This window comes from Physcomitrium patens, chromosome 22 (genome assembly GCF_059467195.1).
Source record: "Physcomitrium patens ecotype Gransden chromosome 22, ASM5946719v1, whole genome shotgun sequence".
NCBI lineage: Eukaryota > Viridiplantae > Streptophyta > Bryopsida > Funariales > Funariaceae > Physcomitrium > Physcomitrium patens.
The window spans coordinates 1,308,770-1,451,329 of NC_143431.1; the positions used below are offsets into that span (position 1 = coordinate 1,308,770).

Sequence of the window (142,560 nt, forward strand, 5' to 3'; positions counted from 1 at the left end):
AATTGCATACATCTTAGATCACTCGATTGCATTCCTTTTGATTTGTTTTGCAAGGAGGAAGAGGCCCAAAAAGGCTCACTTTGAACAAAGTCACTTATACAATGTAGAAGCAAAGAAAAAATTCACAAGGACATAGAAAGACACAATGGACAACATAGATTTCAAAATCCTAAGAATGAAAGTTGTGACAATACTAGAATAAATATAAAGGATAAGCATCACATTAAAAAAAAAAAAAAAAAAAAAAAAAAAAAAAGACAAGGCCAAATCTTCTATTCAAATTAATTCCTCCCAATTGAAGAAGTGGAGAGCCGCCTCCAAAGATATAAGACAAACTTAGAAGCCTAAGCCAGCCTAAATAAAGCTCAAGCCTTTCTTAAAGAAGCCAAAAAAAAAAAAAAAAAAAAAATAGAAGAAATAAAAAACAAAACAATAGCATTATGAAACAAGGTGGGAGATTGATGCTCAAAGGAGTTTTTTGAATTCCACAAAAATAAAAATAGAAGAGCCAACATTGAAGAATTAGTTATTATAGATGATAAGAGCCTAATAACACAAGCCAACATAGTCAATTACATCCACCAGTTATATACAATCTTATATACAAACAATCCAAGAGTCAAGAATAATCAAGTCGCATGAGATTGTTGTCTATTGAGTGTATCAATGAAGATCACTTGTACTCAAAATAATGAGCTCACTACTTCCATTTCCAAAATGGAGGTACACAAGATCGTGAAACACCTCCCAAAGAATAAAACTACAATAGAAGACATCATCTCTATAGAATTCTTCATCAAAATGTGAGATATGGTGGGCCAAGACATCACCATGCTTATTAACACTACTCTCAATAAGGGACGCCTCCATGGAGACCTCAATATAGGCTATTTAGCCTCCTATTAAAAGAAAGAATGGTGTTGAACATAAAGAATTATCACCCTATCATAGTGCTGACAACCACATATAAACTAACAGCCAAAGTCCTCACCAACTGACTTCAACTAGTGCTACCAATGTGCATCTACCCCACACAAATAGGATTCATAAAAGAATGGTATATCCTATACAACATACTATTGGTCCAAGAATTGATCCACTAAGTCAAAGAGAGCCAGTACGACGTAGTGATATTACTAATCAACTTTAAAAAAATATATAATAGGATCAATTGGAACTTCTTCTAATAAACAATGAAAAAACTAGGGTTCTTAGAGGAATGGATGAAATGGACAATTGTATTATATGACAATGCTCAATTGGTGATCCAAGTAAATAAACATAACTATGTCATATGCTAGATTCATATACTTAATGGTCAAAAAAAAAGCTCTCCCTGCTAGCTTAGGTGCTTGAATCAAATCAAGTCATATTCAAGAGTATATGGATCTGGTATCATGCAATGACATTCAACAAAGAGTCCTGACGAGAATAAAAGCCATCATCTGGTACTTTGTAGGGGTAGGAGACTCAGATATAAAGACAAGGACTAGAGTGACATGAGACACGACAATCGCCTCAATGGCCAAAAGAGGGATGAAGGTATTTGATCCACTTGGCCAAACAAAAGTTGTCTTTACCAAGATGATAGTAAAAGCCCTAATCTCAAAAAAAGAGTCTTAAAAATCCTTCATCTTGTATAAGAACCAAAACACATAGCTTTGCAAAAATAGAGACTACGACAAACATGAGAGTTGGATATTTATGGCCTTTAAAATATGGCAACTGCAACCTCTGTATCGACTAGATTTCAAAAATGATAGATCATGCATTCTTTATATATTTATAAGTTATATTGGCCTGAAAAATATATGCGACCACCAAGAGACTCTCAGACCCAACTACTTCCAATACTATATGTGAGACTGTGCTCCACAATATCTTTTTAGCTCTACCAACAACAACACAAACATATAGGATGACTTTGCATTCTAGGACAAGGGCAATTCATACTCCATCACTAAGAACACACCATAGAATATCATGTGATATGCCATCAACTGATACATATGGTGCCAAAAATACAAGCACAACCTCAAGAAAGAGCGATTCCACCTCGGAGTCGCACTAAACCAAGCTTGGCAAATTATAGTCCAGGTAGCTATAGGCAAAGCTATAGAAATACAAATACTTAAGCGCCATGGTGAAATAGACTCTAAATTCATGGCAACATAGGCATAGGAAAACATCTTTAGCAAGGCAACATACTCCCCCCCTCCTCCCAAATGGAAGCTCATCTTCTATTCTAAATTCTTTCCTAAGAATCTAGCCAACTAACTCTAAACCATCCCAACATCCACCGTAAATTGGATGTAATCACAAGAAGAACCTCGAAACAAAGTCTCACTTCAATAAAGTGTAGATTAAACCATGTCCATCATACAACCAAAGGCCCTACCATATTCCAACTCTCTACCACAAGTCAAAGATACTAGAAAACAACTCGCGTAGGTGATGGCAGAGGACATCCTAGCACAGACTATGTATGATATTGAACACTCAAAGGAAGACCAGTCCTCACATGACAAGCGGGATAGAAGCCTCATGTACATGCCAACATACATAAATGACACTATGCATATAGTCGAAAGGGACCCGAATTCCAATAACCAAGTGACTAGTTTTCCAACATGAACTAAAGCAATATCTAGCGGGAGCCCAGATACCTGAACCCCACATAATAGGAATGTGGATAGCATTCTTTGGAAGCTTGGATACCCAGACCAAACGAAGTTGGAATCCAAGTAACACATAGGTTTCAAACTAAAAATCCCTCAACTGGCATGCTTTGTATACAAGCATGGATTCTTCTAACCCACTATAATTTTTCATTTACTTTCATTTCAAGCCGTTTTGGCACATTTTGGCTCAAATGACAGAGCACCTAATTTGCATTGAGGAGGTAACGGGATCAATATCCGTCTTTTCTAGACATATTACACATTTTTGTCTATTTTGTTGACTCATAGTAGTGATAGAGAGGTTATAAGAATGAGTTGAAGAATACGTTAGGTTTGATAAATGGAAAGGTATGATAGATTGAAAAAAACAAATGGTTTTGCTTTATTGAAGTGATTGTTGAAAATGATAGAGAAGGTGTTTGAATGAAGGAAATGAAATAAATTAAAATTGAAGATACCAATTTTTATTTAAAATGCTATAATAAATTGGAAAAAAACTTAATTTTAGTTCTATAAATGTTGACAAATTATCAAAGAAAGATTGGAATTTTTTAAGATATATCATTATTGTTATTTTAGTAATGCCATCAAGAATTGTATCTAAGTATGATTTATAGTCACAAGAGTGTATTAGAAGGTTTGGAGATTCTATACCAAACAACATTCATGAATATCAGTGAGAATTTTAATTAACTACATTCTTTTTTTAAATTACCAGTTGTGATAATACAAAGTATATATTGTAATTGTGTACAAGTCTTAAAGTTTGAAGAGAGTAAGTATTTGAGCATGAGATTTTATATAAGGTTCAAGGATAAGCATAATACAAGTTTACATATCAAATTCATATTCAAATTTTATTTGTTTGATGTGATGTAAATAAAAGTGTATTCTTATTAAATTTATTGGTGAATATTATTTCTGCAATACATGTTCAAAATCTATCCATGTGAGCACAATAGTTCAAACGCATGAACAAATTGCCTTGTGAATGAGGTCCAATTAATTCATGGATAGAGGTTTTGGTAGGCAATAATGTCAATGTGATATTACCACTGACTTGTGGCCACTATAAGTTGTCTTTCAACAATAAAGTGGTAGATGATCACAATAAAAAAGAATGAACACAAAGTATATTGTTGCATTTGATATCATGATATTAATTTAATTAAATATGTCCATTATTATTTTTTATTTAAAATCTTTATAAAAATATAAATAAATAAATTAGTCAACTCTCCATTTTTTGAGATGTGTATTATATTTAATTAATGGTGCTTTAAAAAATAAAAGAAAAATAATATTCCTTTATGTATTTGCTACAATGAAATTACTGATGCTTCAGTGCCACCTGTTTCCAAGCATTTTCTAAAGCATGCAGATTTTGTTTCGACACAATATGAAATGCTATTTTTTCTTTCATGACTGGTTTTCTAAAATTCTTTCAGAAATTGTTGAGATTTTGTTACTCACTAAAAGAATGCAATCTTCACATACATCAATTGTATCAACCTAGCAAAATTGCATTTAAAAAGTAATCAACCGTAATATTGTAACACAATGCTACTACTACATCTATTGAAATGTTAGGACAAATGACAATATCGGAAGATAATTCTATAGTTTCTACTTATTTACGAATCACAATAAAATTTGTGAAGAATTTGTTTCAAAAAGAAAAAATATCGAAGCAAACGTTACAGTCAAGGGAAGAAAAACATTGTGTAGAAGGACAAATTTAATTTGAAGCAGTGCGAGGACACCAGAATACAAGATATTATTTGCCCCCGATCGTACCCAGTGAAATGCGATCATTGTTGTACAAAGGTGACGAGACAACACGAATGTTAAACTAATGTTTCATTCAGTTGGGAGGCATGCTGAGATAAAAAAGAAATTAAAGAAATTTTGATAAATTAAAATTAAAATGAAAAAAGAAAACGACAAAAGAAGATAGTTAACGGGCTTTTCGATAATCTACTATCCTGCAGACACTTCTATATACCATTTTCACGTTATCGATACATGGATATTCTCATTATCCTAATGAGAGTGAAGACACAGAAAATGGTTAATTCAGTGATCCAAAATTTCATACAGTCCATTGGCGGCAGAACTTCCTCTTTACTTCAGCCTGCCCGATTTGTTCCAGTCCTAAGCACATTCTTCATGAATGTATACCACAACCCGGAGCTGCTTTACCAGAACTAAATCCTACAATGTGCTGCACAACCTATAAATCTGCCGTACGTCGGCGTATACAGTAATATACAATAAAACGTAAACTTTTGTCTACATATAGGTAATAAGCAACAGTAATCTACTTAATCTCATTTCGAGTTGGAACCGACATTGAGCTGCGGCTGTAACAAAGCTGGAGGTGGACCCCTTTTTATTTTCACTCCTCCACAGCTTGAGCACTTCAAGCAAGAATAGTACACGAGTCACTTTTCTCGATAAGGAAAATGAGGCTGCCTTTTCAATACAAAGCGTGTTGCATGACTAGTTGTCATGACCACAATGGCCAAGATGATTACACATGTACAAATCAAGACAACGACAGGGAAAAGGAGATAGCTTACCTTCTTCACACAGCGTCCGAAACAGAGCGGGCAAGGATCGGTATGTAGAAGCTTCCCTTCCCAAGTAAGGGTACCAAGGCCCTTACAAACATGACATGGTCGCACACCGTACCCATCACACTTTTCACAAAGTTTCTGTATCATGAGACATACTCACAGGAGTAATCTGGCCGTCAGAGTATGTTTATCGTATGTGTAGAAAAATGTGCTGATGACATACTCGAGTTTTCTCTCTTGATCGCGTCTAGTAATCTATCATAATCTAAAGCTTAATCGAATAAAAAAAGTGACTAAAATATAAGTCTGGGCATGCTCAGTAACCTGTGGTGTTCCGGACAGAGCTCCCTGTTTCTCCACAGCGGTTTTGAGTCCAAGGACTGCAACTGCTAATGCCATCATGAGACCTATCGGCCCTGCGAAAACACGATGTTGGTGAGTTCATGCATTCAGATGCAGAGCGCTCCTCAAAGACCCACTTGTGCAAAGCCACATTAGGTAACACAAAAGACAAAGGTAAGTCTGAAGAGAGCTCGAAATTTGGCACCGAATCAGACACAGGTGCAAGGAACAAAAATTCGAACGGTAAAGCGATGATATCCATTACATCTCAACTATCTTCAAGGGAACTGCACTGCTATATACCCGGCACTTTTGCTCTATGAACAGGATTTCCGACGGCTCCTACTGTTTGGGACACTGCATGCCTCCCAACTGTTGCTAATCCTTGCGACAATGACATTGACGGCGGCCTTGCCCTTGCGCTCCTTGCTCTTGCTCTTGCTCTTGAACTTTTCTTTACATCCATATCTGGGATAAAATAAGATGAAAAAAAGCTGAATGGTCAACTACTTAAAGGAGCAATGTAATGACATCAAGTGCAAGCATCAACAAATTCGAAATCAGAAGATTCATAATATTTTACCCGCTTGCTAGACGATATCATCAAAGTCATAAGCCACTCACCGACAAGTTTCTCAGCGTGGGCTCCATCTCCGTATGCAGCAGCTACAGGATCTTGAGGTCCGGGCTGACTACTATCATCTCCTACTTCTGCTTCACTAACACTCGACTCAGGTTGTTCCTGATGTTGAGGCGAACCCAATCGTGGTGAGGAATCACTTAATGATCCAGATTCGCTCACTTTTTCTCCAGAATTCAGGACATTAGAAGACTTACGTTTTGCACTCTCGAAGCTTTCCACTAGCGGTGAGTACAATGACCTGAAAATTCAGCCACAGATTTTAAGTGTCTAAAAGTAGCAAGAAGTAAAACAAACTAGCGGACAGCTAAAATAATCTTATCCATCTCGAAGGAAACTAGCAAACATCGCAGAGCACCGACAAGAGGAATTTTTGATAACTCACGACACCCTAAACATTATCCTCACAAGCTTATCCACAATTCCAAAGCTTAATACTTTCAGGCAAAATATATTTATACCTCGAGAGTTAAAAACATAGAATTTAAGTCCTGCGACTCACACACACATAAATTTTGAGAAATCAAAAAACGAGATAATAGTAAGACTAACCAACCTTGTAATTGCCCGTGTTCTTAGCTGCTTCCAAACATAACGCTTCCTCAAAGTGAGCTTCAGCAATCCTCCAGCAGGCCGAATGCTCTGTCCCGATGCGTACGAGACTTCAAATGTGTTATAACCTGGTGTCGATGCTAAAGATCCACAACTGCAGCACATTCTGCATCTTTGCAGGTCCCATGCTGCCATAGCTACAGCAGAGATTACGAACTCTACACACCTTCCCGTAACACTCAAACCTCAATCTGCACAAAACCAATTCCGAACTAATATGCTTCACAATGATTTCGACCCTTGAGAATAAGAGCTACAGTAGAGCCGAACACAGATCACCAACCCCAAAACACACTCTGAATATACACCTGATCAAATCCTTCAAGGCGCCACTACGTGTGCTAAAAATGGGGCTCTAATTTTAACTGTCTATGAGGCCACTTCACCAATGAGAAAAACGCGTTTGTCACTCTCCCTCGGCTGTGATCTATTGGACCCAAAAGACGGGGAGGCGTATCCAAGATAGCAGCTTCTGTGAGAAACAAATAATCCTGAGTTTTCAGTCCTATCTTCAAAACCCTATTGTAGGACAGAACGCGCTGAACACGGAGGATACACATTTACTCTCACCTACTGAGTCATAATAAGTGTGACCTCCACAAGATAAGGGTCAGATAGAAAAGACTTTTAGGCGAGAATGTCCCAGAAAGTGGGTTAGAATTCGAATGTAAGTTGTCAAATACTTTAATCTGTTCCGTAAGACGCAACCAGAACGACTACTTCACGGAAGGAGCAATGCAAGCGAGGGAAACACAACAACGATTGCGGACCTCACCTGACAAAGCAGATCATTCAAAAGCAGGCTACAGACGGGGTGCCAGCATTGGCGACCTCGACCTTTAAGAGAACTACAAGGGACCCAAGATTTTTTCCAGCGATGACTATCCTGCCAAAATCAGACACGGTTCGATCACGTTCAGGCCTGGAGACCAGTCCTCGCAAATTGCAGCGAATTGCGACGATTCAAAGGCGATCCCAGCTACCAGCTTGACTCTCTATGAGAGATTTTCCATGAGGGCGGAGTTTTCGTGACGGGGCAAACTAGATGCAACGAACCCTACCAGAATAGGCGAAAAGAAGTGGTTCGATGTCGTCCAACTGGCCACTAGAGCAAGCGATGAAGCACGCATTTCGTGACATGGGGAGCCCACATTGGCTGGGACTCTCCCACGTCCTGAATGGCGCTGCCTACAGCAACCAATCTCATCACAACGATCCATCCGTGTATCTCTGCAACTCCGTTTTTAGCATCAGGGGTTGCAAGGATCGGACGAGGTGATGCTAGGGTAGCAGTAGATCGGACCCGGGTATTGGACATAAGAACAAACAATTCTGCTGGCGTCACATCTTTGTGAGGAAAGATGGAAAACCCTTCTTCACGAGGGTGTGAACTGGGCGTCTTGGATTCGGCATTGGCTGCGTGGTTTCTGAGTGAATTGGTGGGTAGATCACTTCGTGTTCGTTAGTGAAGGTGAGGCAGGACTGCGGTTGTGTTTGGGACTTTTACTTCGTTTTTATCTTGTCGATTGATTTTTTTTCTGCAGGTCGTAGATGATTTGTATTGTGCTTTTGAATTTTAGGTTGAGGCATCATGAGGTTCTACTTGTGTGGGGGCTTGGATGCGCCAGACTGGATTCTGGCCAACATCGTCACTCTATCATCTATTGTAAGTTACACCAAGTGAAATCCATTTAGAGCTGAGTAGATCAATGCTTGTTTTTGGAAGAATATAGAAACAATTTTGTTTTCCTTGTGTGTTGTTGCTCTCGAACTGGCAATTGATGCGAGGAGCGTGTGGAGTAGCAATGTAAGTTAGGCATCTTTAGCTTCACGCATATTTGAGGGACTTTGATTCTTTCTAATATTTCAGTGTTTTTAAGTTTTGGTATTTAATGCAGAAGTGACTCGTAGGAGATTCGGTAGTGCTACTGAAACGATCAATAGTGTAGTTAGGTTGAGGGTTTAGGGTTCAGATATTATTTCATCAATGTGAATATTTATGAATCGTCACGAGTACCTAAAAGTTACGTTTATGACGTTTGTGCACATGACTTCGCTGAAGCTTTTTGGGCTGTTTGTATTGAGATTTTTTGAAGCCATCGGCGAAAGTGAAGGTACTGGTGGAGTATATCATACAGCGAATTTCTGAAGGTGTTTTTGATGTACGGCAATCTTTCTATCCAAATGCTGGAATTAACCCTCCTATTGTCACCATGTCTTCAGTAAAGATTTTTTTGTTGTGACCCTTTCAACTCTGTCAATGGTCTCATCTTTCACTTGCAACGTCGTGTGCGCAGTATGAAAACGCATTGAAAATAACAACTGACGCATCTCTTGGTACGAATCTCTCTCTCTGCAAATTCATCCCAGTCTACCTTCTTGTAAATTATCCCGATCTTATCAATTTATGGATTGTTAAGATTTGGGCTGCCCTGTGGCGTAGAGCAGGGGTATCAGATGCGAAGGCATGCATTGCAGCACTCCATTTCATGGTCTCGAATGCTGCCAAGTTTGATGTAGAAGATCATACACTTACTCGTGAATTGCAACAGCTAGGCCTACCAAAAGGTCAATAATTTTCAACGGCTACTTCCTCTTGTACCTGTCATCTTCAACCTGTTCTTATATTTGAAAGTTCATCGTCCTGGATTTTCGTTTGTATCACTTACGACCTTGTACCCACAAACAGTAATGATAAAAAAACATAGCTTCCTTGATTTTGTGACTCTGCCACCATCGTGTTGAAGACTTATCTCCCCCGTAAGAGAACAATATGGTTCGCATGTTCCATGAGCCATCTCTCTTTAAAATATTTCATAATCATTTCTCTTTTTAAATGACTTAGCGTTAAGGGTTAGCGAATGAATTTCCTATCATCTTGTAGTCCAACCATGTTTGCAGGGCACACTGATGCTGTTGTGAGACCCTATTGGTTGCGGAGAGAGTCACTCCAGACGAAGCTCTTGCAAGAAACACTACAACGTAAGTTACCGTGGCTTAACTGCCAGTGTTTAATAACCGTGTCGTTGTTTTTTTCTTTTTCTTTCTTTTCTTTCTTTAGCATCTAACTTCTGCCATATCCTTACGTCGTAATCAGATGAAAGGCAAAATTCGTTTGTGAGGAGGGAGAACAGAATGACGCAACAAAAAAATAAACAAAAAAAATCATCGCATTAACATTATTGTAAATTTGTGTGTAGTTCCTGCTCTTGAGATCAAAGCCTGGCAAACACTAGGTGAGAAGAAGAACGTGATTATGCGTTTGAAATCCAGCATCGATTATACCAAGCAGGAAACTGATGAGTCGGAGGACATTGTTGTCTGCATGACTGCTGAGAAATTTCGGGTGCTCCATCACGGTATTATTAACAACTTGTTATTTTGGTTTTAGTTTGCGGTCAAGGAAATATTGAAATTGAGGCGACACTATGTGATAGTTGGTATCATGTAAGAAAGATTCATTTTAAACGCAATGTTTAATGTTTTGTTTTGACAGAATTAAAGGCTGCAAGGGCACTGATGGACGCATATATTTAAAAGCTGCAAGGGTATTTGTTGATGCACATATGCAATGGCTGCATGGAAATTTTCTTAACAACTTTAGGTTCTTTCGCAAGAGTTGGAGAGATAGAATTCTGCGTGTGGCAGGTAGTGAGAAATGGTAGAGTGTTATTGTAACAAGTGTAGAGGTATGTGAAATTGTTCTGATTACAATCTCATTATTTGAAAAACATTTTTAACTTTCATTGTGTCGAAGATGAGCGTAACTACAAATATGCACAAATCAAGAAGTGTATAGAATGTGGATCATGTAGTACATTTTTACAATTTTGTGTTCGAATGTATTAACTTGCGTCAAACGCAGTGAGTGTTCATGTTTTCAACATTGATGGTGTACGAACACTCAACCGAAGGGGGTCCAGAATTTCTGTTGAGCCTGTTAACTCTTCGGAAACTGCCCATAACGAGTATGACAACTTGCTGTTTACAGCTGTTGCACTTGGATTCGTCTTCCTGCTATTCTCGTAGTAACCGCCAGTAATACCTTCCATGTCAGGAGAATTCGCAAGATACACTGCCGTCGATGCTCCTTCTTCGGGAGTCTGCGTCAATATAATCGACCACATATCATAATGATGCACATGCACAAAAGTATCCATGACTCATTTTCAAATATTGGATTTACCCTGTTTGAAATTTATTTCATGTCACTATCCTTGAGGCAATCATCCACAAAATGTGCTTACCTTCAAACCCAAAAGCTTGGTCACTAGGCCCCTGAAACCAGGGATAGATGGTAAGCTTATGTTTGTCTGAGGGAGAATGTACCGTGCCAACTGCAGCAAACAAAATCGCTCAGGTTACAATTTTGTGGGCATAGACACAAAACAATGTTACACATTCCGTCTGCACTCCTGTTTCTTTGTATCTTTGAAACTTACAAAACTTGCAGCATCAGCTGTGTCTTGCTTCAGATGAAAACTAACCTCTGTATCAACAATGCCTGGGTGCATACAATTCGACGTCACAGGAATTCCCAACGATTTACAGCGTCGTGCAAGCTCATGAGAAAATAAGGCATTAGCTAATTTTGATTGTCCGTAGGCCGCCCATTCGTTGTATTCTGCACATACGGAGACACAAGAACATACATTTAAATCCAAGTCCAAATCGAACGGCATCTATTCTCGTTGTTCAGCATTTAATACTGCATTAGTTTAGAGAATATATTCCCTGCACTTGGAATTTGAGTAAGTTTGGAGCACTACTTCCTGGATTTCTATAAGTACGTAAACGACATGCCTTAGTAACTAATTGCAGGTTTCAAGAAATTGATAATCAAAGATTTCGAGATGGAAAAAATGTAGTACTTCGTGTTCTGTAATTGAGATCCTCGAAGTTAATATTTCCAAATATATGTGCTGATGAGGACAACACCACCACCCTTGACTTTGTTCTGTAACATCAAACTCACTTAGTCAGCAAATGGCATGTACACGATGTTCTCCAACAGCAGATTTCAAGCAACTTGAGTAGCAAGTTCCGAGCAGAAGCAACACAAATGAATATGATCCCTTTCAAACTTTCCGGAAATGTTGACATAATTTTCACACACCCTGGTGAGGCAGAAGATTTGAGTTTGTCAAGCAGCAAAGCGGTGAGGAGGAAATGGCCCAAATGATTCACCTGTAGCATTAACACCCATTAGATCTACGATGATTAGAGATAAAACACATAATACGCAACCACCAATTTCGTATCCCAAAATATTTGTGCCACGTAAATATGAACCTGCTACATAAAACCATCGTTTGCTCGGACAATCCATCAGCCATGGTTCAACTAGCCGAACAATTTATATTCACAGTACGTCGCTTGCCAAAAATAACCTACAGTGTCCGAAATAGCACAACATCAGGACTACTAAGGTTAAAAATACCAACCCCGAGCTGATACTCAAAGCCGTCCACAGTGTACTGAAGCGGACACGCCATTACACCTGCATTGTTCACCTGCCCATATCACAACCATCCACTACTGTAAAGTCATAAACGCTAGAGGATTGAGGCACTACGGCAGCAAGAAGGTAAAGGCATTTCGAGCAATAGACCAGACCCAAACTCTGTGAACCCAAAAAGGTTGATATTTAGAACACTCACAAGAGAGTGTAATGGAAGCCCTATGTCCAGATATTCTGCTGCAAACTGACGAATCGAGGCGAAGGAAGCCAAATCTAGCTGCATGACCCTGATCAGCCCACAGACGTATCATGTACCGGCAAAGTCAGTACGTCGCTGTGAGTTCATGCAGAAATTGCGCCCTTGTGCAATAGTAATGAAAAAAAAGCCTGCGTCTTGAGAATCTGGGTCCCAGGTCTCAGACCTAACAGAAGAATTATCAGATGCTCGAATGATCTCTTCCACAGCTTGCTCTCCTTTCGCTAAGCTTCTGCATGCTTACTTGAGCCAACACCACATACGTCAAGATTGTGAACGGAAATCACAAACTGTCACTTCAAAAATGCAGACAGAGATGTGTCACATGCATATCACCTACACATGCATATCACCTATTCTGTAGTGACCCTCACCAATTGTGACGGCCATCCCCTGCCTTGCGAGCTCTGTGGCAGTCGCTTTTCCTATACCTGGCAGTAAAATTTATTTATTTATTTAGTTTAATCGACGAGACATCAATAGAAGTCAAGTACTCTTACAACTTGTAATAACCAATAATTACAATTATCCCTTCTATTCTAAGTACGATAATAGACATCATGCAACTTCAAGTGCTACACAATTAGTAGCAATTGAGAATCTGGTACTCATACCAGTGTTTCCACCGGTGATAATTACATGCCGCTGGCTCGAAGAAGGCGAAGATTGAGCCGCCCTACAGAGTCCAACGCGCTGGGTCTTGCCTCCATTCTGCCGGTTCACAACACCCCGAACGGCAGAATATCAAGACAAAGTCGAACGCGAAATTTAAGAATCAGAACCCGCAAGTGTATCGAGCTGCACTGAGAGGATCCCAAAATATGGATTCATAAAATGATACAAACTATATTGCACTTAAGCAAAGAACGAACCTCATCGACATACACAAACGAGCTTTTCCAGGTCTATTCGTTCAAAATTCGTATGAGAAATGCGCTATTCCTGCAGCAAGGATGTCAGAGATATACTAATGAAAATCTACCCTCGACAATACCTTGACAGCTTTTCCCGTGAATGTCAATTGCAATCCCAGTCCATCAATCCGTTTTGCCGAATCGGGCACAAACCACGAGGTTCTTAGTAACAACGAGCCAACACATGTTGTAGCAGTCGCCATCCTGGCCACAAGAAGAGTCAAACACCTCGAACTAAAATTCCAGGGGCAGCCACTCAACGCTCGATTCCAATCGAGACTCTTCTCAACTCCTCTGCACCACGAACTCACAGCTCTAAGTAACCGCCTCACTCAAGACACCACCACAATGTGCCGAACAAAGAACTCCTCACAAGCAGCAGCAGCAGCAGCATGTACCGGTCGGAGAAAAGCTTTCCTCTGCCTTTTTATGTATTCGAGATTCCAGTGCAAGTCAATAACAATGACGCCTGAGCCTGACCTTAGAGGTGCAAGACACGAGGTACTGCAAGAGCACTCCAATGTGACCGCGGAAGTTGATAACGGCATCAGAGGACGGGAGGTCGTAATTTGTTCACACAATGGAAGGCGACGAAACGCGGTAGGTTTCCATGCGACGCGGAGGACGGAGGAGGGGCAGCGTGGGGATGTGTCTTGCTGTGGAGCGATCAATTTCCATGGAAAGCCTGAGTGCAGCTCACGAGCACGGTACAATTGGCGGATGGGGACGAGAACACACCGCGATGCAAAAAGAAAGGAAAGGCAAAAGCAAAAGGAGCGCGGAGAGAAGATGACGACGAAGGCCCAACGTTCCACCTTCGTCGCCCTTCTTCGTCCTACCCCTGTCTCCTCGTTCATCCACTTATTGGACAAAATTCATTCATTTCATTTTGTGGATCATTCATCCCCATCTTTTGGTGAGGGCAGTTCCGCGTGGTTCTACTACACGTTCGTTGTATCAATGTGGGTAGTGGCAAGTGCCTTTAGTTGCTTTATTATGTGTAATAATAATAACAATAATATATACTATCTTCATGAACGTATTCCACTTCCTGTAGTTGTAAAAGGATAAATGAAAATTTGCGAAAGTGTCTTGATTTTGATTGACTTATTATCTCTTTTTTAAACAATCTATAACTTTAATTATGTAATAACTTTAAACACGCTTAATAGAGCATTTTCCACTCGACTTGTGGGAAAAATTGAATACAAATAAAATAAAAAGCCAGCAATGGCATATTTGTAGAGGATAGCAACTATTCTCAGCAAAATGTAATTTCCAGACGAGTATTTATTTATTTATTCATCTATTTACAAATGAATATCCTGAAGAGAGCAATTTCCAATTAATTGTTTTGGTTTAATTTAGGATGTAAATGATAATCGTTTGTTTTAGGAAGTAATTTCTAATGTCAAAGTTATAGTAGTTTTTCTATTTAAAAAAAAAAAAAAAAAAAAAAATCTAAATCAACGATCATAATTCAAAATGCAATAGCTTAATCAAAGTAAAAGAAAATACTCTGAAACCTAACTGTAAACTATTTAATGATCTATTACAGTAATTTAATAACTGAATGCTTCCATTGAAAAAGCAGTGAATCTTCCATGGGATTGTGCAACTTCCAGTGAAACACAATAAAACATAATATTATCTTTAACAAAAGAATTAAGTTCTAAAAATGTTTCATTTATAAAAATTCTACGACTTAATCTTCAATTGGACATAATAAATATTATTTTGATAGAATGCAAAATATAAAACCTAATTGAATGGATATTTACCGGTTAATACACGTAAAACAACACTTAATAACATTACTAGTTGTGTGTTTCAAAATGAATGTCTCATTAATTTATCTTGATATTTAGTTTCAAATGATTTATTAATATTTTTTTGCTTCAAGACTGATTGTCTTGTATGTTTCAAACATAATAAGAAACCCGTTTCTTCTATTGATTGTGATGCAGAATAAAACCATCACAAATTTTTTTTTTGCTAATTGAGCATAATTTTCTTTATTTATTTTTAAATGTAATATAACATATTCAAAATAGATATCACATTGTATATAATATTGTCATGAAATTTTCATTATTAGAATCTTGTAATATATTACCTTTGTTTAAAGTGCCAATGATGCAATAAAATTAAGGACAATAATTTATTGATTCTGAAAGTGAGGCTGTTTGTTGAGGTTAATGTTGGATTTAATTTTTAATTTTTAATTTTCTTCTAAATGGTGTTTAACTAAAATCTGCACAAACTATAGCAACCAAGTAAATTTGAAAGTAGCAAGAGTTGATATTTTTCTACAGTGTTTGAATTCTTTGTGTAACCAACCACCAAACATAATGTTTGAAGTGTTGTTTTTCCATATAGAAAAACAAATGCAATTAATATTTTGCACAAGTTTGACATGTATTACTTCAAAAGCACATTGTTATGACATACATAACAAGAAACAATCAGTGTTTGTTCATCACAATCCTGCATTTATTGACTGTTTCTATTAATGTAGAAGACAAGTCACTTGTTTGGTCTTATTCCAATTGACAACCTTTCCACATCTTGCAATGAATTAGAACTACACTTACCTTCTTCATCATGTCATGCCTTCAATACACTCTTTTTACTCAAACCTTGTATACTGCGGTATAAAATTTTGACTTATTGATTGATTGATAGATTGCCTTGATTTAATTAATTTATTTATATTGTGCATTAGGCACTCCCAAAATATTATACTTTTTGTAATCAATATGAATGTTTGAGACATTTTGTTGTTTACCCAATTAGATTTCCAATCAACACAATTCTAAAAAAATGCATCATGACCTCGTCGTGTCAGTTTTGGTTTAATAAATGTCCCACCCCCCGAGGAGACTAATACTCACAGAGTAGAACGTTGCATTCTACCTAGAGCTCACACCAACACATTAAAAGCCTTAAACGGACATGGAACTGGATTAGGAGGAGATTAGGATTAAATATAGGCACAGTGCACGATTAATTAATCATCAATGATTGCCCCGATTGGTAACCGGATTCGGTTGAGAGGTACGATACCCGTAATGACGCCATAGTACCAGAAGCGTATAGATCGGGGAGGGGGGGAGGGGCGGAGAGTGGGGGGCAACGAGAAGGGGGTGGGGTAGACTAAGAGAAGAAAAGTCAAAATGGCAGGTGAGGGCAATGAATGGCGGGAGGGTGTATAATTCACCAAATATAGTCCTAGTTGGCACTACCAAAACAGCCCCTCTCATTGGCTTTAGGGTTTTGGTGATGTTGCGGGGCTTGGGTGATGTTCGTATTGCCCTTCCTCTACCTTTCCTCCTCTTCATCCTCCTCGTCCTCATCGCTGGGCGCAGTGGTGTTCGATCATGGCCATTGCCGATGCCTCAGGTACGCGTGGGTAGGAGTGTTTGTGGACACCAGAAATGAAATCCGTGTGATTCGTTTGTTTAGGCGGTACATATGAAGAGCTGCACGATAACCGGGATTGTGGTATGGAGGTTGGTGACCAAGTGGAGGGCGAGGATAGAGGGTGAGGAGGATCGTGCGCGCGGCGTTGATCAGATGCATTGGTAGTGAGTGATCCGGGCGCTTGGCAGGGTTGGTGGTATTTTTTTTTTGTTGTTGTGACGGGGTAGGGTCAGGGGCCATGTAGCGTAGGAGATTCAAGGCGGACAGGATGAAGAAGGCATTGACGGAGCTGTGTGACCTTCTTGCGGAGGATTGTAATGTGCTTTCGCACGGGATTTCTTTGTTGCGGGACCAGTGTCCGTCGCTCGAAAGCTTCGCGGATGCCGGGTTTCGGCCTACGGTTCGGCAGGTGAATGGGATTCTGGCTGTCGCAAGGTATTTGTCGCGGTCGAATGAGCCCGAAAATCTTGGTGAATTGTTGGCGCTCGTGCTGCGGTTCGTTGCTGCAATTCCTAACATTTCACGGAACGAGGCGTGGCCTGTTTTGTTCACCCAGGAAAGCTTTGATGGCTACTTCACGGAGCTTGTCGGTTATTTAGCTGATATTTCCGTGAGATGGCCGGACGTCACAATTTCTGTGAGCAATGTACTTACCGACTTTATCCTAAATCTCCCAGAGGGAAGCGAAGATGGTACCGAGTCTGTGAGGTGGATTTCTTTATTTTCTGTTCGATCCTTGGTCGCAGCTCTGGCATCAAATTTTCCTCCTTTACTTTCCATGGATGCGGATTCTCTGGCAAGATATATTTTACAGCATTGGATCCTGCCTCCGTGGACACTGAAGGATGCATCAAGCAGGAGTACTTCGAGTCAAAGTGTATCTGCTCAGAGTTCGCCTATACGGTTAATGTTTTCGTCCTCGTCATCGTCTTCCACCGGCAAGTCTAACTCGATGAAGGATTTCAGACAAGGATACATGAGTGACGGCGCTTCTGATTCAAGGATTTCAACCTCTGCGGATGACAGCCCCAGGCACAATGCCAACGCTTTTTTCACCCCCAACTCTACACCCAGAGGAACACCCGGAAGAGAGCCTAATATGACCGGAGGTTTCCTTCACATGAACGGCAACGGTAGCAGGACTAGTAGCTCTGAGTACGTTGAAAATCATGAAGCAAACAAGCGCACTCGACAACTTCTTGCCGCGTTAGAAGGAGAATCGATCGTGGTATTGGAGAGACAGGAGCTTGGTTTCCGTTTGTTTGTACAAATCCTGGAGAGAAATGACATGGATGAGGAGCTGGTGTCGCAGATGAGAGTTATGGCAATGAATCATCTGGGAGCTCTCCTACCACTTTTAAAGGCACGTCTCTTCCTTTGTTGATTGTTCTTTACATTCTCTTGATTCTCATGAGCCATCTCTTTGTTGAGGTTATGAGCAAGACGCTGATTTTCATCGTTTGCCGATTACACAACCCTCCCTTACTTCTAGTTGGTAGCAGCCTCATGCACCTGAAACTGCATCTGCATTTCGATCGCAAATAATATTGTTGTCTTTTCAGTATGTCGTGGATTCGTCCCACGAGATTCGTGTATGAAACTATTGATGCGAACTAAGTACGCAATTGATTTTCTAAGTCTAGCATGTAGTCAATCTTTCAAGCTGACAATCCTGTATCTTTGTTAGCACAAGCTTTATAAGTCGATCCTTTTTCTACTTAAAACTACGTGGAGAATGTTCTCGTTATTATTCATTTAAAATTTCCTGACGCGCACACTCTGGGTATGTTTCTGCAAAAATCTCTCTTACAGATTCGAAAACGTGAGTGGCCTGTCGATGGCATGCCTCTTTTGGCTAAGATGAATATGAAGCTGCAGGCCTCACAAGCCGCCGCCGCCGTGATAAACATGCTGCTGAAATCAGATTCAGAGGGGAGGCCCTTAAAGAGTGCTGCAGATCGCCAATCTTCTCAAAATTCTATTCAAGAGACATTGACATTTCTGCTGGATGCGGCAGATGCGTGCATAGCATCGCCTTGGCGAAGGATGCGATCGTGCGAATATTTAATTGGGACCCTTCTGTCTGGAGTATCGAAAACAGGTGCTTCACAAGGGAGCCAAATGCTGAGGATCTTTCTCTTACGAGTCAAGTCACTTGTACTGGCAGCGTGTTCTCAAGTAAGCAGAACTTGGTAGTCTTGCTAAATGATTCTTGAGTCCCGACTCTTGTTTTGTTCAAGCAATGGTCGTCATAGTTGTATACATTTAATCCTGATGGAAGAAGCGTTCATGGGTCAAGTACATTCTTTTACCACATGGAAATTAACTGCATTGCTGAATATTCAAGTAGGTTTGCCAGATGAGGCGTCTTGAATTAGCATTTAATTGCTTTTTTCAAGCACTTTCACAGCTAACGAATCAAGGGAGAGCATACTTGGAGGGGACCTATATTAGTCATTTTAGTGGCCGTTTATCGGTTAGTATTGTAAATGAAGTGATTGTCTTCAGGTTACTGGTTTTTCATGCGTATGAACCGTATGAAATGAGCAGAGTGTTGTGTTTCTACGAAAAGTTTAGGAAGATTTCCTCAGTTCCATTCACAACGAAGAATCCCTCATTAATTGATTTACGTTAACCGATTCGTATGAAAGCGCTTTGCTGACAAGAGTGCGCACAGGCTGACACCTTGGCGGGACATCAGGGAACTGTTTCTGCAAGCGTCACCAAGATAGCCTGCGACCTCATCGAAGCCAGCTGGGATGTGGACAGAGTTGCCATAGAGTCTTTTCTGTTGTCGCTGGCCGCGTATGTTCGGGAACGTCTTGAACGGGTGAGTGCATTTGTACAAACAAAGAACTCTTTTGCTTTGAAATCTAAGTTGGTCCCAAGTGGTGTACTTACTGCATAAATGTTTTGGGTCCCAGCCTATATTTCAGAGGAATATGTGCGTATTATCTCTTCTCTGTGAGGGTTTGCAGGTTTGTTTGCTTTGTGGTTGATCTGTTTAGATGTTGAGTATCTGTTAAGGTACTGCTCACTCAAAACTTAAAGCTTGACAAAATGTTCCAAGATGGAACTACACACGCACACACACACACACACACACACACGTGTATAAATAAATAAATAAAATTTCCTAAAAAATATCAGTCCCCATTAAATTTCTTACTCTTGTACCCTGGTGATGGCCTTGTATTGTGAACAGGAGAAAAAGTCCAAGCAGACAGTGGTAGTTACACAGTTGAACGTAATACCGTTGCTTGCAAATTTGGTGGTTCTGCTGGACAAACCAGAGGCTGTAGATTTGATTATGCCGCTTTTTGTGGAGAGTTTGGCTGAGGGCGATGCTTCTGCTCCTAGTCTTATGCGCTTAAAGGTGAAGATTGATCTTCAAATGTTTTGGTGCAAGGATACATCTGCGCACATCTTATCTCTAATTAACTGAGTTTGTTCTTATCCTTATGCAATGTATATTGTTTGTGAATCAGGTTCTTGATGCGGTGGCACGGATGGCTTGCTTGGGTTGTGAAAAGCCATATAGAGAGGTTGTGGTCCTACTGGCAATGAGCTATCTGAAGAAACTTGCTGCAATTGGTTCCCCAGAAAGCAACAGCCTTACGCGTGAAGCAAAAATGGAGCTCGAGCAGGTGTTCTGGTTCCGATGGGCAATGTGCATTTGACTTGCAATTCATTTACTGTCTTCCAGTGTTCTTCTTTCCTTGCTATTGTTCATTCTTGGTCGCAGCGCCTTAATCATTTTGGTGAGCAACGTACTTTGGTTCTGTTAGATCTTCATTCTCAATCGCATATCATTGGCTTTTGGGTCTTGTCTGCAGACCCTGCCTACAGCTTTTCTGCTCATTGCACAAGGCTTAAAAGAACCAACGCTCCGTTCGGATTATCGGCAGCGGCTTCTGAATCTTTGCTTCGATGTCAGCTCGTTTGTGGAATCAAAACCTAGCAGGTTAGTGGATTACAGTATGATTGTGAAGGTGTCCGTAATCAATGAATTCACTTCTAAGAATTAATGTTTTCACGGTAAATTGTTGATGAGGTTTTTTGATGTTATGTAGCGGAAGATGTTTAGAGTATGAGCTCTTCATGATTCTCGTAGTGAAGAGTTATTTCTGTGTGCTTTTAGTATACGGTCAACCTTGTGTACTTTTGGGTGCTTACTGTACTGTTCAAGGTCTGATGCAGTTTTCGTTTACAGAAATGGGGCTGTTTATCTTGGGCCTCTCCTTCCCGCAGTTGCAGAAGTCTGTTCTGATCTACAACCTATTCAAGATGTAGACAATTCATTGCAGAAGCTGTTCCGCAACTTGTGGTTCTACATTGCACTTTACGGTTTAGCTCCACCTATTCAGAAAACCCAGCAGCTTAATACATGCTCGAGGTTTATGGCCTCAAGTAGGAGCCACAACGTTCTCCAATCAATTTCAGGCACAGATGCTTTGAATGAGGAATGGTTGAGTGCTGTCAATCAACTTGCTCTGTGTACTCCGCCACTTGTAAGTCAAATTCATGAGCAGTTCTTTTCTTGTTTCTCTTACCATTTAATACTTGCACTATTTTCCATCTGCTCGGTGGGACTCCCCGTTATTTTTAAGGGTCAAAGAAGTTGCATTGACCATGTGGAGGCTGTGATTAGGTGGTGACATCAATCAAGTGGCTGGAAGATGAAGCTGAGCTGGTTGCGCTATACAATACGAAGACTAAGAAAGGGAGTGGGACTGAAAGAAGTTCTGGGGTGCAACGTGGCCTTCTCTCTGCTGCTATAGGTGGACGGTTAAGTGTCGCATCATTGGGCAATCTCTCAGGTATCCTCTTATGTTTCTTGTCATATGACTTGCAGGGGCTTCTTTCAGCAGCCTGGTGACAATGCTGGTTTCTCTTGTGGAAGTATTTTCGGTTTGTCTATCTAATTATGTAATCTAGCGTAACATAATAAACTAAACTAGCAGTATGAGCCTGGAGTTACGCAGCTGCCCCACTCATCAGATGTGAGTTGAAGATTTGAAAAGAGGGACTTTGTTTTCATTTTTCATTTCAATGAAATGCAGCCTAAGTGTGCAGTGCAGTGATTGAGGTGCTTGGAGTTCCAGTTGATCAACGCTAGAGATCTGGAGTATTTTTGAGAGTCGTGTTAGCTTAGTAGTCTCGTGTTTTCTTCTAATGTTTTATGAAAAAAATTGAGTGTTTTTATTCACTATGTTGATTTTTGATTTTAATGATTCTTAAAATCATTAAAATCATTTATGAAGAACAGTGGTATCAGTCCCAATTTAATACTTCGCATCCTATGTGATTGTTGGTTATGTTGACAGTGTTGTTATGTATGGCTTGTTCATCGCATTCTGAACTCATGCATGATTCTCAATCGTTTCAGTGGTGTCTTCTCAGGTGTGAAGGCTACTTACCTGCTAGCTGTTGCAAATTTGGAGATCTTGCGGTTAAGTCAGCAAGGTGGTGTAATAAAAAATCATAATGATGATCTGGATTACACTAGTCTGTTGACTAGTGTATTTAAATACTTGGAGAGTACAAACTTGTCACCCGATCTGCATCAGTGTCTTACAGCAATAGTCCACTCTGCTTTCGATGCTGCTTTGGCATGGCTGGTATGCCTAGACATAACATGTTAACTCTTTCCCACTGCTATTCGTTTCCTGCAGGCGTAACCGTTGTATATTATTGGTGAATTCTTATGAGAAATGTACTTTTGATAGTTTAATCTATGTCCAGCTCCTAACGGATAATTATTATTCTGAGATATAAGTGCATTTTGTCAAGAATTACTGTTCATACTGACGACCTCCACCGTTGTGACAGGATAATAGAGTTGCAACAAGTGGTGCTGAGGTGGTCGAGAAAGAGAGAGTGCTGGTTAGTCATGCATGTTTTCTTATCAAGTATGGGACACATCGCGAGGAGTCAGTACGCGAACTTGCTGACAAACTTCTTATCCAGCTCAAAGAAAAATTTCCTCAGGTTGGTGTCTTTCCAATGAAGATTTTGATAAAAATACCTCTTAACCTTGAAAGTGTCTTTTCTTTTTGAAGACTGGTGCTACCTGAGCCCCTTCTAGTTTTTGAAGATATAGCTGTTATATTACCTTTTCTATGCACCCTGTGTCTTGAATTTCAAAAACTGTTGTCTAGGTGCTGTGGAACGGCCAATGTTTGGAGGCACTTCTTCGCCTTTTATCTGAGCAATCAGGAGCTCGCCCAGGGGAGAGCCGGTCTAATCTATCCTCTCGCACAACGATGTACCACATTCATCCACGTATAAAAGAGTGGCTCACCCGTGCCCTCGCTATTGCTCCCTGCACTACTCACGGTCTCTTGCAGGTACTGCACCTCACTGGAGTTTACTTTCGATGTATCGCATATAATTTTCAATTTGACCGATTTGGTACAGAATGCACAAAAGTTTACACCCATAATAACTTCCCAAAAAGTCCAAACGTTTTCTTGATTCTGATCAAGCCTTCGAAATGTCATGAGCCAGATTTAACTACGCCTTATTTCTTGTGGCTTTGGTGCTTCACTTTTACTAACAATTTAACGCATTAACCGTTGATATTTCTTTCAGGAATATATTCGGCGAGTGGGTTCATGGCAAAAGGTGGCTACTTTGCTTTCTGGCATAGAATGTGATACACACAACTTTAGTACAGAAAATGTACCGGCTGTAGCTGCAGCTTCTGCAGCCGCGGCAGGAGATGGTATGAGTAGTGCTAATGTGAAATCCGTAGAGATAGTGAGCATGAAAAGACTTCTTGATGGGAGTCTTGGTGGACTTCCTCTCACTAATGGATTACAGTCTAAAGAGACATCAATTCAACTTGGGTTCCACAACTCAAGTCATTTGAAACAGAAGAGTGGTGCGGTGACCTTTTTGACAGCTCGTTATGTGCAACAAATGCAACACTATTTAACAAGCTCTCAGCTTGGTCAACCTGTTGATGGTGATCAGTTCAGAGCCACCTGCTTGCAGGCTTCCGCCCTACTTCTTTGTGATACGGTATGGTACAACTTCACAGAACGGAATTCATTTTTGCTTGAAATAAGCCCTAAATTATCTCCACATTTCATTAGCTTTACGTATTTAATCTGCGACTAAATGGGAAACTTCCTTCTTGCAGGAAGCTAGTGCAGATGTACTTCCAGAGGGTGCCTTGCAGCTATTGCGCCTTTTGTGTTGGTGTCCGGCTCAATTATTTACAGTTGAGGTGATGGAAACGGGTGTTTTTGTGTGGACATGGCTTTTAGCAGCAGCACCTCAGCTTGGGTCACTCGTCCTCGCGGAACTTGTGGATGCCTGGCTGTGGACTGTTGCCAGCAGGCGGGGCCTATTTGCTGCGGGTATTGACAACTCCGGTCCTGCGGCAGTGCTGCGTCCTCACCTGACAGCTGGGATCTCCAACTCCCCGTGTACTCGTGATCCTGTGGAGGGAATCATGGCACATCGTCTATGGCTAGGCTTTATGCTTGACCGTTTTGAGGTGAGTCTGAATGGCAGTACCATTTCAATTGGATCGAAGCAAAATGTAGCAATATTTGAACGAGCCTCTTGAATGTTAGCTAATTAACGAAGATCATCCTCAATATTCTGAATCAGGATCTTCTGTCACAAGTTGTTTTCAAGAATGAGTCCTATCTGAATTGAAGGTGTGAATGCTTATTTTTGTAACCGTTCTCTAGCTGGCGGTGATTCATTTTTGTGTGACCACTTGGGGAGTTTTGAAATGGTTTATTTATTATTGATTAATTGGTGGTCTTTCAGGTGGTTAAGTACACTGGAAGTGACCAGTTGCTTTTAATCTTTCGCATGATGCAAGGTTCAATGCAAACCTCAAACCATTTTTCATCACATCCCGCAGCTGCTGGCAGCTTCTTTACGTTATTACTTCTGGGCTTAAAGCTTTGTGAGTGTTCAAGTGCGAATGGCTACTGTACTGAAACTTTTGGAGCAAGTTTGCTGCACGATCACGTTTACAGGTTTGCAAATTTAGGAGTTTTGTGGTGTTAATTTTGATGTATAATAGAGCTTGTTGAGGGTCCTCAGTAATTGTGATAGGGGAGAATGTACACCAAGTAGATTTAATTGGCGTTCTTTGTGACCTCTTTCTGGGGTTTGAGGGTCACATAGTTTCTTACAATGAGATGCTTCTATGGTCATGTGGTTGTTGGTTAAATTAAGATTGAACCCCTTTTAATGTGTTTGTGACATTCCTTTGTTGATTGTAAAGGAATATGATAAGTTATTGTGATTTGTCAAGGTTTGATGTTGGCTTTATTGTTGCGAGTAGAATTCAACAATGAAGTCAACATATGATGCTAGTAGAAATGTTGTTCATACTGATGCCAGTTACAAGAGGGTATCCAAAATGCACTTTTAGTTTGGATAAGACAGAATACAATCTACTTGTGATGAGACCTGTTTAAAACAACAGGTTTTGAAAACTTCTTTACTGAAGTCATGCCATGATGTGTGTGTAAATGTGTTCACAGAGCTGCATTTGGTTGGTTTTCGGTGGAGCCTGGATGGTATCAGATCCCCATCGAAGGTATGGCAAAGGAGGAGGCTCAAGCTGTTGCTATCTTTGCTCAATTTCTTGCACAGGACAGTTTTGAGGGTGTCTGCAATAGTGAAGTGTTAAGGCGGTCGTCAAGAAACGGGTCTTTGTCTTCGCCAAGAAGTCCCACACAGACGCAGGTAATCACTTGATTCTTAAATCCAACTCTTTCCTTTTTACATGTTTGTCGAAGTTGGAGATTGACTTTCTTCGATTTTTATCATTTTTCAGGTGAGTAATCATCCTGTTTGGGAAAAGGCAAATAATGATTCAGCTGCCAGAGATAGAAGAAAGCTTCTATTATTACTTTGTCAACACGAAGCGGACAGACTGGAGACATGGGCTTTTCCTCTCAGGTAGGCACATATTTCTGCAATAATGTTGGAGCGCCACATTTGGTTCATACTGCTAGTATGTTAAATTAGGAGAGGCAATTTGCACTGTGATCTTGTTACCGAGCCTGTTGCACGATTTCTCTTTCAATTGTGTTGTGCTTAGCAGATTGATGAGGTCTGCTTTGGACTAAACCCTGAAATTTACAGAGACCACATGCAACTTCGTTTTAAGCCCAACTCAGAGTCATGGGGAGTCCATGTGAAGACAGCTTGGGCTGTGGATCCACGCATCGCTTTGGCTCTTGTCGCCCGTTTTCCTGGAGCTCTCTCTTTAAAGACAGAGGTTGCGTCTATGGTCCAGGTCTGCCTTCAATCTCATTTTCACTTATATAATGTAATCCCTACGGATGAAATGACTTAACTAAATTTATTACGACTTGGTGAGAAAGTCTATTGGGATTGATTTTTTCTAATCTTTACCACTCCTGTATATCTTGTCTTAATGCAGGCCCATATCCCTGACTTAGTCAATGTACCACAGGCTTTAAGATATGTTGTTACGCCTTCAGTCGTAAAAGAGGATTCAGAAGTATTGAACTGGCTTCCTCACTGGGCATCATGCTCTATTACTCATGCTCTTGAGTTCTTTACTCCACCTTATAAAGGCCACCCTCGTGTTATGGCTTACGTTCTCCGCGTCTTGGAATCGTATCCACCTGAACGAGTCACGTTTTTCATGCCCCAGCTTATACAGGCTCTACGCTACGATCATGGGGTAATCATGTCCTACTTTTTTGTAGTTCTCGAAGACGGCTGTCATGCAGTATGGCGAATTTTGGAATTTTAATGTCCAACGCTTTGGACCTTCGACATGCTTTGTTACTGAAAACCGTATATAAGTTTGATCTGTGCTCACAGAACTGTTGAGTTGATTTTAGTGCCATTACTTGACGAGATTGTGTATTTGGGTTCAGGGGCTGGTGGAAGGTTACTTAATGGTTGCTGCACGAAGAAGTAACCTGTTTGCTCATATTTTGATATGGCAGCTTCAGGTAATTTCAGCCAATCAGCCATGGTTTGAGACTGAAGCTAAAGTTTTACATGGATACGTGTATGCTTATACACATACATACTTTTTTGTTCTCTGAGAGTTTCTGATGTCTTTGCTCAAACTGCAGGGTGAAGAAGCACCACCTGCAGAAGAAGTAGGAAAGGAAGGTGTCAATGTAAAGGTACAGAAAATCTCAAGGTTTTGTGTTTAATGTGTCTGTACCATAAACTCATTTTGTCTTGCACTGCGTCACTACTATTCAGGAATTATTGATTGGGTACCACACCTCTAAAGTTATGTTAGTTCATTTGCTTCGGGGGAACAGAACCTTCATAAGGACGTCAGCTTTCAAATACTTAAAGCTAATCTAGGTTTTAATAGCAGTTGTGTCACTCTTTCATACCTACAGCTTTTGTGTTGGCATTTGGCTATTTGACAACTTGATGATTATTAATAAGGGGATTTGGATACTTTGGCAGAGCCCTTTGTACGAGATAGCCCCTAGAGTGATACAGCGTATCATCGATAGCTTCACCCATGAAGCATTCACCGTGTATGATGAAGAATTTCAGTTTTTTGACAAAGTCACATCAATATCTGGTGTACTTTTTCCCTTACCTAAAGAATCTCGTCGAGCAGCGATCCGTAGGTAAAACATCGTATTTTTCTAGCACGACCTGTCGAATTTTGATCCAGAAGTTAATCCTAGTCAGTTTGGTTGTATAGAAATTGGATCTTCATGCTCATTTCTACTGTATGATAATGTTGATTTCCATAGAACGCACAAGAAAGTGCCAGTAAATGGCCGTTCCACAGCATAAGAGGAAGACTTTATAGGCACGTCTTTCTATTATTATGCCTTTCACAATATCCTGTGCTAACTGGCACCGGTTGTAGCTAAGTCCTTTCACGTCTGGAGTAAAACAGTTAGACTGGAATTTTTATTCTCCTTTAGACTCATAATTAAGTATTATATCCAGACAACGATCTCAAGTAGTACTAATTAATATGGTTATAACACCTGTGCAGAGAACTGGAAAAGATTCAAGTGGACAGTGATGCTTTGTATCTACCTACTGATCCTAACAAACTCGTGAAAGGCATTGAGCTAGAAAGTGGTATCCCCCTACAGTCTGCAGCGAAGGTTCCCATTATGATAACATTTGACGTGGTGAACAAGGACGGAGATCACAATCAGTTGATGCGACAAGCCTGCATATTCAAGGTTCATAATCTAAATCTGTTATCAAACTGATGATTGAGAGCTGATTACATCCTTTGGAGATGCCTATATTCCGTGCGATTTGTTGGGAATTAGATTAAGAAGCGAAATGTATTGGCTGCTCAACCGTCAGCTGGACACAGATGGCCTTTCTAATAGCAGAAAATGGATCGTTGAGGAATACGCAGGTTGGAGACGATTGTCGACAAGATGTGCTGGCTCTGCAGGTCATTGCCCTTTTGAAAGATATCTGGGAAGCGGTCGGTGTCGATCTTTATCTTTTCCCATACGGGGTCCTTCCGACAGGCTATGGGAGAGGAATTATTGAGGTACATTAATCTGGTCGCTTTTTGCTCAGAAGCTTCTCTATTGTCACAGAACTTTCGTCCAAGTCTTGAAATATGTTATTCCATTGAACATGGGGCTTTGTTCATGCTGAGAATCTCGGGTTATTTGTATGTGTTTACAAAAATATGCAATGACGAGACTACGTTGTGACTTGTGACTGCATCAAGGTCATGTTTTCAAGAGTCATGTGGTCCAAGTCCGCTGGAACTACCTCAAATTGTGAATATTATTCGTGCAGCTTCTGTCCCTGCAATGTCTGAAATGAAGTTGAACAAACTAGGCAATATTGACGGTGTCTAAATAAAATGTAGGTTGTTCCAAATGCACGGAGCAGGAGTCAAATGGGAGAAATGACAGATGGTGGTTTGTTCGAGATTTATCTACAAGAGTATGGTCCTGTGGGCTCTGATGGTTTTGAGAGGGCTAGGAACAACTTCATCGTCAGCAGTGCTGGCTATGCTGTGGCAAGCCTTCTATTGCAGCCTAAAGATCGGCATAATGGCAATCTTCTTTTTGACGAGTACTATCTTCCTTTTACGATTCTGCCAGTGATTTTCTGACATTTCTTTAAGTGCCTTTATTTGTGCAGCACTTATAAAGTAGTGCCCTAGAAATATACAAATGTTATTATAAGATGGAAATTTTATTTTTAATGGTCTGTACTAGTTTCTTACAATCCTGTGTTGTACTGTTTCTAGTGAAGGGAGACTTGTCCACATCGACTTTGGATTTATTCTGGAAACATCTCCTGGCGGGAATATGCGTTTTGAGAGTGCACAGTTCAAGTTGAGTCACGAAATGACTCAGCTCATTGATCCCTCAGGCAACATGAAAAGCGAATCCTGGGAACATTTCGTTAGGTAAAGCTATTTAACCTGCTAGACATCTTCCATATGAGCCAGGTCATCTTGTGAACAACTGTGTTTATGTTCGCTGCACACATGCAAGGATTAAAAGCTTTAGTGTTTTTATTGTTTCTTTTTCGTAATTCAGGGACTTGAATCAAAAGTTGAAATATGTTCAGGTTGAATCAAAAGTAAGACCATCTTCCAGTTATGATAACATTCTATGAACATGGTCATATGATGCAATTGTTGTGCTTTAGGTGAGGGAAAAGAGACTCCGATTATCTTGTGCCAAAAGTATGTCTGAGCTTTTGTTGAATGGATCTGGATGGTGGCAGTTTGTGTGTGAAGGGCTACTTGGCAGCCAGGAACCACATGGATGGAATAGTAAACACAGTTCTTCTCCAGGTGGACAGTGGTCTCCCTTGCTTCAGTCGGGGTGATCCTATTGGGAACTTGCGGAAACGATTCCATCCCGAGATGAGTGAGCGAGAGGCAGCAAATTTTATGATGCAGACATGTGCAGATGCTTACAATAAGTGGAGCACAGCCGGCTATGATTTGATACAATATCTTCAACAGGGTATTGAAAGATGAGACTAATACCTTCTTCGATTCTAACAGATGTCAAACGGACAATCACTGGCCGGACAATGGCATATATGATTCTTTTGTAGAAACCAATAAAACTGCACACCGTGTGGGGCCCAGCACTGAAGACATGTACATGTACTAGTTTGCTGGCACCGTTTAAAAGTAGACATTTCTTCATTTGATTTTAGTTACTGTCCAATGTATTATAGTTGCTTAGGGTAGGAGTGAGGGTTGAAGAGTGTTATATTTATTTGCTATGGTACTCTCCTAACGGTAAGGCCATGAATGGCTTACGATTGTATCATGATCACTTGCAGTAATGGACTCAGATTAGGATTTTATTTTTATATTTGTTCTTTGAAATGGTGAAAACTTTCCATGTTGAAAATTGTCTCTATGTTGAAGATGGTGTTTTTATGTAAAAGGTGGTGTTTATTTGTTTGTTGGAATGAAAGTTTTATGAACCCTAAACAAATAACTAAGCCTTTTGATTATATTTGCATTTATTTATTTATTTATTTATTTATTTGTTTTGTAGGAATTTAGTACCTAGGATGACCAATTATGTTATCATATAGATTAACTTCGTATAGATTAACTTCGCATTCACAGATAGACAATGTTCTATTATAGCCACATTATAATATGTTTAAGAAACTGCTTAGTGTACATCCCTTTTTGACCATGTGGACACCTCATGTAATACACTTCTACATACATGCATTAAAACTTATTTATATCAAAAAGTTTTAAGATAAATTTATGGTAATTTTTTTGTACGCAATGGCTATTAGAATGTTGTTCTTGAGTAAGTTTAATAAATATTTATAATATATTTCATGCAATTCTTTCATTTTTTTTTAAAAAGCTTGTTAATTTTATTTAGAGAATCATTTACTTAATATTTACTCTAAAATCTTTAAGTATAAATAAGAGTTTTATTGTGTATGGAAAGGCATATGGCAAGAGAGGTGTTGATGTAGAAAAAGGTGTCTACTTAGCAGTTCTCTACATTTAACATTTGAGTGTTTTATATTTTTCTTTCCAATTATTCTATGATACAAAAACATCAAAGTTGGTAATTAATAAAATTTACATGCACTCAAAACATGCAAATCTAATGCCACCTTACAAAACAACACGTAAAATACATGTTGAATTTCTAAGGATATTATAGCCTTGTCTAATTCTAAAACATGTTAGCATTTTTCTCATCATATGTAATCTCATACATGTTATTTTTACCAAAACTAAAAAGTATTATTTTTGTTGTAAATCCTCAAATTGGCACTATATTTGCATTCCAAATTTGTGTATCTTCATATTCTTTCATTTCCTCAATCTATTGATCTATATCTTTAGTTCATTATGCTATATTATCATTCCATCTTTGTTTACTTTTATCATTGATTGATAAAGTAGCATTTTTAAAGGAATACTTGTATCTTACTTGCTAAAATCACTCTTTCTTTGCATCAATATTTGCAATATTCTTTTTATTGTTATACCACTGCATTATATATATTATTACAAAAAAATCAATACAAGTTTAAAAATATTTGTTTCTTTTTAACTTTAAAGGCATCAAATCTTACTTCAAAATACTCTAATATTTATAATTATTTTATTTTATTTTTTATTCTTTTTTGATTTCCATTCAAAAAAATTTCTTCTTTAACTTTTGTAAATCTTCTTTATAACATCTCAACCTCTTTTGTCCTCCTTAAAAAATGTGCCTATAACTTCCAAATTCAAAAACAACCTATTACAAGGTTCTAGAATTTGTTTGCCAACCTCAATAAGTCCTTTAGGTAATTTCTCATCATCTTTGTAATAATAATTCATAAGTAATTTTATTTTTTATTTTATTATTATTATTTTTTTGTTAGTTTTCTTTAATATATATTATATAAAACTTTATAAAAAATATTTTACCACCACTTAATTTTGTGTTGTCACAATTAATATGTTAATTTTGCTAGGATACAAACTATTCTCAAGAACAATATCATTAACTTGTCTTTCATCTTACACATCATCTAAAAGAATTATATATATATATATATATATTCATAAATATATTTTCATTATTTTTTGAGCTCTATTCAAATTCTTTGGTTTTGAATTGAACATAATGTGTCTCTAATACTTAGCAGTTTTTTTTGAAAAACCATCATCTTCACTTTAAATACTAAAAAAAAAAAAAAAAAAAAAAAAAAGAAAAACAAAAACATGTTACATCATACAAGTGCTTTATGTCATCAAATATAGCCTCTTGGTAATATAAACTCGCATATTCTACTCATATCTATTATATGTAAGGCCTTCATTTCTTCTTTGCATAGTTATTTTTATATTCAGCAAATATTATACAATACCAAATAATATCTCTTTATTTTTATCTATGTGTTTAAACAATCAAATCATAGACTTAATAAAACATGAATTGTATATTTTAGACATTTTTACTTATTAATATCAAACCATAACCAAAGTTATATGAATAAATAAACAAATTCCAGTTCCACTCAATTTAATCTTCCTTATATTAAATAAATTCTCTAGTTTAGGATTTATTCATAAAACTTTGATATTTTTCTATATTAACTTATGCTTTTAATGATCTTATTTTTTCAATATTAAAAATTATGGTGTTTTGGCTACTTTTATTTCTACTTTTATTTCTATTACTTTTGAAAAATTAATTTTTTTGATGAATTAATAAAAATATGCCATCTTAAATTTTTGAATGTTTTATAAATTTTGATAAGATAGTATAGATATTAATATTATTATGTTGTAAGAGCCTTCTTAGAGAATTATTATAGCATTTAGGAATCTAGTGACATATATTTTTAATATTATATGATTGTCCAACTTGTCAACATTATGATATTGACTATTTATCTAAAGCATTGTATGTACAAATTTTTGATGGTGTATTCTTAAGAATGTTTTTTTAATTATAAATTAGGTTGAATAAAGTTTTTTGCATGTTCTAAAGCAATTATTTTCCATGTTAACTATGATGACTACTACTTAGTCTAATTATAATTGTACACACATTGCATATTCTATGTCAGTTTTTTATTTGCTTATTTTATTTAATCCTTCAAACTACTTTTGTACAGCCTAAAAAATGTGTGTATTTTTCTTAAGCTATCTCTTGATACAAGATAATTTATGTTATAGCTTAATATTTGAAGTGGTGAAAAAATTACTTTTAATTTTACAAAACATGTTATATAGATTGTTTTGTAGATTTTTGCAACATAATCCTTCCAACTATAAAACAACACATTTTATGCACAAAAAATTTAGTTTTACATTATTAAAAAAATTAATAAATATAAAATATTATAAAAATATAAATTAAATAAATTTATTAGAACTATTTGTACATCAATATACATCTAAAAAATACAATAATGCTTGACTAATATGAAAATGTTATATTCATATTCTATCAAATGTTAAAGAATTTTGATATCATAATAATTTCTGTACTTGACATTTGAATAATAGTTAAGTACATTATTTTTTTTTGAAATTGCATGAAATGGCTGTACACTCATGTTTCATGTTCATGTCTCTTTAAAATTCATTTCAGTTTCAACAATCTTTCTACCCATGTCACGTAGCTAATCATGCATACTTAAAATTCCATCTTTGTCTATTTTATTGATGATTTTTTTTTTTATCAATGTTTCTAATGTAAAATCAATGTAATATTTTTTTAATATATATATATATATATATATATATATATTTAATATTAGCCTATTTTGTAATATCTTTTCTTTCAACATACCATCAAGACATACATCATTACAAAAAAATAATATAGGACTAAGAACATATTCTTCTCTTTAACTTTCAAATTGTCAAAACTTATTTTTAATATAATCCAAATCTTATGGTCACTATTTTTTTCATCTCTATCTACCTCCTTTCTCTTTTTTAAACCTTTATAAAGCTCGCTTCCAACACCTCAACATCTTTTTTTCTCTTAAAAATGCACTCATAACCTTTAGACTCAATAGTAGACTATTGAAAGCTTTTACAATCTTTTTTCAAACTTTAATAAGTTCATCAAGCATCTTATCTTTATATCTATGAGAATAAGTAAATAACTTCAAACTTTTTTCTTTATTAAGTTTTTTAATATTTATTTTATATATTTTTTTATTAAAATATTCTATAATTTTTTAAGCTTGAATTGTTGTAATTAATGTGCTACTATTGCTATGAATTAAATCATACATGTACAAAACATCTTCAATTTGACTTTGATTCTTTACATCATCAAAGACTAAAATGACTTTATTTTTGGTCAAGAATAATTTCAATATTCCTTGAACTTCTTCCAAATCCTTTGGTTTTGATTCATTTTAATTTTTTTCTAAAATATAGCATGAAGTTTTATAACAATCACCACCACGTGCATTGCAATCAACAAAGTATAAAGCATTATATGTGTGCTTCACATTATTAAATATTTCCTTTGTTATTGTTGTCTTGTCTATTCCATTCATTCCAACAAGATATAATGCCTTTACATTACTTGTACATAGTTGTGATATTTGCAATAAATATTATCTTCTATCAAATACCTTTTCTTTAATTATATCAATCTATAATTAGAAATTAAATCATAAGTTAATATAAAAGAAATAAATGCACAATATGCACATTGCATCCTAATTGAATTTTATAAATTTGTTCTTTCATTAAATCATATATTTATCACTATTGCATTTAAAACTTATACAAAAAAAATAAAATCATTTCTAGTCAATCTAATTAATTCAATATACTTTTATCTCATTTTTTAGTACAAGTTTTGTTAATAAAATTGTAATATGTATTCTTTATAATTCCATAATTTGATGACTTTTGTTCCTTGACGCACAAAAATTTGGTGTTGATTCTTGTAATAATCTCAGTTATTTTTTTTCTTCAATTGAATTAATCCTTTACATACACTTGCAAAGTTTGGTTGTTGAAAAGAATTCAAGCTCCAACACTCTTGAATGAGCTTAATCAATTTATTACAATTTAAAGTTAAGCATGGTTTATCATCTTTTCTATTCTTTCCAATATCTCTTTTCTTGTTCTTACATCAAAAAATGGATCATTTTTAGAAAGAATCTTAAAACATATCATTTCAAATGAAAAAAAAATCTTCAAACGAGCACATAGTCATTGTTTGAAATTGATTCTTCAATACTTTAAGAGCAATGTATCTTATAGTACCATAAACATGCTTATTCTTTTTAGCTTTTAGTTTGCTTCCAACTTCAATCTTAGATATTCTAAAATCAATCACCTTAACAATTTTATATTGAATTTTTTTATCTATAATATTTTCTTCCATGATATCAAGAAAAATGTTGTTTTGCTTCAAACCACAATGTGCAATGTATATGTCATATAAGTAATACATTTCTTTTGCAATTTGAGACATAGCATTAATTAGAAAAATATAAGTTTCTTGTCCATTTTCTTCAAGCATCTTGCTTAAATTTTTTTTGGATCAATTCTATATCCAAATATGAGTGTTTTTTTAATTTATAGACATATAATATTAATATCTTTTATTTACATTAGTTTCATTGCAAAATTATATTTTATCAAGTTGGAATGGCTTTAACTTGCTAGAATACTCACATCTTTCTTAAAAAGTTTCTCAAATTTAATATCTATCTTTGTAGTCGCACACACATGTTGCAACCACTTTGACTTATAAACCTTTCTACTAGCTCCTTCACACAAGAGTTCAAAAAGTTTAAGATTTTTTATATGTAATGATAATTTCAAATCATCTAATTCCCCATCTTCTATAGAATACAAGTCTTTTAAACTTTGTAATAGATGCTTTAACAATCCATAATTTTGGGAATGATCTTGTTTGTTTGCAAAGATCAATCTTTCATCGCCTATATCATAACAATACTACTTGATTATAAATATTTCTTGATTATAAATATTTGCTTCTAAAAATAAGATACAAATCTTTAAATTATAAACAAATAATTCTTGCTTTATTTCCAAAAAAATGTGATAATAAATCACTTACACACATTGCAATTGCATCCTATCAATAAAAATTCACAATTACATATTAGATTTATTTTAAACAATATTAACCATAATCCAAAAAATCTTTAACAAATCTTATTATCAAATCTTAGAAATTGTCAAATGATAGTAAGAGTATAAGCAAATTTTAAGATAATAAATTATAATGCAAAAAATCCTAAATATATTCTAATTTCTAACCAACCCAAAGCATATCTTAAATCTTAACAAACTCTAATCATATCCTAAATCTTGATTTTACAAAAATCCACAAAATGCTTTAATAAATTTTTTCATGGTAATTGTAAGACATCTTCACTACTTCCAACCCTTCATTTTGATCAATTAAAACATATTCTAAACATACTTAACAAACTTTGACCCTATAAATCCTAACAAATCCTATTTCTTATTGATTGTATTAAAAAAAATTAAATAAGAAAATATAGCCACAATCACAAACTAAATCACTTTTCTAACTTATACATAATAAAATTAAATATTCACTACTTTTCTTTTGCTTTTGATAGATTCAACCACTTATCTAACTTTCTACCTTGGGCCCCTTGTTTATCCCAATAATCACTCCAATCTTTTCAATTCTCCTTAATATGCAATCTTTAGCTTGTTAGAGCCAAAACATTTAAGCACCTTTTGTAACACAAATATTTGCAAAACAATCCAAGTATTGATCTCTAATAATTATTCCTCCAAAATCAGAACTGCTCCTCTACAGAAAGTTGATCCAAATTGCCCAAACAGACCAAGTATTACTTCAAATGTTACCAAAAAATTATCTTTGATCCAAATTCAATGTCCCTAAAATTTTCAGGGACATTGCTCCAAAATTTGTTAATCCAAGAGAATACTTGAAGAAAATCCAAGGCCCTCCAACCATGAGCAGACCCACAACAGGTGACGTACTCTAATTGTATTGGGCCCAAGCACAGAATCCTGTTAAGGCCTTGGAGAATAACTAGCAGCGTCCACATCCAAGACTTAGAAGGCAGTAAGCTCACGCAACATTTCACAATATTCAAATCACAACATTCAACTTGTGCAAAGTATAGTATACATTCAATGCCCGGGCTTTTGAAGGACACAAGAACTGCTGCTGCTGCTCCAAATCAGATCTCAAAAGGTTCCGGAGCCACAGCTCATTTCTCGCCCACCCACCTGCTCAATCTTGTGATATATTTGTCTGTTCTAATCTTGCGCCAAGAAGAAAGTCCAAAACTAATTCTGAAGGATGTCCTCTGCTCTTATCTTCCTGCAAAATCTGCTTCCTCTCCGCCTTCTCCCAAAAACTTGTCTATTGTCAGATTAGCTTCCCACCGCTCCTGCTGTGGATTTATGCCCCCTTGCAGTGGATGGCGATGTTGACACCCCTGAAATCGCACTGCACCGTCCGCCGCTTTTTTATTTTATTTTTATCATTGATACCCCTCACCGACCTCGTTGTTGGGCTGAGTTGTCGAGCTCCATCGTCCACCGCTCCACCGTATCATCAATACCCATGACAGACGTGGCTGGTTGTACTAAAATGTGTTCTCTGTTACTGTTCTGACTCCTCTCTTTGTTGAACATTTTGCTTTGTTGATTTTGTCTTGCTAGCATCTCTATCTCTTGTCTTAGCTCAGCTCTAAGGCTCATTGTTTGCTTTCTTGGCCTTCCTTGGCTTGTTCACAACTTTAATTCTGGATCCTCTGCCACCACCACGTCCGGAACTTCGACCAGTTTGGAATCCTTCTCCACGACCAAAACAGGAACTCATACTCGATTTGCAAATTGCGGCCATGTGGGGTCCATGACAAGCTTCTCGTCGTCTGCATCACTTTCGGCGCGTATGATTTTGTGGTCGGCAAGAGAGAGAGTGCGGAACAGGTTGACAAGAAGAATGCGAGTGACACCATCAAATACATCAATTTAACACTTTTAGATCATAAAGTACTTCATTGTGTAAAATTTCATACAGAAATTATTTCAATTAAAGGTTCAAATTTCTTAACCATCTTAAAAATTGATAGAACAATTGTAAAACATTAATAAAGGTTTCCAGAGTTTGAGATTAATAGCCATTGTTATTTTCACATTGCTCATGAATTTTAGTATAGTTATTCATGAATATTAAAATAATAATAATAATATTTTTTTCCAATGCCACAAAACAACTATACATGTACATTAAATAAAATATTATCTATTGTTCATTTTTTGATTTTAAATTAATTCAATTATTATTTTATTTTGAGACTAAATTTATTTTGATTGATTTGAAATATTAAGAAAAATAATGTATAAATTTTAAAATTTAGCTAACATATTATATAAAACAAAATTATTTAACATATTTATAAATATTAAGTATTTATTTTGTGTTCTATATATATATATATATATACATATATAAATGAAAGAAATTATGAAATTGATCTAAGTATTTACTAAATTTATCCATCTATCCTAACTATCATCAAAACCATTATTTACTTTAATATATTTTAAAAAAAAAATATGATTTTTTAATCTTAAATGAATTAAATATAAATTAATTTAGAATAAATATTCTCATGTTTAAATAAATTATTAGAATTGTAATCTTCTAAGTTGTAAAAAAATGAATAAATTATTGTTCTACTTTTTTGATAATTCATATATATTTTTATGGTAAATTTTTAATAAACTTAAATGTTATATAATAAAAAAATTATTTTTTTTATATCTTTATTTATATTTCTAACTATTCTGCATATACATATATATATATATAGATATATATATAGATATATATATATATATAAGAATAATTTCTTTTTGATACTTTTATATATTTTTTTATTTTATAAAAAATAATGTTTTCGTTAGTTTTTTATTTTAAAAAATATATAATTTAGATACTTATTCAACTTCTTATTGTTTAAAGATTTTCTTCAATGATCTTTAGAATTTTTTTGAGCTTTAATAATTTAATTAGTTAAAGATTTGAGAATTAGCTAAGTTTCATTTTAAAGATCATAATACTCTTGATACTAATCATGCTGAAATTTAAATGCACAAGAATGCAAAAGTTTATCCTTTGTTCATATAACAATACAATATGTGTATTATTTCATATATATATATATATATATATAATCTTTAAGATGTAGTTTGCTTTAACTCAATTATACTTTGATACTTAATTTAAATTACTATATATAAATAGAAATATTTAATAAAATATAATTATCTAAATTAATTATCATTTAGGTTAATTTAATGATATAATTTTTTAATTTTAATCTACTAACAGTTTGTTGATTTGATTAAAATGAAGATTTGTGTAGCTTACACTTATTATTAATTAGTTAACTTTCATACCACGGTTATGTATATGTAATGTCCTTGTTGACTTTTATTAAAATTTTATTGATGTTTATCTATTTTTCTTATTAATGATTTTTTATAAAAATAAAATTAATTCATAGGATTAATATTCTTTCAAATAAATATCTATATTTCAAGATTAACTTTTAAATAAAGAAATTTTTTAATATCATAATTTTATCTTATTTTAAAAGTCATAATTATTATAATAAATTTTATATTAAATGTAATTATTTTATATATATATATATATATATATATATATCAGGAATTTAATGTATAATTATCATATTATTAGTTTAAAATATTAAAAAGTTAAATCAAAAGTTTCTCTTTGAGATTTAACTTATGTGTAATATTATATGTTATAGTAAACAAACAAGTATATAGAACTATATTCTTTTATTGAATATTAAATTATAAAATAAATTTAATTACAAAATATTGAATAATTACTATATATATATAATATAGGTATTTAATATTACACAATTTTATACTATTCTTTGATGTAAAATTAGAAAATTCTTAAGCGGACATTTTACACGCCACATATACACAAAAAAATTCTCTTATTTATACTAAAAAGTTTTAGAATAAATATTATTATAAAAGATATTTGTGATATGATTTATGATATTTTTTAATTATATATTGGTATTAAAATTCATAAAAAATCATAATATGTTTTTTATAATATTTTTAATTATATTAAAAATCTTATTAATTTTATTTAAGAAATTTTTTATTTTAAATTTATCTTAAAATATTTTAGTATAACCTCAAGTTTTTTTTGTATATTTTAAAATCTCTCAATGCATATTGTTATTTGGCATATAGTCATGCATTTCTAAATTTTTGTAATATGTGGCAAACATGAAGCTTATACTCTTCCTCGTTCTTAGAATAGATTAAGATGTTGTTTAAATAAAAAGTAAAAAAATCATTTAAAAATTTTCAAAAAACATTGTTCAAAAGATATTGAATAGTAATTGGTGTATTTTTGAGTAAAAAAGCCATGACATTATATTCAAAATGTCCATACTTAATTCAAAGTGCAAACTTCTAATCACCTACATCTTTAATATGTATCAGGTTAAATATTCTTTTTAGATCCATTTTAGTATAAATCTTTATTTGATTCAATTCATTGAAAAGACCTAAAATGAAAGATAAAGGATATCTAATTTTAATAATGATCTTGTTGAATCCTCAATATTGCATATATATATATATCCAAAGTGATTCATCTTTTTCTTTACAAATAAGATATGAGCTCATATTAGATATTTTGAATGGCATATCAAATTCTTAGCCAAGTTTTTATAAATATATTCCTTGAATGTAGCCAATTTAATTTGTGATAAGCAATAGATTGGTCCAAATGGTAATTGAGCTCTTTCTTAAAGATTAATTAAAAAATCATAAAGACAATGGTTTAAAAGAGTATTTTTATTTTGTTTTCAAAAACATCTTGATAATCTTGGTATTGATATGGTATGCCATTTGAAGTCTTTTTATTATTAAAAATAGATATGACATAAATAATAAAAGGTGATTTTTTTTTAAAACATGCTATCATAAATATACATATTTATTCCAATAATCACTTATATAATTGGGTAGAAGTAAATAAAATATAAATTAATTTCATAATATCTTCTAGAAAAGCTTATTAGAAGCTTTATTGATGTAGTTTTGACTTTACATGTATTTGTAGTTGATTGGTAGATTAGACTCTTAGTCAACAAATTAATCACGTACTATATATATTGGTAGCTTGTAAAATAAGTTAACTATGTGGCACACATATATAAAACTTGTCTTACAAATTAAGACATGTATCTTGCAAAGTCAACACATATTGGAGGTCTTATAGAATATTGCCATATAGCTCTTAGTTAGATAGTATATATGGATGCTAGAGTGAAGTCTTTTTACTCTTGTCAATGTTTTTTTTGTATTTAGGCTTATTTCAAGACTTTTTAGTCTTCTTGTCTTTGGCAATAGTCATTTTAATCTAATATTATATCATCTTTGAATGATTGTCTAGTCTTTTTGAGTGATACAAGAGTGTATTAACCTTTTAGTTCTTTTAGATTCATATCCTTGATAATTTGACAAGAGTGCTATCTTATTGTTCTTGTTTTTTTTTTTTTAGAAGTGAGTGGATTATTTTACTTCTATTATTATGTTTTGAAGGTTGTGAACTACCTACCTTCAAAAAAATAGTTTTATTTTTTAACACAGATTTTTTTTTATAGAGAGTAGATTACCTTTTTTTGTAGAAATTTTTATTTGATATTAGAGGTTGCAGATTATCCTCCTCTAATTTAACTTTTTCAATTTGTTTGGATTATATATAAAAAAAAAGATTATGGATGCTACTCTTAGCAAAAATAAAGATAGATTTGTAATTATTGCAAATCTTCATAAGTTTGTCAATATTCTAAGAAGAAAAATCTCACAAATTTCTTATGTGAATTATCAAGGTATTATTTCTATGCTTATGGAAGAAATCAACAATAAAATTCAAAGTGTGGACTAAAAATTTATATAATTAAGAAAAGCAAGTAGATTAAATTTAAAATTAAATCCACAAAATCTTGCTACTATTAGTGTAAGAGAAATAAGGAGAAGTATGCCCAAGAAGTTTGATGGAACAAGATTAAAGTTTCAACGGTTCTCACAACAAATAAAGGTCTATCTAAGGTTGCATTATTTTCAATACCTTGATGGATTTACTCAAGTTAGATTCATTGGAGCACTTTTATCTAAGAATACTCTTTCTTGGTTTGGACCTTTGATGAAAAAAGACTCATAATTATTTTATGATTTAAATTCATTCTTCGAAGGATCAAGAAAGGATAGTAGAGAATAAGCTTAAATCTCTACAACAAAGATCATATTAAGCCATCGTATATACTACTGAATTCCAAAATCTTACTTATGATCTAGATTAAAATGACAAAGCCCTTATCAATCAATTTCAATATGGATTAAAAGATAATTTCAAAGATTTATTATTGACAATATTGAAAGTAGATTGATTGGAGCAATCTATTGCTCAAGCTATTATATGCAATAATCAACTTTTTGAAAGATACCAAGAACAAAGATTTGGTTAGAGAGGTACAAATCAAGACATGGTAAAATATTTGGAAGATTTTTCATCTAGGCTAAAGCATATATAAATTGACATTGTATATTTTAAATATTTTATCAAGCAAGAAAAGATTTTTTGTCATCAAGAAATTTTATGCCTATATTGTAAAGGAGCTAAGCACACTGCTTAACATTGTGTAAAGAAGCAATATAATTAAAAAATAAAAAGTACAATTGCCAAAAAAACAATATGTTGGAAAACAAATTTCTCTTGTTATAATAGAAACCATGTGATTAAAATCATATACAACACCTAGTAAAGGTCATATTTTTTCTTAAGATATCTTACCTTATTTTATAATAGATGTATATTTAAGATCCAAAAATCATAAAGTCTTTGCCTTATTAGATTTAAGAGCTTTAGCTTGTTTTACAGACAAAGATTTTGTTAAAAACAAGAGATATCATTAGTCAAGAAAACCAAATCCATATATATAGAAATTATAGATGGTTATTTGTTGTATTTTGGAGATATTATCCATGAGACTATTCTTTTAGATGTAGCAATTAAAGATCATTATAGCGTAGTAATATTTAATGTGATAAGATTTCTTTTTAATCTAATTATTTTAGAATTATCATTGTTAAAAAAATGTAATCCTCAAATAGATTGAATTTCTTATAATCTTAATTTTTCTTGTAGTTTAATCCAAAATTTTGATAATAAAGTAGAAATAAATAACTTTACTATATTTAAATCCTTATTAGTAGATACAAGAGCTTTTATGCATGCGACAAAAGAAAGGTCATCTTTTACTATATATGCCATATCCATTTTTGATGGTGATAAGACTTCAAGTAGTATTTTTAGCTAGTATCAAGTTTTTTAGGATATTTTTGAAAAATAAATATAAATATTCTTTGAAAATATCAACCCTTTGATTGCTAAATTGATTTGCAAGAAAGAATTCAACCACCATTCAAACCAATCTACAACTTATTATAAAATGATTTAGTTGCACTAAAGGAATCCATTGATAAAAACTTGGCTAAAAACTTTATACATCATTCAAAATCTTGAGCAAGAGCTCCTATCTTATTTGTAAAGAAAAAAGATGGATCTTTATGGATAAGCATAGACTATTGAAAACTTAACAATATCACCATCAAAAATAGGTATCTCTTACCTCTGATTTCACAACTTTTTGACCAACTCAATCAAGCAAAGATCTATACAAAAATAGATCTACAAAGAGCATACAACTTGGTTTGCACCAAAGAAGGAGATGAATAGAAGACTACTTTTTGAACTAGGTATGGATATTTCAAATATAATATCATCTCTTTTAGACTTATGAATGGATTAGTTACTTTTTAACATTTCATAAATGATATATATATTTTTTTTATCTAAAAGGCACTTTTGATTTAGACATTGTATATACAGATCACAAGAACATCAAGTATTTCATGTCAACATGGATATTTAATCATTGCTAAGCTTATTGGAACATGTAATTATTAAGATTTGATTTTAAGATCATATATTAACCTAAAAAATAATAAGATTTGTCAGTTGTATTTTTTAAACATTCTTATCTTATACCAAAAGAAAGAGATGTAGCTTTTGATCAATAAATAGTGGTGATGAATCTTGAAAATTTTCATCATTGAGCAATAAAATCAATATTGATTGTAAATTCAATATTTGTCAAAAAAATTCAATCAAGTATGTTCTTTGATCTTCTTATTCATGATATCAAGAATACTTCTTTTGAATATTATAATACTTCCAAGTTTGAATTCAAAAATAATTTATTTTATTTTAAAGGCCATATTTATATTTCAGAAGGAGGAGCACGTTTACATATTCTTTAAGCTTGTCATGATTTTCTAGTAGTTAGATATTTTGAATACAATAAGACTTTGAAGCTAATCTTTAGAGATTTTTAGTGGCCTCAAATATAAAAGGTAGTTAAAGACTTTCTATAATTATTTGAAATTTAGTCAAGATTAATAATTCTTTGTCATCAATCTTATGGAATGTTTTAGCTATTACCTATTTTGGAACAACTATAGTCTTTTCTTTTTGTGGATTTTATCATGGATCTTCCAATTTTAGATTTATATGATTTTATATTCATAATAATAGATACTTTTATCAAGATGGTATATTTTATATCATATACAAAATCTATCACAAGTAAAGAAATAGCTAAAATATCTTTTGATAATATCTATTATTATCATAAATTGGCCATATATTATATCAAATAGGGAGATTCAATTTATATCAAGATTTTGAAAAATCGCTATTAAGATTCTAAAGGTGGATATAAAATTGCCTTCAATATTTTATCTTCAAATTGATAGACAATTAGAATGGATGAATCAAGTTTTAGAGTAATATTTGAAATGTACCATCACCTATCATCAAGTTAATTAAATAACACTTTTATCATCAGCAAAGTTTGCATATAATAATTTGGTACATTTTTCTATTCAAAAAACATATTTTTTTGTTAATTATGATTGTTATCTACAACTTGATACTTTTTACTATGATTATGATTATTATCTATAAATTGATACTTTTATTATTATTATCTATAATTTGATACTTTTGATTATGATTATTATCTATAACTTAATACTTTTGAGGAGCTTAGACATTTTGAAGTATCTACATGATTAAGCAAATTTTTTTAAGATGGCCATATTTATGGCTGTAGATACTTATCTATTGTTCATCATGATATCTTATAATATGCTTACATTTGTAGTAGAGCTTATTGACATCAATTGCAGAGATTTTGCAAAAAAAGATTATGTGTATTTGTAATATGAGATGCCTACAATAATTAATAATAAGGTAAGGCACATAATTTTACATATAAAAAATATATTACCTAGTGGTATTTTAATGTTGAAAAGCAAAGATGGACAAGAGTGTTGGAAGCATTCAAAGAATTGTGTTCTCTATTATCTTCCTATTAATGATTCTATACATAATAAATTGATCTTTCTTGTTTTATATGTGATAAGAAGAAAGGAGCTGCTAACAAGTTTTTGTGTAATCAATGCCAATGTGGGTGGCATATAGTATGCTTGACACTACTTCTTTCAACTCTTCTTTTAAGAGAGTGAATTTGTCTTTGTTGTAAGAATGCTTTTAGCCATGTCTTATCTATTGATACTGATTAAAGATTTCTTTGCTCATGTTTGTCACACATTTTGGTCGTCTTGCTGCTACAACACTAACTTAGATGAGTATAGTTTTGAAACAACAACTTTGTAGCATTTATCCTTGTATAATTTGTAGTCCTAGTTGAATAGAAGAGATCTTATTTAATTGGAGGAGAGAAAAAGAGGGATACTTGAGAATGTGTTGGTTGTATATTTTTATTAGTATGGATTACATAGTTTGCTATTGGTTTATAGTACTTGATGAGTTATGAGTAATGATCTTTACTTATATGACAATTGTCACAAGATATAGCATTAAATGCCAAATTCCATTGGATGTATGTAGTTTAATAGTTTTTCCATTTGTTAGCTTTTTAGTTAGTTGACTTGTCAACTATGGTTTGAATACTTAGGCAAAAAATCTCCTTGACTTGACATTCTTGTCAAGTCAAATCTTGTGAGTGTTTTTGAGAGAGAAGAAATTTATTGGAAGGATTTTCGTGGCCACGGTGATTTAGTAATTTTAATAAAGCTTTAGGATTTTTTTTCAATTCTTCACATTTGCACTCTTGGATTCTTTCTTTGTGGTGTGAGAGATAACTTGACTTATTTGTTGTAGATTCTTAATCTTTCCATTAGAGTATGTCAATTGTGCATTTGTATTTGGATAAAATTACATACTTTGTGATTGATTTGTACCACTCAAAGTGTTGTATATAATTATCTTTGTTCATATAATAAAATGCTTAAGCTTAGAATCATTGCCAAATGAATTTAGCACCCTTGTATCTTTAACTATCTTCAATATATGCAATTGTTTAAGCTTAATATTTTACTACCAAATAAATTTGGCAACCTTATTTCTTTGACCATCTTTAATATAAATTGGTGCTTAAAATTGAATTTATTCTTAAATGAAATGGCAACCTCACATTTGTGACCATCTTTGATATGCAAGAGCTGAAGATTATTACTATTGCTAAATGTATTGAAGAACTTCATATTTTTGAATAAATTTAGAAATCAAAGATTTAAAACTTAGAAATTTAAATAAATAGGTGCAATAATCCATGATAAGACATAATCTAAAATTTTAAGAATTTTATATAACATATAGAAAAGGTTAATTAAATTAAAATCGTGTTTGAATCTATTATGTTTTTTATTCAAAATCCAGAATTTTATATTATTTAAATTTTTAATCTTGGTTAAAAAAATATACCACTATTATATTTAATAATAGTATTATAAAAATAATTAAATAATAAATAATAAATAATCAAAAAATTATAAAAATATATAATAATAAAATAAAAATTATAAATAGATATATAAACTTTTTACTTTAATATATTAAGTCACAACTTTGATTTATAAAAAAGTCTAAAATAAGCTATTTATTATTATATAAGTTTATTATTAATTTCATTCAAATATTTCTTATCCATATTATTTTGAATTTTGAAATTCAAACCGAATATCTGTTCCTATTCATTTGACTCTAATATTCATGAAGTTGGTACTTGAGTTAAATTACTTTTTATAAAAAAATATTAAATATTATTTTTAATATTAAAAAAAAAATCTTTAAATACCAAACTATAACTTCTAAAATCAAAAGTAATCTATTACCAAATTTTACAATTTATTTTACAACCTTAACTTTCTTCTATTCTTTTTAAATTCATTGGCTCCGATTGAATATGAAGTTTTTTAAAAACTTTTTAAGTTGTTAAAAAACCATTGTCTTTATTTTAAACACTACCTACAAAACAAATAATGTATCATATTTGTATTTTATGTCATTATATATAGCATTTGTCATTGAAATCTTATTGATTCCATTTATACCAATAAAAGATGATGTTTTATTATATTCTTGCATATTTATTTAATATTTATCAAATTTTGTTCCATACCCAATAATTTATTTTTTTATTTAACCAATTATTAGACGAAAAAATCATAAAATTAAATAAATAAATATTTTATGATTTAGATTCTAATAAGAATATTTTACCACATTTTTTTTTTTTGTTGACATTAAACCATTATCAAAGTTGTATTCAGAGATAAATACATTGTAAAATTACTCAAATTAATCTATTTTTATATGAAAAAATAATAAACAACTTAAGTTTTACTAACAAAACATTGTTAAGTTTTTCTTTTAGTTTATGATTTTGATAATCTTGCTTCTTCAATAACCGAGAATAAGGTATTTTGGTAACATCAATTTCTACGAAGTAAAATAAAATAAAATAAAATCTATTGCTTTCAAAATCTTAGTAATATTTATAAAATATAATTATTATAAAGGATTTAGATTCCAACATGTTTTTAATAAATTGAGTTAGTTTACTAAAATTTGAAGGTAACTTTGGTCTTCTATATTTTTTATTTTTTTTAATATTTCTAAATTTGTATTTATATCTTTAAATAGATATTTTTAAACAATATTTTAGAATATTTCACTATAAAAGAATATACATTTGCTTTAAAAGAATATACATTTGCTTCAAAAGAATATGTCTTCATTGATATCTTGTTTTTTAATGCCTCCAAAACCTTGTATTTTAAGTTTTCATATATAATTTGTTTTTTTTTGCTTTGGATTCTTTCCTATATCAATCTTTGACATACTAATATAATTTTAGAAAAGCACACTCAAAATTATTCTTGAATTTACTATCATCTACAATATTAAGTAGGACATTAATAAGTTTTATACATCCATGTATATTTTGCATCTCATGCATATAACACTTATCTTATGTAATTTTCTAAATAACATTAACTAGGAGGTAATATGGTATTAACCTCTTTTATTCTAACATGTTTAAACTTACTTGCAAAATTCCATCACATGATACACCTATGTCTTTGAATTGTTTCTAATTGTGCTTTTATCTTTTTTATTTGCATCATTTTTATAATCATAAAAATGTTTGATTGACTTTACATGACTTAAATATATCATGATACCTAACTCCTTTATAAATAATAAATTACATTCAATATTCATCACTTTTGTTGCACTCAAAAGTCCAAATTACTTTATTTCATAAATATTTTCAAAAGACTACTAATAATAGGATATTTAAAAATATTTAAATTTTGAATTTTAGTTGATACTTCTATATCATTCAATTCTCTACCTTCTATATACTACAAGTCCTTCATTCTCACTAATATGTAATTTATCAATCTATAAGCTTCAAAAATATCTAGTTTTACTTATATGGTACAATTTTTTATAAAGCTCATCTTCATTATGTTTAATTTCCACAAAGATAGCAAAATAAAATAACACTAATAGAATGTCTTCCAACTTCTTTAAAAAATCCGTTAAAAGGATTGTTATATGATAATAGAATTTCAAGTCCAAAATAACTCTCTGAATATCTCTTTGTTATCCATTTGAAAGATATCTACTTCACACCAAGATGGTTGTCTACAATGTTTTATCAATATGTTGATTTTATATGCTACATATTGGAATTTACAAAATAATATCTCATATTTGAATCTTTTATTGCTACAAGTTTTTATATTTTTAAATACTTTAATAACTTGGCTAGATGTCTAGCAAAGATTTGCACATTGATATTTGTTCAAGTAGTCTCTTATCTTCAACAATGTTTCAATGACTTTGCAATAAACTTGGCATTAAGAGAGAGTACTTCTAACATCATCTTTTATTTGTTTTATCAATCTTCCAATAGCTTGTACAAGTTTATCCGAAATTTCCATACCCATTGGAAATCCTAAAGTACAACAAATAAGAAATAACCTTCACATCATTGAAATACACTTTGGAAACAATTCTACAAATTTTGCTATGATGAATAATTGAGAGATATATGTGATCTACCTTCAAACACATAATTTCAATCTTATTACGAACTTTGTTTTATTTTCTATCAATTTTCATCATCATAAAGGTTTATTCAACATAGTCAAGATGTCATTAGTATATTTCATATGATAAATTAGAATTTGTAATTATAATTATGATTCCTTAAGTAATATTCTACTATATCCAATTATTTTAGATATTGTAAATGTTCATGTATTACTAATAAAATCACATATAAATAGTTACTTCAAATGTCAAATCATCTATACAAAATTATAAAGATTAATATTTACACCTTCCAAAATAAGCGGTGTTTATTTTTTAAAATTTGTTCTCAAACTTCCAAAACTTGTGTGAGCTTAAGTGAACACTGGGAATATTACTCTTGGAATTTCCACAAGACCTACAGACAAAAACAATCCAAATAACAATAGAAAAATAAAATAAAATAAAATAAACCATTCAAGATATCAATCTATATACAATAGACATTAGATTAAAATTTTATGAAACATCATAACATTTTTGTTCTTTTTTGTTGCCAAATCTTATGATTAATATACAAAAAAGATATCCAACTAAAAATACACTAAAATACTTCGTTTAAATAACAATTGTTTCATCTCTACTTCTAATTTGTTGGTATTGACTTACATCTAAAAACACTTTAGTAACTACAATATTGTATGGATCTCTTTTATATTATCATTATTGTATGCATACTATTTAAACTGTTTTTAATGCACAACATTTATTTTTATTTCCCCAAAATCTGTGCATTTCATGATCTTCCTCAATTTATATCATTCTATTAATCTACGTATTTATTTATTTATTTATTTATTATGCTTGCGAGGATTGATTTCTATTTTCAACATTCCATTACTATTGCATGATATATTAGTTTTAAATAAAAGATAAACTGATTATATAATTTAGATTCTTGCTATCATTTCTTTTCTGTCGATTTTGTTTTTGAATATTAAACGTACCATATTTCACACTCTGGTTCAATCTTGAGTATGTATATTATTGTGTTTTCGGACTTTCATGTTTTTTATGTTTTTGTTGAATCCATATGAGAAATTGGATTGCTTCCTTAATCTCCAGCCAGTGACAGGGCAAGTTGCAACGGACAGGATAGGTCCTGCCCAGACACTACAGGTAGGCCAGGCTGGGCAGAGCAGCCGCGCATTTGGGCAGGGGTGCAAGTGGGAGTGCGGGCAGGGGCAGGACATACAGAGGCACCCCAATATCAGACTCCTGTTTGCAGATTCACTGTTTGATAAACATCAAATACATGTTTGTCACCTGCATTGACTCCTCGACAGTTCAACAGATTTAGTCATCGTATAATCCGCTCACAGAAATGACGCTTAACAAGCCAGCACTTGCAGTTGAAACTTGGTTAACAGACGGCACAGTTGGCAATACTGTAACAATGGAAACAGACCATATTGCTCTATGTACAAAGCGAATATTACATGTGATGCTGTGCCTGCACTACAAGACCTTGTCATTTTAAACGCTTCCAAACACCTAACCTAATATTAAATACTTGAAACGAGTGAAACCCCAAGTGCGCCGTGACATAACATTTGTAGGAAGGAGAACACGAGCTCAATAGAAGATAACGGTATTACACTTGAGCAAACACTGCTCAATGTTCTGGACGACTTTATGAGCTTGCTGCGCTCTCCCAAAATGGCCAGGGCTAAGTCCATGAAAAAGGCAAATCATAACTATTCTAATTTATCAGACCAACACATCTACGAGAACGCAGCAGCCTTGCAAATTGGGCATTGATTCTTTTGCACGAGCCACTGCTGGATACACTGCGCATGATATCCATGCCCACATTCGATTTTGCCCAATTCATCACCCTCCTCGTACTCCTCCTGCGAACGTGAGTTGAACCGTTAGAATTCATGTCAAAGAAATCTTAAAAGCACTCGGGATATCGATAAAATAACTGTACAAAGAAAGCCAACCAATTTCGAAGACACCAGGGAATTATTCGTACTTAAACATGTCACTGGGACTTCAGCACACTCCTCTTTGGTTGTGATACGCACAGTGAATATGCAAACTGGTCAGAAATGACAAGCTAACCAATAAGCATACACCTCATACCCTACAATGAAGCCATGCATTAAGTACCTGGCAGATACTGCACTTAATGTCACATTCTTGTGAATACCGTGCCACCACAGCATCAAGTGAAGAGTACCGTGTCTTCTTTAACTTTTGCGCCAACACGTCAGGACTCACTCCTGTGCTCACGTTGCCAATTCTTTCCTCCAAAGCCAGCAGCTCCTGCACATTTTCCCCACCCCCACATCATCCAAATATATCAGTATGCTATCAGCATCGACACTGGACAGAACTTCAATAAATCTCCATATCGATCATAATCCTGACACGATTAACACAACCAGCCACAGAATTGAGGTGCAAAAACGCCCCACCTCGTAAGACATATTGTCCACATCGAGTCGCAGATCACTATGCTGATCATGCAGACCCATTCCTCCAAACAGTAGCGTGGCCTCCAGCATCAGAAGTTGCTGAACAAAAAATTGGCACCGTCAAGCAGGTCCCAATTCAAATGCACACCAAGAGATACTCATGTTCACAAGAAAATTGATTCGATTTTGACTCTAAAACAAACTTCCAGATTTTGTGATTATTCGAGAAAAAACACACAAGCTGTCTAGTTCGATAACTTTTTCGGCGTCCAGGACATGAACATTAGGAATAAACAAAAATGTGAACAACTCAGCAGCTTCATACATACCTCATACGTCAAATCTTCATCTCTTTCAACTCGCTCTAGTGCTGCAAGGATCTGCACATGCCAAACCTTACAACGGTGAGTTCGGTTGAGTACGTTCCGATTTAACAGATGTGATGACACTTCTGGTTGCATCGTCTGCACTTAAACATTACCAGATGTACCACTGTTTCCAGTCTCCAGGTTAAACCCCGAAGTGCAAAGCTATGAAGTTCGCCTTTTCTTCATTAGTACAAACAGGCACATTGACCTCACGCAATCATATAAACACCTCGAAAGTAATTGTTGAAAGTCAAACCTCGGCAAGTCCCTCGGCGACGAGTCGTGGTTGGGGACCTCCATCGCCTATGGACATCTGCAAACCCCTGAAAGGCAATCCGAGTAGGCTTTCTGCTGCTGATACAAATCCCCGCTCACGTAAACCAGCTGGAGACGATCCATGCAACAACGAACCTCGGAAGAGAGTGGTAGGTGATGGTACAGTATCGATTGAAGGGGCAAAAGATAGAGGATTCAAAGAGGTCGGAGAGGGGGGCAAGCGAGAAGGTGCAGGTCCCGAAGGCGATGGCGGTGGTAGCAATGACTGCAAGCTGCTGCTCTGAAGTCTACCACGAAGGGATGGAGGATGTGGAGGTGGTCGCGATGGAGAAGGTGTAGACGGAGAAGCTGCATGCAGACCTGCCTGCATTGTAAGCGATACAGGTTGTGATGCTGGAGGAGAGGGTTGAGTTGTTCGCTCGGAATGATGACCCAAGACACGACTGCGCAGCCGGCTCTCCGAAGGGACCCCTCCCGCAGGTTGACTACCACTCGATCCACTGATTAACAAACTTCGCGTGCTATTACCCAAGTACCTCTGCATAACCCGATCACCTGTACTACTCATACCAAAAGGAGCTTCACTGCGCCGAGGTGACCCAGAGCCTCCAACTCTTCCTCCTGTAAGTGATGAATTTTCACTTCTTCGATTTTGGTTCCCACTAAGCATTTGCTCGAACAAACTGCTGCTCGATAGTTCCACATCTGCATCCATAGAAAAATCAGGGACGGGACGTCGAGGAAGATTGTCATGTGAAGGAACTGCTCGCCGAACTGTTCGAGGAAATGGAGGAGAATTGTTCGCTCCAGAATTGTTCAACACCACTCCACTGCTTCCAGATCGAGTGGTTCTCTGAGAGTTTGCAGTAGCACTGCTACTGCCCGCCACTGACTTCCCATAACGACCTTCTCTCAAAGAATCAGAAGATGATTCTGAAGGCTCTCTCAAGAAGTTGGTCCTCCGAGAAAGAGGCGTATCTAATCCAGAGGAAACCGCGAGGGGTTCGGTATGTCGCCCCAGATAAACTGCATCAGAAGGGGTTGAGCTAGAACCCACAGCTTCAGGGGAACTACTTGAGCCACCAATACCTGTGGGGCGCCTACTGAGTCCATTACTACCTCCCGACCGCCCACTATAACTGTCTCGATACCCAGCTCTGTGAGGGGAACCATTTCGACTAGACATGCTACCCGAAACCACAGGTGTGCAACTCTTCCTCTTGCATGCTGAGCTTCTGGAGCTGCTACCTACATGCCCATGACTGCTTGATGGACTTTCCATGGGATTACCTCCTGTCCTACCGAACAAAGAATGCCTATCCGCACTGAAGTGACGGCTGTCAGGGCCGTAACCAGCAGATTCATGTGACATACCTTGACTCCTACTTCCGCTTGGTAAGTAAACTTCTGTCATACCCACCAAGTTGTTGCTGCTACCTTGGTGCTGTGCATCGTCACGATTATCCGAACGGTCCATGAAGAGAGAATTCGTCATCATACTTCCAGTCCCAACATCACCTCCTCGCTCGTCCATAGCATTCGTCGCACCGTCTGCCAGATCGTGCCGATCCATAAAAAAGGAATTGAAAGCCAAATTTCCATCGCCATCCACTGCCCGCTCTTCCAAATCGTTTCTTCCTCCAGAAAAGCTGCCAACAGCGTTTACTTGACCTTGTCTATTCCCAATGGGCGGTAATCCGGACAGCCCAATCCTAATATTAGTATTTTCTCCCACATGACCCGCTGCTCTTCCTCCAAAGTAATCATTCCCACCATTTGTCTGAACAGAGCTTCTACCTGTCAGAAAATCTAGAGTATTGGGTCCTGATCGACCAGTCCTCCGAAGGAACTCGGGGTTGGGTAGTGTCTGCACATGAGCAGGGTGTACAATGATTTCTTCCGAAAGTCCAAGGTGAGTACTTAGTCCCATTTCAAGATGCCCATCGTCAGCTATGCCCATTGATTCTGACCCACTCTCGTTCAGCCCGTCAACAAAACCGTGCAAAGCGTTCCACTGTCCCTGAATGGACCCTTGATGTGGTCTCTGCACTCTACAAGACCCAGAGGACCGTGCAGCAACAAGCTTTGGTGACACTTGGGAGGGCTTCCGTACAGGTGGCCTGCTATTCTCGGGACCTTTCCCAGTTTCCTGATGACCTACTCTCGTCCCTCCCGATGACTCTCCAGAATCCTCAAATCTAATCCTTGAATTCATACTGCTGCTTCCATCGTCTCCGCTGCCGTTACCCAAATGATAAATGTCTCCGGAATTCCACCGGTTCCCTCCCATAACAGGAGGTTCCCTTCTTGGATCCATGCCCTCCTCCATTCCCTTCAATGAATCCCTAAATCCCGTTTTGTTGCACAGGAGCTGGGGCGGAAACAGAACCCAAAAAATCAAGGAAAAAAAACCACCCACCCACTGTAAGGCTGCGAGAGAGAATTTAAGTCAACTGCTCCTATCATTCCTCTAACGCTTCCCAGAAAAGTTTTCTTCAAATTATAGTTCCTTCGAGCCTGGTCTTTTCAATAGCAGCCTGCCATCAATAAATTAACGCATTCGGATCAGTATCAATTTCTCAAGCCCTAACCCATTGCGCCCATTACACTCCAACCACCAAGTGAAATTCCTATAAAAGCGGATTATATTCACAAATGAGGTCGTCAGACATTCAAGCAGTGTAAACTTTCCAAGTTCTAACCAACACCACGTTATTTGCGCCATTCCATAACACTCTTCCAGTCTCCCATATAACACAAAGCGCGCAGCTCTTTCCAAGTTGATACTAAACATACTACACGTCGAAGTTCTACAGTTCGAAATAAACGTGAAATAATACCAACACTTACGAAACCACACCATAAGATAAATAAGTTAGTTGGTAGACAATACAGGGTTCACAACTCCTATGCTGTTTTGACCGGACGTGATTATAAGAACGAAATAAATATCCGTAACAATCAGCAGAATCGCATTAACCACACTATAATGATGCGTCATGTAAAATCCCAATCCAATTCAACCCGAAATAAGCAGATGCTGCTCCACCATGACGAAATGGGAGATCTAGTCACATGCTCGTTCACCCTCAAACTCGACTGTAATGCACACGACATTAAAGAGGTTTCGTTGTATAGGTTGAGAGAAAATCCTCACCCCTTGAAGTGTGTGCGTAAGCACTCGGTTCAGCCCCACCTAGCTCAGCTCGATAAAAAGCACCCTTTCCATGCCTTGGGGACTTATGTCTTCCAGGCCTAGCATAAATGAAACAGATAGAACGCTAAATCAAAAAAATTGTAAATGAGGCCTGAACTGATTCAGAGAACCCACGTTTCATCGATCCCAATTCGACATCTACGAAAACAATCATGGATGAGTGAGATCATAGCTGAAGTCTAGGATCAAGAATAGTATGTACGAAATTGGTACTTCACTAACAACGCTCGTTATAAAATTAAGTCCTTACCGATTATGCTCAGAACAATGGCTAGTTACGCTGAAACCGATCACTTATGCCGAGATTGCCTTGCAATAAAGAACCTAGACCTAAAGAATATGAGAAAATGTTGGGCACAGGTGTCGCTTCAATTCCATGATTGTTCCAGACACCAGATATACTGAGACCTTTTTTCTAAACTTGAGAGTCCCCACGCTTGATGATGTATAAGGCACTCCACAGTCACTCTGGCCAACATTACAATGTAAAGATGTCAACAGAAATCACATACGAAAACAAATGTGACATGATTCATAGTGAACATGTTGACGTCTACTGAACAAAAGCTTTACCCACTTCAAGTACTGTGTGAAATGTAAGATTCAGACCCTCCCAAGAACAAGAATTGCGAGCAAGAACAGGACATTCTCATGCCTGAGTTTAGGGTTACATCGAAATGTTGCAGATCGAATGCCTCACTACAAGTGCTTGAAGCACTGAGCGAAATAGAGAGTTGAAAACAACAGAATCCAATCTCGATCAATAGTTTTTTATAAAAAAATACAACAAATAAATAAAATCGTAACCAAGAGATTGGTGAATTCCACTTCCTAAAATGAAATACCGACTAACAACTTCCAGAGTTCTTGGACAAACATACTGGTATCATTTTCTGACAAATCTCACAAATTAAGACAGCACGAAATCACTAAAAAAAAGATCAACCAGTTGAGTTTCAGTAACACATATACTACAATACAAAAAAATGATAAATATCAGTTGCTGACGGTGCTAGTGAACGTGTAAGGAGTGTGGTTGTTTGTGTGACATGTATTCGCAAGGGCCGGACTATCGAGGGTGAAGACAACGAGAGCACCAACAGGTTAAGCCGTCTTACAAGTAAAACGGTAGACCCAAACGCTGGAAACGACCACTGCAACCAATTGCTGCCTACCGCTCCAACAAAGAACCTCGAATACCATAAGTCACCGCGTAATTATCTCCGCCCGGGCCACGAACTCCGCATCGAAATTACACCCCGGTGAACAAACACACACACACCAACCCCTCAAAGACGCTACGAATGCACACCTCCGCTCGCAAAACCTCGCACGCGCTCCACGACGCAACCTCACAACTCTTCTGATGCACGCCACACTTCGTCGCGACTCCTCCACTCACGCCGCTTCCTTCGACATCACGATTCCCCGCCTCGATGGCCTTTCACAGAAGAAGCAAGCGCCCTCCTCTCCTCTCCTCTCCTCCCCTCTCTCCTCGCCCCTGGCTACCCCCACGCACACCACCGCTCCATTGCACGAAACAGGGGCGAGAAGCCCGCACAAGTCCCAGGAAGCGAAAGATCTGGCAGCCAAGACTACGACATGTAACGCGGGGAATTCTCTCTTGTGCCGTGGCCAGAGGAGGAAGAGGAGGAGGAGGGGCAGCAAAGTGCTGCACTAGATCGAAAGATGTCTCTGCTTCCCGTCCGCATGCGCCTGGCAGATGTGTTAACACTCCAGGGAAGAAAAAGGGACCAGGGAAGGGAAGGAACCGAAAAAAAAAAAAAAGAAAAAGAAAAAAAAAAAGGGGGTAGGGTCACCGTCCAGCAGCACCCCAACGAACACCAATGAACCCGACGAGTCTCTCGCCACGACCGGACCAGCAAAACCAAACGAAATGGAAGGATAGGGGGGCCTTCTCATCGTCACCTTCTCGTCTGGGTGCGGCGCGGCTCAGCAGGACTGGGCTGGGCTGGGCTGGGCTCGGCTTGGGGTTGTTGTTGTTGTTGGATCTTTTCTTTGTTTCTTTTCGCTGAGTTAGTCAGGAGAGGGGGCTCCTCCTATCCAGGCAGGCATCCATCGCCATCACCTGTCCTCGAGGGGCCCTAATTGGTCCTCCTCCTCTCCCCCCCCCCCCCGCGGCTCGCTCGGCCGCATTCATGGCATGCCTCATCGCAATCAACCATCCCCGTCCCCCTGTGCTCCTCCACCAACCACAACCATCGCAACCATGTCACTCCCCTCCCTCCCCCCCTCCCCCTGGTTATAATAACTAACTAAGTATCCGTATGCATGTATACACTCCACAAGCGATGATCGTCCCTTCCAGCGGGAAACAACAACAGAAACAACATAAAAAAATAGAGGAAAATAAATTAATAATAATAGTAATAGTAATAATAACATCAACAATAAAAGGGAAGAAAGGGAGGAAGAAGAGAAGAATAAATAATGAGAGCACTATTCCTTTGCAAGCTCACGCCTCGTCAAGCATCCCCCCCATCCCCCATCCCCGTCCCTCCCTTCCCTCACGACCTGGTTGTGGTGGTGGCCTTCCAGCGCCAGACGGAATTCGTCGCCCCACTACTTTCATCCCTTTCTCCCTCAACGTGGCATCCGCGTGGGTCAACTTGTCCCGTAGTGAGTGGGAGGGAGGCGTCCCTTGATATCGGTACCGTCCACGTCGGCCCGCCCTCCCCCGCCCCGTCCCGTTCCAGCCGAACCGAGCCGAGCCCCAAAGGGGACGGGGACCCCCTCTGAATTGGGAGGGTGCCGGTGTCTGTCTTCCTCAGGACTGACTTACTGACTGGTGTCTTGGGTTCCCGGTGGATCGCCGGCAGAACGGACACCGCGCTGCCCTGCTTTTAGTAAGAGAGAGAGAGAGAGCGCGCGGAGAAGGGACGGGACGGGACGGGACGGGATCACATGCAGGCAGGCAGGTAGGTACGTAGGTGTAACCACACTGGCATGGCAGGCGACGTCCACGTTGCTTCCCCTCAGGTTCCTCGCTTCCGTCAGCCTTTCATCCATGTGTTCATTGTTATGTCGATTCATCCATCTTGCTCCCTCCCACACGAGTAATGCTCCCCTTCCTTCCCTCCCGAGACAGTAGTAGGGCCAGCCTGGCATTCTGTTCCGGTGTGTAGACGACGTTCATCCGTGGCTTGGCTGTTGGATTCCGCCGGCTGGCCGTCATGTTGGTTCCACGCTCCCTTGCCCACTCTCAGTTACCAGGGTGACCAGCCCTCACGGGTACACGTTCCCACCCTTTCATTAGAACGGTGAAGGGAGCTAAGAGACCCTATCTTGCCCTCCTCCCCCATCGACATCGTCCTCAACCCGAACCAAACCAAACAAGGTTTAGGGTGGATTTATGCCACAAGTAGAGTTCGTTTGTGGCATTTAAAACCCATGTGGGTCGTAGACAAAAAAATGAATGCATAGATTGAGGTTCAAAGGAAGAAGATGTCATTTGAGAACTTTTTAAAATCTTTCTTGTTTTTCAAAGCATCAAATCATACTTAAGAAATTAAATCCATTGATTTAGACAAGTCAATCCATGTTAATACTAATGTAATTAGAAAAAAGGAAAAAGGAAAAGTTTATGAACGATGGTGTTTAACAAAGAGAGAGTTAGTTATAAATTTGACTCACAATATCAACCCATACTCAACCCATGAATATGTGTGCACAAATTGTTTCTTTGCAATTGAATCACGTGGTCCTTTTAACTTTTTTGCACGATAGACAATAAAAATCGTTGATGTGGAGCAAACAATGTGTTAATTATATCCCACAAAAGGCTGAGTGGTTAATTATTCCAACGCAGTGTGAACGCGACAAATTGCTGGTGGCATCGGTCATGGACTCCACGTGCTGGAAACACCGATGCCCGTGCAACTTACCACACGCGGTCACCGGGCCTTGGTAGAAGCAAAAGCGGGACTTCCATGGAGTTGCACCGTCATTCCCTCTTCAAACTTGGGATTGATAAGCCACTTGTGTGGATGAATGAAAAATGTGTGGATGTATGAAATAATCCATTTGTCTCATTCCCAAGGAATCGGTCTGTGGGCTTGGCGTTTCTGGCTGATTTGGCTGATTTGGATGAAATTAGGTCTATTATTCAACAAGCATTGGATTGATTAAATAAATATTGATTTGGGATTTGGTGGATCAGTAAATAAATAAAATCTGATTAGGCGACTGGGTTCGAAAGTGGAATGAAAAGAAATAATTAAATATGATCTTTAAAAACAAACACAAGAATAAAAAATATATAAGAAAAAATAAATAAAAACAAGCATGCTTGATGAAGAAGTGAAACACTTGTGTGATTCTTTCATTTTGGTTCAATTAAGTGAATAAATAAATAAAAGAATGGATGAAGATGAGCCAACTAAGTATCAGTGCCCTTTTCTTTGCCTTCTTTTTGACTTTAAGATGGTTGGTGTGTACTTTAAAGCACCCAAAACTTTTTCCCTCCCCCCCCCCTTTTTTTCTTTTATTACATTTATTTGTTTACTAATTGATTTGAGGGATAAAGAATGGAAATCAATTTATTAACTTGCGTACATCTTATGAATATTAGATGTTGCAAAATGAGGTCATCTTTACAAACGCTGTTGTCTTCATTAGTGGTGCTGGATATGCATCTCTGATATGCTAAATGAATAACTCCTTCACGAGCTTTTCAATGATTATCTTCTTCTTTTTTTCTTTTTTTCTTTTTTTATTGTTCCATGTAAAGTTTTATTTTATTTTATTTTTTGTCTTCAATAGTATTTGATCACGATATTTTGTGTTTTCTAACACACACACGAATATATATATATATTGGAAATACAGTGGGAAACTTTTATCGAAAATTCTGTTCGAATTTTTCCACTGAAACAGATGACTTGAAAGCGTAACAACAAACTATAAAGAAATAGGACACTGATTATTTCTCACAGTTGTAATTATGGGAGTTTTTTTGAATTGGTGCACTGGTATATTTTCAATGCGAGTAAGTCTTAATGAAGGTGCAGTTTGTGGATACTGTGTCAAAAACTACGATGTGAAACTACAACTAAACATGAGCACATAGAAAAAGTTTAAATATAGGTGGAGAATCAACAAACCAGGTACTTTTGATGTAAGCCAAGCATCCATTTGACTTGTAAGAGTTCTGAATATATAGTTTATAAAACCAATGTCATTTAAATTGTTTATTATACATATGGTTTCATAGTACAATGTACAATCTATAACTTTTAGTCCATTTTATGGATATTTAGATCTAAAGAAAGAGTCAAAGATTAAAATATGAAGAGCCACTACCAATATATCTTGAATCATTAATATCGTTGCATTTCTTCCAAATGTACGTATTGATCACTTAGTGCATATTAATAGGTAACATCAAACCGTAGTCCAAAGGAACTCACAGAACATGGAGACAACCAGGTAGTTAATTTTCGTTTTATAAATCTTTCGTTCTTAGAAAAACCACTGTAAAGACACACTAGAAAAGCTTTGACAAATAACACATAACAAACATAAAGTGGACATGTGAACCATTAAGCACCAGAAATTGACTCTATTCTAAGAAAAATGTATCATGTATGCACCTGCATGGGCAAAGAATCATACAAAGATTATCAAACATCAAATAAAATATGATACCATCTATTTCCGTTTGGTGTGTGCTCATAACTCGGCGTTTGGTTGACGATCCAGGACCACCCAAATGAGATTTACCCACAAGTTTATCATTAGCAAGCAATATTGGCAGAATCCAAACACAGTGAATCATGTTGTGTGCAGACTCTGCTTTTATCCTTCCACATGGAGCGTCGCTGATGTTACCAACTTTAGAAAAATGCACATGTTGGTCAGATCGGGCTTACGACCAACCGCCTCTGCAGCAGGATCATAAACAAAGAGCATAAGATGACTCAAAGCTACTAAGATACAGTTGTTGGCAGCTGAAAGGCGGAGGGGCAAGAAGAGTGAGAACTGAGCATTTATATACTGCAGTTGCTAGCACATCACATCTTGTCTAGCGCCACGTAACTCATAGCAACCTATTTATTGCTCAAGACAGTCCATTGAACAATAGGTCGTAGTAACTCATCCATCAAAAACTCGAGGCCTAACTCATAGACCTCGCCAACTTTCTAAGCTGGCAACGACGCTTCCTCTTTCCAGCACAACGGCTGATTTCGTAAACTACAAGCTTTGTCGGGCATCCTCATTCCCGTATATTTGTTCGTCGAAAGAGCTGTAGAGGTTATGCAATATGATGTTTTCAATTTAAAAAAAAAACATGAACGACATGTCCTGATACTCGTAACACTCTTCAGAGAGCCTGAAAGCTGACATGAACGAATTGGAAATCAAGTGGCGTCGTTCCGCTTGGGAATAATTATCTTTCCACCTGACATATTCACCATTGCTTTGAATTGGTTCATGGCAGCTGCCTCTTTTTCTTCAAATGCGTTCCTTTTCTCCATATAAACTTCAGTTTTTGCTGCCGCTTTTTTCTCTCTCCAAGCCCGTTCTCTTGCTAGTCTGCAAATTACCAAATCCTTGTATCTCATTCAAAGTGTATGTATTTCAAACATGTACATGGGATCAAAAGAGATATGACTCTTAGCCGTCTCCTTCCAGACGTATCGGAATAGTAACCAACTTGACACGCACCAGCAATGTAAGTTCGTCATATACAATGCTGAAAAATCATAATTGAAGGATCTAAAATCAGATTGAAAAATTATACAAATTAAGCCACACGAAGACAACAGACAAGAGCAGTAAAGAAAAATCTATCTTTGAAGTCCAGAGCAAACATATGTAATAGATCACACACCTTTGCTGAAAGTCATCTCCTCCACCCATCACATCTTTCTCCTTAAAATTTTCAGGACTATCCTCACGAGCACGAGCCTGTTCGCGACGAAGAGCTTTCTTCTCTAACATCGCCTCCCGGCCAGTAGCTTTTGGAAGCAGTTCATCCATCAACACCTCTTGATCTTTCTTGTACTTTTTCCTCTCCAACTTTTGTAGCTTCTTCTCTTGTATTATGTCATCCTCATCCTTACCTGGTTGCAACAATCGTGAAAGACAAACACATTCATAGTAATTCAGCGGAGCCAATACTTTTAAATCTGACCAACACGATAGTAGGAAGGCAGATGCCTCTGTAAACTCGTACTGTCACCAAAAGCACATACGAAGAATGTGTAACTTATTGTCTTCACACATTCGCTTCATGTATTGAAGAAACCATCAGAATCAAGCGCTACATTTAAGAGAAATATAAGTAAAATAAATAAAAATGCAATGGGCATCAATAAAATTAGCATTGCATCAGTATGCATCTAAAGAAGTAAAATTTTATAGCACAAGTTCTTGTCAGCTTATTGCAGAACACAGCCCATGTAAGATTAAAACTCACCGAGAAGAGCATGTTCATTGGTGTCCAACTTGATTCCCCACTTATGAGACGTTCGTGGGGCAGCTTTTATGCCCTGATAGTACTTGGCACTCAATTTGCCGGCATTCCATATTCCCACAAAAGTACCAAACAACTTGTGCGTTTCCTCTGAGCTTAAGTTGGAGAAGAAGAGACCCCTCGCCTCCTTCAGCCACATTGCAAACTCCACGCTTTTTGCAAAATAGTCTTCATCCGATATGTTGTCAACCTGGATGGAACACCCGATTGAGAAAAAAATATATGTGTTTTTAAGGATATCCTGCATCAAATAACACTACCTTCACAAAGGACACGCATGCAGCCCTTCGTACATTTTTGCGGTAAAACAAATGGTCATGACAGCTACGCAGTAAAATGAAGTCCGATTCAAATACAATTCCTCAATATTCAGTGTAAAGTCAAACCTTTAAACCAGCAGGTGCAGGCTCCATAGGAACGATGCTTGTTTTTGACTTGTGCTCTGCAAAGTGATAGTGACGGAAATTTGACTATTAATTTTCCTGCTGAAAGGTACAAAAGAAGATTCAATGTTTCATGCAACCCTACTACCATAAATCGTATGCGCATCACTCCAGTAATTTCTCCATTTGGGTTGGCAACTAGTTTTCATGAAGCATATCACTTGTCGTATTCTAAGTATCTCATATACACCTGAAACATGCACAATATGAAAACAGATATCAAAGCTGGAACACAACTTGTGACCTGAACTATTAAGTGAGAAGGACACATACTTTTAATCAACTTTTTGGCCTCCTTCAGCAAACGCTTCTTCTTCCTGTCATCGCTGGTCTCGGAGTCAGAAGAATCATCACTTACGTGCCTGCTCTTGTGTTTTCTCTTCTTCCTCCTTTCGTCGCTGGCCTCAGAATCAGAAGAATCGTCGCTTATGTGCCTGCTCTTGTGCTTTCTCTTCTTCCTCCTGTCCTCGCTGATCTCGGAGTCGGAAGAACCATCATCACTTGAATACTTGCTTCTGTGCTTCCTTTTCCTCTCGTCCCTCGACTTTTTGTGTTCACCCTTAGATGACTTCCCCTTCTTGTGTCTGAGAGGTTTTTTCTCCTTGTCTTTGCTCTTTTTTTTCTCATGATCTCGTCGCCTCCCCTCCTCATCACTGCTGTCCTCATCTTTTAAGATTGCAATACATCAGTGCCATCAGTATGACATTTCGAGTATCCCGCCCCACTAATAATAAAATAATACCAAAAACATAACTACATGCTGTCAAAAAGTAAGGAAATGTTGACGGGATTGAAAGATACTAACATCTAGAAAGTCCCCTTCTACGATCCATGCCTTCCTCCATCTTATTCAGGATTCTTCAAGACCAGAAAATCGCCGTGTGGGAGAGATTATACGACAGCCAAACACTAGTCGCTCCAAAGCTCTAAAAAATAGAACAACACTCCACTGCTTCAATAATTCATCGATTGCATTCCTGAAGGGAAGATTGCACATAATTCAGCAACCTGTAACCAGTCCCGAACAAACACAACCTGCCAGCAAAAACATGTCAAATGACACACCCAACAACCCCAAACAGCAACCCAACGTAACTATTACTCGAAACCCTAATGCAATTGACTTGGTTGGATTATCATCAACTCTAAAACCTTTCAGCAAATTGCAACCAATTCCACGACATAAGGGATGGCGTGAAATGAAATCAGCAATTAGCTTTTAAAAATTGGGTCCCAACATGGAGAGACTCCAAGGAATGCAGGGGTTGATTAGCTAACAACGAACTCAACCTACGGACAATTCCAGGTTAAACGACGAGAGACAAAAAAAACCCACCTCCAATTCTTCGGTACACAGTCATAGCAAGCGATTGCAAGACGCCGGAGCCGTTATCGAGGCTCTGCTCCATTGAATGCGACGATGCCGAGAGAGACTTCCGCTGCGCACGCCGAGCTCACAGAGTCCCTCGAACCTCGAAGCTTGGAGGCGGCGGGCGATTGTGCAAAATTCAAAACTGTCGTGCTCTCTGGTGAAGCCACGTCCACCACGACGATTCCGCATTTGAGAAATGAGTAAAATTCCATTTATCTATTTTGTAATTAATTTTGTAATTAGCATATCTCATTATGATGAATTTTAAGAATAAAATATTAATAAATTTTTTGGTTTTACACTTATTAAATTTCTATTTTGAGCATGGTAAATATTATTTTGTGTTTTAAATATATTTTTTTATTTATTAGTATATTCTATATTTACAACCATGCCATTAGTACTAATAAATGACTTTTTAAATTAATATTATATATTTATTTAGAAAAATTTTTTTCAATTAAAAATTATATTTATATAATTTTAGCTAATCTTTTTTAATTTTGATATATATATTTTGAAAGATATTGTAATAATTTTATAAATACAACTACATTATTATATACTTTGAAACATATATATATATATATATATATATATATATGGAGTTATGTTTATAATGTTACTTACTTTAAAAGCTACATGGTGATATTGTTTAATTTTTTGTTCTATTTATGTTTGGTAGCATTGTTATTTCACTATTTTCTTAATCTTAACTAGTCAATGGCTTCATTTGATGATTTTTAGTTGTCTTGATATAATAGTATTGGTGTTGAAAACATCAAATATTCTTGATTATGCCTAAACATGTTTTTCAAGTAAGTGTGGCAATCTTGGTAGCTTCTTAGAATGTAATTACTATTATTCATGAGATTCCATTATTATTTACATCAATTTACAATTCCTTTAAGTTAATTAAAACTATTTTAAGCATATGTAGGATGTTGATAATGCCACCCACTTGATATATATCATTAATCTTGTGTCCCAATCAATTTTATTATTATATTTATTTATTTATTTATATTTTAACTCAATTGTATAAAAGATATCAAACAAAAAAATTATGTCTAATTTGAAAGGTATTAAACAAATGTGACATGTGGTAGATGGAAGGTTGTGGTGGCAATAGCAGAAATTGGGGTATATATATATATATATATATATATATGTTTCCCCCTGTTTTATAAACTTTAGTTATGTGTTCTTGTTCATTTATTTATTTGTTTTTTTGTTTGTTTTTCTCAATAAATTGTAATTTTATTTTAAAATAAACTCTAATATAATGTATCTTTATCAAAAGTATATGTGTAATTTGTTTGAATGATGATTTAATTCTAGTGATGCTATTTTAAAAAATATAAAATATAGTGTGTAGTAATTGAATATGTGAATGCTGGAATATTTTGTTATTGTAGCCTAATTTTAAGTTCTAAAAGCAATTGTCTATATATAGAGAGAGAATAACCCACAAAAATGAAACATAGAAATAATAGGATTTTAATTACAGTGCTAATAATTACAAACAATGAATACAATAATACAAGTTTGTTATTATTACCATATCATTTGTTTTCATTCTACTTCTCGACTATATCTTTATTTCTTAAACATTACAGCCAAATATTTGTTTATAATACAACTCTATTATTTCTACAGTCACTTTTTTTTTTATATGCAAATCATGTTGTAAGCTATTCAACATTTTTGTAACAAGTGTGGAGATATTCTAAATTATCTTTTAAAATAATTTATTCTTACTAATACTAAACAATGCTCAAAAAACATAATTCAATTGCAATAAACACCAATGCTCTCCATTGCATGTTGCATTTCACAATGATGAATCCTTATTTACAATACTTTCCCATTCATTTTTTTACATTAATACACATGATTCACATGGTAAAACTATTGTTGTATTTTTTAAAATATCATAAATAGTATAAATTTTTATATTATTGTCAAATTTTGAAACAAGTGAAATAAAAGACTAGATTATATGTTGCAACTATTTATTTTGAATAGTTACAATTATAAACTTTGTAGTAATTTTTATTCATTAAATACATTAAAAGTATGAAATATTTGAAAATACTATTAGTATAAAAAATGGTATAAAATTAACCTTTTGTTTGAAACTAAAGCATCGAAGACATTGTTTTAGTAAGTTTAATGAGAACCTGATTGAATGAGGGTTTTGCCAGCTACATGGGATCGAAGTATTGCAAAGTGTTCAGAAGAAGGATGATATGCGAGAGACGATTTATCATTCATACTCTAGATGAATAGTGGGTGACGAATATCATTCACGAAAGGATGAATGATCGCTGGATGCTTCCCCTCCCCAAGACTTTCTCCTCCCCTCAGCTCGAAGACACCCACTCTCTCCTTCGCAGGCCCCGAACAGAGGCGGATTCCGTCTCGAGCTCGATCGGTGGCATGCTATGGTCGTTGCATTTCCGGTTCGCGTGAGATCGCAATGGTGAGCTTGTGTTGGGTTGCTGGGAAAATGCCAAATCCTCAAGCTGTTACTGTTGGGTTTCGAGGACGGAGTCAGTAGAGCTTGGTTGGAATCTGAAGAATTTAAGAATCCTTAGTTTAGTGCATGGAGGAGGGTTTTCGCCGGTGCCTGTAGAGAGATTTGGGAGCCCACTAGCAGATTGCTACGTCAATCTGGTGTATAGGATGACCCTGCAGGATGCACATAATCGTGTGCATGATTTTTAGGTTTTTCTTTTTCTTTTTCGGTTCGCATCTCTAACACAGAGAATTTAATTAAAATTGGGTACACGTAGATCATGGGGACGTTGCTGAAGATCATACCCTGTTGTGCGTGTATGTGCTCAGAATTATTTGTATGGGGCATTTGGCCCCCCCTGCAGTATATCTATTGATTTCGCTGACGCCGAGACGCGCAAGCAGGCGAGTGTAAAGAAAGAGAATGGGCAAACAATCATGGTTCCTCTTTTTCTGGGGCAAGAGAGCGTTTTTGGCGAGGTCAGTGGTTTTACTTGCAATTTTTGTTAGCCTCTAGCAGACGATGAAGTGTCATGTACTGCTGAATCTGGTTTCTGCCTCGTTGCAACTAGTTTTTTGTTTGTTTTTGGTTTGACAGTTGTTCAGGATGTCAATCAATTTATTAAGATTTTCATAGCTTTAGTGAGTACTGTGTTCGTTTGCAGGTGCGAATCGATCCCTTGCCTGGCAAAAAAGTTGAGCATACAGGAGTGAAGATCGAGCTCCTAGGGCAAATTGGTATTTTTGTCATCACTTTGTCTTTTGGCCTTACATTTTACATATTTTTCTTACGTATGGTTCAGGAATTTAGTTGCACTAATATTACAGATGAATGCTTCATGGATGTTGAGGATAACAATGAAAGAAAATATTATGTCACATGCTAAATTATAATACGGTTACTCTAGAAATATCTGGCGCTGAATTTTCGGTGGGTTTAGAATCTTCAAACTTTGTCCTTTGATCCTCGTGCAGAGCTATATTTCGATCGGGGCAGTTTCTACGACTTCACTTCCCTCGGTGAGTGGATATGTGCTACTTGTTGGGTTCGTCGGACTTTACGCTTGGATTGGTATACCTACTTTGACAGACAATTGGCTTTAAATGCAGTGAGAGAGCTCGATGTTCCTGGTGAAATCCTGGAGCGCAAGACGTATCCCTTTGAATTTTCTACCGTTGAAATGCAGTATGAGTCTTACAATGGTGTCAATGTGAGATTGAGGTACGGTTCATATACTTCGATAAATATGCTTGTTTGATGGTTGTACGTCGAATCTGAGCAGCTATTTTTGCTGACATTGTGGTATCAACTTGGCATTGATTTTGGGAGTTCCGAGTAGAGTGTATCTGCGTTGGTTTGACCGATCTAGGACCATGATGCATGCCGCGTTGAATATGGCATGTGCTGGCATTGATATTTCTCTCAACATTCTGATAGGTACATACTGAAGGTTACGATCAGCAGGAGTTATGCCACCAACATTGTAGAATATAAGGATTTCTGGGTATTACATTCGTACGCGCTTAAATTTCTTCTGTTACCTAAATCCTCTTAATCCCTTTTGATTGGCAGTGTCATGAATTGAAAACCTGGTTTTGCGCCTTGTAGTATGATTTTGTTGAAGTCGCGTCATTACCGTCAAACATAATTTAACGTTTGCTGCTTGTTACATATTCTTGGCATATTCTGATCACTTTAACTTGAGGGATTTGGAAGCTGAAGTTGGAGTTTCGTGAGAGGCTGATTTGTATGGCTTTGCATATTAAACTTGCTATTAATGATAATAATGCTATTATTAAACTTTCATGTTTTGTTTGGAAAGGTGCGGAACTACTCACCTCAGCCCGAGATCAACAATAGCATCAAGGTAAGTATGCGTGAACCATGCAGTATATCGTTTATTCAACATTTGTAGTCTATTTTCACACGTTTCAAGCATAATTTAAGCCGAAGACACCTGCACAGACAGCCAGAGCAATGTCCGTGTAGATCGCCAAGCTCGGAAATGTTTTTCAGATGCTTGGAAGTCGTGTTTCAAAAGGATGCCAGGGAAGAGAATACCCTCGAAATTTTTCCAATGTTTCTTGGAAATGTAGTGTAATTTCAATCCACCGCTTTTAACATGAACGTGCTGCAGAATTGTAACCTTAGGTCGGCTCCTTAGAGTAATCTACATATTCTCCAGAATTGCTTATCTCTTAATTCTAGTTTCGATTGATAGGACTCAGAAATTATGCCGATATTTCTCAGTTCTATATTTGTAGCTCGAGTGACATTGTGTCAGTGTGTAGGCTTAACGTGCCTTAACATGTGGATGACAGATGGAGGTGGGAATCGAGGATTGCTTGCATATTGAGTTTGAATACAGTAAGAGCAAGTAAGTTTAATTCTTTTAAACCTTTATGCTCTACAATATGTGTCGTGGAAGTGTATTGTGTACTAATATGTCTTGGTCAGCTTCGAACATCTTGAGAAGGTTTTGAGTTCTCTCAAATATGACAATTGCTGCAGCAAGTTAAAGTGTTGGAGAAAGTGTTGAGATAGTGCTTGTATTCTTCTCGGGTCATTGGTTTGACGCTCTTAAATTGTTCGATCAGATACCACCTGAAGGATGTGATTGTGGGCAAAATCTATTTTCTACTTGTCCGAATCAAGATCAAGCACATGGAGCTTGAAATAAGAAGGCGAGAGTCTACTGGATCAGGTCCTAATACTTACAATGAGAGCGAGACCCTAGCCAAGTATGAAATCATGGACGGTGCTCCTGTCCGAGGTGAGTTTCATCCATTGTCTGTATAGCAAAACCGTGATGATTATGCTTGTGCCCATGGTGTTCAGAAGGAGAAACTTCAACTGTAGCTAACTTCTCCTATTGTTGTGCAGGGGAGTCCATACCAATCAGGTTGTTTTTGAGTCCTTATGATTTAACTCCAACCTATCGGAATATCAACAATAAGTTCAGTGTTAAGTATTACCTCAATCTGGTCTTGGTTGATGAAGAAGACCGGCGATACTTCAAACAGCAAGAGATTACCATGTATCGAGCAGAATAGAGAGTAACCTGAACAATTCTACGTTTGAAATATTCTGACGCTTCCATGATTCGGGCCCGAGTCTCTCCACATGCTTCTCATTGGCGCAAGTAGTGATTCTTTATTATTGCGAAGGAGGGACATCTGGATTTACACATCTCCGGGCCTCTTGCAGATGCTTTGCTGCTTTTGAGAGATCTGTCGGTTTTGTACAATTCTCTAGCATTGTTCAATTCTCAAGGTTGAGAAGAGATCTGTGCTGTTGGAAAAATCTAACAATATCAATTTGTGGTAGGTCATTAGATGTACTGTGTATGCCCTCATGCACCAAGTTTCACATTGTAAGTACGCGTTTAGCATTTAAATATGGAGTTAATATTAGTGGTTTTCATTCGATGTTGGTTAACAGGAGCATGTAACATTAACTACTGGCACCAATTTTGCCACTGGTTCAGTTTTCAATTGGTACAGATAATCAGGGCATGCAGGAAGTCATAATTTTGGGAACTTGATTTTGTTTTAGTTGCTAGATGAGTGTATAAGTTGTTATGATAACTTGAATTGCCATTTTGGTTTAGAGTGTCCTTGTTCAGTCATTGGGTTAGTTGTGAGAATAGGAAGTCTTTTAGTTATGTTTGTAGTTTCAAGCTAACGTCCGTTTACCTCATAACATATTCGTAACTAGCTAGCATGATTATTTTTCATTTTTTGTGCTGTATGTTGAATGCCTCCAACTTGTTCTGTGATGTCAATCATACCATGTACTTTTTGAGTTGTTTACAATTTTGAAATTTTATTTCTTATTGCAAACCACCGTCTCCTTTTGATTGCTGATTCTACTTAACTTTAGAGGGGAATGCATCTCACAGACATGATAAAAAGTAAGCTCAATCATGTGAAGTTGGGCAAGTGCAGTGCAGCACACAATGATGGTTCGGGGTAAATGTTATAGAGATGTGATAGTTTGCAAAAAAATCCAGTACAGTATAGTGGCATTTTATGAAGGAAACCTTTCACGGAATGGAGTATGCACAACGGACCACACAACGATTGTGTCGAATCTCGCCTAGTACATTGCCGCTTTTCTGATGACAGACAGCAGACTTGGTTATTTCTCCATTTAACAGCATCCATTTCGAATTAGGTGGATTATTCCTGAGACCTGCAACAATCTAGCCACACCCTTCACTCGTTTGCAACAGTTAAATAATGCTGCGCAAGAGGGAAGGTAAAATGCTTTGCCGTTTTGAGTTGTGAAATGAAGTTGCTAAATATTGAAACCTACAACTACCATGACATACGTTTCCAGCCAGCTGCCTTCACCGCATGAATGAGATTCATGTATTGTCTGAAGTGTGTTTCAGCTGAAGACCAAAACATTGAGACCTAAATATATATACCAACCCACTTCGTGTTCACAAGTTAAGATGATGCCAATGAGAGCGGCAAACCCAGCTGCAAGCTGCGCCATCTCAGGACTTCTAGAGCTCAGAGACAATCTCTCCTGGACATTATAGAAGGTCAAAAAAGTACTCCAAACCCTGACCTATTTCCCAAATCGAAATTCCTGACCCCACTTTGTTGGCTGTATTGAGCCTTGCCGATACAGAAGCCAGCGTGGGATAAAACACCACATGCTTTGCATCCTCACCATCATACATGAAATAGTGCTCTTCGGATTTTTTATCCCAGGTGATACTGGGCTTGTATTTCTCAAGCAATGCAACACACTGATGGCCGACAATGGCACCCCCACCTGTTCACATACGAGCATATCCACATGTTGCGATTAAATATGAGGAAGTTGCAGAAGGTGCCAGAAGCAATTTGATAAACTTTTGATTGAGTCGATACATACCTTGTGGAAGGGTGTAATCGTTGCCATAAAAATTCAGCCCTAATAGAACCTCAGGAGCAGCGTCACTGTCCTCGGACATTCTACGAAGACTTGCCAAGGTACTATCAATCCAGGGAGCCGGAGCATTGGGGCCAGGATGGTTAGGTCCTGAGAAGTCGTACGTCATGACTGAGAGACCATCGATAGAGTTCCCCAACATGGTCATGTCTGCACGGGTAAAAACTCGAGGATCCTTCTTATAATCAGATGGTGGTGGTATGACGAAGTGCAGCTGCATATTTCGTTTCTCGCTGCCCGACTTTGACGCCTTCATAGAATGTAATGTTTCACCAAGGGCAAGAACAAATTCCAAAGCCTGCAAACATAAGCACGTCAAAAATCAGAAAGTTTTGCTCCAATTTGGTGCAATTGCAATAGCTTTGCAGTTTTGTTACTTTTCATAACGACAGTACGCTGGAGATAGGACAGGGAGCCCTCTGAATATGGCATTCTAAAACGTTGAAGAGTATGAGCGCTGTCATGCACAAGATGTTTTTTTTTTTTTTTTTTTTTTTTTTTTGAATATCAACCTTATGACGCAAATTTGGATTTTCAAGGATGTTATAAACTGCCCATGCCGTCCAAGCTTCCAGAACAACTCCATCGTACTCCATGTATCTGCAAACAATTCACTTCTAGTATAAGGGTTGTTTTCAATACGAAATGATGTAAACAACGAACATATCATTGATTCAATTTTGACTGCCCATGGCTGATGCCCGAAATTGGACGATCCACATTTCGGAATGGGAATACTGCAAACAGAATTGTAACTTACTTGCACTCATTTACGATGAGATCGATAGCCTGCTTTCTCTCTGCTGGGTCTACCAACATATGTAGAGGTGAGCCTTCCAGCACCACGCGAGGAACAATCTGCTCACAAATGGGCACTGAAAGCGACCTTTTATCGTAAATCCAGTGGAATGTAATAAAACGACACTTCACACCATTAATAAATCGGAACGAGTATTATTGACTAGATTCAATGACAGCATTCAATTAGCATAACAACAGTCTCGTTCTAAAATATGGAATGATCATGATCGACTGTGGACTTTACCATGGGGCTTCCATCTTGACGAACAGCATCGATCCATTGCTTGTCCACGTCGTGCCTACCGAGTAGCTCCAGTCTATCTTTACCTCTACATTGCAGTATTCACAACCATCTCGTTAAGTCATTGTCTCAATTTGGTTGTCAGCACAACTTGACAAACTTCAAACAGTTTTCGTCAAAAGCAGCGGATGTTTATTGAGACCTTTATATCAAAGATTGGAACAGGGGAGCGAACCTTTGCAGCTGATACCAAACAGGAGAAACATGTGTAAATTTAGCTCGAAATTTCTTGGCCATGTCATAGCCTAGAGAATTCCTGCTCGTTCACAACAGCATGACTAGGGCAACTCAAAGATTAAACATCAAGAGGACAGAACAAAAGCTAGCACTGTAATCATCAATGATCGATTGAATCCTAGAGGATATGCGAAGAGATTCTACAGAAAAAGATTTTTTTTCTCGCTGACTAAGAAAACTGCCTACTTATATGAAATTAAGAATGCCAAAAAAAAAGAAAAAGAAAAGAGAAAATCTCAGCATTCAATCACATTAATTATACGCAGTAGATGCGGAGGCCAAGAATTTACCACGGTGTAACATAGACCAGGACTGAGTTCAAAAAATGTCGATGTCCAGAGTCCTTCCACGGCCGTCCATGCTCCTGCAGACAACTTGCCAACAAACTTTAAGAGATGGCACAAGTTCAACATTGTATTAAGCATTAAGATTAATGACCATAAAACCTATCTGTTCCTTGATTTCTGTCCAATTCAACAAAGTGTAAAGCATAATTTGATGCGACCATGGAAACTACATGGAATCATCAGAACATGCGGAACCAAGAGTTGCGATCCCTTCATAGGATGAAAAAAACTGGACGTGTTCCGAAATCACAATTAATCCAACAAATTGTGAGATAAAAGTGTGCTTGCAACTCAGATGTTTCAGCAAAAAGAATAAGACTAAGAAGAAGAAGAAGCAGAAAACACAAACCCAGAGCAGATTCATACATTGACAATTGAGTCCCAATCCACGTTTCGCACGACAAGCCCCCGCTCATGCACCGATAACTCTGCCAATCCCCAATAATCCTGGGCAGCTTCGTCCGATGAAGAGGCAGAAAATGGCTTCTGGACGAGAAACACCCAACACAGAGCTCCCACCAGAACCAGCAATACCGACACCAGAAGGAGCGTCTTCCATCCCTCAACCTTGGACTTGCGCTTCCTGCCCATCGATCTGGGATTCACTGCAATGCCTCTCACGGCGCCATCGCTGCGTTTCCTCCGCCTCGAATTCTCCATCTCGTCTACTCCTCCGACGGCGCTACAATCACACTCTCCCTCTTAGCTTCACTGCCTACTTTCCGATTAACACACTCTGTTCTCCAGGTTTGAGCAACACGGAACGATCTTTCGAAGTTGGGTCACTACCCAGAGCTCGATAGAAGCAAAACCCATATCGCCGATCCTTCGATTTCTCGACTGTGGCAATGGAAAATTCGATCGGGCGAGGAGGAGAAGGTTGTATCGTTATTCTTATTTATAATTTTATGAAAAAATATATAATAATAATAATAATAATAATAATATGTGAATGACCACAGTGATCGAATATGCAACTAATGACTCCAAAGGAGCACATCGAATTATGTTTTATTTCATTTCATTCATTACTTTAAAATACTTCATATTTTTGAAGATTAAATTCATCTCATGAAATTATTGTATCATTTAAAAATAATAATTATATGTACGATGAAACCAATAAATATTCCAATATCAATATCACAATTTGTTATATATTCTTTCAGATGTTCATATTCATGTTTTAAATAATTCAAACTCAATTTTTAATCTACGATTAAACTTATTAAGATAGCATAATACACTATGGTATTTGGTAGTATTAAGACACTTTTGCAATACATCAATCCAAAATTAGATCTAGTTTTGATCTTAAAGATTATAAAATAATAACTAATGTAGAAATACATAGGAAGTTATTGCAATACAATCATTTCTAAAAAAATACTTTATCAACACATTGAGGATGTCAGTAGACTATGTAAAATAAACTTAAATATGAGTTTTACACAAAACATTATAATAATTTTAAGCAATGAAACAACGACCAATAAATTATTGAATTATATATATATATATATATATATATATATATAATTCAATAATTTTTTTTTTAGTTTATCTTTTGAATAGTAGAAATATAAAGTACCAAAACATTATTAATTGAAATAAATATTCTCAAGTAAGAAATTTTAGACCACATTACTAATAAGTTTTAGAAGCAACATAGTGTATTAAGTATTATTATTCAACATCTTTGAAAACTTCTTATTTGAGAATATTTAATTATAACAAAGACCACCTTGAGATTTTTTTTTATTTATTATTGTTATTTATTTTTAATATTCAATGAAGAAAGTGAAAGGCCACAAATTATAATTCTTTTGACTATCTATAATTTATATGCTCATCAATTTTAGCTAATCTAAGGATTTTAAAGTTAAGGGTTTCCTCTTTTTTTTTCTTTTTTCCTAAGCTTATAGGCCTCTTAAAATTTATAAAGAAGATTTACCAAGATAATTTATCTCTAAACTCAATTCAAATGTTGAAGTTATGTTGTTATTATTATTACTATTTTAACATATATACTTCTTTCTAAAACAAATTATAGTGTCATGAAGCTTAAAAGTATATATGATAAGCTTAAAATAAAGTCAACCCAAGATATTAATGCCACTATTTCAAATAAAAATATTCTAAAGGTGGATTTATATGTGAGACAAGAATGTAATGTCCTACAAAATTAAATTCAATCAACAATATGACATAGTCATTGTAAGTAAAAATATCTAAAAGTATTGAAGATGAAGTCAACTTCACAACATTGAATGGAAAAATTGGTTTTTATTTGAGAAAGTAGATGTACGATAATTTTTTTTTTTTGGTTATTTTTTAACTAAGGTTTATTTATTCATTTAAATTAACTATAATATTATTTATTATTCAATTCTCTAACACTATTTTTTTAAATAAGACAAACAATACTGTGTTTGTAATTTTTAGTTATTTTCATTGGCAATTCCAATATACGGATAATTTTTGTATTCATAAAAATGTGAAGTATTCACATTAATCAAATAAAATAATTTATAAATAATTTATCACACTTTTTAATAGTCTTGTGTTCCAAGAAAAATATTTTTTAGCTTAGTTTGGAGGTACTTGCATTGGCCTCAATTCTTTATAATTGCAATGTATATATATATATATTCATAATAAATAATATTATAGTTCCACTTATTCCAAGAATGCATAAGATGAAAAAAAAAAACGCAAAATTCTGTAGAATGAATAAATCAAAACAGATTCCTAAGTATACATTTAAAAAATATTTATTATTATTGTTATTAGATAAGTTTCATGTAACTTCTCATCTGAGCTAGTGAAAAATAGAGAAAATTTACACAAAGAAAATATTTTTGGATCAAATCATATTTGTGACAAATGGTGTGGCATAGTTTTTTAAACCTTGCAATTGAACTTGATTAAATCTCAGCAGGATCTTAAAAGTACTAACAGTCCTTGGTAAAATTTGAAAGTCTGACAAATTTTAACTATAATATAGAATGTCAATTAGAAGTAATTTCTACTTCAAAATGTTATTCTAAAAGAGACTGAAAAATAAGTAATCATAAGCACACCAAAGGACTTTATTTCCAAAAATGTGAACAATGTCCAAGGTAATTAAGTATAATATAATTGTGCTATCATTTGTTTTTGAAGGAAAAAGAAATAGTATTTTATAATCTCAAAAAATTTAGAGGAATTAAAAACTGAGTTTGGAGATCAAGGTTTGAAAATAATTTTAATATGATATTTACTCAAAAGATCCACAATATAAGAACAATTAGTTCCTAGTCATGGTTACTAGGATTGGAAGTTGTTCGTGAGAAGTATTATACTTTAATAAAATAAAATAAAAAATCCTTTTCTCAAGTAATGTCTATTTTTAATAAAAATAAGTTATTTATTTAGATATCTATTCTAATGGATTTGATTTAACTCACGCATTGTGTAAAAGGGTTATTCTGATTTTTTTCTGCATTGGAAATTAAAAAAAAGATGTGATTGCAACAAGTGACAAAAAAAAATTTGATTCTAGGTTTATTTTTTGTAATCTCAGAAGTAACAAAAAATTCCAAAATTATTATAGGTTTAATCAAAAATTAAAAATAATTCACATTTACCACTTGAAAGATATATTTTGCATCAGCTTTGATAAGTACATAAAATTTGTGTACGACAAACCTTGTTTTTAGTTTTTTTTTATCATCTCATGATAAAATGTTGTAGCTATTTACAAATATAGTTACAAGTGATGAATTTTATAACCTTTAATGAAGTAACAATGTTTATGTTATGAAATTATTTGAATATATATATATATATATATATATATACACACATACATCTCGACATCCATAACCTTCATGATTTTCTTTTATTTTTCTTCTTTTAAAAAAAATAATATAGAGTTGTTCTTCTTGCAATTCAGAAGTAATAAACAAGGTTTTTTTTGGTTGAAGGGGGGAGAAATATCTTGTTTGCAGCAAATTACTGTAAAATGTATATAAATAAGAATAGTTGATAAACAACTACCGAAATGAAAGAATCTTGCCATAATTTAATACAAAAAGAATAATAATTTAATTATGTAACTTTAAGCATGAGACTTTGAGAGTGTAGCTGTTGGATCAACTTTTTGTGTCATAACAAGCTTTCAAAGATATAAGAGTTGAATATTTTAATTTATAAAATAAAAAAAAATAATAATTGTATTTTTTTATTTTTAACTTTTTAAACTTTGTAGATAATACATATCTTCAAAATAAACTATATAAACAAATTTTGACCAAGAAAAAAAGAAAAAAGAAAAGAAAAGAGTATATACATAACAATGGAACTATTTGTGTTTCTATTGTGCAATTGAAAAACATAAATTTTATTTACTACAACTTAAATAATAAAATTAAAAGAAATTCATAATAAACTACATTTATGGTGGTATTTTTATCTTTATTCTTTGTAGGATATAAGATGTTGATCATATTTGGAGAAGTAGAAATCCATGGCATTGGATTAAAAAAAAATGTTCTTATATGTTTTTGCAAATTTTCATGCATTTCCATGTGTTTCTTGGTATTTCTTGAGTTTCCATGGATTCCCATGCATTCTTTGGCATTCCCTAAGTTTCCATAGATCCCTATGTATTAACTAAGTTTCTATGAGATCTTGTACATTCCACAAGTTTTTGTAATTCTTTTGTACTCTTTGTCTCTCATGCACATAAAATCATACTTAAGGCGGAGTTCATTAAGTCTCTTTAAGTTTTCAACTTCAATACACATATTATATCATTCACTACAATTTAACAACATTAATGTACTTACAATAGTAATAATATAATTCTATTCAAACAAATTTTGTTGAAACTATGTCTATTACTTTGCATAATGAAAATGTATAATAAAGTGCATTGTCTCTTTTATTAGCTACATCACAATCAAACGAAATAGAAATCATAATCAATAGCAATATACTATAGCCTTGAAGTAGTATAATCTTGCAAATATGGAAGTATTATCTTCTTTGAAACCAATTCCATTATCTAAGGGATATTTCTTATTATATTGAAATATGTATCCACTTGATTAGTTTATTAAAACTAAATGTTTTTGTATGTACATGCTAAATTCAAAGTATCCATAACATTGGCTTGAAGACAAATAATATCTTATTATCTATATTTATACACTTCTTTCTTAATACATTCATGTTGCTTTCTTTTTTCTGTTGCCCTTTTCTACTTGCCCTTCTCCGCATGTTTTTTTTCCTAGTATTGCCTTGGTTATTCTTACTTTTGTAATTCTCCATTTTTTTTATGTCTCTAATTTTCATTTTTCTACATTCACTAGCAAAAACACCCATTTGCTGCAATTAGAGAGTGTAGTGCTTGTCCTCGTGTGCATGTGCATTATTGGTCTCCTTTCTCCCTTGTCTCATCTCATTGTTATTGAAATAATACATATTAGTTATATTCTGCCTAATTCTGATTACAAGGTTAAATTAGTTGATTTGTTTTTGCTTCATAGCAATAGTACCTTCTCTTGTAGGTTCCATTTTTATATTGGATTCAAAGTCATAATATTTAGACTCAATCAATGTTATATTGTTGTTGTTCATAGTAACTCTTATGCTTTGGTGAAAGTTGTTACTTATTTTACCATGTAAGTCATTCACTTTGTGCTTGCTATTTGGCTATGACTTAGATTTTCTATAATTATTGCAATTATTGAATAAGAACATGTTATTGATTTCCATTGATATATCTTCTAAAATCTAGTGTGGTTCCAATTGATATGCCTCTTTATTGACTTTTTGAATCAATTGATTTCAAGAATAATATTTTGTTGAAAAGAAAAGTGACAACTTGGGAACTTTTCTTAGACAAACTTATTGCCATTGATTGACAAGGTTTTAAAAAAAAAATGTCCTCATCAAACTTTCTAAAGTTGTAATTTTCTTTGGCTATGGCATTAACTTGGCATCTATTACAAACTAAGTGAAAACTATGTGCATTAACTATGGCATTGGCATCAACATAATTCTAGTAAAACCAACATTATTTGTATTTTAGACTATCTATTTAAGACAATTAAAAAAAATTACTTAAATACAAAGTTACGTGTGATAATTTGTAAACTTTACCATAAATCAAATCATGAATGGTGATAAATCATTCTTGAGGAGCTTGAAAATGATATGTAAATGCTATGCTCTTCTCCAATTTTGCATCAAATTCAAATTGAAATGCAAAACTCCACTTATCCATGTATTAAGGCAGTACATTCTTAGTCTTTGTTTCTTCTTGCGTTGCTTCTAGATCATGCTAGAGAACACATCTCCCATCAATGAAGACCAAAAGACCATTAAAAAACTAATGCACTATAAAGCAATGGCAAGAATTGGAGATTTGCATAGATGAAGTTTGAATTGGAGCTTGCATCGTCTTGTAAGTTTCTTCACATCAAGACTTGTTATTAAATATTTTTATGTACGAAGTTTGTCACGACCAAATACACATATGTCTATAGTAAATGTTGAGAGCATTTTGGATACCATAACAAAGATGACATATTTCAATAAGTGATATGTAATAGCTACTGTTCAATATATCATCAAAATTGACTTAAAGGAAAATTCAATCACAATTATGACTAATTGGATATGCTCAACCTTAAGAATAAAACAATTATTGGAAATGAAGCAATTATTGAGAATTCTTAAGGTGACAACATCTTGGTTCTTAGGAATAAGTAAGGTTCCAACCATTTTGTTTCCCAAGTTTCTTTTTCAACATCCAATTAAAATACTTATTTGTCTCTTTATCTTATGTCTAAGGTGCTTTATATAATAGATATTTGTATTTTTGGGACACATGTACAATTTTTTAACAAAGAAACAATTATCCAATCTCAAAGAACACAAGTTCCACATGTAAATTAAAGTGGGACTAAGAGACAACACATTTATCCATTGTATCACACGTTCATTAACTTTAGTTTTATATCTACTTATATTTGAGACCACATTCTTTCTAGATATTCCAAGCCCATTTTCCCAATCATAATATCTTTATGGAAGGTCGCATCTTTGAAAGAGTCAAAATGTCCTTCACAAAAAAGGATCTCACACATTGGCTTCCATTGGATCATAACGTGAACCGATACCTTTAAATCCACTTTATAAGAACCTGAACCGAGCTTTCTCGGAATCTGAATCTAGTACGGTGGGGAACAGCACGAAGCACACGTTAAGCCAAAGCACGACATGTGGTCCTCAGTTCCCAGCGGAAGAGAACAAATCTCGTGATTAATGAGCCCTTAAACTTGCTGAGCTCAGCACGAGCCAATGAGCAATAAGAAAATTAGTGAAATCGGCAGGACAGACTCAGTGAGATCGGCAACTCACTAAAAAGGACGACGATCCTAGCTGGAGCCCTACGGCAATTTGATTGGAGGGGAGGGAGTGAGGGAATCGTAGGGTTTAGGGCTCCTGCTCGCATCCTCTCCCCATTCATTTTTGGTCATCTTCCTCGCAGGTTTTTGTTTTTCGGAGGCGTTGTGGTTGTGGTTGCGGTTGCAGCATAAACCCTAGCTCTTCCAATCCAGCGCTTCCGGGCTTCTTGGATTCTTTGGAGGGCGTTTTCTTCATGATGGAGGCCGTGGCTGCTATGGCGGTCTCATCTCTGGTCTTCATTGCCCCTACGTCGTCGTCGTGTGGTTGCTCTGGGATCCAATACAGGGCTTTGAATCTTGCGCACACTGCTCGGGGGCGGGGATTAGAGTCGTCATCGTCGCTGTATTTTTTCGGAGGGAAGTTGCAGACGTGGAAATTTGTTGAAAATGCAGCTAAGTGGAGGAATGCGGCGGGGTCGCTGCGGGTGCGCTGTGACGCGGGCGTGGCGCTGGTGGAGCAGCGAGTAGAGGAGGAACAGAAGCAGCGGTTGAGCTCCGATTTTACCACGGTTATGAAGTTTGGGGGTTCGTCTGTCGCCTCCGCACACCGAATGAGAGAAGTGGCGCAACTGATTTTGAGTTTTCCGGATGAGAGGCCTGTCATTGTGTTATCTGCTATGGGAAAGACGACAAACAACCTTCTGAAGGTTTGCTCATTGAGGGTTATGCTGTGGAATGGTTGGAAATAGAGGAGTGAGGGAATGCAGCGATGGGTGTTCCATGATTAATGGTTGAGAGCTGATGGCATTGTTATTAGTTAACTCAAGTGGGGTCTGTCTTGGCGGTGTTTGTAACTTCTGGTTTCATCGCCTCCATTCTCGGTCAGGAAGCAGATGAGCGCCGAATTGCACTGTTATCAGGGTTTTGGAGCTGAAATATCACCTGTCATAGTAATGCCCAGGCTTAGAGATGAAAGTGCTCTCATATCTAGACGTAATTTGAGAAAAGAAAACGATGCTTGCTTGGATTGACAGGCAGGAGAAAAAGCCGTGTCATGTGGTGTCGAGGAGTCCGGCAATATTGAGGAGCTCCAAGTTATCAGAGACCTGCATAAGACGTACATCTCACCCCATTTCTTCCTGTATACATTCTGAGTAGTAGCTTTGGTCGAGGAGTACATGGAAAGATGAACTCTGTTTGAGTTTCGTGTTACAAAATGCTTTGAGGGTGCGGTAGTGACGAAGCTACGTGTGGTTGGAGATTTCTTCAGGGTTTCTGATGAATTGTGGAAGGAGTTGTGGTTTAGCGGTTTAGTTCTCATTTCAGGCCTGCGGATGCGTTAAACATCACCCACGAGTGATGTTAATGGCAGTATTTTGGTGCTGAATTGAGTGATCCTTACACCGTTGTCTGGTTGGTGAGCATTGGCAGGACAGCACGTGAACTCAAAGTGGATGAATCTTTGGTCACAGGTCCGATTCTTGCGACTTCCTCGTATTATTTCCGTGAAATTTGAGTTCTTTAGAAACATATTGATGTTTGGTTGTCAAATAAAACGACTCACCTGTTCCCAGGGTCTGCAACCGAACATGCTACGTAGTCGGTTATGTGATAGGATTATCCCATAAATATTCACAACTTGTCTTTCTTCTGGTGCAGAGCTTTTTGAAGAGTTGGAACAGCTGGTAATGGGGATTGCTCTTATGAAGGAGCTGACGCTGCGCACCAAGGATTACCTGGTTTCCTTTGGAGAGCGCCTCTCAACCCGGCTATTCACGGCCTATTTGAATAGCATCGGGACATACGCTCGACAGGTCCGTGAATTTGTATGATTGTATTGAACATGTATAGTTACACGATCTTATGTTCGTGACCTAAGTGTGTACATTTTGCCTACCACTGAAACTGGATTCTGATTGTCCGGATGGGCCAATCAGTATGACGCTTTTGACCTCGGAATCATTACAACCGATGAGTTCACGAATGCTGAAATCCTGGAGGTCACATACCCGACAGTAAGAGAGAGGCTTCTTAAAGATCTTAAAGCCGACGCTGATAGGGGTACACCCATATGCGTTGTGACAGGCTTCCTTGGTAAGGTGAGCGCAAAGTACTAGCTTAGACCTCGTGCAAGTTGCTCAAACATTCGCCTTTTATCTCTCTGCGTTGATGGTTCGTGTCACGTTTAATCGAAAAATCTTTTCTAGTATTGATCAACCATTCCATTGATTTATCCTTGCAGGGGGTTGAGACTGGTTGTGTAACAACCTTAGGACGAGGAGGGAGCGACTTGACGGCCACAGCCCTCGGTAAAGCGCTAGGTCTCCGGGAAATTCAGGTGAATGAAGTGCTTGAGTTGGGACTTCATCTAATTGACACATGCCATATTAACAGAAAGTTTATGGGTGCTCTTCCTCAATTTTTACCATGGCCTCTCTTAGTAGATCTTATTTTGCACTGCATTGACTTGTGGACAGGTGTGGAAAGACGTTGATGGTGTCCTGACATGTGATCCCCGTGTATACTCCAATGCATTACCAGTTCCATTCCTGACCTTTGATGAGGCATCTGAGCTGGCTTATTTCGGAGCCCAGGTATTACAGCTCCTCAAATCTAAGGGTCTAGGTGTATGTCGTGAAGTTGTTCTGTTTTAAGTGTGGAAAATATCAGGGGATTTTGAAACGAAATGTTAGAGGTGTAGTATTTTAGATCCTTCTGCAATATATTCGCAGTCCGGCCGCTGTTGCATGTATGCGTGAATTTTAATCTAGCGTTGATGTTCACTGCATGGCTTTAGGTTTTACATCCTCAGTCAATGAGACCAGCCCGCGATGCAAACATACCTGTTCGTGTCAAGAATTCTTATAACCCACAGGCACCTGGTACTCTCATAACAGGGGAACGCGACATGAGTGAGGTAACTCCATTGGTCCAGATTATGAGGTTGCCTTTTGACAATGCCGGGAAGCTGAAATCGCTGGAAAGCAATGTGTTAGTTCTTGTAGATTCAGAATCTTCTCTGCATTCGCTTTTTTAATCAGTGCTCACCGAAAAAGAAGCAGAGATTTAAGGTCCAATTAGTTCCAAGTATTCTTGGGACACAATTTTTGCTTAATTTTTCATTCTGGGTTCTAGTTAATCGCTCCGCCAACAGCTTGTTTTGTATGATCTGATCAGTTAATCAGGCTCTGCTATGAACTTGTCTGAATTGTCTTCTTTCGATTTGACTATTTACATTCATCACCATTTGATATATTTTCAGGCAGAGATGACAAGCATAGTGCTGAAAAAGGACGTGACAATGTTGGATATTCAAAGCACACGTATGCTTGGCCAAGTTGGATTTCTTGCAAAGGTATGGGAATTCCCTTCATTTATTTATTTATTTATTTATTGTATATTTATTGGTATTATTTAACTGGGTTAATTGGCATGCCCTTATGTTTCTTGCATTTAGCACTACATGCTTGTAGGGGTTGTAAGATAAGTGTTCTATGGTAGATGTAGCCTGACTGTTTGTTGTTGCTCCGTTCAGGTGTTCACTACGTTTGAACATTTAGGCATTTCAGTAGATGTGGTGGCTACCAGCGAAGTTAGCATATCATTGACGTTGGACCCTTCAAAACTTTGGGAGCGTGAACTCATTGAACAGGCAAGCCAGTTCAAGTGTCAATACTGTTTCTAATATAGAATGTAAAAGCGTTATATATTTTTTGAAACTTTACTTATTTATTTATTCATTTTGAACTCTTCTCTTCCTTCTATATATTATGGGTAACAATTTAGTAGTTAATAAGGCATGGAATGAAGTCATTGATTGCCTCAGCTCTCTCTAACCCTCGGTTTATGTATGTGGCTGATAATTTTGAAGATGTTTGTGGTTACAGCAGGAATTGGACAAAATGAAGTCAGAATTGTCAAAAATCGCCAACGTACAACTTTTAAAGAAGAAGTCTATAATTTCTCTCATTAGCAATGTGAAGCAGTCATCAGCTGTTCTTGAAAAAGTACGTTATTGAAACCATTCTGATAGCAAACTGAGACTCATGTACAGGACTCAATAATGCTGAGTGAAATCTTTTATATTTAAATTTATCTTCTTTGCTTCCATGACTGTTTTCGATTTTTCTCTTCAAGTGTGTGTTTCATCAAATGTGTCTGCCATTGTTACAGGTCTTTAGGGTCTTCAAGAAGAACGACATCAACGTACAAATGATCTCACAAGGTGCTTCCAAGGTATGTATGAGCTTATCATTTGTCTTCTGAAATTCTCGTCTGATATCACTAATGAGTTCGGCTAAAAGTCTTCTTTATAGCTTGTCGAACAGCATTTTTTAGTATTCTGGTAGTAAATCATACTATTTATGGATTTTCACTGCTGCACCCGGTTAACAGAAGTAAAGCTTAATGGGTTTCGCTCCGAAAGGATGAAGCTCATGTTATCTCGACTTTGGCTTATGAGTGCATCTTGATTTTGGTGATCGCAGGTAAACATATCAATGGTGGTGGATGATGATGATGCTCCCAAGTGTGTGCAAGAGCTGCACAAAGTATTTTGGCCTGATGCTGACGAGGCGACGGAAAGAAATGGTCATGTCTAAGAACAAGACGTTCCGTTAGTTTTTAACATCCCTGACTTGGGAAGTCGATACTTTTAAGTCCTCCTCAGAGACATTTTTGTAGATGTTAATCAATCCATGGTTACGCATTGTTTAAGTTCTGGCTGTAGAGAGGGCTTCCTGTATTCAGTTCAGGCAGGCTCTGATTATTAGCAAACCATTCAAGTGCTGATGTAATGCTGCAAAGGCGCACTATTCTCTTTAAATTGCTGCAGTCAATATTGCAGCCGCAGTGATTATTGTATGCCACACTGGTTCAGTCAACCAGTGGATTAGTTTATTCCATCTAAGTGGTTGCGTAAGGTATTACGCCAGTTTTCAAGTGGCGAACAGGAAGCTGCACGCCCTTACTCTGATGAAAGTAGCCCAGAGTCGTTGAGGTGTCTTTGGCTCATGGTGCTTCCATCTTCGTATTCTCGCACTTGTGGAAAATTTTGGCCCAAAATTTGTCGAACAGGTGCATGCAATATCAGAGACAACATAAATTTTGTGTCCATCTTCACCAGGAACCTCCTTTTTCGACCTTAATTTAGAGGTTGCAATCTTGACCCTCACAGTTCTGAACCCTGAAATATTCAGAACAGCATAGCTTTTCAGTAGTGCATTCTAGTAGTATTAGCTTCTAGAATGATACTCTTCCGAACCCTTGTTGGTTTTGAAGTATGTAATTTAGTGGTTAGAACTCAATATTGAAGATTGAAGCAGAAAAAATCCAACATTTGTAGCCTTCTATAAGGTGAAGAATTTGGTAATTTCCTGATGTATTCATAATCTTCACGTTGTGTGAATAAACTTCACAACTTGAGATAACTTGTAAATGGGCTCCTTGAAGTCTTGTGAATATGTTTATGTCATTCCTACTTAGCTCTTCACTTGAACAGATAGAACAGCTTTGATCAGCATCACATGTGTAACGATATGAGTCAAACAAGAAAATGATTGTCATTTTCACTTCCACTTATTGAAAGACTGTTCATATACTCAAACGTTTTAAATCAAAAAGTGTAGTGTTTTTCACAAGTAGGTCCATGTCAATGATTGACATCTCATCATATTAATTGGCTGTCAATGAACAAGTAAACTGAATTACTAAGTTCTTTTCTAGCATAACAAGAGGACACATGTATACATTCACAAAATCATCTGTATTCTATGAAGAATACAATTTTGTAATACATTCTCTTGTTGTACATGAATTACACCCCTACAAAACTCCACATACTACTTATGAACAATCCATCCATTCAACAATGAATTAAACCCTTGAATTCCATAAGCACGTCGGTGGAACCAAAATAAAGAATCAATCATTTGAACTATCCTTTATTATTATTATTATTATTATTATTATTATTTTGGTACAATATACAATTATTTGCATATTTTTGATGAAATATGTGTCACCTAATTTAGTTGTAACAGAAGCCCTCAATGAAGACGTCAAACATTCCAAACATACAATTTTGCCTTGTATACTCATTCAAATACAGTAAACCACAAAGGCATCCAAACTCAAATAAAACCAAAAAACGCATCACATGACAAAGCTCTAACCGTAACCACGACCACAAATACAAATAATTTCAACATCATTAGATTTCTTAAAATAGCGGATAAATAGTTCAGCTATTATTACTTTTATACACTTCAAAATTTCAGATGATAGCTTATCCTAGAATCACCAGTTCCTGCAGCATTGCTCAACCCAATTGTGTCAGTCAACACTCAACAACAGTGAAGAATCATGAGACTCTGGCACACTTTCCACAATTCCGGTGGTTTGTTTTCTTTTGTTATGTTGTTTTGTTACGTTATTCTACTTTTGAATTATTTTTGTGTATGAATGAATATATATATATATATATATATATATATTTTGTTTTGCTGTAGTCGTCACTGATTGCAAGGATGAAGCCCATGAGGAGTACAGCAAGTGTGACACCGATTGTTGCTGTATCCGCGATGATCGCAACTGTTGCGCGGGTCGGCGTAGCAAGCAATTGATCCAGTCGCCATTGCAGAGCTTCCAACCTCGTGGTGGTGCAATGGTACTTACTGGACACTGTGGTGGTCGTCTTAGTACTTTCCGGTACATCACTCAGCATTCCAATCCTTACAGTAGTATTTTGTGGCCATCCTTGTCGTCCATGTTAACGCCAGAACAGTTGATCCAGCCTGAACGTGAAGCACATTATCATTCAACAGCCAGACGGTCAATCAGTTAGGATTCCTCCATCATTGAGTCTAAAAGACTTTCAGATCCGAGGTTCTGAGTTTCTAGTGAACTATTGCAGTTGAGGTCGATGTCCCCTGCGATGAACAAGACGAGCGCCGTCACCATTTGAGCGATGGAGGGCCACAACGAGTGCCGGTCGGTGGGCTTTTTGCAGCTTTCGGTGACGGGTGTGTCCGAGAGATGATGATGATGCATCAGGAGTGTTTAGCGGAACAGCTCTCGAGCGTGACGGACATGGGTTCCTCGCAGCAGTGTGGGATCATCTGAGGTGGTGTCGATCTACTCATATGCTAGACGATTTGCCCCGGAACCAGGGAGTGTACCAGTATCTCAACTGGTTCATGCAGTGTATACCAGTGCTGTTGCTGGGTACCTCATGCAATGAACTGAGGTACTGGATCCGTTTCTGAGAATATCCCATCGAATCCAAGTACTGTGGTACTGTGGTAAGTAATGTTGCAACGTCCGTGGAAATCGACCAGACGATAATGTAGATCTGATAACGGAACTACTAGAAAAAAGGAATGGCATGGAATAAGATAGAAATCATCACCGCTGGCACAGGAAAATAATCCATAGCCGTGACATTTCACTTTCAGTCCTATGGTTGCAAGATCGTTTCGCTTGTAGATGGTTGTCGAGTTAGCTGCTGAGCGGACTGCTGGACGTTCATCAGTGAGGCCGCGGATCGACAGGTCCTGCACTCTGGGGCAGCTTAAAGTTTTTCATGGGATCTGATGGTTTCATCTCCGAGAATTAAAGCGGGGGAATGGTGATACTTCTTCAGTGAGTCGAGGGTTAGGCTAGGTGAAAATGCAGCGTAATTTTTGCTCCCCACTATCGAAATGCTCGTTTTCGATCAGTGCTTGACGGGATTTATAATTACAAGCAACGGTTTGTGAACGTTAATCTCAACATGCAACAGCGCTGAAATGCGAGGACAAGATTTGACGCGACGCGGCGTCGAAAACTGTACCGAAGAGGAAGACGCAGACGATGCTGGTGCGGGGCCGTGTACCGGGCTGGGGGGGGGGGCTAAGAGTTTCTCCACCCATAGACGGTATCTTGGGTGGCATGTTTACATCTATGATCTGACGATGTAGTTGAAATCATTCTTATGAGGACGATGGTTTGGTCACACAAGAATGATTTCAACTTTTTCCAATCAATGAAACGAATTTAAGTCTGTGACCCTCCACTGTGCACTCACCATCATCATGGTTAATATATATTAAGTTTGAGCAATAACCTACTAAATGTCTATATCTATATGTGTATATATATGTAACAGAACATAGTCTGTCTGATGGCAGAGCTAATATGTAATCGATAATAACATAACGTGTCATCCTAGATATTGAAACAATTCCTACCAAATATATATATATATATATATATATAGATAATAGAATTGGAGTCTGTTTGCAATGTAGGGGTATCCCTGTGGTTGTATCCCCGTGCCCCTGAGTGTGAGTAAAACATGCTAGGCTGGAATTCGTCGAGGGTTACTCCAAATGCTGACATGAGTTACATGTCGAGTTAGTCATTTCTCCCACCAGACTATTGCTTAAGAAGTGGACTTTCGACCCACTTTGCCTCAAGGTTTAGGGAGCCAGGGATTAGAATGTACTTCAAGTGGTAAATAAGTAAATCAATATATAAATTATATATTATACAAAATTCTTTAGACAACTTAAGTAAGATGTAAGTTTAAAGTTTTTTATTATTCCTACTTATAGGAACAATGATAAGTTGTCTAAAGAATTTTTAAAATTTTAAAGGAAGAAGAGATTTGAGTGAAATTATTATAGTGATTACAAGCTTTGAGGTAGCTGAACCACAAGCTTTGATGAATTGAAACTTTGGTAGAGAATAAGTTTTTTGACATTTGTTTGTTTTTTTTGTTTTTTTTGTTTTTTTGGGTTTTTTTTGGGTTTTTTGGGGTTTTTTTTTTTTCTTTTTTGATGTATAACATGTTGGTACATTGAAAAAAAGATTAATATAAGTATAGATTCATATCAAGAATGATTTCATAATTTAATATGCAAGAATTATTTTAGATATGTTAAATCATCAATAAATGATAAAAATAGACAAATATGGACTAATAGAAATACATGATTAATGTCAAGATATGAATTTTTGAATTTTTGAAAAAAAAAATGAATGAAAAGGCATTCAAATTTAAAACATGAAGTAGTGCCAATCCATAGATTCACAAGGGAATAAAATATATTTAATTTAAATTAAAATTACATGTGCAGTATTAATATTGATAACAAAAATAAATAATTAAAGTTAAAAATTTGATTATGGAATATTTTAATATCCATTGGAATTTGATTTGTACTTTTTATGTTATAACAAGAGGTAATTTAATATTTTTATAATTTTTTACTACTTAAAATAATTAAATACTAACGGGCGAATAGTAACGGGCGAGAGGTGGACGAAATGAGGTGATGGAGGACAACTCCTCATGAAGTTCTCGGGGATTCTAGCCTGGGTGTACTGGGGGAGGGACAAACTTTTGTGAGAATATCTTTGGAATATAAAGTTTTCAATAAGAATGAATTGGGTAACAAATTGCAATTTTGAGGAGAAAGAATCCTTTATAAATACAGCTTATAAACTTGTACAATACAATTCAATGTTTTGCAAGCTAAGATTCTGAACAATCAATTTCAACAAAAGGTTAAGTGCAGAGAATGATGACCTTTCAAACAGATATGTATATTTAGTGATTATCATAAACTTCTGATCCAATGTGGAAAAATCTGAAGATGTAGAAGGAGATCTTTTTGACTTATCACGTACACTAATGCAACCACAAGGCTATAACTCATCACATCCTAGCAAATGTTTTTTTTTTACCATCAACAAGGTCAGACAATATGTATGAGTGGTACCTAAATTCTCTCGCATGTATTCAGCCTCTCTTTTGGAAAGTTGAACATCAAATGACTGGCATTCTCAACGGAGTGAAGTTAGAACAACTTGCTGTTGGCTTCGTACTCTCCACATAAGTGACGAGAGCTCCAACAAAAATCTATCCTTTCAACTATTTAGTCATCTTGTCCATCCCTCCATATACTAATGTAATTGAAGGATTGAAGGACTGCAGTCCAAGGCTACATGGGCTAACACTACATGGTTCTCCTGGTTGGAGCACCAACTCCTTCGAAGCTTTCTGCCTTACACTTCGATTTGCTACCTACAAATAGAGCCATCACCTCAATTCAATGTAGTAACATCAGTAATCTAAAACACCAAATCAGCGTCATTTGAAGAACCAGAAAGAAAGTATGTATACTTACCGTGAATGAAAGAGGACCAGCATTTGATTTGTTACGACTTTGCAAGAACTCAGAAAAAACTTTTGGATTTTCGATTGGCTTCAAGGCGTAGTTCCCTCTGCAGCATTGAAAAAGTCAGTGATGCGATGAAGAATGTGGGGTATATCGAGAAATATGCAAACAGACAAGGAGCTACTTCTACCCGTTCACTACAGATGAAAAGAGAACTTGATAGAAATGTACAATGTACGCCTAAATGTCTCACACCCGTAAATTGAAACTTTAGCAGGAGTTTTTTTTGTTTTCATTGCACTCTCCACTCATGACGAAAGCAAAACATGGGTAACTTTAGAAAGCGCATTTTTCACAAGCAAATAATAGTTAAAACTTCTCAAAGGAATATACGACATACACAAAAAAAAACAGCTTAATCCCTCGACCTCGTAATTTGAGGCATTCTATTCAACATGTGACATGGTTTTAACAACAGCTATAAAATGATAATTGTGGTGATACGTTTCACCGGAAGATAGACCTCTCAGAGTTGATACACACACACACACAAATAATCACTACTTGAAGTGTTCGCGAAGAAAATTGAACATAACCGTTACCTCTTGCTTCTTGCACTCCTTGTAAGCATCGAAGTGATCCTGACACTTACTCTTATCATAATTGGCTTCGTCCAAACCTGTCACAACTCCAATTTCCATACAAGTATCAGCCCTGCTAACTTCAAGGCGTTCAAACAAACCTTTTAAACTGGCGTAGTGGAACCATACACGATCGCTGCGGGATGCGAAACTATCGATTCTCGCTATATTCTCAAAAAATGGAAAAATAAAATAAATATAAAAATCATGCATCAGGCGAAGGGATTCAATTCAGAGAATAACCATCTACACGACCTAATCAGCCTTGATGCGGACATATGCTATGTAAAGAGCGGCTGGTAAAGAGAAAACCCACCAAAAAATTCCACGCGCCACGAATCAAAACATGCTCAATACAATTTAACTAACTAATTCGAAGACCTAAGCCAGCATCGACAAGAGGCAAACACAAAAGAAGAGTTAAGTCCACAAGACATTTCGGTGTTAGTGACCTCACATTTTAAAGAAGCGGCGTACTGGGGCGCACACATGGAGTCCGAGAGCTTGAGAGGGCCGGTGCGTGCAGGCGCGTCGGTCTCCCCCATCGCGGTTGAGGAGGAAGTTGATGGTTGCGGTGGATCATCGCGCTTCGACTCTTGTGCGTCGCGCGACGCCATAGCCACGGTGAGGCCATGGCCATAGCCATAACCGGCTATGGCGCCTCTCCTCGCCCGCACTTGTCCACCGTGGCGACCGATCTCGCATTCTTTGAAGCGTGTCTTTAACCGACTCACTACTAGTATCCTGTACTCGTTAATTAACTAGTTACTATTTACCCTTTTAATATTCTAACCTTTTTCTTTTTTGTTAATCTTATAATTTTTCCCACATTTTTTTCTTATAAGTGTTATTAAGTGCCTAGGGACCCTTGCGTTGTGATGGGAGAAACAATAAAGTGGAAGTAATAGGAAAGAGCAAAGCAATACTTTATGAATGGTAATGCAATATTTCTATAATGTGTTGATTTTTTTTTTTTTTTGGCTTATTGATTTAAATCCTTACCTTTTATTATAGAAGTTACAATATTTAAGATCACTTGGACAAAGGAATACATGAGAATAATCCTTGAAGCATTTAAGTCTCTTTCTTTACTTTAAAATAAATGATTTATAATAAGTAATAGATTAGTAATAATAAGTAATGTAATATTGATTTTCAATGCAAATAATCTAGCCAAGAAATATTCTAGTATATTTTGTTGATATTACATAAAAAATTATAATAAGCATCCACATGCAAAAATTATTTTTAGAACACACATTCTATTTGTGAAATAAATAACAATAGCAACAATAACTATACCATATGCAACTATAAAATAAAAAAAAGAAAAAAAAGAAAATTACATAATCCTTGTGCCTTTAATTTATCATGGATTCTTATATTTTGTGTCTATATATATAGGAAAATGATAAAGCAACCCAAATTTTTACTAAATCAATCCACATGTTTAAACCATCATTGTATCCTTTCAACCCAATTTTTGTTCCTAATCATTTCCCTATTCCCAATTGTTGTCTCTGTTCTTGATATTTTGAGCCCCTTGCTCCTATCCTTAGTAACCATTGGGAATGGAAAATGGCTAAGAATAGGGATGGAGGCTGCAAGAGTGCAATAAATGATTAAAATAGAGTGAGTTGCTTTAGAAAAAAATTGGATTGCTTTATCATTCTCTTATATATATATAATTTAAAATTTCAATTTCAATTATTTTTTCAAAAATAATTATAGTTTTAATTCTTCAATTTTGTCTTTATATAAATCAAAAGATTGTGCTTTAGAATATGTTTCAATTATTCTCTAACAATCAAAATAATTATAGATAAATAATTATCAAATGATGCATGTAATTTTCTAATTTAAAAAAAAAGTAAAATAAAAATAATATACTTATTTACAATGATAAAGTATAATAAAAATTTCTATGATAATAGTAAAATCTAAAACTATATTCCTAAATATTATAGCAAAGACTTTTAAGACCAATTGGTCTAATTATCACCTTATATTTTATATCATCATATATAATAAATTCTTATATCTAAGAAAAAATGTATAATGAACAATCTTCCAAAAAATCTTTTAAAATATAAAATATAAAATATAGTCTTTTATTTACTTTATAAGAATTTTGTTGAACATAAGAAATAAAATATCATATTGAAATATTTAATACAAATCTAATGCATTTTATTGCATTAAAACTGATTTAAAAATATTTTAGAGTTTAAAAAAATAAAAATAATAATGTTAAAATTATTTAAAGCTTAAAATTAAAATCAGAATAAATGTGAATTATTTTAATTTTTAAAAAATAGAATATGTCTATTGCATCTTTGTGTTATGTTTTATAAGTCAAATACATAAGAAGAGAAATAATTATCCATACAGAATTTATTTGAATTAGTAAATATAAAAAAGAATTGAATATATTGTATGTTTTTTTCATTTATCACACTTTTAGGAAAGAAAAAAGAAAAGAAAAAAGAAAAAATTTGTTAATCTAATGGACTTATAATGTTTTCACATCATGTATATTTATTTTAACATTCAATTTTCTATTTTTTCTCCCTTTTTAATGCATATTAGTTATTATATTTTTATTTTTAGATAGAATTTTGATTTTTTTTTTTACTTCATTCACAGTTCTTGTTTTGGTACTACATTATTAAAACAAAATCCGAGACTAGAAAATATCCAACTTACCAAATAGTTATAATATGATATAAGATTAAATCTAAAATAATAAGATTATTTTGAAATTAAATGATTTCAAATATAATTATGCTATTATATTTCTATTAAATTACTTTCATAGGTGTGATTTTATATATAATATGTTCCAAAAATAAATATAGATTTTTTATGATTTTTTTGTACATTGGCTAATTATTTTCTCTAAAAATATTTCATAAAACTTTAAACAAAAATTACAAGAAAATATCTCTAAAATCTAAGAATAAGTAATTACAAACCATGTAATCTTTTTATTATTTATATATATATATATATATATATATATATATTATATGTTGATATCATATAAAATTCTTTTGTAACTATGAAAAAAACTTATCTCTTAAAATAATTATTTTCTTTTATATATGTACTTTTTGTTTTGTTTTTTGTGGTTTTTTGTTGGTCAATGTTTGACAATATATTTAGATTTTTTCTTACATATAAGCAAAAAAAATTGTATTAATGTTAAGATGTATTTTAGGATTGTGTAAGATTTAAGTTGTACAAAAAATAGTATAGGAGCAAGCACTCTAGCCCTAATATTATCAATTGTACGATTATTTAAATCACTTTTTAGTTGCAATAATTAGAAAGTCCACTTGTATTATTTATTTATTTGTATAAAATTGAGTGTATTTGACTAATAAGTAGAAGATCTAATTTATATCAAGTTACACCTAACATATTAGATATAATTCCTTTGTACAATGAAATGTAATAAAAAGAGTTGTCTAAAGGAATATATAGGCTGAAAAAGTTCCTACTACCTTTATACTATCTTCACTAATTATAATTTATTATGGTATGTTTGATATATATATATATATATATATATATTTTTGGATTGTAATTTTCAGTATTAATATTTTTATTACATATTTTTAATTATTTCTTATAAATTTAAATTATTCATATTATATTCCAAAATACAAACTCTAATATCATTCAAAAATATTTGGACATATAAGATTTGTGTTTTCATAATTATATTATTTTGAAATAGGATAATTTCCAATTTCCAATTTTTAATAAGGTTTTTAATATCAATTGATGAATCAGTTTTTAATTAAAAAGAACAAAAGTTAATATCAAAATTATTATTCTTATTAAGTTATTAAAGAGTTGAATCTAGATATACTTTATATATATATATATATATATATATATATATATATAAAAAAAAATTTATAATTAAAAAATAAAAATAAATTAAAACGATTTATTTTTTAAAAATGCAAAGATATTAACACAATTATTGTCAAGTATCAAGAAACTTTAAAATCCAAAATTAAAAAATAGAATGTTAAAAGACATTATCAAGACCAAAAATGGCCTTGGTGTTGCCTCTGTATATGTATAATAATCGAAGAAATAGAACTTTAAAGTCACAACACATAACATCTGCAAGGTTGTACATAAAGAGAGTATGGAGTAAGATGTTTCTCACTTCCAACACCCAATATTTATAAGTTGTGGTTGCTGACCTATAAGACAAGTTCCACTCTTTGACTTTTACACACATGATTTTAGGTCCTCGGATCGTTTTGTATCTAATGTACTTCAAGGGTATCTTATGATCCTTGGATCCTTTGGCATCTTTCCAACTACAAAGATATCCTATACCAAACACTAATTACTGTTACATAGTTTTTCGATATTCTCTAGTTCATACTTCATCCTCATGATTTTGACTTTTGGTCCTTGACCTTGTCCTATATCTATAGGATGATTTTTTTATATATCAAGAGTCAACCCTTTGACTATTAGCTACATACCTAAGACATAATTTGAAGTTCAAAGTACTTTTTAAGTACGTTATGATCTTTTTGATCGTTGGCCAATGGATTGGTTGAACCTTTGACATGTCTTGGCTCACAACAGTCATTACATATACAAGATCCACCTTTGTGCCAATCATTTCATATATTAGTGAGTCCATTGCTACCTTCTATAGAACACCTTGTATTTGTCCTTCAACTTCAGTAAACTCTTCTTTCGTGAGCTTCATCAATTTCAAATTAGCATCCAAAGGTGTTTCAATAGGCTTACACTCATCTACGTTGAATTATTTCAACACTTCTTTAATATACTTATTTTGGCGCATTGTAATGGTCTTCTTAGCATGATCTCTCACAAACTTCACTCTTAAACAATAGTGAAGCTATCCCAAATCACTCATCTTATACTCTTTTTCTAACTTTGCCTTCAATCAATCCATCATCTTCATAGAATTGATTGAGATGATCAAATCATCAACATAGGGGATGACAATCAATATGAATTCATTTGATTGCATTACATATAAAGAATGGTTACCTTCACTCTTTACAAACCTTTCATTCACAAAGAATGTATGAATATATTAATACTATATCTTTGGAGATTGCTTGAACCCATACATGGATTTCTTCAACTTATAAACAAGGTCTTGTTTGCCATCTTTAACAAATCCTTGTGATTGATCCATATAGATGTCTTCTTCTAACTTTCTATTCAAGAAAGTCATTTTCACATCCATTTGATGCATCTCCAAGTCTATTGTTGCTCCAATTGCCATAATGATTCTAATGGTGGTGAATTTGGCCATAAGAGCAAATGTCTCATTGAAATCAACTCCAACAACTTGTAAGTATTCTTTGGCAACTAATTTAGCATTGTATCTCATAACATTGTCTATTGCATCTCTTTTGGTTCTAAACACCCACTTACAACCAATTGAAGATTAATTTGGTGGAAGTTGAGTGAATTTCTATGTTTCATTTTGTATGAGTGATTTGTAGTCTTCTTCCATGGCATTCTCTCACTTCATAGCATTTGTGGACTTCATTGGATCACTCAAACTCAATGGATCAGCAAAGAGTATAACATTGATATATTCTTTACTTACTTGAGGAAAAATGTGGTTCTTCCACTATGCACCAAGTTATTTTTGATCTCTTAAAGGATATCTCGTTTCACTTGATGAAGATTTTCATACACTCCAATAGTTCATCAAGTGAAAGGAGATATCTTCATACACTCCAATAGTTCTTGCAATCTTCTTTTTTCTTAAAACTTATTTTTTCACACTTAAAGGTTGATACTTCTCATCACCATCATCATCTTCAACATCTTGATTGCCTTCATTATTAACAATTGTAGGTATATCATGATCTACCTTCTTTGGTTCTTCATCTTGATTTGAGATTCCACCATCTTTACTATCATCATCATCTTCCTCTTTCATAACTCGATTTATAGATATATCTACAAATATACTATTACTCCCACTTGAATACATTTCCAAGTACTCACAAGCACTCTTGTGCTTCAAAAACTCTACATCACGACTTTTAATGATTTTCTTAGTTTTTAAACACATTAGCTTATATGCTTTGGTACCTTCACAATATCTAATAAATACACATTTTTGTTCGTTTGCATCAAGTTTGGACCTCATGCAATCTGGTTTCTTTGCATAAGCAATGTATCTAAAGATCTTCATGTGTGAAACACAAGATTTTTTGCCATTCCAAGCTTTTTGTAGACTCATTGATGTGAGTGCACTTCTTGCACATCTATTCCTTGTATATACTACATTGATCATAGCTTCTACCCAATATTCATGCGCAAGGTTTTGTACATGAAGCATACTCCTTGCCATCTCTACAATGATACAATTTGTTCTTTCAAAAATTCCATTTTGTTGTGGAGTATAAGAAATAGAGGTTTGTCTTACAATGCCTTGATTTTTCAAAAATTCATCAAAATGCTTTGACATGTATTCATTTCTATTGTTCGTGTACAACACTTTCATCTTGCACTCACATTGCTTCTCCATAAGTACCTTAAATTCTTTAAACCTTGAAAAACATTCACTCTTTGCTTTAATGATATATATATCTATACTTTTCTTCAGAAATCATCAATAAATGTCACAAAGTACCTTATTCTTTCAATTGATGGTGTCTTCATTGGTCCACAAACATCAAAATGAACCATCTCCAACAATTTTTCTTGTACGTGTTGCAATTCTACTTGAAAATGAAGTCTTTTGTTGTTGCCTTGGATACAACCTTCACAAGTAAGTATCATAGCATTGTGGCTGAATTGACCAAGATGTAAGCCACTTATCACAAATAGGAGCTCCTTCATGCTTTTGGCATTCAAGTGTCCAAGTCATTGATGCCAAATATCAAACTTGTTTTGATTTTGTAAAATATCAGCATATGTCATCACTTCAACTCCATTCACCTTCTTATAATTGATGAAGTAGAGGTTGCTATCTCTAATGCCTTTAGTAACATGTGTCCACTCAATGTCTTCATAAAACACCCATCTATGTCAAATTGAATTTTACAACCATATGATACAAGTTTGTTCACTAAAAGAAGATTCTTCTTCATCTTTGTTACATGTAAGACTTCTTTCTATCTGTCCTTCTTGATTTGATCTTTTATCACAATTTCTACCACAATGGAGCTAATTCCAATGGCTTGCACCATGCCATTATCTTCCAATCATACTTTTATTGCTCAAATTGCTTCATAAGTGTTAAATAAATTTTTTTATGGTGTCATATACTTTATAGCATCCGAATCTATAATCCACTTAGATATGGCAGCCATAGAGGCTCCTTCACTTGCCATGAAAGCATAATCATCTCTACCAAAACTATCACTAGCATTTTGTATTTTATCCATATCTTCTCTTAACCTTGTAGCAATTCCTAGCAAAATGATCTAGTTTTCTACAAATATAGTAATTTTTTATGTTGCTTTTTGAATTATCACATTAGTGTAGAAAGCTACTTTTGCCTTATCTTGAGAATAGAGCTAAATCATCACTTTGAAGTTTTTTTTTTTTTTTTTTTTTTTTTTTTGTGGTTATTTCATATACAAGTCTTGATGTGACATAATTCATGGTAAACTTGTTCATGTTGATAGACTCCAATGCCACAATGAGATAGTTATAGGACTTGGGAAGGCTCATGAGCAATGTTAACACAATTTCTCTATCATCAATTGATGTATTAACAAATGCTAGTTAGTTTATAAGTACTTTTACCTTGTTGACATGAGCCATGAAGTCATCTTCTTTTTCTATTTTTATCATTAAGAACTCCCTCCTTATCCATAGAATATTAGCAAGGTTTCTATTTTTATAGATATTACAAAGAGTCTTCCATGCTTCCGTTGGTCTATTGCAAGCAATTACATGTGAAAAGTTAACATCATCAAGACTTGTTGCAATCATGCAAAGAGCCTTCCTTTCACATTTTTTATATTCTTTCTTCATCTTAACATCAATATCATCACTAGGAGGCTCCTCACTTTCATCAACAATGTCCCAAAGGTCCAATGAAGCTAATAAAATTTCTATTTTCTTCTTCCAATGGTAGAAGTTATCACCTCTAAACTTCTCGATCACTCTCAAATCCTCACCCTCACTTGAAGCCATATCTAAAAAAAGGATGTATCAAAGAAAATCAAGAAAAGAGAAGATAGAATTCTAAAAATCAACAAGAAGGTGTTGCTGCCTTAGAATCCCAAAATGCCTTCTTTGTAAGTAAACTAGTGATTTCACTCTTTGATCACTCTCAACTTCACTTATAAGACTTCTCACAAGTCTTATACACTATCTTAACCTCTCTTGTAAGCTTTACTACTCTTTTATCACCTCTAATGTCTCATAACACCTCTTTTTACTATAAGAAGATCTATTAATAACTTAAGCATATGAAAGTTCAATATTAGTACAACAATGAAGTAGGTCAGTAAAGAAACACACTACTAGTGTTCTAAAAAAACATTCTAAAGTGTATAACAATCTTTAAGACTATGAATGCACTTAACAAGTAAGAGCATAACTACATCAACAATTAGATGTAAAAGAAGATTTAGAAGATATTAAATCTTAACATTAGCAACAACCATAAGATCTACTCCTTATAAAAACAAATACTTCAAAGAACTTCAAAACTCACAACTAAAGGTGAATGGACTCATAACCTATTGAAGAAATAGAACTTTGAAGTCACAATACATAACATTAGCAAGGTTGCATACAAAGAGAATATGAAGTAAGATGTTTCTCACTTCCAACATCCAATACTTATAGGTTGTGATTGCTGCCCTATAAGACAACTTCCACTCTTTGATTTTTATACATATGATCTTAGGTCGTAGGATGTCAAGGACAAGAACTCGATGAAAGCTAAAGAGTAAGTGAGACTTTTCTCAAAAAGAAATAGGACAAAATAGAAATACGTATATTAAGAAAGAAACTGGAATGGCTATTGCCAAAATACAAGAAAACTAGAGACCCTTGAAACTAGACTAGAAGCAAGAAAGAAGTTGACAAGAGTGAAGAAGCCTTCACTCTTGTCTCTATATATACTATCTAACTAGGGGCTACGTGGCGACGTTCTATAGGACCTCCAATATGTGTTGACTTTGTAGGACACATGCCTTGACTTACAAGGCAAGTTTTTCTACGTGTGGGCCACATAGTTAGCTTGATCTTCAAGCTAACAACATGTGTGGCACATGGCCAACTTGTTGACCACGTTTCTAATCCAAAAAGTCAATTAAAGACACCTATGAAGTCAAAGCAGCATCTAGGAAGTTTCTAGGAAGCTTCTATATTAAATATTATACAATTAACTTACTTTTATCTACTTTTACTTATTTCTACCTATTTCTATATGTAATTATTAGCTTACATGATTATGGCCGTGACATTACCCCCCCTTCTAGAGACGAGTTCCACGAGGAGCGGTCATCATATGTTGAGGAAATCTATGATGCGACGAATTATATTCGCCACATACTCCGATCTCTGTTCTCTTCGAAGATGATTGATAGGGCCTCTCAACCATCGGTAGTGTCCCATACCAGGGCGGGAAGACCACCCAGTTATTTGATCATTATTGAGGCCTTCATAACTTCCTTCGAATAGAATATTCGGAACACCATCAGGAGTTGTTCCTACCTCTAGCAAAATCACCAAACATCGGGAGTCCCTTCCCAAATCGTGATACCAAACGCGTTGTATCTCACCATCTGTTCGAGGAAGAACATGTCGTTCTTGAAGATCTTCATCTCGATTGCGTCGTCTTGAAGGTTGTGACAATCGTAATGTCTCGTCCGGTAGGTCAGCAAACGAAGGTTCTTGAGTTGAATCCGCTGGTTGTTGGCTCTCCATCTAATTAGCGTCACAAATGTAAAGAAGTTACAAACAAGGATAGGAAATTGAATGTTATCTTGCCTCAATCTTGTCTCTTTTATAAGAGAGGTTTTCATCTTGGTTTTGATGGATGTCGTTGATGAAAAACTTTGACTTTAGCTGATGCATTTGTTAGATTCCTGGATGGCTCCCATGTGCGCTCACTAATATCATATCCGCGCCAATGAACAAGATATTCTAGCTTATTTCGGCGCCGCTTTGAGTCTAATATCTCTTCCACCTCAAATTCTTCATTATTATCTACTTCTATAGGAGGCGGTGGCATTTGTCTTCTTTCTTGTATATCCACTGTCTTATATGGTTCAAGAAGAGATACGTGGAATACAAGATGGATCTTCATTGACTCCGGTAGATGTAACCGATATGCAACTGGGTTGATCTGTTCAGAAACAGAAAAGGGGCCAAGCCTACGATAGTCCAACTTGTCACAAGGTCGAGTAGTCTTGATATTGCGACGAAGTAGCCATACCTTATCACCCACGTTGATTTGTGGTTGCTCCTTACGATATAGATCTGCGTTTATCTTTTGTCGTTCTTGAGCTTCCTTCAATTGTGTCTTCATTATTGCATGTAACTCTGACAACCGATTTGCCATATCTTCTGCTGCAGGATTATCAACTTTTGAAAAATCAAAAGTATCAAGTCGTGGATGATAGCCATAATTGGCAAAGAAAGGTGTTTGTTGCGTGGAAGAATGTACCGTATTATTATAAGCAAACTCTGCCAATGGCAGAAGGGTTGTCCAATCTTCTTGTTGGTAGTTGATAGTACACCTTAAATATTGCTCCAAGACTTGGTTTACGCGCTCTGTTTGTCCATCAGTTTGAGGATGGAAAGCCGAAGATAGCTTTATGTCCACTTTTAAAATCTTGAAAAGGGTCCTCCAAAATCTTGACACAAATTGAGTTCCCCTATCCGATATGATATCTTTAGGTAATCCATGATAGCGATAGATATTATCAATGAAAAGCTTAGCTGTTTCTTCACCTGTGATAGATTTTGTACATGGCACAAAATGTGCCATCTTGGTGAAACGATCTACTATCACAAATATAGAATCATAAGATCTTGAGCTTGGAAGATCTGTGATGAAATCCATAGAAACAGAAGACCATGGTTGTTCTGGTATAGGTAATGGCTGAAGAAGTCCGTAAGGTCGATGACGAGGAATTTTTGATCTTGAAAAAATATCACATGATTGTACAAAGTCTTTGACTGACTTCCACATTTGTGGCCACCAAAAATCTCTTGATATGAGTTCCAAAGTCTTATTATATCCAAAGTGCCCTGCTGCTGGAAAGTCATGACGTGCTTGAAGAACACGTAAACGTGCTTCTCTTTCTGGAACATATAGGCGTCCTTCAAAATATAATAGATTATTCTTGAACTCAAACTTAGAAGGATCATGAGACTTGGAAGAATTATTCTCGATATCATAAACAAGAGGGTCTGAGGACATACTGGACTGGATTTGCTTGAGAAAAGTTGAATCAACAGTCAATGTTGATTTCATTGTTCGGAGATGAAATTGCTCCGGTTTCAAGAGGACCGTTCTTTGTTGCTCAAAAGCTGCATCTTCTTCTTTTGGTGCAAAATAAGAACGTCTAGATAGGGCATCGGATAAACCTTGTTGTTTTCCTGGCCGATAAGTGATAATGAACTCGAATCTTGACAAAGACATACTCCAACGAGCTTGACGACGATTCAACACGCGTGCTGACATGAAATACTCGAGGTTCTTGTGATCTGTATACACAGTGACTGGACTAGAAGCGCCTTCTAGATAATGATGCCATTCTTGAAAGGAATCCACGATCGCAAGAAGTTCTTTATCGTGGATCTCATAATTGATCTCGGCTGCTGAGAATTTTCTTGAATGAAAAGCTATCGGATGGAGTTTGTCATCTGTTCCCATTTGTGATAAAACTGCAGCCAAGGCAAAATCTGATGCATCTGTTTCCATAAAAAATGCCTTGGAAAAGTCAACACGATATAAGACTGGTGCAGAGACAAACGATGTCTTCAAGGCTTCAAATGCTGCTTCCGCTTCTTGATTCCATTGAAATTTATCTTTACTAGTCAAGCGTGTAAGTGGAGCTGCAACTCGTGAGAAATCTTTGATGAAGATCCGATAGTAATTGGCAAATCCCAAGAAACATTGGACATCTCTTACCGTCCTTGGAATCTTCCAATCCACGATTGTTTGGACTTTCTTAGAATCCATCATGAGGCCATCATTTGAAATGATGTATCCTAAAAAGTCAACTTGAGTAGTGTGAAATACACACTTTTCCATCTTGGCGTACAATCCTGCGTCTCTAAGTTTTTGTAATACTTGACGAACATGTATTTCATGTTCTTCGACGTTCTTGGAATAGATCAGGATATCGTCTAGATAGCAGACGACAAAATTGTCTAAGAATTCACGAAATACATCATTCATGAGATGTTGAAAAGCAGCTGGTGCATTTGTGAGTCCAAAGGGCATGACATTATATTCGAAATGTCCATACCTGGTTCGAAACGCAGTCTTCCATTCATCTCCTTCTTTGATCCGTACTAGATTATATGCTCCTCTTAGATCTATTTTTGTATAGATCTTAGCTTGATTCAACTGGTCAAGGAGTCCTGATATCAAAGGTAATGGATACCTGTTCTTGATTGTGATCTTGTTGAGTCCTCGATAATCAACACACATTCGTAAAGATCCATCTTTTTTCTTTACGAATAGAATTGGAGCTCCTGCTGGATATTTTGAATGGCGTATGAAATTCTTCGCTAAATTCTTGTCAATATATGTCTTGAGTTCAGCCATCTCGTCTTGCGATAAACTGTAAATTGGTCCAAATGGTGGCTGAGTTCCTTCCTTGAGGTCGATTGAACAATCATATGGACGATGCTCAAGAAGAATATCTGCATTCTTTTTCTCAAAAACGTCTTGATACTCCTGATATTGACTTGGAATGCCACTTGAAGTCTTTACGTTTTCAGAAATAGGTGTAGCATAAATAGCAAAAGTTGATCCTTCTTTTGCTGCGTGTATAAATGCTTTTGCACCTATCAGTACGGGTTTTACTGTACTAGACTTATAATTTTTTACTTGGTTCGTAGAACTATTAATAACGCTTTTGGAAAAGTCAAGTTTACGCGAATTCCAATCTATTTGAGGGTTATATTTTTCTAGCCAGGATAAACCTAAAATAACTGGATTGGATGGGGATTTAATTATGTTAAAAGCTATATAGCTATCATGACCGTCTATTGTTACTTTTATAGGATGAGTTTCATGAGTGACATCTCCAGAAGACAAGGGACGACCATCTATGACTTCTACATGTACTGGTTTAGGTTTCTGTACAAAGGGTATTTTACGACTTTTAACAAATTGTTCATCTAAAAAACATGCTGAGGCTCCCGAATCTAATAAAGCAGAGGCTTTGTAATTCTTAGGTCCTAAATATAAGTCTATTATAAAACAAGGAGAGGGTTCTGAGGAGAGGATAGGACCTTCATTAGGAGTTGTACAAGGTTCCAGCTGCACGGTCCCTATTGTAGCTGGACGAATCCGTTTTCCGACATGTTGTCTTCTTTGACCGTCGTACCCCTCATTTTATAGTTGCGTCGTTTCTTTGGACAATGTTGAGCAGTGTGCTTAGGTTCTCCGCAATATAAACATAATCCTTCTTGACGACGACGAATCTTTTCTTGCTCAGTTAGAGGTTTAAAACGTACCACGTCAATTTGCATGTCTTCTACTTCCGAATGTACGTTTGGCAAAGATGTTGATGTTGCCATTGAGTAATAACGTTGAGGTTCCCGTGAATGATTCTCAGATCGAAATTCAAAAAGTCGATTATCACATTTTACCGCAAAATCGATTGCTTGACTCAAAGTTTGAGGATCAGGTAAGTTGAGCATCAATTTCTTTACTTCGTATTGCAATCCATAAAGAAATTGACTGATGAGTGCAGCATCATCCCACTTGATGTCAATTGCAAGTTGTCGAAATTGTGAAGCATATATTGTTACTGAGCGATTTCCTTGTTGCAGAATTCGGATCTTATTTGTTGCAACACAAGTTGCATCGTGTTCACCATACATAGATCGAAACTCCGCCAAAAAAGCTTCCAAATTGTCCAATATTGGATTTCGTTGTTCAAGAAAAGACGAAAACCACGATAATGCAGAACCAGAAAGTAGAGTGCCAATAAACCTGACTTGTGATCCTGGAGTTGGATAGCTTTGCGGTTGAAGTTCAATTGCCAATTGTACTTGATTGATGAACCCTCGAAACTTTGATCTCGTACCATCAAATTTCTCAGGTAAGGTAATTCTTGGTTCTCTAGTGCTTATAGGGTGTTGTATAATTGGAGAAGGAACGTGATTTGTTGTAGATGTTGAAGCAGCTCCGATCATCTCTATATCTCCACTTTCTGCTATTCTTGTTCTTTCCTGTGTTGGTGAATTGAGTTGATGCATCGCAAGCATTAACTCCCTCATTTGCTCTTGCATTTGTGCCATTGCACTCTTCATTTCAACAAGCTCTGCCATAATGACACTAAGAAGAAAAATTTGTTTGATATTGCTCAAGACAAAAGAAAAGAAAGACTTGATAACAAAGAAGATACTAAGAACAATATCAGTTTAGAAGTGGGTAATCCACAAACTTCTAATACGCTTATGTCTTGTCAAGAGAAAGGGGTAATCCACTCTTACTCAAGAAAAAACAAAGCTCTGATATTGTAAGTGTACTCTTGTCAATCTGTCAAGGACAAGAACTCGATGAAAGCTAAAGAGTAAGTGAGACTTTTCTCAAAAAGAAATAGGACAAAATAGAAATATGTATATTAAGAAAGAAACTGGAATGGCTATTGCCAAAATACAAGAAAACTAGAGACCCTTGAAACTAGACTAGAAGCAAGAAAGAAGTTGACAAGAGTGAAGAAGCCTTCACTCTTGTCTCTATATATACTATCTAACTAGGGGCTACGTGGCGACGTTCTATAGGACCTCCAATATGTGTTGACTTTGTAGGACACATGCCTTGACTTACAAGGCAAGTTTTTCTACGTGTGGGCCACATAGTTAGCTTGATCTTCAAGCTAACAACATGTGTGGCACATGGCCAACTTGTTGACCACGTTTCTAATCCAAAAAGTCAATTAAAGACACCTATGAAGTCAAAGCAGCATCTAGGAAGTTTCTAGGAAGCTTCTATATTAAATATTATACAATTAACTTACTTTTATCTACTTTTACTTATTTCTACCTATTTCTATATGTAATTATTAGCTTACATGATTATGGCCGTGACATAGGATTCTTTGGCATTTAACGTACCTCGAGGGTATCTTATGGTTATTGGATATTTTGGCATCTTAGTAACCACAAGGGTATCCTATGGTAAACACTAATTACTCTTACCTAATCTTTGGATATTCCTTAGTTCATATTTTATCCTCTTGATTTTGATTCCTGGTCCTTGATCTTGTCTTATATCTATAAGATGCCTTTTCCATACATCAAAAATCAACCTTTTAACCATTAGCAACTTACCTAAGATAATACCTTTTACTATGTAACTTATTCTACTTTTATTTACTTACTTTAACAATAATACCCTAATAAAAAGATCATGGATTTTTTTTTTTTTAAATTATATATTACACTTTCACTAAAAAGGGAAAAAGTATGCTATTGTTTCCTGACCACTTCCCCAGAGCACGTGGACCACAAATAATGCCGGATCGAGTGAGGGTCAGATTTACCCAGCTATCCTTCCTAGTAAAAGAGGCCTTGACCTTCGAAATTCCCTCTGCGCCACCGGAAAATTTGTCGGCAACGATTTCAATCTCCTCGGGCACATCACACGGCGGCCGAAATCTCATCCTTAACAAATCGAAGAATGCATCTGTCGCTGCTCGATTTGAGCAGGCCTAGCACGGGACCGATTCTTCGGGTGCAGCGACACTGGTGACGTAATTTCGGTGCCCTGGTGCTCGATCCTCGTCATTCATTTCACGGCTGTGGTTTATCGAAGAGGATACCTGAGCCAAGCAAGAAGCTACGTAGGATTCGGTATGTCTCAGCCGATGCGAAGTCACATTGGCAGCCTTATCAATAAGATAGCGAATGACTCAATCTCAGAATTCTTCCGTGGCGTAAGAATTCACTCCACCGACAGCTGACCAATTGAACACGGGCTGGATTGACACGGGAGCCAATGTGAGTAGGTAAAACTGTCCAACCCCCTCCCTTGATGAGCATTCTCATGGAATAATCTGCTAAAACACGGCGATGTTGCCTCCATGAGGTACGAGTCAAGTGATGAAATAGAATTACTGTGCCATATATTGATAAGAAAATAAGAGAGTGATCGAGGATCAGAAGAGCACGTCTTATACGTGGACTGACTACTGATTTTGCGGTAACAGCAAGGTGAACAGTAATTAGTTCCAGGTGAAACTAGTTCGAGGTAAAAGCTAACTTTGTTAACACCCTCCCTTAACTGGAGCTGACCAATTGAACACGGACAGCAAGACGGACTAGCTCTAGCTGGCCGAGGTTCATAAGTCTGTCCCAAGTACGAATGGAGAGAATATGCTTTTTAGCAATGTGTCTAGATTGTGGTTTTCTACAACTCTATTAGCATTGTCCTTTCTTTCGAGTGTTTGTGATGACGATCTGACGTTATCCTCGAGGTCGTGAGCGAGATAGTCCTCTGCGGCGTTTCCCAGTGGGGTTTCTTGATCGAGAGATATGCAGCCAATTGTCGGTGGTGAGTGATTTTCAATGATTTTCAATAATATATTTTCAATGGTGAGTGATTTTCAATGATATATTAGTCTCAAGGTGACTGGATTTGTTTCAAGAGTTTGATCTTTCTTCTTCTCTTGCAGTGGGAGTCGTTCTTGTTACGACTCTGGTTGGTGTTTTTACTTTTACGTCAAATTGTTGATCGTTTAGGAGCAGCAGTTGGGGACAGACTTCTGCGATCCATTGATGAACGTCGACCTTCATCAGTGAATCTGCGCCCCTTTTGTGATTCTGAATCAAATCTTCTTCCTCCTGTTCCTGATTATATTGTGGAGCAATTTCTCTGGCCGAAGTTGAATTCTCCCGCTTCTCCGTCTCTGTTGTGGCGATTTCGGAGGATTAACAGATTTTGGTAGTCATTCGTCGCTGGAACTATCGAATGTCAGGCTCTTGAGATGGTGCGGGTTGATCGTCATGGGTATCTGAAAGCTGTCGCTGATGCTGATGCTAAAAGGGAGTCACTTACTGCTAGACTAGGGTTTGAGATAGAACATCTAGGTACTCTGATTGCTGAAGATCTGTCTAAACTGGATTATTGCAATTCGCTAGGTAGTCCTAACGAGGTAGTTTATTCTGTGTCTTATGGTTCTCTCGAAGAGGATCACTTATCTTTGATTTTTCTTTCAGCAATGTCAATCGATCTTAGGATTCCTATGCCATCACGATCCTTGAGGAACTTTATGCGCCCCAGAGCTTTAGTTAGCAAGTCTGCTAGCTGATCATGTGACTTAAGATAGACTAGATTTACCACTCCAGTTAGTACATTCTCACGGATGAAGTGTTGCCAAACCTCCACATGTTTTGATCGAGCATGACTTACTGGATCTTTAGCAGATTTTAATGAACTTTGATTGTCACAGTATAATATAATGGTTTTGGGCTCCTTGCCTGTAATTCGATGAGTACGTGTGCGAAGCCAGATTGCCTCTTTGATTCCCTCAGCAATGGCATTGGTTTCTGCATCCGTGGAGAAGGTGGCCACTATTGTTTGTTTCATTGAGGACCAAGTCATTGGTCCACCAGCAGATTTGAACACATATGCTAAGATGGACTTGTGATCATGAATGTTGTTTGCCCAGTCTGCATCAATAAAACCAATAATTGCTTTGCTACTTCCTCCATGATACGTAATTCCAAGATCGATTGTTCCTTTGAGGTAGCGCAGAATGTGCTTTGCGGCATCTAGGTGAGGAACTCGTAGATCATGCATAAAGCGGTTGATGGAGCAAACAACAAACATGATGTCCACTCGAGTGTTGAGCAAATATATTAACTTGCCAACAAGTCTGCAGTAAACTGTTTTGTCGACGGTTTCAGCCCATTCTTCCTTGTGAAGCTTGATTCCTTCGGGTATTGGCACAGATGTACTGTGACACTCAGTCATTCCAAACTCACTTAGGATGGCTTCGATATAGTTTTGTTGGTTGAAGGAGATACCATTTTCTTTGATGAAGAATGTGACTCCAAGACAGAATTGGAGAGGACCTAGATCCGCCATTTCAAATCAGTTTATGAGCTGTGAGTTTAGCCAGTTCAGTGTTGTTTGGTTATCTCCTGTTAGAAGGAGATTGTCCACATGAAGAATGAGGATAACTACCCCCACTTTATCTCTAATGAAGTATAGCGAGTAGTCTGTCTCTGTGCGTGTCATTTTGCGAGGTTGTACGAATTCATCGATTTTTTCGAATCAAGCCCTTGGGGCTTGTTTCAAACCATACAATGATTTTAGCAGCTTGCACACTTTTTGTGTACCATGCTGTTCGAAGCCTTCTGGTAAACTCATATACACAGGTTCGTTGAGGTCTCCATTTAAAAACGCCGTCTTGATGTCTAGATGGGAGATTGGCTAATGATTGCTGGCTGCCATAGAGAGCACTGTTTGAATAGAATTCCATTTCACAACAGGGGCGAAAATCTCAGAATAGTCTAAACCTGGTACTTGCTGGTATTCTCTGGCAACAAGCCCAGCTTTAAGCTTGGTGGATTGTCCGGTTGAATCTAATTTAGTTTTGTAAACTCACTTGGTAGTGATAAGATTGGCACCATTGGAAAGATCGCAGATTTTCCAGGTCCTGTTTTTATGTATTGAGAGCCGTTCCTCCTCCATCGTTGAGCGCCAGCTTACGTGCCGTTCAGCTTCGGCATAGGAGAGTGGATCCGTGATTTCTGGTGCCAATCCGTAGAAGCTGTTGATTTTCATGATATCTACATCCTCCGAATGTTCCGTGATGTAAGATAGGCTGTCGCATAGTCTAGAGGACGGCTGGCGCGTTTTTTGTGGGAGCGTGCGGTTGATTTATGGTTTGGGGGTCATGTGATGTGGTAGCGACATGGTCGGATCTGGGGCGGTCAACGGCTCAGTGGACACGCGGTGTGGTGTTGACAGGGTCAAATCTGAAGAAGTCAGTAGATCAGTGGACGCGCGATGTGGTGGCGAGAGAGCTAGATTTGGGGAGGAATCATGAGGCAGGGAATCCAGATCGCGACTATTGTTTTGCAGTGGTAATTGAGTTGACGAGTTATTCCTGAGGCTGCGAATATCTCGGTGAATTCTTTGCTTAAGAACTCACCGCCCCTGTCTGACCACATTATATGAATTTGTTTGTTGAGTTGCAATTCTACCATGAATCTGAAGCTTCTGAAACATTCGAATGCTTAAGACTTTGTGCGTAGAAAATGTACCCAGATGAAGCGAGAATAGTCTTCGATGATGGCTAAGAAATACATCGATTCTCCCAAGGATTGTGTCAGGAGTTGTCCCTACAGGTCAACATGTAAAAGCTCCAACAGTTGGCTAGCTCTACTTCGGCTAGCTGATGGAAACGAGGCCCTGGATCGTTTACCCATCTGGCAAATTCTGCACACTTCGCTACAGGCTGAAATGTAAGGAAGACCCGAGACTGTTTTCTCTGACTCATCTGATGCAGTGTCTGTAAATTGACACGCTCCAGGCGCTTATGCCACAGCCGTGCTAAGTTCACCGCAGAAGTGGTGATGTTAGCTTGGATGTCAACTTCCCTTGTCAAATTAATTTTTTTGATTTTGTTCTGCAATAGTACTTTTCGACCCCTTGTATAAAATACACTTGTTTTCGTCAAAGCAGGCGATGCATCCTCCGTCGGATTTAGAGCCCACTGAAATGAGATTTTTCTTGGGGTCTGGGACATACAAAACGTCACATATGCTCTTTATTTTCCCAGAGGACAAAGTGAATTTTATAGGTCTACAACTGGCAATGGCGTGATTGTGCCCTCCTGCTGTCCTGACATTTCCTTTGCATTTTGTCTAGACTATCAAAAGAATTCCTACTGCCGCTTACGTGCTTCCTAGCACCTGAATCGAGATGTCATCCACTGTAATCGTCTTGTATATTTAGTGCAGAAATGGCTGCCTCAAAAACGTCCTCTTGATCAGAAAGATCTACGTTTTCAGCAAGTGTGTGAGTTGATGCGGGAAGGTTCTATGTACTCCCTTCCTGCACAAAGTTTGCAAACCCAAGTTTGCTTCTGCTCTGGAGTTTATTGCGCCTGTCTGCTTCTAACTTGCGAATGTCAACAAGCCTTTTCAGGCACGTGCCTTTCTAGTGCCCATATCTTCCACAATACTTACACGAGTTAGAATTGGATGAGCTTGCTGTAATATTTGGATTTCGTCCTAATAAACTCACCGGCCGGCCGGGTTATGAACTGGTAAAATACTAGGTAACAAGTTTAAGAAAATCATAACTGGTAAAATACTAGGTAACAATACTAAACTTTAATTGTAGATATTAAAGTATAGAAGAGATTGTAGACATTTTGTAATGAAAGTTGTATTGAAGCAAATTGTTTTTACTATTTAATCAATTAATAAATTATCATATTTATTATTATATTTATTCATTAATAAATTTATTTTAATATAATATTTATTTAATATTTTTATTTAAATTCCCAATATAATAAAAACTACTTAGTTTTATTTATTTATGATATGTAATAAATATTTTAATTTAACATTATTAGTTAGCAAATTGATGAATTGTAGTTATGGTGTAATAGAGTATAGTAGATTTTGTTTAGTATCTTTAATGAAAAAAATAGTTTAATATTGTATTTTAAGTAAAAATGCAATATCTTATGATTGATGAAAGAAAATGGTTGATACTTGAATTTTTTTCTCACATTCCACCATGTAGCTTTAATAATAGGTACAAGTTAGAAAAGTGTAGATTAAATGTAAGAACATGTTATAAGTATTTTAAATTTTACAAGAACTAATTTAACTTATGAGAAATTGTGTGATATTTATGCAAGAGACTAGACATGAATTCTTTGAAAGACTTGGAAATTTTAACAACAACTAAGACTATGGAATAGAGCTTAATAATATTGAGGTCATAGAAGATGAGTAATTCAATAAAAATCAATACAAGAATTTATTGGATTTTTTTTAAAAAAAGGCTAGCAAAAAATTGAAGCTATAGTTGGAGTATATGAGTATATGAGCACATATTGCAACCAATATTAGAAGACTTGTCTTGAATTGTTGTAAAAGCAAAGTGAGTGATAAATAATTGTTTAAGAGATTGATAAAAAGTGATATTGATACAAAGATCTAGTCAAGAGACATTTAGGAAATTGCTCTTGGAATTGCAATATGTAAAACTATATACACATATATATAATTTTTTTTATTAAAATATTTTTTTCTTAAAATAAAACACTAAACATTGTGAAAACATACATATCGATTTTTTCTTTTTTTCTTTTTTTTTTTTCTTTTAGTAAGCAGATTTACATTTACAATGAATTATATATATATATATATATATATATATATTTGAAGAATTTGTGTATAATATTCCTTAAATGCTTTGAAAGTATTAATGTGATATTTATAACAATCACTTTATACACAACACTTAGATACATGACTTCTAAAATACCATTTCATTTTACACAATATTTGCAGAGTTGTAAATTTCATACAAGGTTTTGCTACAGTTCGATTTATATATTGCATTTACTCGGTTCAAAAAAGATATGATTTAAAAACATACACACTACAATGCATAATGTAATTGCAGATCTGTTTTCATAGAAGATAAACCCACCCCAAATCTCATGAACAACAGAATGCATGTTTGGCTTTCTTTACCACTAACTGTAAAACATCCATAAAAGGGGAATTCAAATGGTTTGATTAGTATACAGAATCATTCATTCTGTGGTGACATTCACCGGTACATGTAAAATAAAACGTAGAATACATGATACATGTGTATTCTCAAACCTAAGAGTCAATACAAGTAAAAAAGGGAAACGGGGGTATTCAAATATATATATATATATATATATATAATTCATTCTAAAAAAACTGAACTACGCGTGTACAGATCTAGACATGCCTCGAAAGGGCATCTAATTGGATAAAAATGTCGAAGAGATTTATGAGGTGGGGCATCCGGTGCTGGAGGACTAAGCAAACAGCATCTCCTCCTGCCCGAAGATGAGGATGACTGCCACAAATACGATGAAGGCACAGTATATGATATGGATGATACCGCGTGAGGCTCCTCGGCAGGTGGGGGCATAGACTTCCGCAGCAGTGACTCGAGAGGGCTCATTTGCCAGGAGGGTTTCGCGTGAGGAGGCAGAGAGAAGGAGCAGAGCTAGCAATGAGAGGAGAGGATAGCGGAGCCCCCCGTTCTGAATGTTGTGGGTGTGTTTGTTGACGCAAGTTTAGCGTAGACGGGTTTTCATCACAAGATTGAGCAGGTGCATTGGCAAGAACTGAGCAGTGGGCCAGGAAGTTTTTGAGCTCTAGTCAGGAGGAGCTGTGGCGTTGGTGGTTCTTCTTGTCTTGTTCCGAAGCCCTGACACACATGGTTCTCTAGTCGGACTACGGACGCACTCGTTGGATCAGCAGCTTTGAAGCCACACACACAGAGCACATGCTGAATATTGTGACTCGGATATCGTGAACAACTGCGTGAGTGAGGTTACTGCCTTCTGAGCCCCTTGATGTGAACTTTGTTAGCGGTTCTCCAGAGATTTGGTAGGGTTCTGTACAAGTGCCTAATGTAATCGCAGTATGTCATTGGTTGTGAGTCGGTTCATTGTTGGAAGGCCTCCCGATTTTGTCCGATCAGTCTCGTGAATCAGTGGATTTTGGGGTGGAGTTTGTTTTAGGTTTTAGAGCAGTTTGATGTTATCTTCCGGGCATCGAAATTGGGGACAAGTCAAATTTTTGGCAACGATTTAAGTATCGAGTGCTGCATCAAGTGGCAATTTGGATCACCTAACTTACTTTGGAGGAGGAGGTGCAATTCCCAAAACTCAATTTTTGGATTGTAGCTATTTTCTTTTGTGTTGACAAAGTCTCTTAAACTTTGATTGTAGATATTAGAGTATGGATGAGATCGTAGACATTCTTTAATGAAAATTGTGTTGCAGCACTTTGTTTTTTTTAATTTTATTCCTTTTTCTAATTTGAATTTTGAATTGTATAAAAATAACACGTTATTTTTATTTATGATATGTCAAGATATTTTAATTTGAGATTGATAGCTAGTAGATTGATGAATTGTAGTTTTGGTTAAGAAGAGTATGGTAGATTTTGCTTAGTTTTTTAATAAAAAGAATAATTAAGTGATATTTGTTAAGTGAAATATAATGTCTTAAGATTAATGGAAGAGAATTGTTGATACTTGAATTATTTATCTCCCTTTCCATCATATAGCTTTTATAATAGTTACAAGTTTGTGGATCAAATAAAAAAAACATTGTATGTCATAAGTATTTTGAATTTTATAAGAACCAAGCTAACTCAAGAGCAATTGTGTGATGTCTATGTAGGGTAATGGACATGGATATTTTGAAGGATATGGAGATTTTAACAACAATAAAGGCTATGGAATTGGAGCTTAATAACATTGAGGTTATGGGAGATGAACAATTCAATGCAAATCAATGCAAGAATTTATTGGAAAACTTTAAAAAAGGTTTGCAAGAAATTGAAGCTATAGTTGGAGCACATGTGCATAAATTACAACCAATATTAGAGGACTTGTCTCGAATTATTGTGAAAGTAAAGAAGGTGATAAAGAATTGTTTAGGAGATTGGAGAAAAGTGATATTGATGCAAAGATCTAGTCAAGAGACATTTAGGGAATTGCTCTTGGAATTACAATGGTTTTACAACATAATTTATGAAATTTTTGATGAAAGAAGATTATGTCAAAAGATGGAGGTTGAAGGGTGCAACAAATTCGAACCATGTGGTTTAAAAGATGTTGCAAAAGATGAAAGATTATTATTTCAAAAGTTAAACAATATTGTTGAGAATGTATCCAATAATTCTAATGCTTTCAAATTGATTAACTATATAGTAGAATGGCAATCTTGCATTCATAAGTTTGAATGTGGAGCAGAAGAGTTTATGGCTTTTCCTACAAATTTTCCTGAACCAGATTACAAAGAATATTCTCAAAAATTGCAAGAAAGCATGGGAATGGTTGTATATGTGACAACATGGTTGGACTTTGAGAGTATTACAAAGATTATATCTTTTGGAAGTATTGAAGCAAAAAATATACTTGAAAAAGAAGCACATATTTTATCACGTTTGAATCATCCAAATATTATCAAGGTATTTTATTGTGCTAGTAAAATTCATTCAAACCATCGTGGAGAAATTATAATTGGTATGGAAAAAGGTGATATGAGCTTATCTAAATTATTATATGAAAATCATCATTTGCAAATGTCTTTTCTACACAAAGTTGATGTAATGATTCAAATTGCTAATGCAATGTTTTATCTTCATGACATGAAGGTGGCTCATCGTGATTTAAAGCCTCAAAATGTTGTAATTATGAATCTTGAGATGGAAGAAATTAAAAAAACTGGTTACATACATGTGAAATTGATAGACTTTGGAATATCCAAAGTTGAAGTAAATGGTGATGAAAAACCCACAAATCAAAGAATATATGAAACAACTCGTTACATGGCTCCTGAAGCAAGATATCCTCTAAACCAATTGAATCCATTCAAAGCAGATGTTTTTAGTTTTGGCATTCTTTGTTGTGATATTTTGACAAGTATTGAAAACGAATGGGACTATAAAGACTCTTCTATTTATGTAAAGAAGAGATTAGAAAGCTTATATAAATTCAATCATAGACTTCAATTGTTGATCAAAGAATGTTTGGATATAAAAAATCCTTCAAAAAGGCCTTCATTTCTAGAAATTGTGAAGAGCTTGATGGAAGTGAAGAAACAATTTTTTGAAGATGAACTTACAAAGAATGAAAAGATGATATCCAACAATATTTCATTTACAAAGAATCTCAAGCGAAAATTACAAGATTGGACCATAAATTTTTGTAAGAAATTTGCTAAATACAAACACACAAATAACAATGAAATGAATAATAAGTATAAAAATATATCTAAGGATTCATCAAATATTTATGATTCAAATGTAAGTGTTCATAACCTTTGTAAAGAAATAGATGCAAGCAATTTCAGCATTAGTTATATACAATTAGTTTTAAAAATTTAAGCTGCCATAAACATATTAATATGTACAAAATAAAATATTATTATAAAATATATTACTTTTTTATATAAGAACTTATTGTTTCTATTGTTGTATCTATATGTGCAGATTAGCAAGTATTTTCATAAAATGAAAAAAGATTCAAATCTTGAATCAAAATTTGTGGAATTAGAAAAGCTACTTCTTAAAAACCACATGGTAGGTATAGTTGGTATGGCTGGCATAGGCAAGTCTACATTGGTGAAGGCTTTTAAAGAATACATTGATAAAAAATTATCCAACAAATCAATGTTTTTACCAAATAAAAATAATAATACCAAAGAATTTTCTTTTGAAAATACAACTCTTTTACATGGTACAATCCTATGGAACCTAAAAAATGACTATTTAATGGAGTTAAGTAAAACTTTACAATTTTTAGACAACAAATGCAAAGCTATGAATCTTGAAGAAGGAAAACAAATATTAATTAAAAAGCTTCAAGAAAAAAGACTTCTTATCATCTTTGATGATGTTTTGAAACATGAAGATATGAAGAAAGTAGTGGATATAGCAATGTTAGGTATACCAAGAAGTAAATTTATAGTCATTAGTCGTGAATGGAATATATTAAAAAAATTTATAAGTGAATCAGGAAAAATAGAATTGAGTCCGCTTGATGAAAGTACAAGTATGAAAATACTTCTTGAGAATATTTTTAAAGATGGACCCTTTTATATGCCACATTTATATGAATTCTCTACAGAAATATCCAAAGCTTGTGATGGACATTCTTTAAGTTTAGAATTTGTAGGTTCTTCTTTAAAAGGACAAACAAGACTTCGTGTATGGGAGCAAACTTTGCATAGACTAAAAAGAGCTAATATATATGTAGATGGTGAAGACCTTTTGGCAAGACTAAAGCCTAGTTTTGATGACCTTGGAGAAGAAGAAAAGATAATATTTTTGGATTTAACATGTTTTTTTTGTAAAGATACATGGCTTGAAGACATTCATGAAGGTGAAATTTTTCAATTTTATGAAGATAAATTTAAAAATTGTAAAAAAATAATTACAACTTTAAAAGATAAATTATTTATTAAAGTAGATATATTTGGAATGGTAACCATTCATGACTTACTACGAGATATGGGACGTAAAATTTCTAGAAAAAATTGCAATGAAATTCGAAAATGGAATGAAAGTTGTACATTATTTGTTGATTTTGAATCAAAGGTATGACTTCAAACTTATTGAGGCATTTAGTTTGAGATGCATAGTATGTTTTATAATCTTATATTTTTGAATACTTATATTTTTTAATTAAAATTTTGTATAAAAAATATTTTTTTATAAATTCTAACATATAAAATATGTTTTATATTACAGGATAATTCAAATATAAGAGGCATTTGTTTTACAAGTTGTCAAAGCCATTTGAAACCATATGGTAGTATAAAGATTGAATTACCTTATCTTTGTTTATTGAGTTTTATGGCATGTACAAATACAAACATGTTAACTTCAATTATAAAACAATCTAATCAGCTTAAGTGGTTAAAACTTTATTTCTTTGGATTAGAGAATACAATAATATTAAAATATGATATTGAAATTGTTTCACATCTTATACACGAAAATTATCTAAAAAATCTTGTCATATTAGAGATAATTGGCTTAACAAGTCTAACATCATTTTCATTTGATGCAACAAGTATGAAGTTTTTAAAAACTTTGAGTCTTAATTACTGTTTCCAACTTATAAGTTTAAACATTTGTAAAGAAAAATACACAATTTTAAATACACTTAATTTAAGAGGATGTTCAAAGTTAAAGGATGTTACAAATATACTTTCTACTATAAAAACATTGACGTATTTGGATTTACAAAATTGTGAGGATATGGAAAAAATAGGTGATAAAGTACATTTAGCATCATCTTTAATTTTAATAGACTTGACAAATTGCCTTAATTTATACAAAGTAAATAAGCAATTTGCTAATCTTGTATCTCTTAAGAAATTACTTCTTAAAGATTGTAGCAATTTGAAGAAGATTCATGCAACATTTGATGGTATGACCAACTTAAAGATATTATGGTTTGAAGGGTGTGAGATGTTGGAAGATATGCCTATAGGATTGAAGCATCTTTCATCTTTGCAAGAATTATCACTTAGAAGTTGTAAAAAAATGGAGATTAAAGGTGATACCTTCAATGCATTAACATCTTTGACCTACTTGGATTTATGTGGTTGCATTAAAGTGGAAACAATACATCATGGATTTGCTAATCTTGTATCTCTTGAGAAATTATTTCTTCAAGATTGTAACAATTTGAAAAAGATTCATGCAACATTTGATGGTATGACTAATTTAAAGATATTATGGTTTGAAGGGTGTGAGATATTAGAAGATATGCCTAAAGGATTGAAGCATCTTTCATCTTTGCAAGAATTATCACTTAGAAGTTGTAAAAAGATGGAGATTGAAGATGATACCTTTAATACATTAACATCTTTGAACTGCTTGGATTTAAGTGGTTGCATTAAAGTGGAAACAATACATTATGGATTTGCTAATCTTGTATTTCTTGAGAGATTATTTCTTAAAGATTGTACCAATTTAAAAAAGATTCATGCAACATTTGATGGTATGACCAATTTAAAGATATTATGGTTTGAAGGATGTGAGATGTTGGAAGATATGCCTATAGGATTGAAGCATCTTTCATCTTTGCAAAAATTATCACTTAGAAGTTGTAAAAAGATGGAGATTGAAGATGATACCTTTAATGCATTAACATCTTTGATCTACTTGGATTTAAGTGGTTGCATTAAAGTGGAAACAATACATTATGGATTTACTAATTTTGTATGTCTTGAGAGATTATTTCTTAAAGATTGCACCAATTTGAAAAAGATCCATGCCACATTTGATGCTATGACCAACTTGAATCTATTGACATTTGAAGGATGTGAAAAGTTAGAAGATATGCCTTTGGGATTCAAGCATCTCTCATCTTTCTAAATATTGTCAATTGGTAGTTTTAAAAAGATGTAGATTAAAGGTGATTGATACCTTTAATATATTAACATCTTTGATGACATAGGAATTAAGTAATTATATGAATATGGAGTTAGTACATAATAGATTTGCTAATCTTTTATCTCTTCAAAATTTATTTTTTGAAGATTACACTAATTTAAAGAAGATTCATATTGAGTTCGATAATATGTCAAATTTAATGGTATTTTGATTTGAGAAATATGAGAAGTTGAAAGACATACATATAGAATAGAAGCATCTTTCATCTTTGCAAGATCTATTACTTAGAAGTTTTATAAAGATGTATATTAGAAGTGATATCTTTAGTGCATTAATATCTATGATATACTTGGGTTTTAATGGTTCTATTATTTTAGGTATAATTCACAATGAATCTTTATTTTTTTAGGTACTCAAGATACAAATATGTTTTAATATTATATTAATGATTTGAAAATTTATCATGATCTTGTGTGTAATAATATATCTTTATAATAGAAAATAATAGTAGAATTTAATTTAGAATTTTAATTGATTTTTATATTTGAATCATTATTTCTAATGTAAATTGATTTCTTGAATTGATTTCCTAAATTTACTTCTTAAATATTTTACTAATTTTTTGAAGAATCATGCTATATCTCATATTCATATTAGATTTTATAATTTTAAGATTACAACAATATTTATTTTTGCTATTCCCACCACATCCTTCCAACCTTCTACCTTTGTTCAAAATATGTCAAGGCAATCAATTTTCTTTTTTTTCATAACTTTTCAAATATTTGATTAAATATATAAAATAAATATGTCAAATAATTGATAAAAGTTGTAATAGTAATAGCAATATTATATGAAATCTTACATACCTTGCTAAATATTCTTAATAAATTTTGAAATATCACTTATTAAAGAAGTTAAGAAGTCTAAATACTGCTTTTATATCTTGATACCTGAATTCATTAAGTATCAAATATTATGTGTATCACATTTTGTAGCAATTATTGTATAAGAATATTAAAATTTAAACAAAATTTTAAATTATATCTATATTAAAATTTCATAAAATAGATTTTAACTTATAATAATATATTAAATAATAAAATATACTTTAATATATATATATATATATATATATATATATATATATATATTTCATAAGAATAATAAATTATTATATAAACAATCAAATATAGAATTTTTATTTCATAACATAAAATATTAATCAATTGATAAATTTGACATAAAAATATAAATAATTAGATATTTTTTATATTTATTTTATTTTTCTGAATTATAATTTAATTTAAATTTATTAATAATAGACATGTAATCATAAAAAATAAAAAATTATTAAATCAATCTCAATATTAATGGAATTGATCTACTCTTTATAACAAATTAGTACATAGATTGACAAAGTCTTTTTAGTCATCATAACTATCGTAAAAAATTGCATTGCTACAATTATGATTATTAAGATATAGTATAAAGAAGAAAAATTCTTTAACATAGGATCTTTTGGCTTTACTACTTCAAAGACAAATAATTAATCAAGGCACAACATGTCACGGCTATAATCATGTAAGCTAATAATTACATATACAAATAGGTAGAAGTAAGTAAAAGTAGGTAAAAGTAAGTTAATTCTATAATATTTAATATGAAAGCTTCTTAGAAGCTTTTTAGATGCTGCTTTGACTTCGTAGGTGTCTTTAATTGATTTTTTGGATTAGAAACGTGGTGAACAAGTTGGCCATGTGCCACACATGTTGTTAGCTTGAAGATCAAGCTAACTATGTGGCCCACACGTACAAAAACTTGCCTTGTAAGTCAAGGCATGTGTCCTACAAAGTCAACACATATTGGAGGTCCTATAGAATGTTGCCACGTAGCTCCTAGTTAGATAGTATATATAGAGACAAGAGTGAAGGCTTCTTCACTCTTGTCAACTCCTTTCTTGCTTCTAGTCTAGTTTCAAGGATCTCTAGTTTTCTTGTCTTTTGGCAATAGCCATTCCAATTTCTCTTTCAATATATATACTTGTTTATATATATTTTGTTACCTCTCTTTGAGTGAAGGCTCACTTGTCTGAATTGTTTTTTCATCGAGTTCTTGTCTTTGACAGATTGACAAGAGTACACCTACAATATCAGAGCTTTGTCTAATCTTGATTAAGAGTGGATTACCCCTTTTTCTTGATAAGATATAAGCGTATTAGAAGTTGTGGATTACCCTCTTGTAAACTGATATTGTCCTTAGTATTTTCTTTGTCCGCAAGTCCTCTCTTCTATTTGTCTTGAGCGATATTAGACATCTTCTCTCTTCTAAGTATTATTATGGCAGAACTTCTTGAAATGAAGAGTGCAATGGCACAAATGCAAGAGAAATTGAGGGAGTTAATGCTTGCAATGCATCAACTCAATTTACCACCACAAGGAGCAACAAGATTGGTAGGAAGTGAAGATATAGAAATGGTTGGAGTTGCTTCAACATCTGCACCAAACCATGTCCTTTCTCCTATGGTGGAACGTCCTTCAAATGTTAGAGAACCAAGAATTGCCCTACTCGAGAAGTTTGATGGCACCAGATCCAAGTTTCGAGGATTTATCAATCAAGTGCAACTTGTGATTGAACTTCAACCCCAAAGCTATCCAACTCTAGGATCGCAAGTTAGATTCATTGGTACGCTTCTTTCAGGTTTGGCACTATGGTGGTTTTTATCTTTTCTTGAACGACGAGATCCAATACTGGATAATCTAGAGGCTTTTTTGGCGGAGTTTCGATCCATGTATGGAGAATATGATGCAATTTGTGTTGCAACCAATAAGATCCGTATTTTATGACAAGACAATCGATTAATAATGTTATATGCTTCACAATTTTGACAACTTGCAACTGATATCAAGTGGGATGATGCTGCCTTTATTAGCCAATTTTTCTACAGATTACAATATGAGGTAAAAAAATTAATGCTCAACTTACCTGATCCTCAAACATTGAGTCAAGCAATTGACTTTGTTGTGAAGTGCGACAATCACCTTTTTGAATTCCGATCTGAGAACCGTACAAGTGGACCTCAACGTTAATATAATTCAATGGCAACACCAACACCTCTTCAACACATACATTCGGAAGTAGAGGATATGCAAATTGATGCAGTACATTTCAAACCTCTTATTGAGCAAGAAAAGACTCGTCGTCGTCAAGAAAGATTATGTTTATATTGTGGAGAACCAAAGCACACTGCTCAATATTATCCAAAGAAATGATGCAATCACAAAATGAGGAGTATGGCTGTGAAAAAAGATACTATGTTGGAAAACGAGTTTGTCCAACTACAATAGGGACCGTGCGGTTGGAACCTTGCACAACTTCTAGTAAAGGTCTTATTCTCTCCTTAGAGCCCTCTCCTTGTTTTACATTAAATATTATTTTAGGACCTAAACATTACAAAGTCTTTGTCTTGTTAGATTCAAGAGCCTCAACGTGTTTTTTAGATGAAGAATTTACTAAAAGACATAACATATCTTTAGTAAAGAAAACTAAACCTGCTCATGTAGAAGTCATAGATGGTCGTCTATTATCTTCTGGAGATATTACTCACGAAACCCTTCCTATAGAAGTAATAATCAATGGTCATAATAGTTTTTTAGTATTTAATATCATTAGATCTCCTTCTAATCTAGTCATTTTAGATTTATTGTGGTTAGAAAAATACAACCCTCAAATAGATTGGATTTCGCGAATTCTCACTTTCTCTGAAAGTATAACTAATAGTGTAGTTAAGTAAGTAGAGAGTCATAAGTCCAGTTCAATTAAACCCATATTTATAGGTGCAAAAGCTTTCTTGCATGCTACTATGAAAGAATCAACATACATTATTTATGCTACACCTGTTTCTACTAGTGAAAAGACTTCAAGTGGCATTCCAAGCCAATATCAAGAATTTCAAGATGTATTCGAAAAAAAAAATGTGGATACACTCTCGGAACATCGTCCCTATGATTGCTCAATTGACCTTCAAGAAGGAGTACAACCGCCATTCGGACCAATCTATAGTTTATCACAAAATGAGTTGGCTGAACTCAAGGAATATATTGAAGAAAATCTAGCCAAAAATTTCATACGCCATTCTAAATCTCCGACAAGAGCTCCAATTCTATTTGTGAAGAAAAAAGATGGATCATTGTGGATGTGTGTTGATTATCGAGGACTCAACAAGATTACCATCAAAAACAGGTATCCATTACTTTTAATATCCGGACTTCTTGATCAACTGAATCAAGCTAAGATCTATACAAAAATAGATCTTCGACGAGCATACAATCTAGTACGCATCAAAGAAGGAGATGAATGGAAGATTGCGTTTCGAACTAGGTATGGACATTTTGAATACAACGTCATACCTTTTAGACTTACAAATACATCGGCAGCTTTTCAACATCTAATGAATGATGTTTTTCGAGAGTTTTTGAACGATTTTGTGGTATGTTATCTAGATGACATCTTGATCTATTCTAAGAATCTAAAAGAACATGAACTTCATGTTCGTCGTGTGTTACAAAAATTAAGAGATGCAAGACTCTATGCCAAGATAGAAAAGTGTATATTCCACACTACTCAAGTCGATTTCTTAGGTTACATCATTTCAAATGATGGACTTATGATGGATTCTAAGAAAGTTCAAACTATTATAGACTGGAAGATCCCAAAAATGGTAAGAGATGTCCAATGTTTTTTGAGATTTGCCAACTACTATCGGATCTTCATCAAAGACTTCTCTCGAGTTGCAGCTCCACTTACACGTTTGACTTGTAAAAACAAACTCCAATGGAATTAAGAAGCGGAAGTTGCTTTTGAATCTTTGAAGAGAACATTTGTTTCTGCACCAATCTTGTATCGTGTTGATTTTTCCAAAGCATTCTTTATGGAAACAGATGCATCAGACTTTGCTTTGAGTGCGGTTTTATCACAAATGGGAACAGATGACAAACTCCATCCAGTAGCCTTTCATTCAAGAAAATTCTCAACAGCAGAAATCAATTATGAGATCCACGACAAAGAACTTCTTGCAATTGTGGATTCTTTTCAAGAATGGTGTCATTATCTAGAAGGCGCTTCTAATCCAGTCACCATGTATACGGATCACAAGAACCTCGAATATTTTATGTCAGCACACGTATTAAATCGTCGCCAAGCTCGTTGGAGCATGTCTTTATCAAGATTCGAGTTCATCATCAGTTATCGGCTAAGAAAACAACAAGGTTTATCCGATGCCTTTTTTAGACGTTCTTATCTTGCACCAAAAGAAGGAGATGCAGCTTTTGAGCAACAAAGAACGGTTCTCTTGAAGCCAAAATAATTTCATCTTCGAGCAATAAAATCAACATTGATTGTTGATTTAACTTTCCTTAAGCAAGTCCAGTTAAGTATGTCTTCAGACCCTCTTGTTCATGATATCAAGAATAATTCTTCTAAATCTCATGATCCATCTAAATTTGAATTCAAGAACAACCTACTCTATTTTGAAGGACGCCTATATGTTCTAGAAGGAGAAGCGCGTTTACGTGTTCTTCAAGCTCGTCACGACTTCCTAGCAGCAGGACATTTCGGATATAATAAGACTTTGGAGCTAATATCTATGGATTTTTGGTGGCCTCAAATGTGGAAGGCAGTTAAAGATTTTGTACAATCATGTGATATTTGCTCAAGATCGAAAACTCCTCGTCATCGACCTTTTGGACTTCTTCAGCCATTACCCATTCCAGAACAACCATGGTCTTCCGTTTCTATGGACTTCATCATGGATCTTCCAATCTCAGGTTCTTATGACTCTATATTTGTGATAGTAGATCGTTTTACTAAGATGGCACATTTTGTACCATGTACAAAATCTATCACAGGTGAAGAAACAACTAAGCTCTTTCTTGACAATATCTATCGCTATCATGGATTACCCACAGATATTATATCAGATAGGAGAACTCAATTTGTATCAAGATTCTGGCAAACTCTTTTCAAGATTCTTAAAGTGGATATAAAACTATCTTCGACATTCCATCCTCAAACTGATGGACAAACGGAGCGTGTTAATCAAGTTTTGGAGCAATATTTAAGATGTACTATTAATTACCAACAAGATGATTGGACAACTCTTTTGCCATTGGCAGAGTTTGCTTACAATAACACGGTACACTGTTCTACAAAACAAACACCTTTCTTTGCTAATTATGGTTATCATCTACGACTTGATACTTTTGACTTTTCAAAAGTTGATAATCCTGCTGCGAAAGACTTGGCAATTCATTTATCAGAGCTACATGCAACGATGAAGGTGCAATTAAAAGAGGCTCAAGAACAACAAAAGGCCAATGCGGATGTCTATCGAAAGGAACAACCATCATTCGTCTTGCGTGATAAGGTATGGCTACTTTGTTGCAATATCAAGACCACTCGTCCTTGTGACAAGTTGGACTATCGAAGGCTGGGACCATTTTCTATTTCTATATAAATCAATCTAGTTGCATATCGTTTATATCTACCGGAGTCAATGAAAATCCATCTAGTATTCCACGTGTCTTTTCTTGAACCATACAAGACAGTGGACATATCAAAAAGATGACAAGCTCCACCTCCTCCTATAGAAGTGGACAATAATGAAGAGTTTGAAGTAGAAGAAGTCTTAGATTCAAGGCGACGCCAAAATAAATTAGAATATCTTGTCCATTGGCACGGATATGGTATTAGTGAATGCACATGGGAGCCAATAAAGAATCTTGCAAATGCAGCAAAGGCGATAGAGGCTTCTCATCGACAACATCCATCAAAATCAAGATGAAAACCTTCTTTATAAAAGAAACAACATCTAGGGAAGATAACATTCTACTTTCAATTCTTGTTCGTAGCTTCGTTGTAGTAGTGGCGCTCAAAAGATGAAGAACCAACAATTAGTGGATTCAACTCAAGAGCCTTCATTTGCTGACCTGTCAGACGAGACATTACGATTGTCACAACCTTCAAGACGACGCAATCGAGATGAAGATCTTCAAGAATGATATGTTCTTCCTCGAATAGATGGTGAGATACAATGCGTTTGGTATCACGATTTGGGAAGGGACTCCCGATGTTTGGTGATTTTGCTAGAGGTAGGAACAACTCCTGATGGTGTTTCAAATATTCTATTCGAAGGAAGTTACGAAGGCCTCAACAATGATCAAATAACTGGGTGGTCTTCCCGCCCTGGTATGGGACACTACCGATGGTTGAGAGGCCCTATCAATCATCTTTGAAGAGAACAGAGATCAGAGTATGTGGCGAATACAATTCGTCGCATCATAGATTTCCTCAACATATGATGACCGCTCCTCGTGGAACTCGTCTCTAGAAGGGGGGGTAATGTCACGGCTATAATCATGTAAGCTAATAATTACATATACAAATAGGTAGAAGTAAGTAAAAGTAGGTAAAAGTAAGTTAATTCTATAATATTTAATATGAAAGCTTCTTAGAAGCTTTTTAGATGCTGCTTTGACTTCGTAGGTGTCTTTAATTGATTTTTTGGATTAGAAACGTGGTGAACAAGTTGGCCATGTGCCACACATGTTGTTAGCTTGAAGATCAAGCTAACTATGTGGCCCACACGTACAAAAACTTGCCTTGTAAGTCAAGGCATGTGTCCTACAAAGTCAACACATATTGGAGGTCCTATAGAATGTTGCCACGTAGCTCCTAGTTAGATAGTATATATAGAGACAAGAGTGAAGGCTTCTTCACTCTTGTCAACTCCTTTCTTGCTTCTAGTCTAGTTTCAAGGATCTCTAGTTTTCTTGTCTTTTGGCAATAGCCATTCCAATTTCTCTTTCAATATATATACTTGTTTATATATATTTTGTTACCTCTCTTTGAGTGAAGGCTCACTTGTCTGAATTGTTTTTTCATCGAGTTCTTGTCCTTGACACAACACTACTTAAGTATCTCACTTTAAGCTTTTTTTTAAGTCTTTAAAATTTTACTTTAGTTAACACAATTTTTGGAGTAAGGAACAAGGATCTAGAAGTAAAATTATAGATGAAAAAAATCAAGTAAGTCTTTTTAGTTTTTTTCAAAATAATTCAAGTCTACAAATATTATTAGTTGGAATAAAGAGCTAAAGTAAAAAAATTGTGTAAAAAAGAAATTTTAGGCTTCTTTAAAAAATTTATTACTTATCTACCAAATCTCAAAATATATATATATACTTATACTTTAAAATTATATTTGATCTTAAACCTTTGAAATTCAAATCTATGATCAGATCTAATACATTCACTTAGATGTAATACACATCTATATATAAAATCACCTGATTTATAATATCTACATATTAGATTAACCTAAAACTACCCATATAATAGAAGATCTTATATATGAGGTATAGTTTTACTCCTTCAATATGAGAGATCTCAATCTTCAATGTGAAATCAAAACATATATATATTAGCACTGAATTGGCTATTTTTAAGTTATTTTTTTGGTCTTTCTATTCTTTTTTCTAATTTCCAACATCTTCTTTTCACTTTTTAATAACAATACATGAAAGAATAAGAGCTGAAAGCTTCTACTACCTCCTAAATTCTAGCCGCCATTTTAATTCCAAATTTTATTTTAACTAGATTTTCCATCTCTCTTAGTTCAAAAATCATGTCTTGGGGGTTATCTAACCAATTAAACATTAATTATTACAAACTAAACAAAATTTGTCTAAAATTTATTTTACAATAATATTTTTATTGACTTAAGTTATAGGTTCATTAAATGTCTGATTTATATTATTTTTTTTTTAGCTTATATGTGCTATTAAATATTTCTAAGTCTTATTTATTTTATTTATTTTTTATTTTTAAAATGGAATTAATAAAAAATTTAAAGAGTAATTTTTTTATAAAGAATTAAAAAAAATAAAAAAAAATATTTGGACTAATTTGCCTAATGTCAGTTATTTGGATGTGACTAGCACATATTTGATTAATCTCTCACCTATGTTAAACGAATTATCTTCTATAATTTCTACTAAATGCTTCAATTTTTGGTTTTCTATCTCATATTTAACAAAATACTTGAGTAAAGCATTGGTTCTATTTTCTAGCTCAATGCATTAGATCTTCACTTCTATCCACATTGATCAACTTTAGAACTCACTTTCATTACTTCTACTCTAATTGGCTTTTGAATTGATCTAGGATGTTGGTCCAAACCTTCTTTATTTTTTCATGCTCTTAGAACTTAGTCTAAAGCTAAGCCTTTAGACTCTTTGTTTGTTCTCTCAAATATTATTACTCTCTAATTAATTCTTCTTAATTGGACTAATAGTCCTCCACTTCATCTATAACTTCTCTTGAAAAATCTTTTTTAATATGTCTTAGATGTGTAGGAAAACTTGGTCTAATCCCCTATTTACTTCTATTAAATATTAATTGGAGTAAACAATAACATGTGCTCTATTACATGTAACAAGGATCAAAGATGTATTCTTAAAGTCAATTATCTCAAGTTGTCTTATCCTATCATAACTTGGTTGGCCATAGCATTGTATATCAATCTAATCTCTTCAAAGTATTCTAATTATACTTATATCTCTTAGTTATATATATATATATATATATATATATATATATATATTTACCATATTGGATGCTCTAAGCTTCTTATTGGTATATTTTAGCTTATTACTAGCTTCTTGTAGCTTATTACTATCCACTCTTAATGGACTACTAACCATTTTTGGTCTCCCATTGGCCTTTCTTAGCAAAGTATTGATTCCTCTAATATATATTCAATATTTTTATCAGAACTTAAGATATAGATCTCAAAGATCCTATTAGATTATTGACACAAGGAGATAAGTAGTTGAAGCTATTTTTAAAAATTTTCTAAAAATTTCTAAAATTGAAGCTATATTGGTGGTTTATATGAGATCTACCATAAAATATTCTAAAAGGACTTAGAGCAATTATCTTGATAGAATCTATTATTAAAAATATTCCAAAAAGTTTTAAAATAATTAAACAAAGTATAAATCAAATAAGCCAAAGCCATTTGGGTATTTGATCAAGTATGGCTTTGGTATTGAAGAAAAGAAGTCTCAGAGCTACAAACATTTAGCATCAGCAAGGTTTGCACACAAAGAAAAGTGTGGAGTAAGATGTCTCTTACTTCTAACATCTTTTACTTATAGGTAGAGTTTACATCCAAAGTATATGGACTTTATTTAGAGACATCTTCGTCTTTCGAACTAAACTTAGATTCATCTTAATCTAATTGCTACCTTAAAATCCTAGCTGCCACTATAATAAATTTTTTTAATATTTTGCTACTTTTTGACTATTAGCAATTTACTATGATTAATCTTTATGTAGTAGTAACTAAATAAGAGCTTCTTGATCGTCAACACTCTTACTTTGTTAATTTTTAAAAAGCTTTCAATCTTAATCTTTATATCAACTTTTGATGTCTATCCTTCATTAATGCCTTTATAAGCACATTAGCAAGTATGTCATTTGTAGCATAATATTTCATACATATTATTCCATTTTCAATCTTTTCTAATATGAAATGATGTTGAACATCAATGTGCTTGATCTTTGAATGATATTTTGGATTCTTGGCAAATGTAAGACATCCTTGATTGTCACTCATAATTAGAGTTGCTTCTAATTGCATTAGTCTAATGTCTTCTAAGAGTTTCCTTATTTAATATACATCTATTGTACAATGACTTGCTGCCATGTACTTTGCCTCCATTGTTGATCTTGTAATAGTAGATTATCTCTTAGAATTCCATGAAATGACTCCCATTCTAATAAAGAATATATATCTCAATGTTGATCTTCTATCATTTATATCTCTAGCCCAATTTGCATCACATTAACCTTAAAAATCAATGTTCTTACCACCAAGATATAATTTGAAGTTCTTTGTACCTTTTAAGTATCTCAATATTATTTTTATCATTATTCAATGTAACGGTCCAGCTTTAGAGATGTGTTGGCTTATAATAGTCACCGCATATGTAAGATCCATTCTTGTGGCCACTATTGTATACATGAGTGAGTCTACTATTGTTTTGTATAGAAAAATTTGTATCTCATCTTCAACTTGTGCAAACTCTTCATCCATGAACTTCATTAACTTCAAATTTACCTCTCAAGGTGTTCCAATGGACTTGCACTCCTCCATGTTGAATCATTTCAATACTTCTTCAGTGTACTTGATTTAGCTCATTCTAAAGATCTTGTTACCATGATCTCTTATAAATTCTATTTCCAAGCAATAGTGCAACTCTCCCAAATCATTCATCTCATATTTCTTCTCTAATTTGGCCTTCATCTAATCTGTCTTTTCTATATTGTTAGCCAAGTTGATCAAATCATTAACATAAAAGTTTACAATTAGCAAAAACTCTATAGATTGCTTTACATAAAATGAATGATCAACATCACTCCTCACAAATCTTTCATTGACAAAGAATGTATCAATCCATTGATACCATGCTTTTAATGATTGTTTCAACCTATACAAGGATTTCTTCAATTTATACATAAGATATTCTTTGTATTGTTGTATGAATCCTTGAGGCTGATCTATGTACATGTTTCCTTATAATTTTTCATTCAAAAAGGCTATCTTTACATATGTTTGGTGTATTTCTAAGTCTATTGGTCTCTCAATCACAATAATGGTCCTAATGGTGGTGAATTTGCTAACGGATGTACAAGTCTCATTGAGATCAATATTAACAACTTGTAAGTATTCTTTGGCAATTAATCTTACCTTGTACCTTACCACTACATCCATTACATCTCTTTTAATCCTAAATACCTATATTGATTTGCTGGAAGAGGTGTCAATTCCTATGTACCAGTATCCATAAGAAATTGGTACTCTTCTTCCATAGCCTTCTCCCACTTAATTACATCTTGACACTATATTGCATCACATTAAGACAATGGATTAGTAAGAAAATCAATATTTTCATATTCTTCACTTACCTGAAGTAAGATGTGGTTCTTTCACCATATACTAAGTTTTTTTTTTTTTTTTTTCAAAAGATATCTCTTTTCATTTGTTGAAGAAACATTCAGCTTCTTGTATTCCATGTTCTTTTTTAACCTTCTTCTTTCTTAAACCTTGTCATTTTTTACTAAATAATTGGTACTCATCATCATCATCATCATCATTATCATAATCTTCAACATCTTCATTTCCTTCATTGCTAGTCCTAGCAGTTGTATGAGCCTTTATCTTTGGCTTTTTATCTTCATCTTCTTGTTAATTTATTGAATTCAAAGATGTGTCTACAAACACACCATTACTCATACTTAAATACATCTCTAAGTATTCACAAGTACTCGTATGCTCTAAAAACTTGACATCACGACTTTTGATGATCTTTTTGGTTTCCAAGCACATTAGTCTATATGCCTTAGTATCTTCACAATAACCAAGAAACACACATTTTGTACCTTTCGTATTACGTTTGAACCTCATACAATCTGGTGTTTTTGTATATATAATACAATCAAAGGTTCTCATATAAGAAATGTAAGGTTGTCTCCCACTCTAAGCTTCTTGTCGTGTCATTGATGCAAGAGCACTTATTGGACACCTATTTCTTATATACACTGTATTCGCCATAGCTTTTTTCCAAAATTCATAACCAAAGTTTTGAACATGAAGCATACTCCTTGTTATCTCTACAATGGTTTGATTTGCTCTTTCAGCAACACCATTTTGTTGTGGAGTATATAAAATTATAGTTTTTCTAGCAATTTCTTTATTTTTTAAATAAATTTCAAATTGCTTAGACATGTACTTACCTCCATTGTCCGTATGCAGCACCTTAATCTGGCATTCACTTTCTTTCTTAATAAGTACTTTAAATTCCTTAAATCTCTAAAAGTATTCACTCTTCGCTTTAAGAATGTAGATCCAAATCTTTCTAAGATAATCATCAATGAAAGTGAAAAAATACCTTGATCTCTCAATACTTGTATTCTTCATAGATCTACGTACATCAAAATGAAAAATTCCTAGCAACTTAGTAGCACATGTTGCTACACTACTTAAAAATGAGGCCTTTTATTGTTTGCCTTATATGCATCTTTCACATGAAAATTGTTTTGCATTTTGGCTTGTATTGCCAAGATCTAAGCTACTTACCATAGACATGAAATAATAAAAATTTTCCTTTCTAAAGCCTTTGAAGACCTTGTTTCTACTCAATGTTCTTACAAAACATCCATTGATGTCAAATTGAATTTTAAAACCATCTTTTATAAGTTTATTCACCAAAAGTAGGTTTTACTTCATCTCAAGTATATAAAGGATATTTTTGAATGTGATCCTATTGGTTTTTCCATTTCCAACCACCTCTACCATAATAAAGCCAATTTCAATGGCTTCGCATATGCCACTATCTGCCAATACCACATTTGATGCTAGAATAGCCTCATAAATATCAAATAAATACTTTTAAGGTGTCATATGCTTGGAATAGCTTGAATCTACAATCCATCTTCAGCTTTATGCACTTCAATGCCACAATAAAATAGTTATAGGATTTGAGAAGGCTCATCAGTAAGATCATGACAATATTACTTTCTTCTAAAGGCTTGTTAATAATTGCTAGTTGATTTATAAGAGCCTTTAGCTTATTGACATGAGCCATGAGGTCTTTACCTTCTTCCATCTTGCAAGTGAAGAACTTCTTCCTTCTATAGATGATGTTAGATAAGTTCTTGCTCTCATAGATATTGCAAAGAGTCTTCCATGCTTTCGCTAGTCCTTTGCAAGAGATAATGTGGAAAAAGTTGACTTCATCCACATTAGTTTCAATCAATCCAAAAGCCTTCTTTTCACAATGTTTGAACTCCTTCTCCTTTATATCAGTATCTATACTTAGAGCCTCTTTATTTTCATCTATAATATTCCAAAGATCCAAAGATGCCAATAAAAGCTCCATTTTTATCTTTCAATGATAGAAATATTTCTTTTGAACTTTTTAATTACTCTCAATCCTTCATCCTTACTTGAAACCATGTCTAATAGAGAGATGTATAAATAAATATTGAAAGAAGAAGTCCTAATGCTTTCAAAATTAATAAGAAAGTATTGTTGCCTTAAAATCACAAAATCCTTCTTTGTAAACAAATTAGTGTTCTTACTCTCAAAAACACTCTCAACTTCACTTCTAAGTCTTTTCACAAGTCTAATGACTTATCTAAACATCTCAAATTTGATTTTTTACTCAAATATCTCTCTTACGTTCACAAATCACCTCTATACACTATAAAAGGCCTTTTAAGTACAATCAGTATTTTTAGGACATGAAACTATAAAGTTAGACTACCAAAGATCTATCTCAACAAAAATACAATACAAGTATTCTATAACTTTGCCTTGAGGTGAAGAACCAAACACCAATACCAAAATACTTTTAACCACAAGTAAGAATAAACCAAGATCTAGATTTAGATCTCAATTTGAAAGTTATGTACTTCTAAACCTTAATATTAGCAACAACAACTTGATCTACTCTATATATCAACAACCACTTCAAAGAACTTCAAAATATTTAAACAAATGTGTGTGGGTCCATAACCTATTGAAGAAAAGAAGTCTAAAAGCTACAAATTTTTTAGTATTAAGAAGGTTTGCATAAAAATAGAAGTATGTAATAAGATGTCTCTTACTTCCAACACTTCTTACTTATAAGTGGAGTTTACATCCAAAGTACATGGATTTCATCCAAAAACATCTTCATCCTTCTAACTAAACTTAGATTCACCTTAATTTAGCTGCCACCTTAAAACCCTAGCCGCCATCATAGTAACTTCTCTTAATCTTTTGCTACCTTTTAAATATTAGTAACTTACTATGATTAATCTTTATATAGTGATAATTAAGTAAGAGCTTACTGATCTTCAACATTCAGTTTCCTTCTCTCAATAAAGTTTGATTTACATTTTCCTATTCTGTTCTTTTTTATTTTCTTTTGTTTATTTCAACCTTTTATGTTCTACTTTATTTAATTATGTTTAGTTTTGTTTTGGTCTAATTTTTCCTACATTGTGATGAGATTAATGATGCTATGAATTTGAAAGGATTTTAGATCTTAGAAAGACTCCAATCTTGTTTCATTAATATCAGAGTAAGTGTTAGTTTATTCTTTGATAGTGTGATGATAGCCACTATCTAATAGGAAGTCAATTATTGTGGTCACATTAAATAATATTTTATAGCTATCATAAGCTACCTTTAAAAAATAAATTGAAAGAGTAGAAGGTATTACAGTAGTAGAATTGAATAAGAAAATTATAATATATGAGATAAAGCAGAGCAATCTTAGATAGAAATCTAGATATAAATACCTCCTAGGCCAAATAGCTACTCTGTAAGGACAAATGAAAGCTTCTAGTATAAAAGAATTGGCATTTTCTGTACTGAAATTGAGTAAGCCTGATACATACTCTGAGACATCAAAGCAAGAAGATATATATCAATGGCTCTTTAGTATGCAATAAAACCTCCAACTATCTAGAACAAATACCATCAAAGGGATTATATATGTAGCTAAATATTTAAGAGGTGTAGTAGCCATTTGGTAGCAATATTGAGTTCAAAACTATGGAACTCAAGACAAATTTTGTAATTGGGAGGATTTTGAGATTGAACTTAGGAATCAATTTTGGCCTATTAATATGAAAAAGTTAGAATATAATCAATTGACTAACCTTATATAATCCAAGTCAATGTTAGATTATATCTTCTAATTCAACTCTTTATATGTCAAAATTGGTAATATTTTAAAAACAAAGAAAATAGATTGATTTGTATTAGGGTTAAAATCTATGGTCCAGCAAGAAGTGGAATTAAAGGATCCACAAATATTTAAAGAGGCAATTAGGATTACAAAGAATATTAATGCTATAGATTGTAGAAACCATAGAGCATAACCTATAGCACAATGTCGTGTTGTAACACGACTATATGGTGAAAATATAAATGAAAAAGATTTTATTAATATTTAGTCATCTTGGTTGATAAGAGCTCAAGATAATTTAGGAAGGCTTTATAAAAGCTTTTAGGATATTTTCTTGTCTTGATAGATAGTAGATAAAAACTTGTCATTTAATTTTCTTTCTAGATTATAGAAACTATTTTATCACTTTAGAAAGGCCATAAATTTGTAAAAACAAGATACATAAAGTAAAAAAATAATATGGTAGATAATAAGGTGAAGTTGAGGATAGGGAAGTGCTGAAAAACCTCTTGAATAAGTAGGATTGATATCCGAGAGATGACCATTTTTGGATCGAGGTCGAAACTAGACCTATAGCCATTAAATCGGCCGCTTAGGGCAAAGTAGAGGGGCATTTGGAGATCAAGATTTGGAATCGGAGAGCTAGCTTCAAGCTCCTTCCAAAAGTATAAGACTTAGTTTCATTAGATTTAGGAAGACTTTACAATCATTGTTCAAAGTCAATATTTGTATTGGTGATTTGGATTTTTTGCAATAAAGTTGGGACTAGTTGTTAGGGACATAGTCCTTAGAACCTTCTAGAAACAAGTTTCTAGAACCTTTTAGAAGCAAGTGTCTGAAACCTTCTAGAAGCTTCTTAGTTTAATGGAAGTTGCTTGAGAAGCTTCTTAGTTGGTAGAAGTTGCTTAAGAAGCTTCTTAGTTAGTGGAAGTTACTTGAGAAGCTTCCTAGTTGGTGGAAGTTGCTTGAGAAGCTTCCTAGTTAGTAGAAGTTATTTGAGAAGCTTCCTAAATAGGAGTATATATTGGAATCGAGGCTGAAGAGTTCTTCAGTCTCGACAACACATCTCTTGGAGCTCTAGCTCACCTCTCTGGTGTTGTTCTTGTACTCATTTCATTAATCTAGTTCTTTCCAATTCTTCTTGAACTTCTTGTTAGATTTCGAGCTTGTATTTCTATGTCCGTGACAGTTTATCGAGACTGCATTCACCTCAGATATGAGAGCTAGTTTCTTTCTCGTTAGAGTGTGGATTATCCCTCTGCTTAAAGATGTACTAGCGTTTTAGAGGTTATGAATTATCCTCCTCTAAATTGATATTCCTTCTGTTACAATATTGAGTCTTATTCTTCTTGGAAAGAGTGGATTACTCCTTTTTCTTGAAGCTCTTAAGGAATTTTAGAGGTTACAGAGTACCCTCCTCTAAATCAATATTGCCTTCTTATAAAGTCATTTTTGTCTTTCTCTTAGAATGGCCAGAGGCCAAGACATTAGTATGACAGAAAGTTCGGAGTCCAAGTTGGATGCTATCATGAATGCCCTCGCTACGTTATCGCAAAGAATTGCAGAGATTGAAGGAGTTGTCGCAAGGCTTCATAATGATGGAGCATTTGGGATGGCACAATCCAAGTTACACCACCCTTGAACTTCTACACTTGAAGAAGCAACTTTGTTCCAAGTTCGACAAGCACAGTTGGTTCTACAACATAAGGAACACTGAGTTAACCTTCCAGACAAGTTCGATGGTACGCGTTCCAAGTTTCGAGGATTCATCAACCAAATCAGGTTGATAACAATTTAAAAGCCTGAACGATATCCAACAGAGGAGTCACGTGTTGGGCTTATTGGAACCTTACTTACGGGACAAGCTCTATTATGGTTTGCTCCTTTGTTTGAGAAACGATCGTCCATACTAAACAACTTTGAAATCTTTTTGGAGGCATTTGAAGAAGCATTTGGTGAATATGACAAGGTTCGATGGGCCACAACGAAGATCCGGTCACTATGACAAGGGATGCGCTCTACATTAGTCTATGCATCAAATTTCAGGCAATTAGCATGCGACATCAATTGAGACGAAGAAGCGTTGATGAGTCAATTCTATTGGAATTTAAGGGACGATGTGAAGGATTTGTTGTTGACTCTTCTTGATTTGCAAATGCTCAACGAAGCTATTAGCCAAGCTATGAAGTGCGATAACCACCTATTCCAACGTCACCAAGACCAATGCTTAAGACAACATATGATTTTCCACGCCCCAATTATGTCAGCAAGCAGCATGAATTCACATTCAAAGATGGAAGACATGCAAATTGACATAGTACGTGTCAAATTCCTTACTTTAGAAGAAAAAAAGTGACGTATAGAGGAAGGTCTATGTTTGTATTGTGGTGGAGAAGGCCACAAAGTTGGAAATTGCCCCAAGAAGCAAAATCGACGTATTATCAAGTCTATGGGTGCATTTATTCAGGAAAACGTGGATACCCAGTCACAACACGAATCGTGCGACTGGATAGTGAAATATTGCAACAACAACCAAGTTCTTTTTTTTTCTGCTCAATTTGTCCTTTGTTTTACAATACCTTTGTTTATTGGCCCTTATAAACTGAGAACCTTAGTACTATTAGATTCATGAGTATCTGCTTGTTTCTTAGACAAAGAATTTATAAATCATCATAAGATCCCTTTAGTACAAAAATCCAAACCTGTTCACATTGAGGTCATCGATAGGCGACCTTTATTATCTGGTAGAGTCACCCACAAATCAGAACCTATAGAAGTGATGTTTAAGGGCCATAGTAGTCATATTATTTTCAATATTATTAGAACCCCATCAAATCATGTTATTCTTAGTCTTTCCTGGTTGAAAAAGTATAATCCATCTATAGATTGGACGTTGCGAAAGATGACCTTTTCCACAAAACTACCGAAGAGTAAGCCTAGTAGAAGACCCCAAATAAAAAAATCCTTATTCATTGGAGGAAGATTATTTGAAAGATCGTCCAAGGAAGGCACACCGTTTATCATTTATGCAGCTCTAACTATCGAGGAGAAGATCTCGACAGCAAGTATACCGGAGCAATACAAGGATTTTGAAGACGTATTTCAAAAGAAGAATGCTAACATGCTACTAAAACACCCATCACATGATTGTGCCATTGACTTGCAAGAAGGAGCACAACCACCTTTTGGCCCAATCTACAATCTATCGCAAACAGAATTGGTGGAGTTGTGGAAGTACATTGACCAGAATCTAGCCAAGAACTTCATCCGTCATTCAAAATCGCCAGCTAGGGCACCCATCTTATTTGTAAAGAAGAAAGATGGCTCATTACGGATGTGCGTGGACTATCAAGGCCTCAACAAGGTAACAAAGAAGAACCGTTATCCATTACCCTTGATTTCTGGTCTCTTAGAATAACTTGGATGTGCGAGGAACTTTACAAAAATTGATCTAAGGGGAGCTTACAACCTCGTACGAATCAAGGAAGGAGATGAGTGGAAGACAGTGTTCCGTACAAGGTATGTCCATTTTGAATATAATGTCATGCCCTTTGGTCTTACCAATGCTCCAATGGTCTTTCAACATATGATGAATGACATCTTTTGAGAGCACCTTGATGATTTTGTTGTCATCTATTTGGATGATATTTTGATATTCTCCAAAAATGAAGAAGAACATGAGAAGAACGTTCGTTTGGTTTTGGAGAACCTACGTGAGCGAGGATTGTATGCCAAGTTAGAGAAGTATTTATTTTATCAAACAGAGATGGAGTTTTTGGGATTTTTTGCGACTACAGAAGGCTTAAAGATGGATCGCAAGAAGGTGGAAGCAATCATGTCTTGGGAGGTTCCGAAGACAGTTAGAGATGTACAATATTTTCTTGGTTTTGCTAACTTCTATCGGATCTTCATCAAGAATTATTCTGAAATTACTGTTCCTCTCACTCGGTTGACATGCAAGGATAAGCTGGAATGTGGACCTCTAGCGGAAAAGTCGTTTCAAGATCTGAAGACAGCATTTACTACGGCTCCAATCTTGGTACATCTAGACTTTACAAAGGCCTTTTATTTAGAAACTAATGCTTCTGACTTTGCTTTGGGAGCTATACTTTCACAAATGGATGAAGACAAGAAGCTCCATCCGGTTGCATTCTATTCTCGAAAGTTCTCGGCTGCTGAAATAAATTATGAGATCTATGATAAAGAACTTCTTGCTATAGTGGATTCTTTCCAAGAATGGCATCACTTTCTTGAAAGAGTTGTACATCCAGTGAACGTATACACGGATCACAAGAATTTGGAGTATTTCATGTCAGCTTGAGTTCTAAATCGACATCAAGCTCGGTGGAATATGTCGCTATCTAGGTTCGATTTTGTTATCACTTATCGACGTGGAAAGGAGCAAGGACTATCCGATGCCTTATCGAGGAGATCGTATCTTACACCAAAGGTTGGAGAAGTAGCGTTTGATCAACAATATACGACGTTGTTGAAGCCAAAGCAATTTCGGCTTTGCGCTACTATTGTGCCAATTGATGTTGACTTCTTGAACCAATTACGTGCCGTGACCATTGAAGATTCAGTAGCCATTGATATCAAGCAGCGTGCCAATGATGACAAGTTTAAGGTAGAAGGAGATCTTTTTTACTTTGAGGAGCGATTGTATATTCCAAAATGACCAGCACGACTTTGAGTTCTTCAATCTCGCCACGATTTTCCAACTACGGGATATTTTGGATTCAACAAGACCTTGGAGCTTATTTCTCGAGATTTCTAGTGGCCTCAAATGTGGAAGGATGTGAAAGATTTTGTCCTCTCCTACGACATCTGTTCAAGATCCAAGAATCCTCGACATCATCCTTATGGACTTCTACAGCCATTGCCAATTCCACGTCGACTATGGTCTTCAATTTCTATGGACTTTATCACGGACCTACTATCATCGAACTCATTTGACAACATCTTTGTCGTGGTAGATCGGCTTACGAAGATGGCGCACTTTGTTTCTTGCAAGAAGATATCATCTAGTGAAGTCACAGCAAGGCTCTTTCTTGATAATGTATATCTATATTATGGACTACCAGGTGATATCATATCAGTTCGAGGAACCCAGTTCATGTCAAAGTTTTGGAGATCTCTCTTTGAGATATTCAAAGTGGATATCAAGCTTTCTTCGGCTTTTCATCCTCAAATTGATGGCCAAACGGAACGGGTGAATCAAGTCTTGGAGTAGTACTTACGATGCAGCATCAACTATCAGCAAGACGATTAGATCACATATTTGCTGCTAGCCGAGTTTGCATATAACAACAGCCTCCATGCATCGACTCAATACACACCATTCTTTTCCAACTATAGATATCATCTGAAGCTTGATTTATTGAGTCCGTCAACAAATAACAATCCAGCAGTTGAAGGATTTGCGAAGCAACTATCAGAGCTTCAAACTACGTTGAAGCTTCAATTACAATCTGCTCAAGAATCCTACAAGGCATCTACAGATAGATTTCGGAATCAAGCACCTACTTTCAAAATTGAAGATAAAGCTTGGCTTCTTTGACGAAATATCAAAATCAAGCAACCATGTGATAAGTTGGACTATCGAAGATTGGGACCATTTATCATCCAGAAGCAAATCAATCCAGTGGCGTACCGTCTGGAGTTACCGGCTTCTATGAAGGTACATCCAGTCTTTCATGTTTCTCTGTTGGAACCTTATCGAGAGTTATCTTTTTTTAGAAGAGTGCAATGTCCACCACCTAGTATTGAGATCGAGAACCACGAGGAATATGAGGTCGAAAAGGTGCTAGATTCACGGCAAAGGTGGGACAAGTTGGAGTATCTTGTTCATTCATGCGGCTATGACATTAATGAACGAACGTAGGAGTCAGCTGAAAATCTCGCCAATGTGCCGCAAAAGGTAC

General features: G+C 35.1%; 11 protein-coding genes and 2 long non-coding RNA genes across 33 annotated transcripts; 6 read left to right on the top strand and 7 right to left on the bottom strand.

Annotated features, from left to right (window-relative positions):
* Nucleotides 1-4,728: 4,728 nt before the first annotated feature.
* LOC112274985 (uncharacterized) lies at nt 4,729-8,036 on the bottom strand. Of its 2 annotated transcripts, none has more exons than XM_073530121.2 (7): nt 7,916-8,036; nt 6,799-7,045; nt 6,227-6,483; nt 5,906-6,070; nt 5,585-5,676; nt 5,264-5,398; nt 4,729-5,101 (listed from the first exon to the last, which is right to left on the bottom strand). In XM_073530121.2, the coding sequence occupies exons 2-7, from the start codon at nt 6,987-6,989 to the stop codon at nt 5,012-5,014; spliced, it is 930 nt and encodes a 309-aa protein (XP_073386222.1). In that variant the 5' UTR covers nt 6,990-7,045; nt 7,916-8,036; the 3' UTR covers nt 4,729-5,011. The 2 variants fall into 2 exon arrangements, with proteins under 2 accessions (XP_073386222.1, XP_024360662.1); XM_024504894.3 differs by having other exon boundaries at nt 7,630-7,924.
* A 140-nt stretch (nt 8,037-8,176) lies between these two features.
* LOC112274986 (uncharacterized) lies at nt 8,177-10,598 on the top strand. 3 transcript variants are annotated; one of them, XM_073530122.2, is made up of 8 exons: nt 8,177-8,293; nt 8,435-8,520; nt 8,951-9,016; nt 9,152-9,191; nt 9,303-9,422; nt 9,756-9,836; nt 10,055-10,213; nt 10,351-10,598. In XM_073530122.2, exons 2-8 carry the CDS (start codon nt 8,446-8,448, stop codon nt 10,389-10,391), a joined length of 582 nt encoding a protein of 193 aa, XP_073386223.1. In that variant the 5' UTR covers nt 8,177-8,293; nt 8,435-8,445; the 3' UTR covers nt 10,392-10,598. The 3 variants fall into 3 exon arrangements, with proteins under 3 accessions (XP_073386223.1, XP_024360663.1, XP_090102401.1); XM_024504895.3 differs by having other exon boundaries at nt 8,192-8,325; XM_090246275.1 differs by lacking the exon at nt 9,303-9,422 and having other exon boundaries at nt 8,192-8,325.
* Nucleotides 10,599-10,669: 71 nt separating this feature from the next.
* On the bottom strand, nt 10,670-14,016 carry LOC112275358 (uncharacterized). Of its 6 annotated transcripts, none has more exons than XM_090246274.1 (12): nt 13,966-14,016; nt 13,444-13,513; nt 13,186-13,282; nt 12,946-13,002; nt 12,738-12,810; nt 12,515-12,602; nt 12,299-12,367; nt 11,971-12,041; nt 11,726-11,811; nt 11,342-11,478; nt 11,102-11,191; nt 10,670-10,957 (listed from the first exon to the last, which is right to left on the bottom strand). In XM_090246274.1, exons 4-12 carry the CDS (start codon nt 12,959-12,961, stop codon nt 10,727-10,729), a joined length of 861 nt encoding a protein of 286 aa, XP_090102400.1. In that variant the 5' UTR covers nt 12,962-13,002; nt 13,186-13,282; nt 13,444-13,513; nt 13,966-14,016; the 3' UTR covers nt 10,670-10,726. The 6 variants fall into 6 exon arrangements, with proteins under 6 accessions (XP_090102400.1, XP_090102397.1, XP_090102399.1 ...); XM_090246271.1 differs by having other exon boundaries at nt 13,444-13,779; XM_090246273.1 differs by having other exon boundaries at nt 13,884-14,016.
* Nucleotides 14,017-16,772: 2,756 nt separating this feature from the next.
* Nucleotides 16,773-30,231, top strand: LOC112274816 (phosphatidylinositol 4-kinase alpha 1). Its single transcript, XM_024504587.3, has 26 exons — nt 16,773-18,271; nt 18,721-19,086; nt 19,586-19,738; nt 20,114-20,284; nt 20,397-20,555; nt 20,745-20,872; nt 21,122-21,419; nt 21,560-21,728; nt 22,312-22,529; nt 22,741-22,899; nt 23,070-23,258; nt 23,503-23,934; nt 24,056-24,415; nt 24,697-24,911; nt 25,425-25,629; nt 25,721-25,845; nt 26,032-26,185; nt 26,333-26,599; nt 26,799-26,876; nt 27,003-27,056; nt 27,355-27,524; nt 27,905-28,100; nt 28,286-28,426; nt 28,757-28,965; nt 29,144-29,305; nt 29,629-30,231. The coding sequence occupies exons 1-26, from the start codon at nt 17,177-17,179 to the stop codon at nt 29,885-29,887; spliced, it is 6,132 nt and encodes a 2,043-aa protein (XP_024360355.1). The 5' UTR covers nt 16,773-17,176; the 3' UTR covers nt 29,888-30,231.
* Nucleotides 30,232-49,252: 19,021 nt separating this feature from the next.
* Nucleotides 49,253-50,607, bottom strand: LOC149986592 (uncharacterized). The gene is made up of 3 exons (XR_016499939.1): nt 50,474-50,607; nt 49,777-49,884; nt 49,253-49,389 (listed from the first exon to the last, which is right to left on the bottom strand). It is a non-coding gene; the product is annotated as an uncharacterized LOC149986592 (long non-coding RNA).
* A 305-nt stretch (nt 50,608-50,912) lies between these two features.
* On the bottom strand, nt 50,913-57,550 carry LOC112274885 (uncharacterized). 4 transcript variants are annotated; one of them, XM_024504718.3, is made up of 8 exons: nt 56,929-57,550; nt 56,061-56,278; nt 55,751-55,848; nt 52,574-55,130; nt 52,279-52,329; nt 51,950-52,048; nt 51,642-51,797; nt 50,913-51,379 (listed from the first exon to the last, which is right to left on the bottom strand). In XM_024504718.3, the coding sequence occupies exons 4-8, from the start codon at nt 54,920-54,922 to the stop codon at nt 51,251-51,253; spliced, it is 2,784 nt and encodes a 927-aa protein (XP_024360486.1). In that variant the 5' UTR covers nt 54,923-55,130; nt 55,751-55,848; nt 56,061-56,278; nt 56,929-57,550; the 3' UTR covers nt 50,913-51,250. The 4 variants fall into 4 exon arrangements, with proteins under 4 accessions (XP_024360486.1, XP_024360487.1, XP_024360488.1 ...); XM_024504719.3 differs by having other exon boundaries at nt 57,123-57,515; XM_024504720.3 differs by lacking the exon at nt 56,061-56,278 and having other exon boundaries at nt 57,123-57,403.
* A 4,219-nt stretch (nt 57,551-61,769) lies between these two features.
* Nucleotides 61,770-65,227, bottom strand: LOC112274660 (uncharacterized). 3 transcript variants are annotated; one of them, XM_090246231.1, is made up of 7 exons: nt 65,088-65,227; nt 64,557-64,728; nt 64,025-64,417; nt 63,695-63,750; nt 63,252-63,498; nt 62,664-62,895; nt 61,770-62,365 (listed from the first exon to the last, which is right to left on the bottom strand). In XM_090246231.1, the coding sequence occupies exons 2-7, from the start codon at nt 64,594-64,596 to the stop codon at nt 62,191-62,193; spliced, it is 1,143 nt and encodes a 380-aa protein (XP_090102357.1). In that variant the 5' UTR covers nt 64,597-64,728; nt 65,088-65,227; the 3' UTR covers nt 61,770-62,190. The 3 variants fall into 3 exon arrangements, with proteins under 3 accessions (XP_090102357.1, XP_024360090.1, XP_024360088.1); XM_024504322.3 differs by having other exon boundaries at nt 64,557-64,677; nt 65,088-65,226; XM_024504320.3 differs by having other exon boundaries at nt 64,557-64,786; nt 65,088-65,226.
* A 2,219-nt stretch (nt 65,228-67,446) lies between these two features.
* On the top strand, nt 67,447-71,183 carry LOC112274718 (vacuolar protein sorting-associated protein 26A). Its single transcript, XM_024504421.3, has 10 exons — nt 67,447-67,608; nt 67,974-68,123; nt 68,309-68,381; nt 68,619-68,663; nt 68,754-68,865; nt 69,082-69,148; nt 69,467-69,511; nt 69,966-70,021; nt 70,242-70,417; nt 70,528-71,183. The coding sequence occupies exons 1-10, from the start codon at nt 67,447-67,449 to the stop codon at nt 70,695-70,697; spliced, it is 1,056 nt and encodes a 351-aa protein (XP_024360189.2). The 3' UTR covers nt 70,698-71,183.
* Nucleotides 71,184-71,809: 626 nt separating this feature from the next.
* LOC112274717 (uncharacterized) lies at nt 71,810-75,137 on the bottom strand. The gene is made up of 8 exons (XM_024504420.3): nt 74,644-75,137; nt 74,221-74,294; nt 73,869-73,949; nt 73,637-73,721; nt 73,352-73,449; nt 73,104-73,191; nt 72,535-72,889; nt 71,810-72,432 (listed from the first exon to the last, which is right to left on the bottom strand). The coding sequence occupies exons 1-8, from the start codon at nt 74,935-74,937 to the stop codon at nt 72,188-72,190; spliced, it is 1,320 nt and encodes a 439-aa protein (XP_024360188.1). The 5' UTR covers nt 74,938-75,137; the 3' UTR covers nt 71,810-72,187.
* A 6,702-nt stretch (nt 75,138-81,839) lies between these two features.
* On the top strand, nt 81,840-86,540 carry LOC112274716 (aspartokinase 2, chloroplastic). Of its 2 annotated transcripts, none has more exons than XM_024504418.3 (13): nt 81,840-82,384; nt 82,712-82,794; nt 83,109-83,149; nt 83,337-83,491; nt 83,615-83,776; nt 83,920-84,015; nt 84,155-84,271; nt 84,475-84,594; nt 84,940-85,032; nt 85,213-85,329; nt 85,565-85,684; nt 85,851-85,913; nt 86,165-86,540. In XM_024504418.3, exons 1-13 carry the CDS (start codon nt 81,932-81,934, stop codon nt 86,276-86,278), a joined length of 1,734 nt encoding a protein of 577 aa, XP_024360186.1. In that variant the 5' UTR covers nt 81,840-81,931; the 3' UTR covers nt 86,279-86,540. The 2 variants fall into 2 exon arrangements, with proteins under 2 accessions (XP_024360186.1, XP_024360187.1); XM_024504419.3 differs by having other exon boundaries at nt 85,568-85,684.
* A 4,842-nt stretch (nt 86,541-91,382) lies between these two features.
* On the bottom strand, nt 91,383-93,037 carry LOC112274827 (cytochrome c oxidase-assembly factor COX23, mitochondrial). Of its 2 annotated transcripts, none has more exons than XM_024504617.3 (4): nt 92,939-93,037; nt 92,443-92,519; nt 91,850-91,946; nt 91,383-91,746 (listed from the first exon to the last, which is right to left on the bottom strand). In XM_024504617.3, the coding sequence occupies exons 1-3, from the start codon at nt 93,024-93,026 to the stop codon at nt 91,899-91,901; spliced, it is 213 nt and encodes a 70-aa protein (XP_024360385.3). In that variant the 5' UTR covers nt 93,027-93,037; the 3' UTR covers nt 91,383-91,746; nt 91,850-91,898. The 2 variants fall into 2 exon arrangements, with proteins under 2 accessions (XP_024360385.3, XP_090102339.1); XM_090246213.1 differs by lacking the exon at nt 92,939-93,037 and adding an exon at nt 92,798-92,904.
* Nucleotides 93,038-109,053: 16,016 nt separating this feature from the next.
* On the top strand, nt 109,054-110,157 carry LOC149986593 (uncharacterized). Of its 2 annotated transcripts, none has more exons than XR_016500096.1 (2): nt 109,054-109,225; nt 109,347-110,157. It is a non-coding gene; the product is annotated as an uncharacterized LOC149986593 (long non-coding RNA). The 2 variants fall into 2 exon arrangements; XR_016500095.1 differs by having other exon boundaries at nt 109,070-109,225; nt 109,414-110,157.
* A 4,558-nt stretch (nt 110,158-114,715) lies between these two features.
* LOC112275236 (uncharacterized) lies at nt 114,716-121,301 on the top strand. 5 transcript variants are annotated; one of them, XM_090246191.1, is made up of 5 exons: nt 114,717-115,567; nt 116,103-117,732; nt 117,919-119,025; nt 119,179-119,992; nt 120,185-121,301. In XM_090246191.1, the coding sequence occupies exons 2-5, from the start codon at nt 116,107-116,109 to the stop codon at nt 120,814-120,816; spliced, it is 4,179 nt and encodes a 1,392-aa protein (XP_090102317.1). In that variant the 5' UTR covers nt 114,717-115,567; nt 116,103-116,106; the 3' UTR covers nt 120,817-121,301. The 5 variants fall into 5 exon arrangements, with proteins under 5 accessions (XP_090102318.1, XP_090102317.1, XP_090102316.1 ...); XM_090246190.1 differs by having other exon boundaries at nt 116,103-116,895; nt 117,082-117,732; nt 119,179-121,301; XM_024505428.3 differs by having other exon boundaries at nt 114,717-115,245; nt 115,437-115,567; nt 119,179-121,301.
* The last annotated feature ends 21,259 nt before the right edge of the window (nt 121,302-142,560 follow it).

Coding starts and splice junctions, on each gene's coding strand:
- LOC112274885 (XM_024504718.3), bottom strand. CDS start 54,922: ATGGAGGAGGGCATGGATCCAAGAAGGGAACCTCCTGTTATGGGAGGG. Junction 52,330..52,573: donor TCGCCGAGGGACTTGCCGAG/GTTTGACTTTCA, acceptor TGGCATGTGCAG/ATCCTTGCAGCACTAGAGCG. Junction 51,798..51,949: donor TGGACAATATGTCTTACGAG/GTGGGGCGTTTT, acceptor GAAAATGTGCAG/GAGCTGCTGGCTTTGGAGGA.
- LOC112274717 (XM_024504420.3), bottom strand. CDS start 74,937: ATGGAGAATTCGAGGCGGAGGAAACGCAGCGATGGCGCCGTGAGAGGC. Junction 74,295..74,643: donor ATTGGGACTCAATTGTCAAT/GTATGAATCTGC, acceptor AGTTGTCTGCAG/GAGCATGGACGGCCGTGGAA. Junction 72,890..73,103: donor ATCCAAATTTGCGTCATAAG/GTTGATATTCAA, acceptor TTATGTTTGCAG/GCTTTGGAATTTGTTCTTGC.
- LOC112274718 (XM_024504421.3), top strand. CDS start 67,447: ATGATCGCTGGATGCTTCCCCTCCCCAAGACTTTCTCCTCCCCTCAGC. Junction 68,664..68,753: donor CTACGACTTCACTTCCCTCG/GTGAGTGGATAT, acceptor CTTTAAATGCAG/TGAGAGAGCTCGATGTTCCT. Junction 69,149..69,466: donor TAGAATATAAGGATTTCTGG/GTATTACATTCG, acceptor TTGTTTGGAAAG/GTGCGGAACTACTCACCTCA.
- LOC112274660 (XM_090246231.1), bottom strand. CDS start 64,596: ATGGAGGAAGGCATGGATCGTAGAAGGGGACTTTCTAGAT. Junction 63,751..64,024: donor GGCCAAAAAGTTGATTAAAA/GTATGTGTCCTT, acceptor ATCACTTTGCAG/AGCACAAGTCAAAAACAAGC. Junction 62,896..63,251: donor CAATGAACATGCTCTTCTCG/GTGAGTTTTAAT, acceptor TGTTGCAACCAG/GTAAGGATGAGGATGACATA.
- LOC112274816 (XM_024504587.3), top strand. CDS start 17,177: ATGAAGAAGGCATTGACGGAGCTGTGTGACCTTCTTGCGGAGGATTGT. Junction 21,420..21,559: donor CTCTGTGTACTCCGCCACTT/GTAAGTCAAATT, acceptor GGCTGTGATTAG/GTGGTGACATCAATCAAGTG. Junction 23,935..24,055: donor CCCTACTTCTTTGTGATACG/GTATGGTACAAC, acceptor TCCTTCTTGCAG/GAAGCTAGTGCAGATGTACT.
- LOC112274985 (XM_073530121.2), bottom strand. CDS start 6,989: ATGGCAGCATGGGACCTGCAAAGATGCAGAATGTGCTGCAGTTGTGGA. Junction 5,399..5,584: donor CTCTGTCCGGAACACCACAG/GTTACTGAGCAT, acceptor CTCATGATACAG/AAACTTTGTGAAAAGTGTGA. Junction 5,102..5,263: donor TCGGACGCTGTGTGAAGAAG/GTAAGCTATCTC, acceptor TCTTGCTTGAAG/TGCTCAAGCTGTGGAGGAGT.
- LOC112274986 (XM_073530122.2), top strand. CDS start 8,446: ATGAGGTTCTACTTGTGTGGGGGCTTGGATGCGCCAGACTGGATTCTG. Junction 9,837..10,054: donor CTTGCAAGAAACACTACAAC/GTAAGTTACCGT, acceptor ATTTGTGTGTAG/TTCCTGCTCTTGAGATCAAA. Junction 10,214..10,350: donor ATTTCGGGTGCTCCATCACG/GTATTATTAACA, acceptor TTGTTTTGACAG/AATTAAAGGCTGCAAGGGCA.
- LOC112274716 (XM_024504418.3), top strand. CDS start 81,932: ATGATGGAGGCCGTGGCTGCTATGGCGGTCTCATCTCTGGTCTTCATT. Junction 83,492..83,614: donor TCGGGACATACGCTCGACAG/GTCCGTGAATTT, acceptor TGGGCCAATCAG/TATGACGCTTTTGACCTCGG. Junction 85,914..86,164: donor TCTCACAAGGTGCTTCCAAG/GTATGTATGAGC, acceptor TGGTGATCGCAG/GTAAACATATCAATGGTGGT.
- LOC112275358 (XM_073530120.2), bottom strand. CDS start 13,688: ATGGCGACTGCTACAACATGTGTTGGCTCGTTGTTACTAAGAACCTCG. Junction 12,811..12,945: donor GGGGATGGCCGTCACAATTG/GTGAGGGTCACT, acceptor GGCTCAAGTAAG/CATGCAGAAGCTTAGCGAAA. Junction 11,192..11,341: donor CAGGCATTGTTGATACAGAG/GTTAGTTTTCAT, acceptor TGTTTGCTGCAG/TTGGCACGGTACATTCTCCC.
- LOC112274827 (XM_090246213.1), bottom strand. CDS start 92,501: ATGATAAGAGTAAGTGTCAGGATCACTTCGATGCTTACAAGGAGTGCA. Junction 91,947..92,442: donor AGGAGTGCAAGAAGCAAGAG/GTAACGGTTATG, acceptor TCAATGCTGCAG/AGGGAACTACGCCTTGAAGC. Junction 91,747..91,849: donor CTGGTCCTCTTTCATTCACG/GTAAGTATACAT, acceptor CTCTATTTGTAG/GTAGCAAATCGAAGTGTAAG.
- LOC112275236 (XM_024505428.3), top strand. CDS start 116,107: ATGGACATGGATATTTTGAAGGATATGGAGATTTTAACAACAATAAAG. Junction 117,733..117,918: donor CAAATATTTATGATTCAAAT/GTAAGTGTTCAT, acceptor CTATATGTGCAG/ATTAGCAAGTATTTTCATAA. Junction 119,026..119,178: donor TTGTTGATTTTGAATCAAAG/GTATGACTTCAA, acceptor TTTATATTACAG/GATAATTCAAATATAAGAGG.